This window comes from Solanum lycopersicum, chromosome 1, assembly GCF_036512215.1.
Source record: "Solanum lycopersicum chromosome 1, SLM_r2.1".
NCBI classification, from domain to species: Eukaryota; Viridiplantae; Streptophyta; class Magnoliopsida; order Solanales; family Solanaceae; genus Solanum; species Solanum lycopersicum.
In genome coordinates this window covers 53,406,987-53,551,165 of record NC_090800.1, presented here as the reverse complement: position 1 = coordinate 53,551,165, position 144,179 = coordinate 53,406,987, and the positions used below count along the sequence as shown (strand labels likewise).

General features: G+C 37.5%; 2 protein-coding genes across 4 annotated transcripts; both read left to right on the top strand.

Moving 5' to 3' along the window:
* Positions 1 to 67,104: 67,104 nt before the first annotated feature.
* Positions 67,105 to 92,629, top strand: LOC101258590 (syntaxin-132-like). 3 transcript variants are annotated; one of them, XM_069297786.1, is made up of 14 exons: positions 67,166 to 67,314; positions 67,969 to 68,334; positions 69,241 to 69,360; positions 69,525 to 69,581; positions 82,473 to 82,521; positions 85,414 to 85,502; positions 85,584 to 85,657; positions 86,425 to 86,467; positions 86,550 to 86,610; positions 86,699 to 86,724; positions 86,813 to 86,890; positions 88,362 to 88,442; positions 89,201 to 89,266; positions 92,194 to 92,629. In XM_069297786.1, exons 3-14 carry the CDS (start codon positions 69,301 to 69,303, stop codon positions 92,365 to 92,367), a joined length of 858 nt encoding a protein of 285 aa, XP_069153887.1. In that variant the 5' UTR covers positions 67,166 to 67,314; positions 67,969 to 68,334; positions 69,241 to 69,300; the 3' UTR covers positions 92,368 to 92,629. The 3 variants fall into 3 exon arrangements, with proteins under 3 accessions (XP_004229052.1, XP_069153887.1, XP_069153883.1); XM_069297782.1 differs by having other exon boundaries at positions 67,180 to 67,314; positions 67,969 to 68,007; XM_004229004.5 differs by lacking the exon at positions 67,969 to 68,334 and having other exon boundaries at positions 67,105 to 67,314.
* A 7,261-nt stretch (positions 92,630 to 99,890) lies between these two features.
* LOC138342277 (uncharacterized) lies at positions 99,891 to 101,023 on the top strand. The gene is made up of 3 exons (XM_069294628.1): positions 99,891 to 100,333; positions 100,402 to 100,604; positions 100,701 to 101,023. Exons 1-3 carry the CDS (start codon positions 99,891 to 99,893, stop codon positions 101,021 to 101,023), a joined length of 969 nt encoding a protein of 322 aa, XP_069150729.1.
* The last annotated feature ends 43,156 nt before the right edge of the window (positions 101,024 to 144,179 follow it).

Genomic DNA, 144,179 nt, shown 5'->3' with positions numbered 1-144,179 from the left:
GCAAACACTACGACCGCCAATTCAAGATCATGAGTTGGATAATTCTTCTTATGCACCTTGAGTTCTCTAGAGGCAATAGCTATTACCTTACCTTGTTGCATAAGAACACACCTCAAACCTACTCGGGATCCATCACAATATACCACATAATTGTTGGTACCCTCTGGTTGAATCAATACAGGTAAGACTATCTTTCAAAATTTAGAAGCTTCTATCACATACCTCCGACCACACAAATTTCACAGTTTTTTAGGTCAAGGTAGTCACAGGAGATGTAATGAAGATAAATCCATCCAAGAACCTCCTATAGTACCTAACTAGGACCAAGAAACATCTAATTTTGGTTGGAGTCAATTGTCTAGGTCAATTCTTAACCGCTTCGGTTTTATTTAGATCAACCTCAAAACCCTCACTTGATATAATGTGACCCAGAAATGCCACGGCTCTCAACCGAAACTCACACTTTCTATATTTGGCAAATATTTGGTGTTCCTTAAGTACTTGTAATACCACTCTCCAATGACGCATATTATCATCCTCATTTTTTTAATACACCAAGAAATCGTCAATGAAAAAAATCAAAAAGGAATCTAGGTATTTTTGGAACACGCTATTCATTAGGTCCATAAAAGCCAATAGGACATTCGTCAGACCAAACGGCATCACTATGAATTCATAATGCCCATATCTAGTTCGAACTGTAATTTTAGGTACATCCTTACCTCTCACCCCAAGTTGGTGATACCCGATCTCATGTAAATCTTAAAAAAGTAGCTTGCCCCTTGGAGTTGATCAAACAAATCATCAATCCGAGAAAGAGGATACTTTTTCTTGATGGTGGCATTATTGAGTTGGCAATAACCAATACACATACTAAGGGACCCATCCTTATTTTAAAAAACACCAGCGGAGCTCCCCATAGTGAAATACTAGGTTGTATAAACCCCTTATCTAACAAGTCTTTGAGTTGAAGCTTTAACTCTTTCAATTCCGTCAGAGCCATCTGGTAAGGAGGGATTGAAATGGGATTTGTATATGGTAATATGTCAATACCAAAATCAATTTCCCGTTCGTGAGGAATTTAGGGTAAGTCATCCATAAAGACTTCTATAAATTCCCTCACTACGGGCACCGACTCAGTAGGAGGGATGTCGGACTCAAGATCTTTGACTCTTACAATATGGTAAAGACACCCTTTAGAGATCATTTTACAACATTTTACACAAGAAATTATACGACCTCTAGGAATTGAGTTACCCCTCTTCCACTCTAAGGCGGGTTCATTAGGAAAGTTAAACTTAACCATTCTAGTTTGACAATCAATGGAAGCAAAACAAGAATGCAACAAATCCATTCCCAAAATAACATCAAAATCAACCATACCAAGTTCTACCAAATCCAGCCAAGTAACTCTATTGGGAAAAGATATATGATAACTCCTAAAGACTCTTCTAGCCACAACAGAAGTCATCTACCAGGGTTATAACCAAAAATGGTTCAATTAAAATATGGGGTAAAACATCAAATATTTTAGCTACGAGAGGAGTTAAAAATGAAAATGTAGCACCGGATTAATTAAACAATAAAATATATAGAGAAGACTTGTAACATGTCGTTGACCATATCGGGATATTCTTCTTATTCACCCCTAGAGTAGAGAGCGTAAAAGTGGTTCCTGTTTGGAGCTTCAAAACTAGAATTGATTGAGCTTGACCTCTCCTCTTATATTGACTCCTAACATTAGGTCAATCCCAAACCTTATGTCCCTCCTTTCCATAACCAAATAAATTTCCCATACCAACTAGACACTCACCCCAATGCTTGTTACCACACTTGGAACAAGTTGGTTTATCACTTGGTGATTTTCCACTTGTAGACTTTTGGGACTTAGGGTTAGACACCTTATTCTTGTTTGCCTTAGGAAACTTGGAAGGAAATTTTTTGGAAACCCTCTTTTTAAACCTAGGCTTGTCTTGAATATGCAGCCTACCCTTAGAAGTACCCTCTTCATAAGACTTGACCCTCTTATACTCTCTATTCATCCTCTTAAGTCGAGTCTCCTAAACTTTTAAAACATTAACCATCAACATAAAAATATCCATATTGTCATAAAGGATCACCGAAAGACACTCTTTAACAGAACCCTTGGATATTATCGTCACAAAGCGACTCATCTTATCTCTTTGGTTAGACACCAAGGAAGAAGCATACTTGGACAATTTGGTGAACTTCAAGGGGTACTCTTTTCATATTCATACCTTCTTGACGAAGGTTGATAAATTCCTCCACTTTGGTCTTGATTTTCTCCCTATGAAAGAAATGATCAAGAAAAGCCCTTCTAAACATCTCCCAAGTTATAGTACCCTCTTTCAAGGCCCTATTGTCTCTCGATTGGGTGTACAATGTTTGACTACATCCTTGAGTTGGTAGGAATCTAGATCGGCCTTTTCATTTGAAGTCAACCCCATAGCATAGAGAATCTTGTCGAACTCATCAATGAATTATTTGGGATCTTCATGTACATTCGACCCAAAGAACATAGGAGGGTTCATCCTAGTGAAGTCCCTCAAGCGGGAAACCATGGTACTAGAATTTTGTTGAACACAAGGTTCAACCTCCATGTTTGCATGAGCCGCCATGGCATGAACTTGAGTGGATACCGCTTGTTCTTTGGTAGGAATAGGTTGATCCAATGTCAAAAATGTCGACCATGTCTCTCCATCCGTCATAGGTGGAGGAAGGACAAGAGTTTGAACTTGAGGGGGCACTTGGTTGTCTTGTGGAGGGACTTGGTTGTATTTAGGAGGGACTCCTACATTAGCCAAATCTTCCTCCACTCTCCTTGCGGCTGCATTTCTTGTTGTCATATACTATATCCACAAGAAATGTATTAGAAGAAAGAGGACATATAGAGTTTCAACTCTCAAGGCAGGACATTCAAGATTAACAATAAGTGAGAATTCCTACACGTCACATAGTCTCTCATTCATAAGTGTGGCGCGCTTCACACCCATGAACAAGACTCTATGTAAATGTGGTTAAATGAGACATCAATCTTAAGATTCCATTAACCTCATACTCTGATATCAAGTTTATCATGACCAGGGAGCACCCCCTAGACGTAACCGGCGTCATCATCATTAGAGGACTAAGACTAGCATCTTAGCATTCCTCATTACATTTCATAAGTTCAAAAGTGCAGGATATTAAAAATTTTCATACATATCTATGTAGTGAGGTTTACATAGACATCTCACATACTACACGTGAAGTTTTCTTAGACTCCTCACATATAAAGCATACATAGGTTTCTCATTTAGACAATATAATCTAAACATAGGAATTAGTCTGATACTTCCTCTCATATCGAACCTATGTAAATTGGTACAGATCTTGGGCATAGCCAATACAAATTCAACATGCCAATATAGTATTACATCAATACCCAAATGATAAAGGAATGAACAATGCTTTTATGACAATAAAACTTCAGATGTATAATTTGGAAATGGGTAGCATCCCCGAACATGAGAAACTAATAACACTTGGAGAAAAGAGTCCTAATTTTCTTCAAGGGACTTCTAAGAACTGAATGATCGGAATCTACATATTTGTAGAAAACATGGATATATGGGTTAGTACACCACTTGTACTAAGTACAAAAACGTATGCACATAAAATGTCGAAGTCGTGTTTAAAGGGACATTTGTTCAAAACATGCTAATTTACTATGAAAAATTCTTTATGCATAATCAAGAACACATATGAACGAATCAACACATATTAATCAAGACAAGACCATATACAATAAAATAACAATATCATCAAATAAAGTAAATTCAACATGTGTAGTAACATATTAAAGCACATAACCGAAAACAAGTCCAACATAACATTATACCATAACAAAGCATGTATAAGAGTTTGTAATGTTACAACATGTGCAAGACAGTTACCCATAACCCATTACCAAGATTACAAGTGCAAATATAAAGCGAAGACCCATAACCCAACGCAATCAAATAAACCCAACAAAGAAGCACAAGACATGTCAAACCTCATATGACATATCATCATGAGTATTCATAATCATATTTAACAATATAGACAAATAACATTTTCATAAGTGAGATTGACATCATATAGGTCATTAACATGTAAAGTCAACATATTCATATCCTTTACTATATAAGAACACAAGAAAAGCCTCCTAGGACTTCCCTCAAGGCCAACTAGTGCAATGTATAGGTAGAGTCCCATAACACTACCTAGACTTTGTATAACCCCTTAAGTCACCTTATTTAGTGTTCACTTCATTACTTCATTTTACTTTTGGGAACACTTGCCTTAACTAACATAGATCACATGAGCTAAATGTGGAATCCGGTGTCATGAAACCTTACAATGAAAGAAGGCGGTCTACTTTCAAAGGTTGTTCGACAACATGAACATAGCATTATAGGTGGATCCACTAGGTAGTATACTTATGGGGTCAACATAGTTCAAGAACTAGGAGACATACTTGAGACCCTCTTTATGCACAATTGTATTGTAATTTCTATATCATGAGAATCATTGTGAACCTACCTTCCAATATTGGGAAGGGACACCTCTCATAACTAGTTAACTCGGTGCTAAGGTAAAGTTCCTTTTTTAAATGTCTTTAATCCTTTATTGATCATCATAACTTATCATAGTTCATAGGAGACTAACCCCTTATATATTCATAACATTAGTTCATTAGGAAATGCATGAGAACTTCCTTTCATTACAACCCTCATATGCAAGATTAAGATATTATCATCATTACGTCATATTAAGGCACATAATTGATCATCAACAGACCTTACATAATTATATCTTAATCATGTGACCATCGACTCCCCGTTTACCATGTGACACCCCGTCATTTGGCTCATCAATAACCACTGTCATTTGACAGCTTTTGGTCGTTTTGGAAGGGTCCTCCTCAAGGACCCTTAAGGTTGTACTTGGGTAGTCGTACCTGGATCTTTTATCCCTAAACATATTCTACTACAAGTTTTAAACGTTCCTATAAAATTTCATTGAATTCCGACTCTTATAACCCCATGAAAAATGCCAAGGCACACTAACCTCTATTTCAAGTTCACTAAATGTTATGGACATTCCTTAATATTTTGAATCTAAAACTTACATGTGAGGCTCTAGATTAGGTAATAGACTTCCGGAGTCCTACATACGGCTTTTAACTAAAGGATATCATAACTTTCTTTCCATATTGAAGGTTCCAAGTCGTTGACCTTCTTTACATGTTCAGTGTCATATTTCAATCATTCACTATCACATCCACAAAGCACCACCTAGACGTAACCACCATCTTCATCCTCTTCGAGGATGAACACTAGTCTCTTAGATTACATCATTACATTCATAGGTGAAAACGCTGGAAAATTTAAACCTTCTATAGACCTCTACATACATATACACACAGACACACACAGATATATATATATATATATATCGAGTATTTATTGACCCTTCATATAGGAAGATTGCTTAGTCTTCTACTTTTATTGCACATTTTATATATAGAACAAACATAGCCTCAAAATATTCATCTCATCTCATAACCATCTAATAAGAGTATATAAAATTGAGCCTAGCCTATATATCAATGAAACAAGACCATATATAGGTCATACAACGTTTAATATCCAAATGAAAAGGAAAGAAACAGAAGAGTGTTGAATACTAAAACAATATCATAGGCTTGATAGTGGCATTGACCTCAGAAAGTGAGCACCTACCCTACTTGGATGATTTAGAAATTCAAGTCTTCTTAAAGTCATATCCATTAGCCATTCAATGACCGGAACTTAAAATGTTTGGTAAAAGAAAGAAATGAGATTAGTACACTACTTGTACTGAGTATGAGACCATATGCACACATATCATGAAAACGTGCTAAAAGGGACATTTCATTTAGTATGCAATTTACTTTGAAAACCTTTATGCACATTCAATAAGACTATACCAAATCACTTAGGCATACTCATTAAGTCATAGACATGTACATGAGAAGACCAACAACATAAAAACTAGTGAAATCAACATGCATATCATGTAATTGAATACACAGTCAAGTACTCTATCATCAAGTCATAAACAGCCACAAGCATGATTAAGATCTCTATAAAACATAATCAAAGCAAGACAATTACGCATGAACGCCTATCAATTCAACAAGTGCAATGACTAAGCAAAGCCCCATAACCTTACACAATCAAGTAACCCAACAAGAATCGTGACCAACCTCCTACATCACATAGCATAACATTTCAGAGTACACATTATCATACTTTAACAACACAGACAAACATATATTCATAAGTGACACCAATCAACATATAGTATCAACAATGTTCAAGTTCATCATATAAAGATCATGTACCATTATAAGCATATTCATACATAAGAACATCCTCCTAAGACTTCCTTCAAGGCAAACTAGTGCAATGTTCAGGTAGAGTCCTATACCCCTACCTAGACTAAGCTAAACCCCTTAGGTTATCTTAATTAGAGTTCATTCGTTTAATCATTTTATCTTTGGTAACATATTGTCCTAAGTGATATAGACCACATGAGATAATATGGAATCCGGTGTCATTGAACCCTACTACGAAAGAAGACGGACTACTTGCCAAGGTAGTATCAAATCATGATCATAGCAACTACGTGGATCCACTAGCTAGTATTTCTATAGGGACAACATAGTTCAGTACTAGGAGATATAGTTGGGACCCTCTATACTACATGCATTACAGTCTCCAATATCAAGAGTACATTAGTTATCCTACCTTCCCTATGTGGGAAGGGACACTCCTCATTCTAGTTCACTCGGTGCTAAGATAGAGTCCCTTTTGAAATGTCTTCAATGTCTTTATTATTCATCATAGCTTATTTTTCGTCATAGGGTCTAACCTTGTATAATCATCATCATCATCATATCTCAATAAGATTTGCATGAGTATAATCCTTTCATTAAAATACATATGACTGAGGTTGGCCCATTTACATATCACTTCATAATAAGGCACATTGGTAAATCATTCACCATCTTCATAACATTACATCTTATCCAAAACCTCACAAACTATAGTCAATACATTTCAATTCAACATCATACCACCCTATCAATCCTAATACAAGGCATACTCCAGTACAACATCATGACTTAATAAAAATTAACCACAATTTGAAGTAAAGTATAGGGATCACAAGACTTACCAAGTCTCCTTCATAATTGATCATCATTGACTTATCATTAACCCTTAATTCAACCCAATTAGGTTATAACATCATCATAATTTAGTATCCAACATGATAATAAGGCTAAAAGAATCACTACATCATAATTTAATCATAGTTTATAGCTTAAGACAAGAGAAATAAAGATCGAAGTCATAATCTAATTCAATTACTCAAGAACTAGGATAATAGAAATATAATTCACCATAATTCATTCATTATTGCTACAATAACATCATATTGTAGTGATTCAACCAATAACCAATTCAATTGAATCAACATTACACAATTCATATCAAGATCATCACATAGGGTTAAGGGGTAAGGGTCATCTTCTACAAACTAGATCAATCAATAAATATATATCATATTTAGTTTAAATAAATTTTAATATATTTATAATATACAAAATAAATCATAAAAATAAATTCATAACAAAATTTTTGATATTGGATGAAACCCACTTGAAAAAACAACTTTTGAAATCAATTTGATGGAACCCTTTGAGGAAAGAGGTCTCAAAGGTGAAAGAGACCTCATACCTTAATAATTGATGAAGATTGATGGATAAAATTGACTCTTCTAATCCCTTAAACTCTCCCCTAGCTTGGTCTTCAATGGAGCTCTTTACTAGAGAGAGAAAGGAGAGAGAAGGAAGAGTGTTTGGGTTTGTGAGTTATGAGATCTTAGATTAGTTTATTGGGGTTGTGGTCTTTATATGGGGTGTTACTTAACCTAATTATACTTCCCTTAACCCCTAAATAATGACCTAACCCCTTAATTAATTAATTGGAACCAACTAAAAACATGCAGCAAAGTCAGGCCCTCATAAACGAGACCTTGACCGACGGTCCGTCTATGAGTCGACGACTCGTGCCCCCTTCAGTGCTACACTTCGTCGATGAGTTCAGAGACTTGAAAAAATAGTCCCTTCAAGAATTTATCTAAGTTTTGGTCGACGGATGGCATAGACGCTCCATCGATCCGCACATGCTCCGTCGACTCCCCTCGTAGGAGCACACTGCCTAGGCCGTGCTTTTGACCCAAAAACGAAAGTGTCCTCCTCAAGGGCCCTTGAATGGTCCTCGGGGAGTTTTACCCAGAAGTTTCAACTATAAATTAACCTAAACATATTTTAGACACCTTTCCACCAAATTTCATCATTTTCGGACTTCTAAAAGCTAGTCAAATAGGCTAAGGCACACTAGTACCTCCTTGAACTAGTTTCCGAACGTCATGGACATTCTTGGATATTTTGGTTTCTAAACCTCCTAAATAACTTATATCCATTAAAATAGACCTCAAAACAGTGTCTACACCTTATGACACCCACGTTAGGATCTAGAACACTTCTTGTATTTTCGAAGCGTTACATCCAGACACATACATGACAAGGGTGCTTTAGCCTACCAAGTCAAGCGATCACATATTCACATATCTTTCATGCATCAAGAATAGGGACATAAGTCTACCAAATCAAGACACAACATTTATCACATAAGACACTTCTTAGCCTTTAATCAACATGTATCATGAATTAAGGAAGAATCATAACATTAGCACTCATACATGATCATATAAGCATAACAAGAGTACTACACTTCATACCTTCACATTAGACAAGATCAGACATATATCACATCATAACATCACCTTACATACTCATATAAGCCATAACATATGCTACATGATACCTTCATATCATCCCATAATCAACACATAAGCATCACCACCATAATCGGACCATACCAATCAATAGCACTTCTATACCAATTCTACAAAATATGAATATATAATATTAACTTACCATCTTTCCATCATCATCAAGAACATTCCTTAGCATACTCTATAAAATAACTTCACAAAGGCTCTTACCATTAGTCATATACACCTTTCTAAACAAAAAATTAAACCATAATAATCATCCAACAATATACAATATCAATATCATCAAATTAAGGATGCCTATGTACAATTCTATCATGATTTGTAAAAAATTCAATAGCCCAATACAATCTAAACATGAAATTACTAAGATCAAGTCGTAACCAATTAAGCCACTTTATATTCAAATTTAGAATTTGAGAAGATCAAGGCTTTATTGAGATTTTCATTGGAAAACATCAATTATACATCAATAACATCATATCTCATTGTTTGAAAATGTTCCATGCAAGAACCCATGACTTAGAGTAGAAACTAAAATTCTCTTAAACTTTGAAATATTTGAATTCACTTTGAAATTGGATATAAGGTAATATATATACTTAGATAATGTATTCTCATACCTTATTAGAAGAATTCTAAAGATAATTGAACAAGTGTTTATGGAGGTTTTTGGAGAAAACTTGGGAGGGAAAGGGCTTTGATTTAAGTGTTTGGGTCTAAATGAGAGGTAAATCACTTTAATACTATTAAAATACCGAAACACATCTAAAACAACCGTCCATAAAATTTAAAATACTTGGGATGAATTTCCAAAAAAACCCCAAGCTTGGCCGAAATTACAGGCAGTGTGCAGGTCCATACCACGCCCAACAATTGACGGTCCGTCGTTTGGACGATGACCCATTATTTGGAGTTCGTGGTTTTAGTATGAAACTCCAAAACTTATAGGCTTGAAGTCTCCATAGATTCCCCAAGTCGGGGAGCCGTTGTTTGGGTTATTGTTTGGAACTGCATGTAGGCTGTAAGGCAGCTTGTAGCCTTTGAGCTGGGATCCTCCTCTAGGGCCCCTCGTGGATTCTAGGTGGAGTTTTAACTGGAATTTAAACCCCTAAACATGCTCATACAGTTCCTACGGTCATCTCCCATCAATTTAAACATCAAAAAAGTCACGAAACATGCAAATGAACACTAGAACACATGTAAGCACATAAGGGACTAATCGTCGAACGTCTTGGTTGTTCCTGATCGTTTGACTTCAAACTCAACCAGACTAACTTCAAAACTCATATATACATTAATTAGGATAGTTAAAAGACCTTAAAACACTATTGAAGCTCTAGTCAAACCTAGTTCATTTTTTGAATCGTCACAAGTATAGAATACAATTAGGGAAAACCATCCAAAAGACTATTAATCACTATATCATCATCATTAACAAACTTCATTCATGTTTTCATGTGTGTGTATGTTTACATATATGAGGAAAACTTTCACATAAACACATTTTTACAACACATCTTCATACTTCATCATTCATATACATTGCATATATAGTAGTAGACAATGGTGAATATGAGAACTATCATTTCCTTTAGTCACCATGAGTCTATTCTACTCATAGATATGCATAAGGTGTTTGTGTGTACATTGTCCACATTATAACATAATGGGAACAAAATTGTATTGAGGAAGCCCCCTCTAAAGATAAAAACACATTTCTAACATCCCTCAAGTCTTAAACCACGCACATATAGAGTATTAAGGACTATAGACTACACACACTCACACTACATCATAGAAGACAAGAACATACTCAACCATTGAATATAAGACATCTAACATAGTATGATCACGCATTAATATAGGTATTACATAGGTAGGGGGTCATTCAACACAAGTGTATTCATCAATGAACCATGTAGACCATACATAACCCTAACAACATGATTCACATATACTTAACATTATCAATACACCCTAGTCATCATACTAGCATTGGAGACTACACAACTCCTTCATAATCATGATAATAATCACATTGAATCTCTTGACATATATTGCCCACGAGACCATGATCACAACATATAGAGAATGCAATGTAAACACCACTACCATAAATGGACCATACCACACAATGTTAATCCAAACACCTTAGACTAGAAATTAGGTCAACTTACCCATTCTCAAAGATTTGATCATCATAGACCAATTCTCAACAATTCATAATCATTGACATAGATGGACATAGAATAAGTAATTAATTACAATCTAATCATAATACAATCATCATCTAATCAAGATCAGAAGGCCCACATTGTAGGCTAAATTGAGAAATTAGGGAGATCATGGGTTCTTCATGGAATTGGATTGAAATTAATATTAAAAACATTAATTAATCATAAATACATTATTAGAATGCTTTTGAAATCAATTTGACAATGAACCCATGGCTAGATTGAAAGATAGGTAATTTGATCATAGAATCTCCTTAAAAACCCTTTGAAACAACTCCTTAGATGAAAGATTAACTAATTATCAAGTATAACCATACCTTAATACATGAGAATCCCACGAAAATTTTGAGTAGAAACCAATAGAATCCATCCCCTAGCTTGATCTTTAGCTTAGTCTTCAATGGAGTATCTAGAGAGAGTTTATTTTGAGAGGGAAAGGTTTGATTTGAAGAAATATTTTGGAATGAGGTTTTCATGTTTTTAACCAACTTAATATACCGAAATTTAGATAAAATAACCGCCCATACCTTATTTTGAACTTGGGGTGAATTTTCCAATTCAATCCTATCTTGGTCGTGTCATAACAGACAGTTGCAGGCTCAATCGACGGATGCAGCCGACGGGCCATCTTCTGGTTGACAAATCATCTCTCTTCCATCTTTTGTGATTGAGGCTTCATTTTTGGGGGATTATCTCCCACACCTAAGTGAGCTACAACGCCCTTAATCAATGGGACGTCAACCACCGTATGGAGCGTCGATTGTCAGGCATGGTCCTTGGGGAGTCATGCCCGGATGTTTTGACTGTTAATATAACCATATACTTTTTATTAACCCATTAATAATGTGTGAATATATATATAAACCTATTTCATTTTAGGGTTGTTACATTATTCCCCACTTGGGAACATTCATCATCAAATGACACTTCGAACACTTCTATCATTTTCAAGGACTTAATGACCCATACAGTAGATCACATCATTCAACATATCATAACAAAAGATTCATTGCACCAAGCTTACAAGGAACACCAAATGCATACAATCATGCACTCAAAGAAACACAAGCAAGTAGAAACTTCATTAACTCTCTCTTAATGCATCAAATAAATAGGTGTTTCTAATGTTCATAGGAGGAACATCATTATCCTTATCATGTCATGATTTTTAATTTTCATTTCATCGGAGATCTTAATATGCCATAACCATTAAATCACACATAGGCATGTTCAACATTATCACTCAAGAGGAAATTCAACAACTCATACTATATGCACATAGATCATGAGTAATATAGATCGACAAACTCCTTTACATTTGGACCTAATACCATCAAGAACATAACATCACCATGTTTAGTTGTGTTCAAGTAGGAATAACCTTCTTCTTGACATACTAACATGTCATCATAGAGTTCATAAAAGCAATGCACAACTCTTAATTCATTTTAAGGAGAGCTTCTCCATTTATAACCAAAGCATGCTCATAATCACTTGGTAATATAGGCTTTAGGCTTTATTAACATTACTTAGTTAGATAGGCTTTAGAAGACTAACGGCCCATATGCTATACATAGCTCATAGTTTAATGATGAGAATATACATTCATCAAAACCAACATAATGTTAGAATATCCTTTCACATAATCATAACATAGTCTAGTACAATGTACAATTAGGGAAAACCATCCAAAATACTCTTCATCACTGGATCATCATTAACAAACTTCATTCATTCTTTCATGTGTGTGTATGTGTACATATATGAGGAAACCTTTCACATAAACACATTTAGATAACACATGTTCATACTTCATCATTCAAATACCTTGCATGCATAGTAGTAGAAAATGGTACATATGAAAATTATCATTTCATTACTCACCATGAATCTATCCTACTCACAGATATGCATGAGGTGAGAGTGTACATTTTCCAACATAATCACATAATGGAAAAAATATGTTGTTGAGGAAGTCACCCTCTAATGATCACAACACATGTAGAACATCCCTCAAGTCCTAAGCCACACACATATAGAGTATTAAGGACTATAGACTACACACATTCACTTAACATCATATTAATCAAGAACATACTCAACCATTTAATACAACACTCCTAGCATACTATGATCACACATTCATATAGGGATTACATAGGTAGGGGGTCATTTACACAAAGGTATTCATCACAATGAACCATGTAGACCATATTTAACCCTAACAACCTTATTCACATATACGTAACATTATCAATACACCCTATCATGATACTAGCATTGGAAACTACACAACTCCTTCATAATCATGATAATCATCACATTGGATCGCTTAACATATATTTCCCTCAAGTCCATGATTACAACAATAGAGAATGAAAAGAATGTAAACACCACCACCATAAGTGGACCATACCACACAATGTCAATGAAAACACTTTAGACTAGAAATCAAGTCAACTTATTCATTGTCCAAGATTTGATCATCATAGACAAATTTTCATCAATTCAAAATACATTGACACATATGAACATAGAATTAAGAAATTCATTACCATTTAATTTTAATACAATCATCATCTAATCAAGATAACAAGACACACATTATAGCCTAAATTGAGAAATTAGGGAGATCATGGGTTCTTCATGGAATTAGATTAAAATTCAAATTTAAAACATTAATTAAGCATAAATCCATCATTATAATTCTTTTTAAATCAATTAGACAATGAACCCATGGCTAGATTGAAAGATAGGAAATTTGATCATAGAATCTCTTTGAATAATATTTGAAAGAACTCCTTATATAACAGATTAAATAAGTATATAGGATTATCATACCTTTATACATTATAATCCCAAAAAAATGGAGAATAAACCATTATAATCTATACCCTAGCTTGATCTTGAGGTTAGTCTTCAATGGAGGTTTAAGAGAGTTTATTTTAAGAGGGAAAGGTTTGATTTGAAAAACTAATTCTAAATGGGGTTTGAGAGTTACAAAACAACTTAATATGCCTAAAATATATAAAATAACCGTCCATACCTAATTTGTGATGTGAGGTAGCTTGGTCGTGTCTAAACAGACAATTGCAAACTCAATCGATGGATGTAGTCGATGGGCCGTCTTCTGGTTGGCGTGCCATTCTGCTCTTCCATCATTTGTGACTAATACTTAATTTTTGGGGCATATATCTCATGCCTATGTTTAGTGACGCCCTTAATCAACTGTACGTCGACCAGTGTATGGAGCATTGATTGCAAGGCGTGGTTTGACGCTGCCTTGGCTGATTTTTGCCAGCCTTTGGATCCTCCTCAAGGACCTTTAGGTTTTTCCTTGTAGAGTTGTATTCAGAAGTTTCAACCTTTAATATGACCATATACATGTTATTAACCATTTAAGCATGTGTAAGGCTCTAAATAAATAAACTTCATTTTTAGGGTCATTACATGAACCCTTGCGGGCCCTCTCCACTTTGGAGTCAAAACAATTAGGGGTATTCTTCCTAATGAAATCCCTAATACTTGAAGAAGTAGTGTTAGCATTGGTGACCTACACCCCAGTATCCCAAGAAACTCGAGTGGCTAACACTTGAGTCAATCTATGAATAGTCGTCATTCTCTCAACATTAGATGTAGTCTCTTTTTCAATAGGAACTTGAGGGGTTTGAGGAGCTTGAGGGGGAACCACCTTATTCACATTCTCCTCTTTGTCCCTCCTAGCATTAGTCCTTCTATTATTCATTGCCTATAATCCCAAGAAAAGAATTAGAAGAAAGGACTAGATAAAGTTAATACTCTTAGACACGACTAATGAATGTCAAAACAGTGAAAGTGTAACACCCCGTATTCTACGTGAACTAGTTCTACTTATATAACACTTATAAACTACTTTGTTGTATAGTTATGGATTCAGTTACTTGTTCACCTAGTGGCAATAGAATATCTTTAATGTGAACTATCCATAGATTTTTATGCGACCCGTTTAAGTTGACATCGGTGGAAGTATTTAAACTTGAGATCATAAGGTGGTATTTGAGTCTAAAGTTTAAAGTGACATACTTAAAGTTTTTATGTTATGCTAAAGTTATTAAGGTCTAGAAATAGAATAAATATTGTGGTGCTTGTTTAACTTCACTAAGCTAGTAGGTGACATGTAGGTGCATCACCTAGTTTGACTTAGTGACCAGCCCAAAGGACCAAGTCGGTGCATCACCTACTAAGACTCTTTTGACCATGTTATTGGGCCAAGTACACTATACCTACTTCCATTTATATGTCCCAACATGAATATAAGAATAAGGGGAAAATGTGCAGACAAGTCCTAATATTTCCAAGCACGCAACGAATAATTTTAACGAAAAACTAGGTGCATCACAAACTTAAATGTGTGGCTAAATTAGATAAACATGTTGGCTGCAAATGAAGTACAAGAAAGGTGGCAAAACGCCAAATATTCTTATGTCAAAAAGTCCCAAGTGAAAATTCCAAGTTGGTGGGTTACCTACTTGAAAAATATGGCCCAAAATGAGTGATAAAGTCGGCCAAAGCAGGTCCATTTAAAAGGGTTTGATATCGTAGTTTTTCAACCATTTCTACTTTGAGAAAACAAAAAACTGATTTCTTGAGCTTTCTCTTCTCTTCTCAGCTTCATACATGTAACGACCCGTTTAGTCGTTTTGAGCAACAGACTTCAATTCTGGAAAAACTGGCAAAAGCGACGGACCCCACGACGGAACGTCATTGGCACGACGGACCGTCGAGGGTGTCTCGTCCCAAAATACTTAGAAAATCTGAAATTGGGTACTGAAAATCAACTCTCTGAACTTTGTGACGGAATGGCAGGACGGACCGTCAAAGGTGTGACAGACCGTCGTGATCCAACGTTTCAAAACACTTAGAAAATCTGAAATTGGGTACTGAAAATCAATTCTCTGAACTTTGTGACGAAACGGCAGGACGGACTGTCACAGATGTGACGGACCGTCACAGACCTTTGGTGGAAATTTGGGTCTCTGAACTCTGCGACGACCTGCAGGACGGACCGTCGCAGGCACGACGGCCCGTCACAGGTTGTGCAAATCCCAGGCAGAGTTGGATTTCTGGTGAAGTTTTAAGGGACGTTTTTGGACTATTCTTTCCTTAATTATAGATTTCGTGGGTTTATATTAACAACTCAAATTCTTGGGGGTTAAAAGAGGTAACCCTAAGTTAATTAGTGGGGTATTATTGCCATCTTTTATTCTTAATTACATATTAATTAGGGTAAAAGAAAAAGGGTTTGAATAAGAAAAAGAAAAGAACAGAAAAAGAGGGAGAAACGAACGAGAAAGAGGAGAAACGAGAAGAAGAACAAAGCTTTGGGAACTTGCTTGCTTGATTTCTAATCTTCGGTGGAGGTAGGTTATGGTTTTCATGCTTTCATAGTAAACTCTTAATAGAGAATGATATGTATTGGTAGTATTGTAAACCCTACTATATGCTTAATTGTATGTTTGCATGAATATGATTATGTGATTGTGATAAGATAAGCATGATGAAAATATTGAATCCCAAATCTTGAAAAGAAACTTTAATATACATTATTAACGATGATGCCTTGGTATAGAAGAAGGCTTGATGAATTAAAGTAATGGGATTGATGATGCCTTGGTATAGAAGAAGGCTTGATGAATTAAAGTAATGGGATTGAGGATGCCTTGGTATAGAGAAGGCTTGATGATTTACAGAATGATATTAGTGGATCAGAGTGTCACGTACCGACACATGTAGGGGATCGGGTGTCACGAACCGACACATAGAATTAGGGGATCGGGTGTCACGAACCGACACGTAGAATTAGGGGATCGGGTGTCACGAACCGACACGTAGAATTAGGGGATCGGGTGTCACGAATCGACACGTAGAATTAGGGGATCGAGTGTCACGAACCGATACGTAGAATTAAGGGATCGGGTGTCACGAACCGACACGTAGATTTAGGGGATCGGGTGTCACGAATCGACACGTAGATTTAGGGGATCGGAGTGTCACGTACCGACACAAGAGGAATAATGAATATGATGGAGCGGAGTGTCACGTACCGACACAAGAGAAATAAAGATAATGAATCTTGAAAGATGTTAATATACTCAATCTAACGAACATGATTCCCAAATGAGTATGGTATTGGGGCTTGAGTCCTCATGTGTGAACTTGACGGTAATTGTTAATGATATAGTGCTTGTTGTTGCTACATGTTGAGTATCATAGTTGATTTTATGATATTACTTGATATATATACTGTTTTCTATTTTGAGTTGGCCAATGATATCTACTCAGTACCCGTGCTTTGTACTGACCCCTACTTTTATTGTTTTCTTCTTGTTTAATTGTGGAATGCAGCAAATGTGCCGTCATCTTCGACTCAACAGTAATTCAACCCAGTCTTCGTCACACCGGATCTTCAGGGTGAGCTAACGCTTCTAGCTTGGACTGGATCTCCTCCATCATGTCTTGATGCCTTGAACCTCCGGCACGGACTAGCTTCTTATGTATTTTTTGCTTCTTAGAAACTCTTAGAATTAGTAGTTTAAAGTAGATGTTCTTGTGATGATGACTTCCAGATTCTGGGGATAATGATAAGTTTTTGAGTTATAGAAGTTGATTATTGATTTTACTAATGAGCTTAAGTCTTCCTCATTACTTTCTGTTGTTATTACATTGAATTGTTAAGGTTAGATTGGTTGGTTCGCTCACATAGGAGGGTAAGTGTGGGTGCCAGTCGCGGCCCGGTTTTGGGTCGTGACAAACTTAGTATCAGAGCATTAGGTTCGTTGGTCTCATCACACAAGAACAGGTCTAGTAGGGTCTTAAAGAACGGTAGGGGGACGCCTTTACTTTTCCTTGAGAGGCTATAAGACTTTAAGAAAATTTCACTCTTTCATTCCTTCTTTCGTGCTACTACTTGAGTCCAATTGGTATCTAGGCGATACAAATTGGTATCTGACCATCTTCACTCTCTTTCGCAGATGGTTAGAACTAGAGCAACGACTACACCAACACCAACACCGGCCAGACAAGAAACAACTGAGCCAGCCACTGGGGCTGTGGCTCGAGGAAGAACAACGGCAAGAGGCCGTGGTAGAGGTCATGGGGGGACGTCCTCCAGGGGAAGAGGACGAGCACCTAGCCCATCTGATACTAGGGCAGTGACTCCTCCACCGACTGAGAAACTAATGACATAAAGGGAGGATGGGGAAACTGAACAAGTGCAAAATGAGGAATTGCCACCCCAACCTACCCCAGAGATGATCAATCAGGTTTTGGCTTATCTTAGCGGGTTATCTGATCAGGGCCAGACACCCCCAGTGTTCTCTTCACCAGCACCTCAGGCTCCGGAGGTACAACATGCGGCTACTATGGCTCCCCGCATGGATGTTCCATTGGAAATAGGCACGTTTCCACGTCTGACTACTGGGCCTATAATGACAAGTGATCAGCATGAACTTTTCAGTAAGTTCTTGAAGTTGAAACCTGCAGTCTTCAAGGGTACGGAATCTGAGGATGCTTACGATTTTCTGGTTGACTGTCATGAGCTACTACACAAGATGGGTATAGTCGAACGGTTTGGTGTTGAGTTCGTGAGTTATCAGTTTCAAGGGAACGCCAAAATGTGGTGGTGGTCACATATTGAGTGTCAACCAACAGAGGCACCACCTATGACTTGGGCCTCATTCTCTAGCTTGTTTATGGAGAAGTATATCCCCCGAACCTTGAGGGATAGGAAAAGGGATGAGTTCCTGAGCCTAGAGCAAGGTAGGATGTCCGTTAACGCTTATGAGGCTAAGTTCCGTGCACTATCCAGATATGCCACTCAACTCTGTTTCAGTCCTCAAGAGCGGATTCGCCGGTTTGTGAAGGGGTTGAGGTCAGAATTGCGGATTTCGGCCTTACAGGTAGCGGCAACGGCCAAATCCTTCCAAGAAGTGGTAGACTTTGTGATAGAAGTGGAAGGAGTGAAGCCAGACGACTTCACCACGACATCGACATCAAAGAGGTTTCGAAAGGGAGGTGAGTTTAAGGGTTCTTACTTTAGAGGACAAGGTTGCGGAGGTTACTCAGTTCGACCCATTCAGTCTTCACTACAGACTGTAGTTGGGGGTCCACCTCAGACCGGTCAACACTTCTCCGAGGGGCCTATGAGTGACTCCAGAGAATGTTATGGATGTGGGGAGATTGGACATATTAGGAGAAATTGTCCCAGACCAAGGTATAGACCCCCAATAGCTAGAGGTAGAGGTGGTCATGGTAGAGGCCATTATTCTGGAGGACGTGGTGGTCGAGGTAATGGTGGTCACCAAAACGGCAGAGGTAATGGGCAAACTGGGGCCACTACATCACAACATGGTAGGGGCAATGGACAGACAAACGATAGGGCCCATTGTTACGCTTTCCCTGGGCGGTCTGAAGCGGAGGCATCTGATGCTGTCATCACAGGTAATCTTCTGGTTTGTGATTGCATGGCTTCCGTATTGTTTGATCCTGGATCCACGTTTTCTTATGTATCTTCCTCATTTGCTAATGGTCTGAATTTACATTGTGAATTTCTTGATATGCCTATTCGTGTTTCTACTCCGGTGGGTGAGTCTGTGGTAGTTGAAAAGGTGTATAGGTCTTGTCTGGTGAACTTTGTGGGGAGCAACACCTATGTAGATTTGGTTATCTTAGAAATGGATGATTTTGATGTAATTCTGGGTATGACTTGGCTTTCTCCGCAATTTGCAATCTTGGATTGTAATGCTAAAACGGTGACGTTAGCCAAGCCTGGGACAGACCCGTTAGTGTGGGAGGGTGACTACACTTCCAATCCGGTCCGCATCGTCTCCTTTCTTCGTGCTAAGAAAATGATTAGTAAAGGGTGTTTAGCTTTCTTGGCACATCTCAAGGATGACACTACCCAAGTACCTTCGATTGAGTCGGTTTCAGTGGTTCGTGAGTTTTTGGATGTGTTCCCTGCAGATCTTCCTAGTATGCCACCGGATAGGGATATTGACTTCTGTATTGATCTTGAACCCGGTACTCGCCCCATTTCTATACCCCCTTATAGAATGGCTCCCGCGGAGTTAAGAGAGTTAAAAGCACAACTTCAAGAGTTATTGAACAAAGGCTTCATTAGACCAAGTGGATCTCCTTGGGGTGCTCCGGTTTTGTTTGTAAAGAAGAAGGATGGGAGTTTTCAGATGTGCATAGACTACAGACAACTGAATAAAGTAACTATTAAGAACAAGTACCCTCTTCCCCGCATTGATGACTTGTTCGACCAGTTACAAGGTGCTTGTGTCTTCTCTAAGATTGATTTGAGATCCGGTTACCATCAATTGAAAATACGGGCAACGAATGTGCCAAAGACTGCTTTTCGAACGAGGTATGGGCATTACGAATTTGTAGTGATGTCTTTTGGTCTAACGAACGCCCCTGCTGCGTTCATGAGCTTGATGAACGGGATTTTGAAGCCATATTTAGACCTCTTCGTGATCGTATTTATTGATGATATATTAGTATACTCAAAGAGCAAGAAGGAACATGAAGAACATTTGAGAATGGTATTGGAAATGTTGAGGGAGAAAAAGCTTTATGCCAAGTTCTCTAAGTGTGAGTTTTGGCTAGATGCGGTGTCCTTCTTGGGACACGTGGTTTCTAAGGATGGAGTGATGGTGGATCCTTCTAAGATTGAGACAGTGAAAAATTGGGTAAGACCTACTAATGTGTCAGAAATAAGGAGCTTTGTTGGATTAGCTAGCTACTACCGCCGATTTGTCAAGGGATTCTCTTCTATTGCTTCCCAATTGACGAACTTGACTAAGCAGAATGTTCCATTTGTATGGTCGGACGAATGTGAGGAAAGCTTTCAGAAGCTCAAGACTTTGTTGACTACCGCACCTATCCTTACCTTGCCAGTAGAGGGTAAGAACTTCATTGTTTATTGTGATTCATCCTATTCGGGTTTGGGTGCAGTACTAATGCAAGAGAAGAGTGTGATTGCTTATGCTTCAAGGCAATTAAAAGTGCATGAACGTAACTACCCAACTCATGATTTGGAATTGGCTGCGGTAGTGTTTGCATTAAAGCAATGGAGACACTATTTATATGGGGTTAAGTGTGAGGTCTACACGGATCATCGTAGCCTTCAGTATGTCTTTACTCAGAAAGATTTGAACTTGAGACAGAGAAGATGGATGGAACTACTGAAGGACTACGACATCACCATTTTGTATCATCCGGGGAAGGCGAATGTTGTAGCAGATGCTTTAAGTAGAAAGGCGGGAAGCATGGGAAGTCTAGCTCACTTGCAAGCCTCTAGACGCCCATTAGCTAGAGAGGTTCAGACTCTAGCTAACGACTTGATGAGATTAGAAGTAAATGAGAAGGGAGGATTGTTGGCTTCTGTGGAGTCAAGATCTTCTTTTCTTGACAAAATTAAGGGAAAACAGTTTGATGATGAGAAACTAAGAAGAATCCAAGATAAGGTATTGCGAGGAGAGGCTAAGGAAGCACAACTCGATGAGGATGGTGTTTTGAGAATCAGGGGAAGGGTATGTGTACCCCGCGTCGATGATTTGATCAACACTATTCTGAAAGAGGCTCATAAATCAAGGTATTCTATACATCCGGGTGCAACAAAGATGTATCGTGACCAAAAGCAACACTTTTGGTGGAGTAGAATGAAGCGTGATATTGTTGACTTTATTGCCAAGTGTCCAAACTGTCAACAAGTAAAGTATGAACACCAAAGGCCCGGAGGAACACTTCAGAGAATGCCCATTCTGGAATGGAAGTGGGAAAGAATTGCAATGGATTTTGTGGTTGGTCTTCCGAAGACAATGGGTAAGTATGACTCCATTTGGGTGATTGTTGATAGGTTAACTAAATCTGCTCATTTTATTCCGGTCAAGGTGACTTACAATGCAGAAAAGTTAGCCAAACTTTACATCTCGGAAGTGGTGCGATTGCATGGGGTTCCACTATCCATCATATCAGATAGAGGTACGCAGTTTACTTCTAAGATTTGGAAAACATTGCATGCGGAATAGGGTACTAGGTTGGACCTTAGTACTGCGTTCCATCATCAGACCGATGGTCAGTCTGAAAGGACGATTCAAGTGTTGGAGGATATGCTTCGTGCGTGTGTGATAGAGTTTGGTGGTCATTGGGATAGCTTCCTACCCTTAGCGGAGTTTTCATACAATAATAGCTATCACTCAAGTATCGATATGGCCCCATTTGAAGCATTGTATGGTAGGAGATGTAGGTCTCCCATTGGTTGGTTTGATGCATTTGAGATTAGGCCTTGGGGTACTGACCTTTTGAGGGATTCGATAGAGAAAGTGAAGTCTATTCAAGAAAAGCTTCTAGCGGCGCAAAGTAGACAAAAAGAATGTGCAGATCGAAAGGTTAGAGACTTAGAGTTCATGGAGGGTGAACAAGTCTTGTTGAAAGTTTCACCAATGAAAGGGGTGATGCGGTTTGGAAAAAGGGGTAAACTAAGCCCAAGGTACATTGGACCATTTGAAATACTCAAGCGAGTAGGGGAGGTGTCTTATGAGTTAGCCTTGCCCCCAGGGCTGTCCGGAGTACATCCGGTATTCCATGTGTCGATGTTGAAAAGATATCATGGGGATGGAAATTACATTATCCGTTGGGATTGAGTTTTGCTTGATGAGAACTTGTCTTATGAGGAGGAGTCTATTCCTATTTTAGTTAGAGAAGTTCGCAAGTTGAGGTCAAGAGAGATTGCATCCATCAAGGTGCAATGGAAGAATCGACCGGTTGAAGAAGCCACTTGGGAGAAGGAGGCGGATATGCGAGAAAAATACCCACATCTATTTACAGATTCAGGTACTCCTTTTCGCCCTTGTTTTCCTTCTTTTGATCGTTCGGGGACGAACGATGGGTAAATTGGTATCTAATGTAACGACCCGTTTAGTCGTTTTGAGCAACATACTTCAATTCTGGAAAAACTGGCAGAAGCGACGGACCCCACGACGGAACGTCATGGGCACGACGGACCGTCGAGGGTGTCTCGTCCCAAAATACTTAGAAAATCTGAAATTGGGTACTGAAAATGAACTCTCTGAACTTTGTGACGGAATGGCAGGATGGACCGTCACAGGTGTGATGGACCGTCGTGATCCAACGTTTCAAAGCACTTAGAAAATCTGAAATTGGGTACTGAAAATCAACTCTCTAAACTTTGTGACGAAACGGCAGGACGGACCGTCACAGACCCTTGGTGGAAATTTGGGTCTCTGAACTCTGCGACGACCTGCAGGACGGACCGTCGCAGGCACGACGGCCCGTCACAGGTTGCGCAAATCCCAGGCAGAGTCGGATTTCTGGTGAAGTTTTAAGGGACGTTTTTGGACTATTATTTCCTTAATTATACATTTCGTGGGTTTATATTAACAACTCAAATTCTTGGGGGTTAAAAGAGGTAACCCTAAGTTAATTAGTGGGGTATTATTGCCATCTTTTATTCTTAATTACATATTAATTAGGGTAAAAGAAAAAGGGTTTGAATAAGAAAAAGAAAAGAACAGAAAGAGAGGGAGAAACGAACGAGAAAGAGGAGAAACGAGAAGAAGAACAAAGCTTTGGGAACTTGCTTGCTTGATTTCTAATCTTCGGTGGAGGTAGGTTATGGTTTTCATGCTTTCATAGTAAACTCTTAATAGAGAATGATATGTATTGGTAGTATTGTAAACCCTACTATATGCTTAATTGTATGTTTGCATGAATATGATTATGTGATTGTGATAAGATAAGCATGATGAAAATATTGAATCCCAAATCTTGAAAAGAAACTTTAATATACATTATTAATGATGATGCCTTGGTATAGAAGAAGGCTTGATGAATTAAAGTAATGGGATTGATGATGCTTTGGTATAGAAGAAGGCTTGATGAATTAAAGTAATGGGATTGAGGATGCCTTGGTATAGAGAAGGCTTGATGATTTACAGAATGATATTAGTGGATCGGAGTGTCACGTACTGACACATGTAGGGGATCGGGTGTCATGAACCGACACGTAGAATTAGGGGATCGGGTGTCACGAACTGACATGTAGAATTAGGGGATCGGGTGTCACGAATCGACACGTAGAATTAGGGGATCGGGTGTCACGAACCGACACGTAGAATTAGGGGATCGGGTGTCACGAACCGACACGTAGATTTAGGGGATTGGGTGTCACGAACCGACACGTAGATTTAGGGGATCGGAGTGTCACGTACCGACACAAGAGGAATAATGAATATGATGGAGCGGAGTGTCACGTACCGACACAAGAGAAATAAAGATAATGAATCTCTAAAGATGTTAATATACTCAATCTAACGAACATGATTCCCAAATGAGTATGGTATTGGGGCTTGAGTCCTCATGTGTGAACTTGACGGTAATTGTTAATGATATAGTGCTTGTTGTTGCTACATGTTGAGTATCATAGTTGATTTTATGATATTACTTGATATATATACTGTTTTCTATTTTGAGTTGGCCGATGATATCTACTCAGTACCCGTGCTTTGTACTGACCCCTACTTTTATTGTTTTCTTCTTGTTTAATTGTGGAATGCAGCAAACGTGCCATCATCTTCGACTCAACAGTAATTCAAGCCAGTCTTCGTCACACCGGATCTTCAGGGTGAGCTAACGCTTCTAGCTTGGACTGGATCTCCTCAGTCATGTCTTGATGCCTTGAACCTCCGGCACGGACTAGCTTCTTATGTATTTTTAGCTTCTTAGAAACTCTTAGAATTAGTAGTTTAAAGTAGATGTTCTTGTGATGATGACTTCCAGATTCTGGGGATAATGATAAGTTTTTGAGTTATAGAAGTTGATTATTGATTTTACTTCTGAGCTTAAGTCTTCCGCATTACTTTCTGTTGTTATTACATTGAAATGTTAAGGTTAGATTGGTTGCTTCCCTCACATAGGAGGGTAAGTGTGGGTGCCAGTCGCGGCCCGGTTTTGGGTCGTGACAATACAGGAGCCATTAAATACCATCAGGGTTCTTGAGTATTAGTGATTTAAGTTATTAGAAGGCATAATTTAAGACAAGTTAAAGTGTATAACCTTTACCTTGAATAATCCAAGTCATGGTAATTCTGTCCAGCAAGGTAACCTACTAGAATTTTCTCCCTCTTGTGCTTGATTTAATTAGGACACTTGGTATGTGTTAGGGAGTTGGATAAGGGATAGTTTTGTGTATTCTATGATAAGGGATGTGTCTGGAGGTGTGGAGAACTTAAGGAGACTTTAAAGGACGTAAATATTTTATGGAGTTGTAGGGAGGACCTGATATGAAGGTTGTATAGTATATAGATACAATCTAAGGGAAAGGGAAGAGAAAAAAATATTTGCTAGATGAATTGCATGCTTACTGGTTGGTACTATTTTGGTGAGATCAAGTAGCTCAAACTGATTCATTAGCTACTAATACTAGTCTTATAACTTATTCTATTGTAGATTAGTAATCTAAAGAGAAGGATCTTAAGTCATACTTTTTGAAATGTATACAGAGATATGTAATGCTTTTCAGTTTCCTATTTCTTTGGCATGAGTCCAACACTTGAATTACAAAAAGTAAGCTTTCTAAGTACCCTTTGGCAGTGACTGATTCATAGTTGAAGTTCCTACTCCCAAAAGAATTAAAGTAATTACTCTAATATGAGATTGTTACTAAATGTATGTGCTTACTCTACCAAACATAGGTTTAATCTTTTTTAATCATCAAAGTACCCCTGGCACGGAAAACCCTTATATAAATCAAAATTATCCTAGATTACACATGGTACAATCTGCCTATATCATGCAACTTGCTTCAATTATTTATCGATATGTCATCTTGTCACATATTCATATATTACCTTTCTTGGTTATTACTCCCATTGAGTTATACTATAATGTTACCTCACAATATACCTACTCTCTCTATTGTAAATTTTATATGTACTTACTTGGAATATATATCTTCCCTTAAGTTGAATATGCCCATGTTCTCCCTTGGTTCAACTTTCATGTATACATTGTATTTGGTAATAGTTAGTGAGTAATGGATATCATATTTAGTTCAAATATCTTGGTTGAATGTTAAATGTCTTTACTTAATATGTGCTTCAATTTGAGATGTCAAAATGAATATTGAGTCATATAAGCTCCTAAGTATTAAATGTTAATGTCACATTTGCTTCCGAAGTCATTTTTAACATTTGTTTCCCATATCATTGTTATTATCATAATACCATATTCATATGTCCTCAACTGCTGCTCCATAGTTCCAAATCTAAACAAGGATTATGACCACCAAAACAGCAATCACAAATGAATGATGAACATCAAAAGAACAATCTCAAAAGAGTACATTAAACAACAATCTCAAATATAAAGAATCTAAGTGAAGATATTTGTATAATTATGGATGGAATCCTAGGGGAAAATGTCACGACCCAAATTACACCATAAAATATAGGGCATCCTTTCAAGTCAGAATACAGCGTACTTGATCTCTCAGAACTCTTGTACAAGCCCTTAGAGATCATTTATTGCATATATACAAAAAGTAGCCTAGAATTAAAACTTTTTCTTCAAAAACATAATGCGGAATAATTTCAAAACACTTCTAACATATGTCTCAAAAATCATTTATGACAACTTGATTACAATTGTCTTGGGTCACATCCCATAAAAGTCTAAATATAGAAAAGAACATAAAAGACAATGTAGGGGTGGTGTGCACGGATGCTATGAGGACTAACCAATCTTATTTCCTTGGAAGACTTAGAACTCTACCCTTCAAAGACACGCAATCTTCTCAGGACCCTACAATTTGTATTAGAATGTAGGAACAAATATATGTTAGTACCACATGTACTAAGTATGGAAACTAGCATACCAAACATAAGATATCTCAATGGATTAGTCAACAATATACATAATCGTAAAACATAAAGGCATAATAATAATATGAATATCATAGAAATAACAAAGTATCATAAAGCAAATAAAAGTTTGCTTGTACAAGTGTGATTTGAAGTGGCCTACGAGCATACTGTTCATATGTTATGATGAAACTAAGTCTTAATTATTAGAGTGGAATATGATCAAGAATGACCAAAGAGAGGTACTTAGCTTTGGTAGTATTATGGGATTCTACCTTAGCCTTGCACAATTATACTTGGAGATGGCTTGTTAAGTAGTTCACTTGAGTAAGAAGGACAAATGAGTTAAGTATGAAATTTTATATGCTTTATGATGCTTTATTATGTTTATGATATTCATGTTATGCTTATTCCTTTATCTCTTATGATTATGTCTATTGTTGACTAATCCTTTGAGATATCTTATGTTTGGTATGCTAGTTTGTATCCTTGGTGCATGTGGTACCAACACATATTTGTGCCTACATTCTAATACAATGTAGCGTCTTGAGAAGATTGAGTGTCTTTGAAGGGTAGAGTTCCAAGTCTTCCAAGGAAAGAAGATTGGTGAGTTCTCATAGCATCCGAGGACAGCACCCCTATATTGTCTTTTATGTTCTTTTATGTATTATACTTTTATGGTTTGTGACCCAAGACAATTATAATCATGTTGTCATAGAAGTTTTATGAAATGATTTCTCATTATGTTTTTGAAGAAAAAGTTTTAATTATGCGTTACTTTTTGTATATATGCAATGAATGATATCTAAGGGCTTGTACAAGACCTCCGAGAGGTCAAGTATGTTGTGTTCCATCTTGAAGGGATGCCCTATCTTCTAGGATGTACTTTGGGTCGCGACATTTTCTCCTGGGATTCCAACCATAATTATACTAATAGATTCACTTATATTCTTTGATATTTGATATTTTGTTTGATTTTCTTTTGAGATTGTCCTTTAGATATTCATCACTTATTTGTGATTGTTGTTTTGGTGGTCATAATCCTTGTTTAGATTTGGAACTATGGTGCAGCAGTTGAGGACATATGAATATGGTTTTACGATAATAACAATGATATGTGAATCAAAGTGTTAGCTTGGTCTAATGTAACCAAATAATTCCATAAAGTAATCGTCAAGACATGAAATGGATGTTGGAAAGTAAACAAGCCATAACATGGCTTGAACGCTGACCGACATTGATTGTGGGTCAAGTTTGCATACCAAAAACACATGGTCTAGTCAAGTGTAGGAAAATCAAGATTATATGGATTAAAGCATAGTCAAATGTGAATGAAACACAACAAGAAAACAAAAAAATGGCACAAGATAATTAAAAGTTAACATAGCCAAAGCAAGGCAGCGGCAGACAGCAACAAGGCGTTGGTGGTGCCCAGGCATAGAAAATGTGCGGGTGGATTCAGTTTGATGTTGATTAGATAATGAATACACAATGTTATTAAAATGTATTGGAGCCAAATTTATGGAGGGAAATGGTAGAAAAGGGACGAAATATAATCAGCAAAGTCTCATGCCAAGCACATGTGACACTTACCTTTTTGTAACCGCTTGTGTATAGATTCATTGTATCTTTTGTATGCTTTTTTAATTCAAAACATGAATGCTTCTTATCAGTTGTGGAAGTAAAATTAAACATAATTTTAGTGGGTTGGTTGCTTGACAAGTGTTAAACATGTGTCACAACACTATATATTGTAAGACACAAGGTTGTCACATGGTCTATAAATGGACAGCGTTGGTGTTAGACGTTTCGAGAGACAGCAATAAGGGAGTTAAAGAGGGAAGGTTTTGTCTTGAGTTTCAATAAGAAACTTATAGAAAACGTGAAAGGTCCTAAAAAGTGTCTAAGGCAACAATAGACTTGTGATTGTGCCTTAAGTTGAAGTTGGATAGAATTGTTGTTCCAACGAGCGAGACTTTTGTATTAGTTTTGGATTATTAATATGAAGGTTTGGTTTTACCATACTTTATGTATTAATTTCTTTTTCAAAGTCTGAAAAGTATAGTTAAAAATTGAAAAACGCCTTAGAACGTAGGGCATAATAGGCTGCGAAAAGGGCAGAATTAACTAAGACTTGACTGGCTTACATTGGGCAAACTTATTGCATGAAATTAAGGTGAAATAATTTGCCCCTGTGACAATTTGGTATCAGAGCATTGCTTAGATTATTCGATGGCTTGTGGAAATGTTGAACTACAAGAGAGGGTGACACGATTGGAAGAGATAATTGGTGGAACAGATGATTATGAGGATTTGGTTGATCTGGTAACTCAAATTCAAAGAGTGAATGCAGAATTAACCTTGACCAAAGAGAAACTGAACGAAAATTTTTGTTGTTGGAGGTGGAATATACTTCCAAACACGAATTTTCCCAGCAAAAATGCTACTTGTCCATTATGAGAAGGAAGAATTGCGTAGTAAAGTTCTTCTTCTACGTTGGGTATTGCAAGGGACAATTAAACCCGTAAGGATAAAGGTTCCAGAGCCTAAGGCTTACAATGGTGTGAGGAGTGCCAATGAATTGGAGAAATTTCTTTGGTATGTTGAAAACTACTTCAAGGCAACAAGAATTTCGATGGTGAAAAGGTATCAATCACAACAATGTATTTAAGTGATGATGCCAAGGATTAGTGGAGAACAAGCATTTCTGAAGTAGAAGGTTGGAATCTACCACAAAAAGAAACGTGGAAAATATTGAAGAAAGAGTTGAAAAGTCAATTTCTTCCAAGAAATTCGTCATGGTTGTCAAGGGACGGGCTGAGATGTTTGAAAGAAAACAACAGTGTGAGGTCTTATATCAAGAAGTTTTAATCATTGATACTGAATATAGGTAATATGGTTGAGGAAGATAAGTTACACTATTTAATAAATGGGTTGAAGGCATGGGCACAAAGAGAGTTAAGAAGGCAAAATGTCCAAACTCTAAATTCTGACATAGTGGCAGCAAAGTTGGTTGACTTCGATGAGGGTTACCACCCAAGAGATTCTTTGAACTTCAGAAAAAAATACAAAGGGAAGGAGTAGAAGAAAAATGGGAAGGGCCAAGCTGCCGAAAAGGAAGACGAAGGGGGAAAAATTAGACAAGGGGGGTCTTCTTTCCAAAATAGAATGGAAATTTTGGGGGGATGCTTTAATTGTGGTGGTCCAGATTTAAAAAAGGACTTTCCAGTGCAAGTGAAAGTCAAAGCCATGATTGCTGCCGAATTGGAAAGGGAAAAGAACAATGAGGCTGTAACGTCAAACGTTGAATCTTTGGCGTTAGTTGAAGATGAAGATGATGGGCAGGATATGATTCTTGTACAGAATCCAAATAGTATCAGATGATCAATGTCCTTGATGAGGACGTCAAGTTTAATTGGGTGGGGGAAGTTTGTAAGGGCCCTGACCAAGTAACTTGACATAAGCACGGTGGCGGCAAAGGGTTAACATAATTGGCTTTGCCAAGGGCCAAAGTGCAGGTGGATTTAATCATGTGTTGTGTGATAAAAGTCTTAGAATGGGAAATGGTACCAAATAATTCTATAAAGGAAGTGTCAAGACGTGAAATGCATGTTGGCAAGGCAACAGGGCATGACGTGGCTTGGACACTGGCCGACATTGATTGTGGGTGATGTTTAAATGCGAAAAACACATGGTATGGTCAAATGCGGGAAAATCAAGCTGAGGTAGATTGAAGCATAGTGAAATGTAAATGAAAAGCAACAAGAAAACAAGAAATGGCACTAGTGAAATAAAAATTTAACATGGCCAAATTAAGGAAACAGCAGACAGCGGCAAGGCGTCAGTGGTGCGTAGGCATAGAAAATTTTGTTAGTGGGTTCGGGTGGAATTTTATGAGATAATGAATATAAACTATTTCAAAATTATATCGAAGATAAATTTATTGAGGTAAATGATGGGAAAGGACCGAAATCCAATCTGCAAAGTCACATGCCAAACACATATGGTGGTTACCTTTTTGTAAGCGCTTGTGTCCAAAGTCATTGTATCTTATGTATTCTTTTTGAATTAAAAATTTGAATGCTTCTTATCAGTTGGGGATGTCAACTGAAACATAATTTTATGGGTTGATTGCTTGACAAGTGTTAGACATGCGTCACAACACTATGCATTGTAAGACAAAAGGTTGTCACATCATCTATAAATGGATAGCTTTGGTGTTAGACATTTTAAGAGACAAAAATAAGGGACTGGAAGAGGTAGTCTTGAATTTCACTAAGACACTTATAAAAAGTGTGAGGGTCTTAAAAAGTGTCTAAGGCAGCAATCAATTTGTGATTGTGCCTTAAGTTGAAGTGGAAATAGAAGTTAGACAGTATTATTGTTCCAACGATTGAGTCCTTTGTGTTAGTTTTGGATTGTTAATATAAAGGTTGGGTTTTCCTGTATGTTTATGTGTTGTTGAAATTCTGAAAAATAATCTAATGTAAAAAAAATGTTTTAGAACGTTAGGCAAAAAACGCTGTGAAAAAGGCTGAGTTTGATGGGACTTGACTACCTCACATTGGGCTAAGCTCTTGCACGAAATTTAGCTGCAGTAATCTGCCCATTTGACACCTTCTTAGAATCATGAATATCTTGGGTTACAACCCATACATCAACAAAACTAGATAATATCAAAGTCTAATACAATGTCTCTTGTCAATTAAAGCTAAACATAACTATGTACTCGAATCAATTGAGGACATACTAAGGTTTTCTTGAAATGATGTAATTTCGAAGCTTGATTCCAATAGACGCCTCACTTATCACCTAAAATTTTAGAGATAAAACAATATATGGAATTAGTAAATTGAATGCACTAAGTATGGTGACATAGATAAAAACTTTCATAGAAGGACATTTACTTTAAAGTATGATTTCATGATCTTTTGGAGAAAACCTAATAAAACAAGTAGAAGAAACCACTTACAAGACAACATACACATATAAGACATATTTCAAGCAATTCAGAACATACAACTTTCAACACTTAGAAACCATATGAGCACATACACCTCCTGCCAAACGTCATCCTAAGACCCGCTTAAGTAAGATATAAAGCGGCCGTCCATACAACCCCTTCACACACCCCTAAGTGATCCTCAAGATTTCCTAAAGTAAGATTATTCCATTTCTATCATTAGACCCCCAACCTAGAATTATTCTAAAACTCACCTAAGTAAGACATGAAGAGACTGCCCATACACCCTCTTCAATCCTACCTAAGAAATCATCAAGGCTAATCTAGTTCAGTACCTTTTCATTCACATGAATTGACCTTCTTAATATGCTCAAGGTCATATTTTAATCATTCATACACAGACATGACAAAGGTGCTTAAGCCTACTAAGTCAAGAGTTCATATTCACATTCTTTTATATATCAAGTAGAGGGACATAGGTCTACTAAAACAAGACACACTTCATCATCTTATCACATATAGAATTCAAATCATAGTCTACTATAATCACATTTAGTCCATCATAAGTCTTATATAGTCAATTAGAGAGAATCGTACTTCGACCCCATATATACACATACATCACATAATCCTTCACATTACTCACCTACACAAGCTATAACATGATAGCAATATAATTCACATATAAATGTCAACAAGGCCATGTTCATCATAATTATAACACAAAAACACCGTCACCATAAGTAGACCATACCAATAAACAGAATTCAATAGCAATTCTACACTATATAGAAGAGATTAGGTCATGTTACCACCCTTTAATCACCAACATCAACATTTCTTACGCGTTCAATCAATTCACTTCACCAAAGGCTCTTACTTATACGCTCAAACTTACTTCTCAAATAAGAAGTAAAGTGGTCGTGTCAAGTAAATAACCCAACTAGTGAGGTTGGGATCGTTCCCACGAGGAAAATAGTCTAGACTTAACTTCAACCTTTTATTACTATTGTTTGGTCAATGACTTCCTTGGAAAGTAAAAACAATAAAGGGGGGTTTCTATTTCTAAATGAGTAAAATTAATTAACAAACTTGACAAAGACACTTAACAACTTTGAATGTTGGGTTTTAATCAATTATTCAAAGTAACTAGGGTTTACGTGTTCCCCACAGGTTCATAACTTGATAACTCTAACTATAACAATTCTTTCCTAGTATCTTGCACGCAAAGTGATAAGTTATGTATTTCTAGATCCTTGGTCCGGCATCTAGAAAATCTCACTCCGTACCTTGGTCCGGCTACGTGTGTTGCTATCCTAACCCTTATCCTTACCTCATATTAAGCATCGTATTCTATATTTGACTAAGTTATTACCTCGTACCAATCAATACTAGCCTATTATATAGTATACACAAAATCTATGTTAATAATTTTTTTCCTATCATCTACCTCCTTTGTTCGGCAAGTAGCATTAAGGCGAGTTCCAACGTTGGTCATCCGTTAAAAAGACTTCTAAGCGAAAGAGTTATTAATACATGCAAGACACTATTCTAGAATTGTTATTTTAGTTAGGGTTTATCTCTCATTATTTGCCTATGGTTCCCACAACCCTAGTTATGGAGTTTAGTTAGTCATGGACATAAACACAATATTCAAATATATTAAATAAGAGTTCATGTACTTACTTCAATGAGAAAGAGTAAAATCCAAAAGTTTGCTTGATTAATCATCAATATTCACTTGCAAGAATCTCAAAGTAATCAATACACAAAAAGTCTAATGATTATCAAGAATCTCACAATACAATGTTTACCAATAAGGAATTTTACAATCTAAAAGTCTAACCTCAAAAACGAGGTTTTTCAAACTATTTATAAAAAATAAAAAACCTAATTAAATAAGGACTCTATTTGCTGGAAATCTGCAAAATTGCAGCTGGGTCAACGGACCACGCGACGGATCGTCGTGGTCATGACGAACCGTCATAGACTCCGTCATCCCATACTTATGAACTTCATGACGGTATGGGATCACTTCTCTGAGCTTCATGACGAACCTGCAGGATGGACCGTCATAGCCACGACGCACCGTCATAAGCTTCGTAACCCCACACTTGGTCAGACTTCCCCATCTTTATTCTGCATCTTTACTACGCTGCCACCTACGGACCGTCACAAGCACGACGGACCGTCATAAGCTCCGTAGGTGGTCTCTTCTGCATTTCTTCGCTCAAAATCTCCGCATTCAACTTTGGACAGATTTCCTTCAAAACAAAGAGAAACTTATGTATAACTAGCACAAAAAGATTTGGAGACACGAAACTTGAGGAAAAAGTATTAATTATACCATGAAACCACGGCATATCACTTACCAATTGGCATACACACAATTCAAAACCAATAATCAACCATACCAACGAGTCAACAGTATACAATATGAAAATAATCAAATAAAGGCAACCTATATACAATTCTAACATGATCTTTATATAAATCAATATCCCAATGTAATCTACACAAGAATTCAATACAATAAGTCCATGATCAAATCACCCACATAAGGGCTAATATTAGTATTTTATGAAAAGCATGGGTTCGTAGAAATTTTGATCTAAAAATTCATTCAATTAACATCAATTGTAATATAAGTCATTGATTCAAATCATTTTATGCAAGAACCCATGGCCAAAAGTCAAAATAGAAGATTATATGCTTTTTATCATCTTTGAAAACCATTTGAATTTGACTCCTTGAACGGAAGAGGATTCAAGGATGAAACACCATACCTTATGTGAAGAAAATCTCACAAAATTGATGTAGAAAAACTTGGAAAATTTGTATTCTGTCTTGGAGCTTCAAACTTTCATCAATGGAGGTTTTGGAGAGAAGAAATGAATAGGTTTTATTTTAAGTTGAGGGTTTTGCTTAATTGGTGACTTTTGGGGGTTTAAAAATATTCAATAACCATCAATACATGATCCTAAAATCACCCAAAGTACCCATGCACTTAAATGGACATTTTAATCAATTCAAATTTGACTTAAAACGATGCGACCAAATCTGGGAAATCACTGCGCGTCGTGAGGTCACCTCCAACTGTTGGTTCTAGAATTTAATTTGGGACATAATGGTTTACGTTGGCCTCGCTTCAAATGGAAACAATTGACTTTTAAGTGAAGGCTGCGCGACATGCAAGAACTCCCAAATCTTGGCTGCTCGACAACTTTCTTAGCCATGTTTGGGACCTCCTCAAGGATCCTTTGGATGCTCTTTGGGGCATCTTTATCGGACGTTTAGAACCTTTACATGTCAATATATTTGTAGGAACATTCGGTAGAAAATTTCACCCTCATAACATACCCCAAAACTACACTACGTAACACTACGACACACTAGTTCAACTTAGACTAGTTTCATGACATCTTGGACATTCTTTGACGTTTCACTTCCAAAATCTTCCAAACTCCTCAAATTGACTTCTAACATTTATTTCATCATTTAAAATCCTAATTTAAATCATGAAATAGATGTTAGACTCTAGTTTAACCTATTTAGTTTTTTTATTTGGGTGTTACATTTATACATAGAAGTCATACTTAGTATGTGCGATTGACTAACCTATATTTTCTCCCCTTTTTCCCAAAAATAATGTAGGTTCAGGCTATTGAGGAATCAAGGTCACTTTTCAAGGATACTTGAACTTTATTCTCCAACTTAGTGAGTCCTCAAGTCCAAGGACAAGACCCTTATGTCCTAGCTTTTAGTTCTTTGTTTATGTTGGAAGACATTATTGTATTTCCTATTTCTAGACTCCTCATTGATGTAAGGGCTAAGTCCCAAATGTTTATATTCCTATGTTTAGTTGGTATGAGGTGAAAAATTTAGATTATAATATATGAAGGAAAGTTGAACTTTCAAAGTAAAAGTTTTAAATTTTCCACATTTTTATTCTATGATACATGCCATGACAAATTATAAGGGCTTGCGTAAGTTCTCTTCGAGGAAGAAGACGCCGATTAAGACTGTTGGTGCTCCCCAGTCATTAAAAACTTGGTACTATAGCATTAGGTTGAGAATAATGTAGGATTGATTTCACAAAATATCACGTCAAGTAGAGTCTTCTTCATGGGTGTGAAGTGCACCCCACTTATGAATTAGAGTGTATGAGATGCTTATGAACTCTTTGTCACACACCAATCCTAAGTGAGGCGGACAAGTACCTTATGAATACATGTTTTATAAGTAAACGTTAATGAGAAATCAAACTACTATGAAGATTACTGATTATAAGCTTCATATACAAATATTTTGACTAACTGAACCGCTAAATGTGAGAAGTGAAACTGTGAATACATATGATAGCTTTATAATGTTTAAAAAGCCTCTATTGGAATCCATAAATCTACCACTATGAAAATACCCATAGTAAAGACTTGGCAAAGCCACGAATTGACCAGGAGCTCACCAACAGCCGCTGAGTATCATGAAATGCAGTGTCCCAAATAAGGGACGTCAGAACGATAGAATGTACTTAATATGTAAGGCATAATACAACCATATGTAAAATGAGAGCTCAAGTGAAACCAAATACCAGTAAATAAGGATTAGAGACCACCTTTGCTTATAATTGTGGAATCATGCATGATAGAGTCTTCTTTACTTTTTGTACTTTATAATCATTATAAGACATATGATACAAATGGCCAAATGATTAGCGATAGAAGAGGATGACCCATGCTAGGAATTTTAACCCATGGGATATTATCATCACAATTCCACAAATTGCGATCGACCCATGATAGGATTTCACCCTTGATATTACTATCTTACATACTAATAGGGACTGACCCATACTAGGGTTTCACCCCTAAGCTTCCTCCCTAAGCTTCCTCCCTTCTATACCAATTGGGATCGACCCAAGCTATGCATTTGTTGTAAGGATCCCAAAATGAATTAGGTCAAGATAGATGCCCCCAAAATGAATTAGGTCAAGATAGATGCTAACATGTGCGTCATGAGCTTATAAAGTCTTAAAATTGTTAATCATAGTGTCCAAGACGTTCGAAAGTTAGTCTTGAGACGTTCTTGCATGGCTTAGTGTGTTTCATGAGGTTTTAAGTAGTGTTTGGAGCTCAAATTGAATAGAAAGGTTCCTAAAATCTAGAAGGATTCATTTAGGGTGGAAACATCCTGGGACGACTCCCCAAGGACCATCCAAGGGATCCTTGAGGAGGACCCAAAAGTAGACAGTCCATTGCCTTACAGTGTCATTTAACGACTGCCAAACGACACTGCGTCACTTAGTCAACGCCTCATTGATTGGGTTATCCCCAAAACTTAGGTGTGGGAGCTAATCCCCCAATAATGTGTCTTTCTGTCACAAACGATGTACCTGCAGGACGTCCCCATCGTTGCATTAATGGTAGGTCGACTGCAGGGCATCATTTGGACATGCAATTCCCTACTACACGCTGCGATTTTAAGGGGTGAATGAAAAATTTACCCCACATCCAAATAAATGCATGATTGCTTATTTTAGGTGGTTTTAGGTATTTATGAGTATTTAAACAATTTAAAAACCCGCTTAGAAATTAGTCTCCAAATTAAAACCTCTCCATCTCCAAAATACTCTCATGTACACCATAGAAGAAGTAGAGAAATTGGGGGCTACTCTTAGCACGAAATTCACCAAGGATTCAAGCTGGGAGTAAGGTTCTAGCCTAAGGTAAGTGAATATTATCAATTCAAGTATTCTTCCATCCATTAAGTTCCCTAGTTATTCCTCAATTGTGAATCCAAAATACCCCAATTTGGGAATGGTTGTGATTGCATTGTGGGTAAGGCTTGAATATTATCCCAATCCAGTTGGTAGCATTAAATTATTTTCGTATGATGATTATATGATGTTTTCATGAGGTTTTCATGGTGAGTTGTAGTATTTTATGTTGAAGGTGATCATGGTGATTTTAGGCCATTAGAGGCAAGATGAAGGTTCTAAGTTGATCTTCTTAATTCAATCATATTGCATGCTATTTGATCATGATTGAATCACCTGGATATTACTTTAACTAGGCCTAATTGATATATGATAGTCTTGACTTGTAAAGTTGAAATTGAACCTCTGTGATCATGTATGCCTAAACTTACCTTCTAATGATCAATTTAAATGAAGTAACTTAAAATTGGACATGGATCATGATAAATTAAAGGTGATAATCGATTATAGGGATTGTATGCCATTGATGCTAGGGATTTTGTGGTAAATTCTTTATGAAGAGATTGTGATGATATTTTCTTTCTCTTTTACACTATCACATGAACAAGATAGTAGACACAAGTTCTCTCACATAGACGGACTCTAGGATGACTTAAGAACTTAAAACAAATCAAAGTATAATAGACTAAACTAGCTTGAAGATGGATTGTATGCTAACTTTTTGTGTAATAGACTTAATGAGATATGACCAAGGGGTGATAGCTTGAGATGATGAATCTTATGATAGCTTTATATGATGATTGTCATGATAGCTTGAGATGGTGGATCTAAATGGTAGCTTAAGATAGTGAAATCTCAAGGATGTTTGACTTGAAATACTCATGGTATCTTGGGATGTTGAATCTCATAAAAGATTAATTCTGCATTCACTCTTTGGATTTGAGTTACCAGATCAACCAAGTCCTCACCATCATTTGTTCCACCAATTAGCTCTTCCAATCGTGTCACCCTCTCCCGTAGTTCAGCATTTTCACAAGCCATCGAATAATCTAAGCAATGCTCTGATACCAAATTGTCACACGGGCAAATTACTTCACCTTAATTTCATGCAAGAAGTTAGACCAATGTGAGGCAATCAAGTCCCGCTTAATTCAACCGTTTTCGCAGCCTATTATGCCTTACGTTCTACGACGTTTTTCTATTTTTTCCTATATTTTTCAGACTTTCAAAAAGGAAATTAACACATAAAAATACAGGAAAACCAAAAATTTATATTAACAATCCAAAACTAATACAAAAGATTCACTCGTTGGAACTACAATTCTATCCAACTTCAACTTAAGGCACAATCACAAGTCGATTGTTGCCTTAGACACTTTTTAAGACCTTTCACGTTTTCTCTAAGTTTCTTATTGAAACTCAAGACAAAATCTTCCCTCTTTAACTCCCTTATTGCTTTCTCCCAAAACTTCTAACACCAACGTTGTCCATTTATAGACTATGTGACGGCCTTGTGTCTTACAATACATAGAGTTGTGACACATGTTTAACACTTGTCAATTAATCAACCCCTAAAATTATGTTTAATTTGACATCCACAACTTATAATAAGAATTCATGTTTTGAATTTAAAAGGCATACAAAAGATATAATAAATAAGGACACAAGCGGTTACAAAAAGGTAAGTGTCGCATGTGCTTGGCATGTGACTTTGCTGATTGGATTTCGGTCCTTTTCTTCCATTTCACTCCATAAATTTGGTTCCAATACAATTTATAAACATTTTATAGTAAGTATCTAATCAAAATCCAATTGAATCCACCCACACATTTTCTATGCCTGTGCACCACAGACGCCTTGTCGCTGTCTGCCACTGCCTTGATTTGGCCATGTCAACTTTTAATTATCTTGTGCCATTTTTTGTTTTCTTGTCGTGTTTCATTCACATTTGACTATGCTTTAATTCATATAAGCTTTATTTTCTTGCACTTGACTAGACCATGTGTTTTTGGTATGCAAACTTGACCCACAATGAATGTCGGCCAGCGTCCAAGCCATTTTATGGCTTGTTGACTTTCCAACAGCCATTTCATGTCTTGACACTTAGATTATAGCATTATTTGGTAACATTAGACCATGCTAACACTTTTCTCACACAACTCATGATTGATTCCACCCACACTTTGGCCCTTAGAAAAGTCATTCATGTCAATCCTTTGCTGTCATCGCGTTTATATCGAGTTACTTGGTCAGGACCCTTACAGATGGCTACAAAAAGACTAAGCATTTTCTATGTCTTCCATGAAAGAAATTTTGAACTAATGTTGTGAAACGTTTTAATTCCGCACTAGTTTTATTACATTATGCAATGAATGATGTCTAAGGGCTTTTGCAAGACCTTCGAGAGGTCGAGTCTGCCGTGTGGCGACTTAAAAAATTTCATTTCTTCTAGGGTGTATACCTTCGGGTCGTGAAAATAAAAATCATCAATGCATGTACAAAAGGACATTTAAGTCAAACATTCTTTTTACCAAATAAATCCAATATTCACATAGAGTGAGCATCATAAGCCAACCCAACATTATATTATACCAACATGCAGACAACCCAAGCAATACGTATGCAATGCAAAGAATAGAACCCCATAACCCTATCCAAAGATAAGTATCACATTAAGCAACCTATTTCATACATGCATTCATAATCTTATATTTCATCATAACTTGCTTTATTCATAAAGATCATTCACGACTTAACATACATGAGTCATAATACACATATTCACAAAAAAACACTACTAGGACCATGCCTTAGGATCTCAAAAGTGCAATGTGTACAATAAGTCTCATACCTTCCCACACACTATGTAGAAAACTTGTCACAACCCGAAAGTACCCCCTAGAAGTTAGGGAGAACCCTCGATTCGTGGCAAGGCGTACTTGACCCTTTGGGGTCTTATACAAGCCCTTTAAATATCGTTCATTACATAAGACATGAGAAGTAGTATGGAATTAAAACTTTTCATGAATAAATTAATAAAAAGGAAATCATTCATAAATACTTAAGAATCTCATCGTCACAAGTCAACTTAAAGACACGACATAATATCTTAGGGACACGGCATTTTTTACATTAAAAGAAATACATAGTACATCTTTAAATAAGAAACTAAGAAAAGGAATATGCCCTCGAATATAAGAGGAAATACTTTTTCTTGAGAGGTACTTTCCCAAGCTTCACCTTCAAACCTTCAAAAACCTCCAACCTATACTTATAAAGTATAGAAAAGTATGGGGTTAGTACAAAACAATGTACTAAGTATGGCATATGCAAAAACATGCAAAAAGGAACATTTGAGTAAAATAACATTTTATGCAATTTAAATAAAACATTCAAGAATATAAAAGCAAAGCATCATAAGAATCATCATTTATCACTTAGAGAAGAATTTCCATATTTTCAGCCATAGAATACACTTTATAGTAAAATCACTAAATATTACAGTGAATTCAATTTGAACATTTACAGTGAATTTCCTTTAACATTACAGTGACTAAAATGAATGTGAAGTTGTGAACTTCCAAAGTATTGCCAATGAGAATGTAAGAATCATTTCCATAGGAGTTTCCCCATTTAAGGTCTTCCTAAGACTCACTAAGATGAGACATGAAAGAAGTACACATATGCCTCCTTATATACCCACCCAAGAAACCCTCAAGACTACCTCTTTTTTTGGCATACTCACCTTGGGAGAATAAGCACCCAATCAAAGCAATACAATAGAAGAGCACCCAACAACACACCAAGAATTCCCTTTCAGAATGCCTACTTAGTGCAATGAGTAGATGGCGTCCCATACCACCACCTACCCTAAGTAGTACACTCTTTTAAAAGACTTGGCACGAAAACTCCACTTTCGGAAGGTCCTACCAAGTGCAATGGATAGATAGCGTCCCATACCACCACCTACCCTAAGTAGCACGTTCTTTTAGGAGACTCAGTTCATTCAATTCAAATAAGACTCACCAAGACTCCCCTTTCGGATTGTCTGCCTAGTGCAATGGATAAATAGCGTCCCATTCCACTACCTACCCTAAGTAGAACACTCCTTTAGAAAACTTAGCACATTCATTTATTTTGTGGGAGTTATCTTAACAGACATAGACCATGAGAGCTAGACAAGGAATCTCGACATTAACCCCTATCTAATGAGGGATCCTCACTTGTGTAGAGTGAGGTCATTCTTTTTAGCTTTTACTTGGCTTTATCAATAGCTACACCTATGTGGGCGCATAGTTAATGGATAAGGAGATTGCTACTAAGTAACTCATTCTCTACTAACAAGGAGTACTCATCTCAAGAGGTACATTGAAATAAAACATCTCAACTAATGAACTGTAACCACCTCTTCTTCATATCCTCTCGGTGCTAGACATAACCCCCACGGATTCTAAACATTTTAGACTATAGGTTAAAGGATAACTCGTTAACACCACACCTTAACTCATGAAGGACATTCATCCTCCGACCTATATTAGAAAGATCTTAGGATGTAGTGAGGTTGCTACTAAACACTTCATCTCAACTCATGAAGAGTGTTAACCTCAAAACTCTTCTATTTACTCAACTTAGCTTCATACATTCATTTAAGTGTGTGTGTTTGTGTGTACTTATGATCACATATTGCATATAAGCATAATTTCATTCACATTAGCTTCTATACATGCTTTAGACCTACTTTCATCAATTCACACACTTTACCTGCTTCACAAAATCATATACTTCACTTAGGAATAATCTAAGCTAGACATGCAATTTAACTTCACAAAACAGAAGACAAGACTAATCTTCAATAGCACTTCATTTCACATATTAGGCCTTAAAATCCACACTCACAAAATATTCTAAGTAATATCAAGTTCATCAAATAAACACCGCCACCAAGAAGGTGGACCATACCACTCAAGAGAAATTTATGATAAAACTACACAATATAAGCAACTCACTATATAACCATTCCATCATCACCTATAACTAATTTATCAATATTTCAACATACTAAGGCCCTTATGGCAGTAGCTAAACCAAAATAACAACACAAGAAAACCAAAGTTCATACTCTACACAAACATGCTCTTTTAACCCCTTTCTTAAGACAAAAGTTTTAAATATGCATATACATGAGTTCATTATGTTTATAACATTAAAATGATCAATTCATACTAGAATAAACACATTTAAATCATTAGAACACTTTTACAAGAAGACCCATGCTTAAAATCAAATATAGAAGAAAAAAGAGTACGGAAACCCTTTTTTAAATCTTTTGGAAATGGATCCTTGAATGGAGAGGGTTCAAGGATGGATAACTGCCTCAAATGCAAAGCAACCCTCTGATTTTTCATGAAGAACACGTCCCAACCATACCTCCAATCTCTTCTTGACTTCTATCTTCCAAAGAGATTTGAGAGGGAATTCTAAGGGAGCGAAGTTTAGGATTTTAGGAAATGAAGTCTAAGATTAGGTATTAGGGTTTGAAATACTTTAAAATATCTAAATAACCCAAAAATAAATGTCCAATGTCCTTAAAAGACTTGGGGTAAATTTACCAAACACCCCAAGACAAGGCATCCACTTAACAACTTTTGCATGCAGCCTCCACGACCCACAAACGATGGGTCGTTTGTCAACCAACGCCCCATCGAAGGGGTGTCGTTGGCTGCGACTGCAACTCCAAAATTTTCAGGTTTCATTCCCCAAATGACGGACCAGGTATAAGAGCCATCGCCTGGACGACTGGCTGTCGATTGGCTCGTCAATGGGCACTACTTTGGGCAATTTTGTCTAAGTATTGGGGTCCTCTTTTTAGGGGCCCCCGTGGGTCCTAGATGGAGTCGTACCCGGACATTAAACTCCTAAACTAAGTCTTCTAGGTATTAGGAACATCCCACTTCAATTTCTATTAGAACGAACATGTCAAACTCACTTAAACACCTCAAGACACACAAGTACTTTCTAAGGCATATCTTCCGAACGTCATGGACTTTATTGGACATTTGACCTCCAAAATTAACCAAACTATACACACTGCCTAAGAACACTAAAGTAACTCATTTTAAAAACAAAATTAACTCAAGAAACACTCATGAGGCTCTAGATTACCTTAGTTCGTTCTGGGGCGTTACAGAACCCCTCAAGAAAAGTCTTAGTGAGAGTCCATACATTTCCCGTATTCATTTACTTTTACTTTAGGGAAGGAGGTCGCAATTACTGACATTAGACAATGTTAGCTACATGGAATCTGATGTTCTACTACTACACCAAAAATAGAGGGTCAACACTTGCCTAAGGTGTAATGTTTCGTACATAGATATCTAGGTGGATCCACTATGGTAGAGTCCTATGTGGACACATTGTTAAGGGTCAAGGAGATTGTTACTAGAAACCCTAACTTTCTAAACATAGGGGTTTCCATCTCGTGAGACAACACATATCTTTGGGAATCTTAACTTGTTAAATGTGAGGAAACCCATGTGGGGGGCTAGACTTACTTAATGTGAGACCCTATCTAACTTACATGCCCTTTCGGTGCTAAGCATTTATTTCTTTAGTAAACATATTTAGTAATCACGTAAGTTCACATTAGCCAATACTAGACCCCTATGTAAACATCTAATCATAATAGCTCATAGGTGATCATAATAAGTAGTACAATCCTTTCACTTTAGAACCACTTAGAAAGTGTGTAAACATTTCACTTTAACAATTCATTATAATCATGAGAACTACTTTCAATCATATAACAACCATATCATGACATACATACAAACTTCATAGCTAATTTAAGTGTATAGGGTTAAGGATGAGGGGACCTTGTCATCAACACCAAAAAAACACATTATCTATAACATCATTACTGTCTAAGTAATTCATCTTTCATAATAGAGTTCAAGGAAGAACTGACATTCATACCTTTCATTCCCTTTGTTGGACTTCATACTTCAATTACCCAAGAATGTGTAACCAATATATAAAACAAGGTAATTCTTAAAGCAATAACATAATTATCATCAATATAGACTATTGACATATTCATCATCTTCAACAATTCACCATATCAATTCATGGTTTTTATGAAATTGGGGGAGAACATGGATCTAAGGGAATTTCAAGCGAATAACAACAATTAAACATCATTATATACTTCAAAAACATTAAATAATCACAATTGATTCATGATTTCATTTTTCAAAGGAGACCCATGTGTAGGGAAAAACCCTAGCTTTGGGGAAGTTTGACATCTTAGATGGGACCTCTTGGGGAAAGGAACCCAAAGAGTGAAGTAAAACATAGCTTAATGAATCTTTAGACACCAATTTGGGTAGAAAACTTGTAAAATTGGTCTTCTTCTTGAAGCTCCAATGTCATTCAATGGAGGTTTGGTATAGAGAGAATTTAAAGAAACGTGAGAGCAATTTGGCTTTCAATTTGGACACTTTATTTGGGTGGTAAAAGTGATGTAAAATTGACTTAAAATCAATATATACCCATCCCCTAAAATACACAAAACACCCCTCACTTAGTTGGACCTTTTTTGTGAAGTCAAACTTAACTTAAATTTTTAGAATTTTTGTCGCAGAGCTGTTCCCTCAAGTTTGTGGAAGATATTTTTAGACAGAAGATCTTGTGACAACGTTCTGACACGAACCAATCATTTGACCGTTGGGGGATCTAGTCCGCGAGCGAACATGCTCCTTCTATGTACAAATGAATGCTGCCTTGGGCAGTTTGTTGGACAATGTTTAGGACCTCCTCAAGTACCCCTAGGGTTGTCCTTGGGGGATCTATACTAGACATTTTCATCCTCAATACATTATTTTACCTATTTAAAGTATTCGTACAAGTTTTACCCTCCATACAACAATCCCAAACCTTTACAAAATCTAAGGACATCTACTACTTTTATTTCACTAGTTTTTGGACGTCATTGTTGTTCCTTGTCGTCTAGGTTCTAATATTTCCAAATTAAGTTAATTACATTAGTTTAGGTATAGAATCATCATTAGTCACTATGTAAAGCTCTAGTCTAGGTCATAGAATTTCCGGGGTGTTACAAAAATGATAGTGCAGAACACTTATGTATATTGACATAGGTTAGCAATCTCTAAATGAAAAGGTTGTGCGCCGAATTAGAAAGGTGACCTTACCAATCAACTACGAAAAATGATAGTGCAAAGGGAAAAATTGAAGTATGAAAAAGTGAACTAAGTTGGTACTTAGTGATGGACTGAACATTAAAGAAAGAACTAAAGGAGTTCACTGACTGAGTTTCAAACACCTCAATCATAGATCATGAGAAAGCAAGTTGAAGCACAAGTGGCAATTCACCGAATAATCTTGGTGAGCCCGAATCGAATCTACACACATCGTGTTATTGGGTTAAATATTGGGTAACTATAGCCCATATGAGAAATTAAAAGGTGTGCTAAAAAAATTAATTTGATACTAAGATTGAGAGTTTAAACATAGAGTGAGAAATTTTACCTTGTCAAGAATGATACGCTTAAACTTACTTCTCAAATAAGAAGTAAAGCGGTCGTTCAAGTAAATAACCCAACTAGTGAGGTTGGGATCGTTCCCACGAGGAAAATAGTTTAGACTTAACTTTAACCTCGGTCAATTACTTCCTTGGAAAGCAAAAACAATAAAAGGGGGGTTTCGATTTCAAAATGAATGAAAATAACTAACGAAATTGAAAGAGACACTTAACAGCTTTGAATGTTGGAGTTTAATCAATTAATCAAAGTAACTAGGGTTTACGTGTTCCCCACAGGTTCATAACTTGATAATTCTAACTATAACAATTCTTTCCTAGTATCTTGCATGCAAAGTGATAAGTTATGTATTTCTAAATCCTTGGTCCGGCATCTAGAAAATCTCACTCCGCACCTTGGTCCGGCTACGTGTGTTGCTATACTAACCCTTATCTTTACCTCATATTAAGCATCGTATTCGATATTTGACTAAGTTATTACCTCGTACCAATCAATACTAGCCTATTAGATAGTATACACTAAATCTATGTTGATAATTCTTTTCCTATTATCTACCTCCTTGGTCCGGCAAGTGGCATTAGGGCAAATTCTAACGTTGGTCATCCGTTAAAAGACTTCTAAGCGAAAGAATTATTAATACATGCAAGACACTATTCTAGAATTGTTATTTTAGTTAGGTTTACCGCATTATTTGCCTATGATTCCCACAACCCTAGTTATGGAGTTTATTTACCCATAGTCATAATCACAATATTAAATATATTATATAAGAATTCATGTACTTATTTCAATGAGAAAGAGTAAAATCTGAAAGTTTGCTTGATTAATGGCCAAAAATCACTTGCAAGAATCTCAAAGTAATCAAAAATCTCACAAAAAGTGTAACGATAATCCAAAGTCTCACAATACAGTGTCTACTAATAAGGTGTCTAATAATACGAAGTCTAACCTCAAAAACGAGGTTTTTCGAACTATTTATAGAAAATAAAAACCTAATTAAACAAGGACTCTATTAGCTGGAAATCTATCAAAATGCGGTTGGGTCGACGGTCCTCGCGACGGATCGTCATGGACTCCATCGTCCCATGCTTGTGCAATTTCTTCTGCTGCTCTCTTCATTACCCTCGACGGCAAGTATGACGGACTGTCATAGGCACAACAGTATGTCGAGGGTCTTCATTCCAAAACACTAAAACTCTTGGAATATGGGTACTGGGATTACTTCTCTGAACTTCATGACGAGCCTGCAGGACGGATCGTCATAGACATGACGGACCGTCATGGACTCCGTAACCCCACACTTGGTCAAACTTCCCCATCTTCCTTCAGCAGCTACACTACGCTGCCACCTACAGACCGTCACAAGCATGAAGGACCGTCACAAGCACGATGGACCGTCACAAGCTCTGTAGGTGGTCTCTTCTGCATTTCTACGCTCAAAATCTCCGCATTCATCTTTGGACAGATTTCCTGCAAATAAAGACAAACTTATATAAAAATTAACACAAAAAGGCTTTTGGACACACTAAACTTTAAGGAAAAAGTATTAAAAATACCGTGAAAACACGGTATATCAACACCCTCAACTTAAATTCGTTGTTTGTCCTCAAGCGACGCACTATGACTCAATACAAAATCATTGTACAATAGTATCCATATTTTATCCTTTGCAATCATTTGGCTATCAATCCCGATTAATCTCATCAAATCTATGCATGCTATCATGTGGGATCAGAACATGACACAGACTCACCCATGCACTAACACCTATCATCTTCAATTTCTCACCGAGATGCTAATATTTCCGGTATTGCAACTAGTGTCCTCACTTTGAAACAAAATCCTCATTTTTCACACAATGATTTCAGTTTTAGTATAAGGATTACTTTTCAACACTCGCTCTTAGAACAAAGTTACACTCGCTCTCAGAACAAAGTCACACTCATTCATACCTATTGCCATAAGCTTGCCCTTATTTTCACTACCTTAAGTTCACTATACAACCCTTAGGATCACGATAGGACTTTCTTAGCTTGTAACATAGGCTCAGGGTCAGGTAGGGTGTATTTAGGTATACATTAGTGACTTTTTGCCCTCCTTGACATATCGGCTAAACCTACCACTTTCTATCATTTTATCTCGCCCAGTTTCTCATATTCTTTCACCTTGCTATTTTCTCTTCTTTCTTCATTTGTGTAAGTGACTCTTCTTTTCTTGCTTGTATTTCTTGTATTTTTTCTTTTTCTTTACTTTTCTTTCAACTAATTCTTGAGTCACTTTACTTCTGTTCTTTCGTTCTCTTTGTTCTTTCAACCCCACTTTCCAGAGCATTCCTCATAATAGCCACCCTCAACTCATGGCTTTGCCATGAGTCAAGGTACACAATACCCAAAGTTGGGTCAGGGCTATAACAAAGGTTCTATACTGCATTAGCCACCCTCAACTTATGCTTTTGGCATAAGCTGAGGTGCACATGTCCAAGGAGGGACCAGGGCCAACACATTGTTCCTAGAAAAGATCAGTTGGGGTGAAAAAGAAAGGTCTAATTTAAGCTCAATTGGATCAAAGAAGGATAAATTTCGTTTGGTTTTCTTTTATTTAGGCTAAAAATGGGCTATATTGAATAAGGGCCTATGATCCTTTCCTAATTGTCCATTGCAACTTACTTATAGCAGGACTAACCAGGCAAGTTCTAGCTTTGTACAAATAGTGGACTATTCAAATCTTCCTCACACTTACTTGACATCTCATCAATTTACCAGATTATCAGACACCTACTTCGAATTTTAGACTTAGGGTAATGCAATGGTGTACCTCTATGTCTTTCTTAGGGCCACACATTTATCAGTTACTATGCCTAGTCGTGCATCATTTTCCAGTTTATCAGGATATCATTTTAGCCATCATGCTCCAGAATTAAACTATGTACACAAGATATAGACATGCCGGTTCAGCAGAAAAAGTAATCAGTCTTTTGGGGAAAAAGAACACAGGCAAGAAAACCCCAAAAGAGGATAGTGAATTGGGATACTCAGACTTCACCCTAGCACTCACTTTCCAATTAACCCACCACCAAAAAAAACATGCAATTGTCCCTAATGCATACAAAATTTAAATACTAGAGTGGTAGGTGAAGCAAACCTGTGGCGCAAAGCACCGTCGATCAGCAAGCTGGTGGGTCCGGTTCCCCGGAACCCACGTCCTCTGCAATCTGGACACCATCAGTGGTGTCCTCAGCAACAACCGCACTATCAACAGTGCCTCCCGCTATCTCCACAGTTCGGGAGCAAGACGCCCCAACCGCTAACTCTCCTGCTCTCATCTGGTGCGCCGCCTCCTCAGCAAGTGAGGCTCTCCTCACAGCCTCCATCTCACGGCGCTCCTTCTTCCGTGCTCGCGACTCGTCCTCTACTCGACCCGTATGCCTCTTGGCATGCTCTCGAGGGGGAGGTGATGGAATCTCTGAGGTGGTGAATAGGGCCGCCAACACTGTGTCTTCAGCAGGCTTGATAGAAGAGGCCTCAGACTCAGGCACCCTAGCCTCTAAGATTGTGTCGATATCTGCACGAAGATTATCGACCGCAGCCTGAAGAGTCGAAACATCCACTGGAGGCGCTGGTCGGGCTAGCACCCTCAACTCAAAGGCATTCAGGCGCTGGTGAACCTCAGCGATCTTCCGCTCTGTATACTGGACCATTTTCCGCTCCAGGCGGTCTTCTACCTCAGTAATAGACCTCTGCATCCACTACTAGATATGATGCAGAAGTGTAGCCTTTTGCGCCTCTAATTTTTGGACCCTAGCAAGCGGGACCAATGCGGGTAGAGAGGCTGGCGAGAGGAGCTCGAGGCAGTGCTACTACCCAGGATAGACTCGACCGGGGTAGTGTCAATGGACGCCGACTGCGTAGCCGTGCGGGCCTGGGCTACCGTATCAGCAAGATCGTCAGTAAATGGGGGAAGCTCTGGACGGGGCCCTCTGCGTGGAGCCACCTCATTGGCCTCATCTCTGATGAGGCCGACATTAACAGTGCCCATGGGGGTCTTGAGATGATCTACGTGCCATATAGGCACACCTGCGGACCTGCAGAGAGAAAAGATCATGCATGGGAAATGGTAAGAAGTTATGACCTTGAAAGCCCTCTCGTGCATGACTGCCTGTAGAAGCCACGCGAAATCCACCTCAAACCCGGCTATCTTCGCCGCCATCAATACTGAGTGATCCCATGTAACGATATTATCAGCGGCTATGGGGGGAAAGGCAGTGGCAGACAATCAGTCACAAGAACTTTGTCGTGAAAGTTAAGTTGGCCTTCTTGATGGCCCCCTTTGGCTCGGTCATCCAGTCGGCACCCTCTCCATCAACTGACAGGTGCAGGGCCATCCACCTCTTGGTGGTGTCTCTCAGCGATGGCTCGCGTAGGAACTGGCCATTTTTAACAAGCAGGAATCGGTAGTAAAAATCGGCAGTGAAAGGGGTCCGAGTAGCATCAACACCCTCGCCGTATAGAAACCGATGGATGGCAGGCAGGGAAATATCGACCTTCACGCCCCTTACTCGGACCTACTCTAGTGGGGCCTATTTGGCGAGGGCAGCACGCCTATCAATCTGTGATCGGAGAGTCGCTACGTAGGATGCATAGAACTCTGAGACCATTTCTTCACTGTAACGTCCCAACGGACGTGGTATCCACTCCAGGCAATGCCTGGTGAAGAGATTGTAGATCTCAGGCATTTTCGGGAGACTCCCTATAAGGACCCGCCACTCCAATCTGAGTGTTCGAGTCATAACTCCTTTGTCTTTCAGGAGCTTGGCGTCGTAGTAGACTTGAAATTGCCTGTTGACACACCACTGGTTGGGCTGGTCAGTATCCGGGGTGAGGGCATGAGCTGGTGATCCTGGTGTGGATTCCGAACTGTCAGCCTCATCAGACGAGGCCTACGCTGCAGCGGTGGCAGGTGCGGGAACCTCAGTAGAGTCGGAGGCTTCCTCTGACCACGAAACTCCTAACGAGACAGACGCTCCTTCTTCGTTGGTGGCTGACCCAGAAGGAGTGCCGGTCAGTGTGTGCTCGTCATCAGACTCGGAGGCAGTGACTACGCCGGATGCCACCTTTGTGGGGGTGGATCTGGTGGCACGTGTAGCACGGGAAGGGGTGGAAGTGCCTGGGGGCACGTACTCGGGGTCACGCTCATCATCAGAGCCAATGACCATGTGGGCAGACGGGACGACAGACTTCGATCGCACGCGTGCATAGATTCGATCTTGCTTGGGTGCCATAGTAGATAGTACCTGTAAAGGATCAATATTAGTACGAGTAGTGGAAAACAAGACAAGAAAAACCACACAAAAAAATTAAAATAATATGACATTTCTATAGTAATAGTGACACATGACGGGGCCTGGTGACGGCTTGTCGTGACTATGACAGACAGTCATAGGGTCCGTCGTGTCTTCCTTAGACTATGTATAGATGGAGAACCCTGAAGGAGAGTCTCTGACAAGTATGACGGTATGTGAAGGACGGACCGTCACAGGTACGACGGTCCGTCGTAGGTGTCCGTCAGAGTACACTTGAAAAAAAAGGAGACCCTTGGGAGAGGGGTCTCTGACCATCATAACGGTAATGCAGGACAGACCGTCGTGGGTATGACGGTCCGTTGTACTCGTCCGTTTGAGGATACTTAAAAAAAATGAAGAGCGACCCTAAGAAACAGGGTCTCTAACAACCAGAATGGTTGTGCAGGACGGAGCGTCGTGGAGACGACGGTCCGTCACATGTGTCCGTTGGAGGACACTTAGAAAAAACTGAGAGACCCTCAGGAACAGGGTCTCTGACAACCAGAATGGTTGTGCGGGATGGACCGTCGTGAAGATGACGGTCCGTCACATGTGTCCGTTGGAGGACACCTAGAAAAAAATGAGAGACCCTCAGGAACAATGTCTCTGACAACCAGAACGGGGTTGCAGGACGGACAGCTGTGAAGACGACGGTCCGTCACATGTGTCCGTTGGAAGACACTAAAAAAACTGGCAGTGGGGTGTTAGGGATTTTGGAACGGACCCTACGATGGTCCGTCGTGGGTACGACGGTCCGTCATCAGGGTCTCGTTCTGTAGATCAGTGACAGAAATGGGGGTACCTCATTCATCCCCGATGACCCAAATCGAATTTGTAGTGTTTTGGACCTACATTTGTCTAACCCAAATACCTAGAAAACAAGTAATTGCAAAAGCACCTATGTCTAGGGTGGTAAACACGGCAATTTCGGAGATTTTTAACCTAGGTTAGACAGAATTTTATATAAAAGAAATGAACTATCAATAAAAACTAAGCTAAAACTAATTGATAAGAAAAAATGCAAGATAAATGAGTAGAAATTAGAGACACATACCTGAGAATTGGAGAAAAACAAGATGGAAAAGTATTTGGTGACCGAGAAGACACCCACAACAGGAACTCTTACTAGTAGATGATAACTTTTAGGGCTTTGGAGTATTTTGGGAGAACAATGATCGGTTCTTAGAGGGAGAGATTTTGGAAGTTTAAAAGGGAGGGAAATAGGCGGAACAGTGAAGGAATGGGGGTGAAATGAGGGGTTGGGGGAGTTTAAACGGTATGATTTTGAAAAAGACTCCAGCCGGGTCGGGTTGGGTATGCCTCATTAATGACGCGACGACTCCCCGACGACGGTCCGTCTTAGTTGTGACAATCCGTCGTTGGATCCGTCGTGTGTTCCCTAGTTTGTGAATAACAGAAAGACGTACCTGGCACGACGGATTTATGCAACGGTCCATTGTAGGCGCAACGGTCCGTCGTTGTATCCGTCAGTGACTACTGCAGAGTAATTTTCTGTAGAATTTCCTAGTGATGTGCCTGAAAATTTAAAAACCCATTAGTAGAAAAATGCTACCATTACTAAAAAGACTATAAGTATTGGGTTGCCTCCCAACAAGCGACTGATTTAATGTCGCGGCATGACTGGGGACACTTGATTACTCAGACTTCATCAAGATGGTATGCCTCTATCACTTTATTCCCCGATGCTTTATGCCCAAAATAGAGTTTTATTCATTCTCTATTCATCTTAAACCGCACTCCCTCCTTGGCTTTTAACTCAACTGCTCCATGAGGGGATTCTTGGGTAATCAAGTAAGGGCCACTCCATTTGGACTTGAGCTTGCCCGGAAGACAAGGCGACCTAGAACTGTCGAAAAGCACTAAATCCCCAACCATAAACTCTTGTTTTGCAATTTTTTGTTCATTTTTCTTCTTCATCTTTTCTTTGTGGGATATGGCAGATACAAATTGGAGCTCGCCACTCTGCCTCATGGTCCTACAAATGTTGAAGGTCGCTTCTTCATTGTTCAACCGAAATTTCATTTGTCCCTTTTCCATATCAACTAAGGCTCTACCTGTAGCAAGGAATGGCCTCCCAAGAATAATAGGCACTTCAAAATCGACTTCACAATCAAGAATAACACAATCAGTCGGAAAGATGAATGACTCCACTTTTACAAGCCATCATGGAGTATCCCAATAGGCCTTTTCACTGTCCGATCAGCCATCAGTAGCCGCATCGCAGTGGGTTTTGGACCCCCCAAACCCAACTTCTTGTAGATCGAGAGGGGCGTGAGATTTATGCTTGCCCCCAAATCACATAATACTTTCACAAAATGTAATGACCCAACTGTACAAGGAATAGTGAACACACTCGGATCTTCTTTCTTTTTTACGAGGGATCTTGTAGCAATAGCACTACAATGCTGCAGTCTACCATCATCCTCAAAAGTGACCGATCTTTTCTTGGTGACCAGATCTTTCATAAACTTGGCATAACCGGGCATTTGTTCTAGAGCATCTACCAAAGGGACATTGATAGAGAGCTGCTTTAGCATTGTTATAAAACGCTGATATTTACCATCCTCAGTCTTTTTCACTAATCTCTGAGGGAAGGGTTGTGGTGGTCTAGTCGTGGGAATTACCTTCATAGGGGCTTCTGCATCTTTTCCATTGCTCTTTTCTTCCTCAACACTACCCTTTACCACCTTATCATCATTCTTTCTCACAATTTCCTCATTAGACGGCATAGGTAGGTCAATGGTTTGGTTCCCACCCCGAGTAGTGAATGCCATACAGTGCACATCATTTTTTGGATTTTGGATAGTGTTGCTAGGAAGAGTGCCCGGTTGCCGTGTGTTCACTGTCGCAGATAATTGGGCCATTTGCAATTCAATCTGTTTAATCGATATTGCATGTGTATCAACTTTTTGCCCAATACTAGCTAAATCACCCCTTAACTCTTTAATGTGCTCATCACTAGCATCGAACCTCCTCATCATTTTGTGCAACATATCCTCAACTCGCGCCATACTATCTCCACCATCCCTAGGAGTAACTTCATGATTTTGAGGAGGTACATAGGTCCCATTCCTATCATTTTTGTTACCGTAGCTACCCATGTTGAAGTTGTTGTCGCGGTTGTAGTTTCCATCTCGGACATAATGACCCTCATGGTTATAGTTACCATAGTTCCGACCTTGGTTCCCTTGACCTTGGCGCCAATTATTTTGATTTGAGCCATGGGCGCTCGGTCGGAAACCCCCCGTCTACTCATTTACCGCATAGGAGTCCTCCGCATAATAGCATTCATCATTAGATGGTGGTTTCGACAAGTAGTTGACTGCATTTATCTTTTCTGCACCCCTAGTGACATGTTTTAGTACCAACCCAATCTCAGTTCTCATCTGAGCCATTTCTTTGCAAATCTCATCTATGGCTGGGTTGTGAGTGGACTGTATTGCGAAGGTGTTTCTCCCTGTATCAGACTTCCTAGTACTCCAAGCTTTATTATTCCGGGATATTTTCTCTAATTTTTTGGCAATCTCAGCTTAAGGACATTCCCCATAAGATCCACCTGCTATAGTGTCCAACACCGCTTTATTATTATCATCCTGTCCCCGATAGAAGTATTCCTTCAGTGACTCATCATCTATACGGTGATTTGGGATACTCATCAAGAACGAGGTGAATCTATCCCAAGAACTACTAACTGACTCTCCTGGTAGTGCCACAAAGTTATTCACTCTGTCTTTATGGTTTAATTTCTTGGTGATCGGATAGTAGCGTACTAAGAAAACATCCCTTAGTTGGTTCCAAGTGAAGATTGAGTTATATGGGAGCTCAGTGAACCATATAGCAGCCCCTTCCGTCAGTGAGAGAGGAAACACTCTGAGCCCTATTACATCTAAATCCAAATCAGGCCTCCCTACACAACTTTTACACACTGCCCTTACCTTAGCTATATGGGCATGTGCATCCTCAGAAGGTAGCCCTGAAGACAAACCTCTGGCAGTGAGCATTTGCATCAGGCTACTAGTTACCACAAAGGTGTGGCCTGTGGGTATAGGAGGTAAGACAAGTGGCCCATCGGAGTCTGCTATGTTATCATAGCCTCTGTAGTATGCTTGGGGCCGTGGAATGGGATTTCGTCCCCTCTATTTGTGTTCACCTGGAGCATCGGGTAACAACTGACCATGAACATCGACCGGAGCTGGGATGTTCTGGTTTGGGTCATCATCATTTTATTCCTAAGTTTCGATTCATATTGTGTAGTGTACACTCTAATTCGTGATCGTAGGGAAACAAGGGTTCTCTTCCTCTCCGTGTATTTGGCATACAAAGAGGTTGGTTCTGCACAAATCAAAAACAATAAAACAAAGTAAAATCAAGAAAATATCAACTAAACTATAGTAATAGGTTTAAGTTAATCTAAAAGCTACTTTCCCCGACAGCGACGCCAAAATTTGATATGTTCAAACTTACTTCTCAAATAAGAAGTAAAGCGGTCGAGTCAAGTAAATAACCCAACTAGTGAGGTTGGGATCGTTCCCACGAGGAAAATAGTTTAGACTTAACTTTAACCTATTATTACTAATGTTCGGTCAATTACTTGCTTGGAAAGCAAAAACCATAAAAGGGGGGTTTCTATTTCAAAATGAATGAAAATAACTAATGAAATTGAAAGAGACACTTAACAGCTGTGAATGTTGGAGTTTAATCAATTAATCAAAGTAACTAGGGTTTACGTGTTCCCCACAGCTTCATAACTTGATAATTCTAACTATAACAATTCTTTCCTAGTATCTTGCATGCAAAGTGATAAGTTGTGTATTTCTAAATCCTTGGTCCAGCATCCAGAAAATCTCACTCCGCACTTTGGTCCGGCTACGTGTGTTGCTATACTAATCCTTATCTTTACCTCATATTATGCATCGTATTCGATATTTGAATAAGTTATTACCTCGTACCAATCAATACTAGCCTATTATATAGTATATACTAAATCTATGTTGATAATTCTTTTCCTATTATCTACCTCCTTGGTTCGGCAAGTAGCATTAAGGCGAGTTCTAACGTTGGCCATCCGTTAAAAAGACTTCTAAGCGAAAGAATTATTAATATGTGCAAGACACTATTCTAGAATTGTTATTTTAGTCAGGTTTACCTCATTATTTGCCTATGGTTCCCACAACCCTAGTTATGGAGTTTAGTTACCCATAGTCATAATCACAATATTCAAATATATTATATAAGAATTCATGTACTTACTTCAATGAGAAAGAGTAAAATCCGAAAGTTTGCTTGATTAATCACCAAAAATCACTTGCAAGAATCTCAAAGTAATAAAAAATCTCACAAAAATTCTAACGATAATCCAAAGTCTCACAATACAGTGTCTACTAATAAGGTGTCGAATAATACGGAGTCTAACCTCAAAAACGAGCATATTCACTCGGTGCTTTCCCTTTGTTCTCATAGAGCAAATCATTCACGTACTAGTATTTGAAAAGGTACCATCACTAAGTCGTACCAACTCATAATACTCTTTTTTCAAAGGATGGGTCCACTAAGGCTTCCAACCAAGGTCTATTAGGATAACTCTTATGACTTCCTTAGAGATGGTTTCATGTCATTTGAGTCAAACTATCCCTAAGTCCATCCTTCCACTCAAGAATGACACTATTACAGTCTTTCACTTCAAGGCTTACATTAAACTTCTTTTGTTATTCAAGGTTTGACATTCACTTAGGGTTATAGACTAATCAATAAGGGGCACAATGCTTAGGTCTACCGGTTCAAGATATAGAAAGTTAGGTCTACCGATCCTAGACTTTTATTCATCATTCATTCATACACATATATGAGAAAGGTGCTTAAGCCTACTAAGTCAAGAGTTCACATTCACATAACTTTCATGTATCATGCATAGGGACTTAAGTCTACCAATCAAGAGACCCTATCAACACATATAAAGACTCATCATAATCTATCATATTCATATATAATCATTTAGAGGAAATCATATTTTAACCTCATACATACATATACACGTTATCATCCTTCACCTTGATCACCTATACAAGCTATAACATGATAATAACACAACTCACATAATAATGCTGACAAGTCCATTTTCAAAAAAATTATAACACATAAACATCGCCATCATAAGTGGACAGTACCAATCAATACAATGGAATATAAATTCTATACTTAATAGGGGAACTAGGTCAATTCACCACCTTCCCATCATCATCATCATCACCATTCCTTAGGTTTTCTGAATTCACTTTGCAAAGGCTCTTAGCAATAGCCATGTACACAATATTAAGCAAATAACAAATCCATATAATGATCCAACAACATACAATACGAATATCATCATTACAAGGCAGGTCATAGACAATTCTATCATGATCTATACATAATTCAATAGCCTAATACAATCTCTACATGAATTCACTAAGATCAAACCATGATCAATTCACCCACATTATAGCCAAAAACAAGAATTCAAGGAATTCATGAGTTCATGGAGTTTTTGATCTTAAAACATTCAATTAACATCAATTACTTCATAAAACATTGATTTAAATCCTTTCATCCAAGAACTCATGCTTAGAATTCAAAATAGAACTTTATGGTTTGACAAAGTCTTAAAAAAGCCTTTGGAATTTGGCTCCTTGAATGGAAGAAGAATAAAGGATGAAACATCATACCTTTATTGAAGAAAAGCCACGAAATTGATGGAGAAATCAATGGATAACTTAAATTGTAGCTTCAACCTTGCTTCAAGCTTTAATGGAGTCTAGAGAGAACTTAGTTTTGATCTTGGGTTTTGATTTTCAATAATAAATTCTTAATTAGGTTTTAGGATTATAAAGTAACTTAAACTAACTAAAACCACCTAAAATAACCTCCCATGACTTAATTAGAAGGCTAGGTGAATTTCCCAAATTGTCCTAACCTTGGCTGAGACACCTGCAGAAAATTGCAGGTGTCAATTGACGTTTGCACCTATGGACCGTTGACCAACCAGCAGACCGTCCTGCTGGTCAACGGGTTTGGCCATAGGCATTCAAAATGGGATTTAATATCCCACAACTAAGTGAAGGACTACACCTTAATCAACTGGGCATGCATTGATAAAAGGGGTGTCCATTAACCTCGTGGATTGGACTGGTTTTGATAGCTTCTTGCCAAGGTTTGGGTCCTCTTCAAGGACCCTTAGAGTGGTCCTTGGGGATTCGTTTCTGGACGTTTAAATACTAAACATGTTAATATAGATGTTAGGTTCCTCTCCTATGAATTTAGACACCATAAAACACGTAAAACATGCAAAGGCACACTAGAACACACAACGACTAGCTTCCAAACGTCTTGGACGTTCTTTGATGTTTCACTTCCAAACTCTTCGAAACTCCTCAAACTGACTTCTATTTCTATAATTCACAATTTTTACACCTTATTCACTCTATACACACATTTTAGGATCTATTTTAACCTAGGTCATTTTGAGGGATGTTACAGATCTATTGACCCTATTTCTACATTGAAAGAGATAATAGAGTAAGGTGTTGGATTTTTTTAAAATTGGCATATTGATGAAACTGTATGAGACTAAAAGAAGATTAGCACGATTAAATATGACTTAGTATATTCATAAATGTTCATCACTATAGAGCAATACAATTACCCATATGTGACATCGATTTCCAATCCTCGCATCCCTGGATTGCTTGTTACTTCTTAAATTGCTCGTACTTCTAGTTTTAATTGTGAAAATTATAACCAAATCTTTTTAATAAATTTGTGGAATCATCCACTGACTTCTTCTTACTATTACAAATAACTTATTTTACAATCTAAGTTTCTTGATTCGAATTCTCTATGATATACCATTCCCTATGGGATTGACCACTACCATTTTTGTGTTTTTATTGACTATGACTACAATCCCTTCTATTTATTTTTTTACATTTAAGCATTATCACGAGCTCAAACAATCCCATTGCATAGGTAACATTCATCCCAATGCCTATTTTAAAATTGTTGACACTAATATGCAACAATACCAAATATTAAATTAGTTTTACAATCTATCCACATGTTGTACTACCCATGGATACTCGGATTTCACCCAAATTACACAACGTACTATCCAAATTGACGATTTTCCCTTAATAAAGTCATCACTCTATCTATCATTGGGAAAATTGAAGTCTTAATGGCAACATTACACTAATCATACTTCACTCATACCCAATTCAAGCAAGACCCAGTACATTGGAGGATTCAATTTCAAATTTACACACTCAAAATAAATTTTCACAATTTCAGTTTCAAAATCAACTATTATAGCTCATGGGCACAGTTAAATACGATGAATTTAGCACTACCTACACAATTTTAACAGTGAGATATGATTTAACACTCAACCACACCTCATCTGATACCAGGTATAGGCAATCATAATCTACTATAAAACTCAACAAGTGAGTTAAGGTTGAACCCACAAGGAGCGGTACAATTTTGAATTCAAAAATGAAGTTATAAATCCAAATTAATCGTTTGTAGCAATGAAAATAATCGAAATCACTTAAATAAATTGATGGGTGACATGAATATTAGATTGGACATTACGCTACCAACTAAAAACTAAGGAAATCACAAAAAATAAAGGGGAAATAAGTAATTAAGAGATACTCATGGGTATGATAGACTAACTATCAATTTCGCTAAATGGGTGCTCGATAATTAGACTGGACCTGAGATGAAATACCTTTATCTCGAATAGCTATTACGATTCGAGTGAGTTCTCTTGAAACTCAACAAGCTTCTCAAGATAAAGAACCCAAAATCTCACTTCACCTACTCTATCGAGCTAGATAGGTAACATTGAGATTAGAATTCACTCTCTTGAGTTGAACCCACAACATCTGAATGACTACAAATGCTAATTTATAACCTTAGTTTTACGCTCTCTCTCAAGCAAGCATAAAACAATAACAATATTGAAATGCACATTCCAAAATATCAATTTAACAAAAGCTATAAATCAAACTTACTTCAAAATAGCATTACAACTAGTAATTCACTAACACTCGTCATCTAAATCAGACAATTAGTCACAACCCCAAGAATGGGGTTTTAGTCATTCATCATAAAAAGTAAGAATTCAATACCTATTACATTTTCCATGGTTGGGTATTAATCTCCAAGCTCTTAAAATGATTGAATGGATCTATAATTACAAAATTCCAATTTGAAATTTACTTGAAAGCCCTCAAAACTCAACAAGAACATTGTTTGTTTTTAGTTTTGTGTAAGAGTTTCCCAATGTTTGGATACCTTATATCTCTTCAAAATATCAATTTATACTGATCCAAAATTTGACCTTTTAGGGAAAATCGGTGAGCAAAGTCAGGCTTTACCGACTGGTCGGCGACTAAACAATAGCCCTTGTCCATCGTCTTCTTGTTTCAGGTTTTTATTTAATATGCATTGTAACTTTAGACAGTCTATGTTGGAGCCACCGATGGACCTTACGATGCTCTCTACTCCTTTGGATCGTCAATTTGCTTGCATCTTCTCTACACATTTTGTAATTTTTGGCGGTTTCACATTGCTTCGTCGATAGATTTTATGTGTCGCCCAATTTCTCTCATCCCCAGGCTGGCATGCTAAAACTTTAGGCGGAGTGGTGAGCCACTCGGTGGTCTGAGTGGTCTTTGGAATCAACACAATCCATTTTCTTCTCTTCTTCAGCTTGTTAGCTCCTTTTAGTCCACTAGGGTCCTTACATTGCTCCTTAGCTTTCATAACTTCAAATCAACACTTCAACATTAGTTTAGAGAATAGATTATGAATTTGAGGACACTTAAGTTATCAAAACAGAGACCTAAATGAGTCAAAATCTCAGACTCGTCAATATCTCCAACTTAAACTTTTGCTTGTCCTCAAGTAAATTAAAGATTAATCAGTTCAATAAGGATGCCTACAAGTAGTGTTGCTTAAGACGCAACATGAATGCACACAAAAGGTTTGAATTGCACATACAATGCTCAATTGTGCACTCAAAGTTTCAAATTATGACTCACAATTTTCAAGTATACTCAAACTTACAATACTTGCTTCAAGTGCAAGTTCAAGCTCAACAAAGGTACTCAAATGCCCTCACAACAAAGATGATTCCATATTCACACAAAATTGCTCAAAAATTTAAGGTATCGGAACCACATAAAACTCTTACATGCATGATTCCACCTATAAGCTTGCCTTTATTTTCTAATCAACATTTTATTCAACTCACTAAAGATAACAAAGGTCTTTTAGAGGCTTATAGTAGGGTTGAGTGTAAATGTATGGTCATTTAGGCTTAGTGGCTTCTACCTTCATGAAGTATGGCCTGTAAACAACTTTTTGTTCTTCTCCTTCACATTCAAACATGTTCATAAATTCCCCTTATTATTTTGAATTACCGAATACCCCATTTCGTTCACTATTTTCACATACTTCTATTTTACAACTTTTTTCTATTTTTTTAGTCTTTTTCTTTTCTTTCTTCTCTTTATCTTATTTACGAGCGTTCAACCCATCATTACCCTTAACAATACCAACTTCTATCTTCCCACTTTGAGTCACAACCGCCTGATTTGGAATCGAAGATGAGGATATTCTTTTAATTAAATAACAAGATGCAAGAACTACATCACCGAAAAAACATAACTGAACATGGAATCAATGGGGATAGTGCATCAGTGTGAATAAGCTGCCTATTCTTCATTTCTACTACACTATTTTGTTAAGGGGTATACAAACAAGATGTTCGGTGAATAATTCCTTCGTGAGTCGTAAGTTCTTAAATCTAAGAGGATAAGTATTCTAAGACATTATCACTATGAAACTGATTTTGTACGAACAAAATCATCAAACTCATTTTGTATTTCAACAGAAGAACTTTTGAATATAAAAAATAGAAAAAATACCAAAAGCCCTCCCAATCTATAGTCAGATTTCCAACTACATGCTCATACTTCACCGGGGTCCTATTGCCCTATTGGACTATTTTAAAGTGAAATTATTTGCTCCCTAAATGTTGATGTGGCAAACAAGGTGTAGTTCACTCTCTTTAACTTATTTCATATTAATATTCTATTTTTTTATATAAAAAGAAAAGAAAAGAAAAGAAATTATGTCTACTTTTATTCTTCTTATCTTCATTATCTTTTCCCTTTAATCTTCATAATATCATAGATATTGGTGTCTCATCACTTCCCTCCTCAACTTTTCATCACGAAGTCTCATCTTCAAATCACATGTTTTTCATTATTCTCCACTTTTCAAAACTTTGAAAATTTATTGGTTGCTCAAAATCAAAATCAAAATTAAAAGTTAGAAGAATCGAACTTTAGACTAGTCATTAATGGAGGAGTTCACTAAGTATTAGATTCAATTCAATGGAGAAGAATTCATTAAAGGAATCTTTTGGTAACAAACCCTTTGATGAAGAACACCCACTTATTGAAATTGTTGTAAACATCAATTGAATTTTTCATATTAATTTTTGAGAAATGTTATAATAGCGAAAGAAGAAGCAATATCAGTGATAGAGTTTTTGAACGAGATTTCCTAGTGTTAAGAATTTTGATGAAGGTTGAAGATGCGGCAATGTCAAATCTCGAGAATCTTCAAAGAAAAAGAAATGGAGGAATTGAAAAGAAAGAGAAAAGGAGAAGATGAAAATATAAGGCAAAAAATGAAAAATATAAAAGAATAATTATTCTTTTTATATAAAAAAAAGAGTAAATATTACGTGGCAGTGCATGTAGACCACTGCCTAATACATATATGGGCTTGAATTTATAGGGGACTAGATATTTCACTTTTAAAAGGTTCAAGGGGTGATAGGACCCCCTTGAAGAATAATTGTGTAGTTGAGAATTCGGTAATAGCTTGGGGCTTTTTCCCATTTTCTCTAAAAAAATAACATAGAATGATCTTTATCATAAAATCCAAGCACATATTAAATAATCATAAATGAAATTAACCAAATAACAGAAACCTAAGGTTGAACTGACTTTACTAGGACACCAAATATCATAATGGACTAATAAAATAGCAGGTTTTGGACGATCCTCAGTACTACGTGAAAATATAGCACAGATGTGTTTCCCAAGTTGACACGACTCAAAATCTAATGTGGATAAACTAGACAAATTAGGCACCATCTTCTGTAGTTTTGATAGACTCGGATGTCCCAAACATTTGTGAATTAGGGAGAGAGGATCTTTAACGGAGCATGTTGTGAATGAATTTGAAGAGGTAAGATAGTAAATGTATTGTGATTCATGTCTTGTGCCAATCATCTGTCTGTACAACGGTCTTGCATGAGAAAATAATCATAAAAAAAGGTACTCCACAATGTAAGGCACACATCAAATGACTAACAAATGCTAGATTAAAAAGAGAACCAGAGACATAAAGAACATAGTCTAGAATGACAAAAGAGAGCAGTTTGGCTTTTCCAACTCCTTTTGGTTTTGTTTGGATCGCATTGACTAAAGTAATAATAGGAAAAGATTGTGAATAAATAATATCATAAGTTATTTGTTACCTGAAATATGATTAGAAGAGCCTAAGTTCATAACCCATGATCTAAGAGTACTAGATTGTGAAACACAAGCAAAAAGAATTACTCACAACATGAACATTGGGCTGAGTAATCGAGGCTACTTGTGGAGATGTTTCCCTACTTGATCGATACCGAAGGAACTCATCATACTCTGCCAAAGCAATATGAGCGTTATTGGGTGGTTGATCAGGCTGAGCAACAGATGCTACTTGTAAAGATGTTGGCGTACTTGCACAATTCTGAAGGTACTCATTATATTCCTTTATAACAGTGGGATCATAACTGAGTGGTGGATCATAAAAAATATGTCATATGACACGAGTGTACACAACTTATGACAATAACTACACTTGGATGAAGCACATCCAAAATGACCACCTCCTGCAGATTCTCCATAGGCTAATATGTTCGTTTGTTTATGGTTTGAAATGCTAGAATAGATGAGTCAGTGGTGGATGATGAAGCTACTTTTTGATTCGAAGGTGTGGCTAGACTAAGTAGATGAGAGAATATATATTCAATTGTAGGTACTGCATGACCAGCTAAAATCTCATCACACACTGAATCATGGTCAGGAGGAAGTCCAACAAGTGTAAGAACTAGGAACAATTTCTGTCGCTGCTCTTGTTGTTTTTTCACATTGATAGTGACTGCATCAAATTCCTCCATGATCATTCAAATTCCTCCATGATCGCTTGTACCTATCCCAAGTAAGTAGACTATTGAATTCTTGTTTCTTTAAGTTGGTTATTCTAGATATCACATCATAGAATTAAGATATATTATTAATATATAAAGTACGTGTATTTTTCCAAACTAAGTAACATGTCTGGGGTTGATGAAACAAGGGCATTAACTTGGAATCGATAGATCGCCATATGATGCAACATGATTAAGCATCAACCTTCTCCCATTGTCATTTGGCTTTATCATCTGCCTCACTAGCATTTACCTTTTAATCTACTACACAAGCATTGTTGGTTAAGTGATCTTGGATGCCTTGACTCTTGCACTACAACTCAATCGAAGAAGCCCAAACTAGATAGTTTGAGATTCCCATTAGTTGTTTGAAGTGATCATAACATTTGAACTTCCAATATTTTTGGAGCAAAAAATATCAACCCCGAACGCAATATTGTGAAATTAGAATATTCTCACAAAAAAATGATAATTAGATACGACTTCTGAAAATAAAATAAAATTTTGGGGGCAGAATCTGATTGCGGTAAATAAAATAAAAACTTAGGACTAAAATTTGACTACTTAAAATAGATCTGATTGCTGGAAAAAGAAAGAGAAATTTGGCCGCCAAAAACTGATCGAAATCAAAATTTTTTTTATATGGTCAACCTCGGAATCAAGAGGCAATCCCGCTGAGAAAAACCGTGGAAACAATGATCGGAATAATTGCTGATTGTTTATGGGACAACAATTTAAGTCACAAGAAAATTGTTTAGTGACAACTGATTTAATTTTCTCACCATTACTCTGATACCATGTGAGAAATGCATTATAAAATTATATATCTACATTATTATAGTGAGACCCTATTTATAACCCTACATTGGAATCCTTTTCTAACTAGGATCCATATTCTTATTCTTAAACCTATTCCAATTTTAATTAGGATTGTATATAGTTATTTCTATTCTAACAAGTACATTGATATTTACCTCATCTTACCTATGAACTTTGCAAAATAAACTTCTTATACCCTCCATTATTTTTTGGGATAAGAATGCCCCCATCATTATTCCAAGAGACCATAAATATCTCAAATAGTTAACTACCAAAAATTCTAGTGACGCGACAAGCAACATGAGACTAAACCCTCCACCTAAGCGCTATCAATTAGGATTTACTTAAAAAGATATTTAGCAGCAATAAAAGTCCACACAAAATTTCAAAATATTGTCACTAAAGGTTTTGATTGATTTTCAGCAATAATCATTCGCTAGTAAAACCTATTTTTTCAACAAGAAAATACGATATTAAATTTTGATTGCAACCTAATTTTCTAAAATAAATAACATGTACAATTAATATTAAAAACATCCAATATTATTACAAAAATCATAAAAATTACTTCTCGGCTCAAATTTCCTACTACATAATGCATTATTGTACATTTTATGCATTTACATATGACATAAAAAAATATGTAGCGTCTTCAAACTTCTCCTTGATCATTATCATTTGAAATTTTTTAAAAACAAGAAGAAAACAAAATGCAAAATCATAATTTAATATTGTAAATCAAAGAAAATCTTATGTAGCGATATTTTGGGATTTTGTGGCGACTTTTGTGGCCGCTAAATATTTAGTTTTTCAAATAAATCCTAATTAGCAACACTTAGGTGTAGGAATTAGTCTCACGTGGCTCGCATGTCACTAAAATTTTGAATTTTTAATTGTTGAGGATCTTTGTGGTTGCTTAAGATAACAGTAGAGATATTTATCTCAAAATGTAACAAATGGTATAAAAGTGTTATTCGTATAGTTCAGGGGCAATTTTGATCCATTTTTATTTCTTTATAAATTAATAAATATTTGCATTTGTGAAATTCTAAATAAATATTTATTTATTTAACTAAACGTATGAGAGTAATAAACCACGTAAAAATTAACTATTCTTTTATAAAAAATTCGGTCACAGGAACACTTTCTTCCTACCAAATATGAATTCTTTTTTATATATATAATTTATATTTTGATCTTTTATACAAATTTGAAAACATAATTGAAATAATAAATATACTTTTATTTTAAATTTGATAGTTATGTTAATTCAAATTAGCCCAAATGATGAATATAAGAAAACTTCCTTCACCGCTGTCTCTCCACCTTCTTCACTTGCTGTTCGAACAGCAACGCAAAACACATCCTCTCTCTTTATTTCTTTCTCTCTCTATAAAATCGTGAAGGGTGGAAGGAAAACCTGAAAAAGAAATCCTTAACTATTCTGTATCACCATGAATGACCTTTTAAATGTAACTTTTTTCTCTCCATGTACATCAATATTCTTAATTTCTTTTGCTGCTGATAATTAGATAGATACGTTAAAATTCTTTTTAGATTTTTTTCATCTTTCACAGCTTTTGTAGCTCAATTTTTCAATAATTGCTGTTATTTGTTTTTTCTACTTATTTTGATTTGAAAAATAGGTTTGGTAGTGAGCTCATTGTTGTTAATGAAGGACCTTTATGTGTAGTATTACATATGATTTATAGCAGATGGGTAAGCTGAAAGTGGGAATTACATTTGGATTGTGACAATTGTTAAAAACTGCAAATATTGGACTTTCTTAGCTACTGTCATGCAGTTAGTTTCTAAACATAACAATTTTCTTGATTTCCTATTTTTTCTGGAGAAAAAACATCTATAATGTACTTGATCATGGATAATGTATTTTATAAACGTGCTAAGCATTCTATGACATTTTGCATTGCCATAATTGTTGAAGGCTTTGACGCTGCATTGACGTCCTCTTTTAGCTACTAAGGTTCAGCTCATTTTTAATGTAACTTTTAAGGGTGAGAGAAGAGGTGAAGGAAGAAAATTCCTTGTTTGCCCCTTCCCTTTCTACTATAGTATTACTTATCTTTTAGTGTGGCTCCTAACAAAATGCTGTTTCAACATAACAGAGAAAGTAAAGAAGATACATTATTTGGCTTCATTGGGCGGTAAATCATCTGAAGTTACATTGAAACATGTTTATTGAGTTCATACTTTAGCTTGCTCTTCCTTTTGTGGAATAATGAGTCTTAATCATTGGTTTCTCTAAAAAGAGTCTTAATACATGGTATCCTCTTTAAGTTTTATGAAACATGAATGCATGTTTTTTTGGTATCGACCAACACCCAAGGGTGTGTCCTAACTGTCAATGAGGTTGGGAAGGACCATGGAGACCAAGTGTTTAACAGAAGCATACAGTGTCAAATGATTTGTTGTTGGATTTGTCATATACCTTTGGTGGTAGGAGGTAGCGAATAGCCAGAGGATTGAAAGAGGTGCGCAAGCTAATCCGGACCCTATTGTTGTTAAAAAGAAAAGAGTTTGTATTGACCATAATGTTGCTAATGTGTATAAATTATTATTATGACAATCTTACTGGAAAAAGTTTGTTGGAAATCGTGTTAGCATGAACAGTTGTAGGTTTCAGAACCACTGATCAGATCCATTTTGCTTAATGCATAATCTGAATCTCAGACTTGATCCTGAAAATAATTGGTTATTGTGATCTATGGTTAAAATTTCCAGTTGTATATACTCTCCTAGTTTGTGTGAGACACTTGAAAATTCATTTCCTTCTCACAGTGGGCATCAAAAACTCTCTTTTGTTAGAATTTTGCAAATGATTTTCTTTTCTGCCCGATTAATAAGACATGTGATAGTAACAATACCTTTGTCTTCTCATGTTTAAGTACTTATTAAATACTTATCCCAAAATTTTCCTCTCTTTGTTGAATAATTATTTCAGGCCCATATTTGATTTTCCTTGTGCTTTACTTCTTTGAGATCATAGAATACTTCTGTCGCTTTTAAGAAAACCAGTATTATTACCTATCAAGTGCACTTTAACCCAAAATTAGCTGAAATGACTATATGAATCATTTATATGTATTCCAGTGTATTTAGGTTCACAGCCGGAGGATTCATCAGAGTTAATTTATACTTAAGTTGGTTTTCAACCTATGGTGACTGTTGTACTCTTTTCTGGTTTGGAACTGGTTTTTCTTATCACAAGGCTCTACAAGTAGTATTTCTCCTTAATATATCTTCTGGTATTGATCGAGTCTCACAAGCATGTCACTTTATGCATTCCTTATAAAATCCTACATTCTTCTGATTTGCACTTGTCAATTAAAAATAAGAATGTTGTTTTTTATTAACCATCTGTTTGATTTGTGTTGTAGGATGGTCTTGATGCCTTTGAGGCTCCCAGGCATCAAAATGATAGAAGTGAAGATATTGAAATGGGAATACAAAGACCAATTGACTCTGGAGAACTAGGTCTTGATGATTTCTTTAAGCAGGTTTTGCTGCAGAATCTTACACATGTTTTATCTTGGAAAATTAACTCTGATAATTTCGTTTTCCCTCCTTCCCTCAATTACTTTTTGTTCCATATGTTGAAGTTGATCTCCTAAAATTTTCTGCTTGCTCATTTCCTTGTCTCTTTTTCTTGCATTGTGGCTAGGTTCAACAAATTGAGAAGCAGCATGAAAAGTTGGAAAAGCTCCTGATGAAGCTTCAGGTATAAATGTCCTTCTATTATACTTATGAAGTCATCCTTACCTAATTTCAGTTTGACTAGCATGTAGTGAGTGAGATAGAACTTCCTTTGAAAATTCCATTTAAGTTTGTTAGGTTTTCTTAGTTTTGTCTGGTTCATGCCAAGTAATGGGTATACACGGGATAGAACATCTCTGTTTAAATTATTTATTTTTATTTGTGAACATATTTTCACCAGTTACTCAGAGTAGAGGTCTATGTGGGAAATATCGATTGTTATGTTGCCATGATTTTGAAGCTCTTTACGCAAAACATGTGAAGTTGTGCATCTTTTCGACCTGGTTTCTCGAGCTCATGCAAAACATGAGGTCATGTTTCTTGAGTACGTCATCTTCCTTTCCAACCTGGTTTAGTGAGGTTGGGTTTTTCTTGTTTGTATCATGAGTGTTTCTCCTTTGCAAAGCTATCAATGCTTTATTCAAGACTCTTAGGAGTCTATCATTCATTCTCCCTCTCATTAGCTTTCCAAAGCTCGACATGAAAGAACAAAGAAAATAGGATATGTATTTCAAATGGTTTGTCCTTCGCTGTTAGGGTTTTTGATATTTGTTATTTGAAGATCTATTTTAATCCTGTGACGGTTTTGTCAATGTAAGATGCAACTATTTTTGTTTTGACCACCTGGTGCACAAGCCACTTCTTCCATATAGTGTCTCTTTTTGTCACTAGTCCTACAAAGTTCTGCATTATGGAAGATGGTTCTTTTTTATTGCACGCTGTGTGTTTACATAGAGAATAAACTAGAGAGGAAGTAAATTGTTTGAGAATACATAAGAGCTCTGGTTCTTAACCATTGTGTATTTAGACATAACCGTATTTACTATTATTCCGTTGATTGTTGGAATCCTATCCTGTTGATAATGGGATCCTATCCTAATGTTGAATGTGGCTTCCTTTATCTATAATATTAGAGTAATTGCATAATTATCTATTCAAAATCAATGCTTCCTCTCTCAATGAAGCATATGCATCATATGCTATAAGCTTGTGACATGTAATATATATTCCTGTTCCTTTAAGTGATTGGATAAAAGATCCTCAAGTTGATCATTTGCCAAATAGAAGTTTTAATGATATTGTTAGATGCTATTTTTCCTTTCAAAGTGATAATCAATCTTAATATATCTGGTTCTTTTGTGAAGATAGAATAAATGCAAATGCAAGGCACCCTAATCGTCACATATCAACTACATGGGTGATAATTTTCAGCACTTCTTATCAACCAACTGTCTTAGCAAAACTAACTCTCACAAAGTCCCAAAGGCCATTGACCATTATCTTGCATCTAAATGGACAGTGACAAACTATTTCTTGCCTTTCCTAGTAAAAATTGCCTCCAACTAAAATAGTACCTAGTGCTGGTGGTCAAACGTTTATATGAAGAACAACCAGCCCATCGCATATCTGAATCTATATCGCTCTATCTTCATATAATAGTGTTTTTCTTGGAACCTTTTGCTGACCCCAAAATACAAACCATAGTTCTCCAATGACTATCTCATGATTAGTCCAAGAACTCATTGCCAACACTTCCCTTTAAATAAGATGTCTGGATGAGTAGTTGTCAAAGTTTCGACTTTCTAACCAGTCTTCTACACCTTCCAGGATTAGGTAGTTGGTTCCCGTTATCTTGCTAGGCCTATAAGCTTTATATTGGGATCAATTGATTCTGTTGATTGTCTCATCTGAAATTTTAACTTTTAAAAAGCAAATGTTTCTATTTTTGTTTCCAGTCTACAATAACTCTATTACATGCATATCTTTTAATATTTTTTATTGGGAAATATTTTGTTAATTCATGACACTTGACTTCCTCTTTACCGTTTGGACCATGGGAAGTACTTTGTCTAAAGTTTAAACTGTTGGAGAGTGGAGACAATTATTTCCGTTTGCAAATTAATCTGTCATTTGTAAGCTAGCTTTAAATTAAGCATTCCTGCCTCGAAAATATCTAGAGCTTTTTTCCTCTATGAAAGGCGTGTGCCGTGACTAGATTTTCTCCTCTCAATTCCAAGGAAAATGCTTCAATCTGTCAGAATCATTGGTTTAGAAATGATGATTCCAGGGGTGTGACAAGTGGATCATGCCATCTGCATCACCTCTGATCACAATATTCTGTCTGAGAAGAGATGAGTATATTAGTTAGATTCATGTTGTATAATAATGAATAGCCAACATAACTCCACATTAAACCAAATTGATGGACAACCACAGAATTTTGATTTTTGATGACCTAAGCTTGTGGAATTGCTTCAGGCGATAGAGGGTTTCCTGAAAACGACAAACCATACTGTTCCACAGGCCGATAAAACTAGGTGTAATTAACAACTTTGAGAAGGTGGATGACTACATCAACTATATCGGAGTGATAGATTAGAGAATTAGAAACAGAAAGATGGGCCACAATAGTATGGGAAGGTCATTTTCATAAAAATAATATGGGAAGTAGATGGCGAAGTCCGTGAGATTCACTCCGGTGGAAGGTACCAAGTGTCGACTTGCACGTCTTGCTTCTGAGTGCGGATATTCTTATTCCTTTTTCATGTGGCTAGGAGCTCTTTCACGTTTATAATCCACAGATTTCAGTCTTTTTGGGTACTAAAACCCCCTTAAGGGTTTCAAAAAGGTAACTCCAAAAAGCATATGTTGACTTTAGGTTAGTTGATGTGAGATATGGGGCCAAATGTACTGACCAAATGAAAATTACAAAGAAATTAGGACCAAATGAGCTCTTGTTTTGAGAATGTAACAACTAATCTATATATCCACAGTTATACTACATCAAAACTAAGTTGTGTGGACTCTTCACTTTCGATGCCGCACCCGTGTCTGATTCTCCAAAAATGCACTACTTTTTGCAAATCCGACACGCACCCCTTGACATTTTTGAAGAGTCCGAGCAACATAGTATCAAGATATATAGTCCTCCTTCAAAAGTATTATTACATACATCTTGAGCATTTCTATGTTGTTCCTAAAATAGTCTAAAACATCAAAAATATCTTTTTCTTTTTAAGACAACAACTGTATTCAGTAAAAACTAGCCATCCCAGAAAAAGGCTCTAAGTTGAAAACTTTACAAGCATCGAAAGGGTGCTTAAACCTCTGCCCATATCGCTATACAATTATACATAGCCAATTCAATATATTAACTCTACTACACTCTCCCCTTCCCCCCCCCCCCCCCCCCCCCAAACACACACACACACACAGATTCTGTTTACACCAAAAAACCAAAAAGCTAAGACAATGCTCGGATAGAACTCTCATTCCAGAAACTGATCTTTAGGCCATTCCCCACTCCGAACGTCACCTGCGCATTGAAGTAAGTCCACATTCCACATTCTCCTGATAATTTTCCATATTGAGCACCCACAAGTGCCATTCACCTATTAAGCTATCCAGTTGCTCTGTAGGCCACATTTCTCAGCTATTAACCTTCTCCATAATGCTGTATCTTTGCAACAGAATCTCCATGACCATTTTTACAACAAACTAGCGTTCTGAATACTCAAGTTCTTAATACCTAGACTTCCTTGTGCTTTTCCCATTATCACCTCTTCCCATATAACCAAGTTGTATCCTTGCTTCTCTTTGTTCCCTTGCCAAAGAAACACTCTTCTCAACTTGTTGAGTTTCTTTCCAATACTTTTTGGTAGTGGAAAGAGTCTTAGCATATAAGTTGGGAGGGTCACTCTACCTCCCTGAGATAAGTATTGACTCTTCTACCTTGTCAGCTTTCTTTCACTTCTCTCTAAGACTTCACTCCATACTTCCAATTCTTTGTTCTTGGCTCCCAAGGGCATCCCCAGGCATTTGGTGGGAAGAAGAGCCACTTGGCAGCCCAAGGGTTGTCTGCTAGGCCTTGCATATTATTGACTTATTAACCGAGAACACACAACTCTTCTTGTGAGACTTCTACACCACAGAACATAAGGGAATCATCTGCATACAGTAGGTGTGTGACCTCCATGTTCTTAGCCCTGTTAGTATATGAACCAAAACCTCTTATCCACTCCAATTCATTAGCCTTTCTAACCATGTAGTTGAGTCCCTCCATTGCTAGGAGGAATAAGAAAGGAGACATGGGATCTCCTTGTCTCAGTCCCCTTTGTGATTGAAAAAACCTTCTGTCCTCCCATTTATAATGATTGAGAACTTCACTGTTGACACACAAAACTTGATCCAATTCACCCATTTCCTCCCAAACCCCATGTCACTCAGAACTTTAAAGAGATGGTTCCAGTTGACATGGTCGTATGCCTTCTCTATATCCAATTTGCAGAGATACCTGTTATCTTGTGCTTTACCCTGGAGTCCACCAACTCATTAGCCAATAAAGAAGCATCCATTATCTGTCTATCCTTCAAAAAAGCCATTTGATGCTCATTAATCAGTCTCCCCATAACAGTTTTCATTCTTTCAGTGATCAACTTAGTGATGATTTTGTAAATCAAACTTATTGGCCTAAAATCCTTTAGTTCCTATGCTCCATACTTCTTAGGGATTAATGCCACGAAAGTGGCATTCAAGGATCTTTTAAACACTTCATTCTGATTCTGATGGAAGTTATGAGTTGTTTGCATTACATCATCCTTTATGATCTCCCAACACTCCTTAAAAAACTCATAGTGAAACTATCCAGGCCAGGGGCTTCATCCCCATCACACAATTTGAGAATGTGTAGCACTTCCTCTTCTGAGAATGGTCTCTTCATCTGTTCTTGCTCCTCTTAACTTATTCTGGGGCAATTCATCATCACAAAAGGTGGCCTCTAGCTTTCTGGTTCAGTATATAGCTTCGTATAAATATCTGTTATGTACTCTTTGATTTCTTTTGGATCTTTACTCTCCTCCCCTCTAATAATCGATCTCTCGATGGTGTTGTATGTCATATCTCCTATGTGTTGTTGCGACTCTTTGAAAGAACTTGGTGTTATTTTTTCCTTGCTTTAGCCATAATACTCTGGACTTCTGTCTCCACCTAGATTCTTCATTCTTTGCTAACTCTTCTAGATCTACTAGGATTGTTGCTCTAATAATCATTTCATCCTCTGTCAGCATTCTGTCATTCTGGATCAAATCTATCTCAGCTAGCTCACTCAGTAACCTATTTTTCTTGTTGGTGTGTTCCCCAAAAGTTACATAGCTCAACTCTTTGGTTTAACATGTTTGATTTCATGCTAAGCTTGAAGTCTAGGCATCCTTCCCCAACAAAACCATTTCACTAGTCCTGGAATAAATCTTTGAAACCCTCTACATTAGTCCACCAGTTTTCAAATTTGAAGTAAGACTTCCTTTGTTCCCAATCACCACATTGTAGCATAATGGGGTCATGGTCAAATATAACTCCAGTATGTTGTCGAATATTTCTAAATTGTTCTTCCCACTCAATTGAGTAGAGAAACCTATCCAACCTAGCAACACTGTAATAGGCCCTCTGAACCAGGTGAATTCCCACCATTTATACAGGGGTCATGTAACTCCATATCCTTTATCCACCTCGAGAAATCAGTCATTACATTGGTTATTGTCCCGCATCCTCTCTTTTCTACCATTGTTCTAACATTGTTGAAATCCCCACAGGTGACCCAAGGAACTCTGCATAGCTCCCCGGCAACTGCAATTTCTTCCCAGCATTCTAAATTCTCGGATCTGTTGTGGGAAATACACATCAATGAGAAACCAGAAAAAACCATCTTGGACAACTTCAAATTTGTATGTGATTGATCCTCTACATTGCTGCCAACCCAAACTCTTAAATCCCACATAGTTACAACTCCCCACTGCTGCCATCAACTTCGATATACCCACACCTCATCCATCTACTAGCCCACAATTGTTTGGCAATCCTGTCTGGACTTTTGTCTCCTTAAAGCAGTAAACATCAAATCTCCATTTAAGTAGAGAGCTCTTAACCAGATTCCTTGTTGGAATCTTGTTAATCCCCCTAACATTCCATGATAATATATTTACTTTCATTTGAGAGTTAGTGCTGGACTCTCCCCCTGGTTCTTACACCTTGAACTTCCTCATCAAATCTGACTACAAATTCTTCCGCTCATTCTTGCCAATTCCTCTGTGTCGACATGTTAATGCTTCACTATTTTCTCCTTTCTTCTTCATCATTCTCTTTCTTTCAGCGAGCTTCATCATTAATGCATGTGTTTCTCTCCTAAAACCTTCAAACGCCACTCCATATGTTCTGCTAAGTTCCAAAATATGTGAACTTACCCAATTAGATTCTTTGACCTCTCCGTCTGTCTGGTATCTAGGATTTTTTATGGATACCGGCTCAGCATCATGAATCTGTTGAATTTGATAGCCTCCTTCTGACGATTTTTGTACTCCTGAATTCTCCCCAACATCCTTAGGTTGGTTAATCTCCTTTGCTTTACTGCTATTTGGTTCGACAACATCTTCATCTTGTTAATCGACTCTCCATAATTTTGATTTACAGAGCTGTTAATGTTTTCCACCATATTTGCTTCTTCCCATTTGTTGTACGCATGTAGGAATTGAGACGCTAGGTCCTTGATGTCATTTAACCCTTCAAGAAAATTCCCCTGCTTGTCACATGATATGTCAAGCTTTTTGTTTAAAACGGTGGGTGAGTGAGTATCTTATGCAAGTTGGATCGAGAGAAGGCCTTCGATCAGTTGAATTGGTCATATCTTCTTTCCATCCTTAGGCAAATGGGGTTCGGTGAAAGAGATCAAATGGATCAATTCAACATTTCTACTGGTAAATACTCAATTTTCATCAGCCCAACTCCACAAAGAAGGTTTGAGTCAGGGAGATCCATTTTCTCCTTTTCTCTTCATGCTTGCAGTGGAGGGTTTAAGCAGAATGTTAGACAAAGCCAAGCAATTACAATGGCTGCATGGTTTTGATGTGGGGAATATGATCACTACAAACATCACTCATTTGCTTTATGCAGATGACACTGAGGCAAACACGAGTCAAGTTCTTTATTTGAATCTGGCCCTTTTGATTTTTGAAGCCCTCGCAGGTTTGCACATCAATATGCTAAAACGTATGATCTATCCTGTTAATGAGGTGCTAAACTTGGAAGAATTAGCAGGTATCTTGGGATGTAGTGTGGGTGAATCCCTGACAAGCTATTTGGGGTTGCCACTGGGTGCAAAGTATAAGTCGTCAACTATATGGAGACGAGTTATTGAGAAGTTTGAGAAAAAACTTGCCTCCTGGAAGATGCAATACCTATCAATGGGGGGCAGACTTACAATAATCATCAGTGTAGTTGTAGTATTTCCACTTGATATATGCAACGTTTTCCTATTCCTGGAAAAGTGTTGGAACAACTTGACAAGATCAGGAGAGATTTTCTATGGGAAGGGAATACTGAGAAGCACAAGGATCATCTTGTGCAATAACCAGAAGTCTTTTCTTCCTCAACTACAGGGAGGTTAGGGATCTAGAATTTGATGCTGCATAATAAGTGTCTACTTATGAAATGGTTGGGGATATACACACAGGAGGAACATGCTTTATGGAAAGATGTGGTCAGTGCAAAGCATGGGATACAGAGTCATTGGTGCACGAGTCTTTCGAAAGCACCTTATGGGGTCGGAGTCTGGAAACGCATATGGAATCTATAAGAGGAATTTTCTCAGCTTAAGCACTTCATAGTAGGGAATGGACTCCATATCAGATTTTGGAAAGACAAATGGCTCTGCAACACAGTTCTGATGGACGATTGTCCGGGTCTTTTCTACCTAGCCAGGGATCCAAACTCAACAATTTCTCAAAATAGAGATGGAACAACCTAGAGCATTATGTTTAGAAGGAATATGCAGGATTGGGAGTTTAGTGACCTGAACAAACTACTACAGACTCTAAAGAGTTTCTCTCTCAACAATCAGGCAGCAAATCAGTTCAAATAGGGCAGTACAGCAGAAGGGGATTACACCGTGACTGCAGCCTACGATCAGTCAAGATCACTTAATAAATTGAATGACCACTGGCCATATAAGCTAATTTGGAAAACCAAGCTACCACCCAAGATCATCTGTTTTTGCTGGACTGCACTTTATGAAGCATGCAATACTCAAGACAACCTCTATAAAATGAAACACATCATTGTGAATGGATGCTACTTATGTCAGAAAGAAGCAGATAGCACTAGACACCTTTTTTGCATTGTACTGCAACAACAAATCTGTGTAATATGTTTCTCTTTTTTTGGACTCAGTTGGGTCATGCCACATAGTATCAAATAAGCTTATCAGAGTTGGTGTTGCTGGAAAGTTGATAGCACCATCAAACAGACTTGGAAGATGATATCTGCAGCAATTTTTTGGAGTATTCGTAGGGAAAGGAATAGAAGATGTTTTGAAGGTCTATCATCTCCTTTACATTCTCTCAAAGTGGAATGCCTTATGTGTCTGAACAGTTGGGTCAATTTGTCCACTTTAGATTCCATGGATAACTTTTTGGCTCCTTAGTTTTAGCATAATTGTACTAGAGCCAGCAGACCAACTGTTTTTACTTCTACTTTTGTAACTAATTTGCATCTTCTTGATGCCTTCAATGGAATATTTACTTTATCAAAAAAATAATAATTTGATATTGGAAAAAAGATTATATGGACATTTAGGTGCAAAAAAGTATGGAATACAGAGGGTAAGCTATACCTGTCCCTTTTTCTATAATCTAGTTATCTGGACAGCAAAAGGCGACAAGGGTTTGCCTCGCGTCGCATTAAAGCGCCAATTAATACTAAAAGTTTAAAATATTTAATTGCATATATAAATATCCAAAACCTCAATAGTAATAATAACATACATTAGCAAATATTTCAATTCAAAATATACAGTAGATATCACAAGTCTAAAACTTGTATGACTCAATCATTCATAAGATAATTGAGAAGCAACTAGAACTCTAAAAGCGATACTCTAATGTCCTTTTTGTTACCATCAAACACCATTGAATTCACTTTATATGGACAAATAAATATTATATTAATTAGTATAAAACTGTATTGAGTAGGGAAGAAATAAAAATATGGAAGAATGAATTCTTTTCTTAAAAAATATAGGCAGAAACAAAATGGCATGGCAGTTAGTTCAGTAGCTACAAATTGAAAAAGAAAAGCAGAGCCTTGCACCATTGCTTGAAAAATAAGAATAGAAGAAGTGAGGAAGAACATAAAAAGAAGAGAGCTGAAGAAGAATAAAAAAGAAAAAAGAATGAACCTGAGAGAGTCGCGATTTGCGACACAAAGGTCTGAGCAGCAGCGAAGATCCCGTCCTCTCGAAGGCTAGAGAGTCGCGATGGAAGTGGAGAAGAGATCGTTTAGGTCGCAATAGAGAGAAGAGGGGCCAGGTAAGCAAAAACACCCCCAAAAACCCTAATTTTGCTTTTTAAATATTAAATCACACTTTTTTTTAAAAAAAAGGTGACGCATGTCGCCTCTCGCCTTTCAGTCGCAATTGCTCGCCTTCCTGAAATCTCATCGCCACACCTATAATAGGCGACGAGGCCACGCCTCGCCTCTTGCCTTTGGCGACATGGTGAGCGCCTTTATAACCCTGCTATAATCTTTGATCAATTAGTCTTTGTAACCGTAGAAAGAATAGAAGGGGAAGCAAGAGTAGGGAGAGTATTTTTGTTACTAGAAATATGGTTAGAAGCACCAAAATCAAGATTATTTGGTTCCTGAGATGAAGACTGTGCGACATAAGCAAAAAAATCACTTGGTTGCATTGTGCAAGCAACTTATGAAGTTGATGACTGTTGTCTTGATGCTTGGTACTGAAGATGGTCATTATAGTTTGCTCCAATTGAAGTGATAGATTGAGATGATTTATCCCTAACATCAAGTGTGGGAAAAATACCAGCTCCATTATGAACCACATTTGTTATATGTCGAGGGCGATCCTTATTGTTTGGAGGCTTACCCAGAAGAAGCCTACATTGTTCTTCTTACATTCCCTCCCTTATTACATAGAGGGTAATGTAAGAGAAGTTGATATTCCTCTCTTACATATCGCTTACTTACTACAATGAGTGCAATATTTGTTGTTCCTTCATTTTCTTTTTTATATCCACTTTAAAAATTATCAGTTTGAGCAACCAAGATAGATGCATCATAGGAATTTACGTCTAGTGGTGGAAATTTGATGCACAATAGTCTAGAAAATACTTCTTCCAAGGTAAAACCAGATGGACTAGAAAGGATCTAGTCACAAACTGAGGTGAGATCTTCTCACAACCCTATTAAAATAGGAATAAGAATTACAATTCTATTTATAATTGGAATAGGAATAGGAATAGGAATTACAATAGGAAATAGGAGTCCTATTTAGAAAAGGATTTTAATATAGTCTCTATAAATAAGGTCTCAATGTAATAATGTATGGTAGAACATGAATAGGTTTATATAATCCTATTAGAATAGGAATAGGTTTATACAATCTTATTAGAATAGGAATTGATTTATACAATCTTATTAGAATAGGAATAGGTTTATACAATTCTGTTTAGAATAGATACAAGAATAGAAATAAAATAGGAATAGTAAATAGTATCTACTTGTAAAGGATTGTATTGTAGTGTCTATAAATGTGGTCTCAATGTAATAATGTAGACACAAGAACAATTCAATAATATTGTTTTCTTATATTTCTCACATGACATCAAAGCCTCTATCATCTTGGTAAACAATCAAAGAGCTTCCGCTGCCGGCGGGCAGCTATCACCCATATATGTCGCCCGTCTTGGCAACGATTATGTTCGCAAAACTTGTAGCATTCGGTGACTACTTTTTCATGTTTAAATTGTGTAGCATCGTGCCATCTTTCCTGTGACTACTTTTTCGTAATTATTTTGTGTAGAACCATGACATCATTCTGGCGACTACTTTTTCATATTTAATTTGTGTAGCACCGTGCCATTATTTCAGTGACTACTTTCTCATATCTGATTTGTGTAACATCGTGCCATCATTTCGATGACTACTTTTTCATATCGTATACGTGTAAGCATTTTGCGATCTTTTTGGTGACTACTTTTTCATATTTTATTTGTGTAGGACCATGCCATCCTTTCAGTGACTACCTTTTTTTGCATATTTGGTTTGCGTGGAATCATGTGTCTCTCTAGACTGCTTTTCATATTTTATTTGCGTAGTACCGTGGATTTTTTTGACCTACTTTCTTATATTTGAGTTGCATAGCACCCTGTGACTTTTCAGTGACTCCTTAAATTTGTTTGCATAGTTCCATTCGTCTTTCCGATGACTCCTCAAATCTAATTTGCATAGGTTGTGCCATCATTCTGACCCGATCCATATAATTTCTCTTTTTTCAGTAGGGTTGCGCCATCATTCTGACCCTACCCATATTATGTCTCTGTTTTAATAGCAGTGCCCCGTTAATTCGACCTTTACAATATAATTTCTCTTTTCTAGTTGGGTCGTGCCATCATTCCAATTCTATCCATATAATTTTATTTCTTAGATTATGACCACTTTCAGCCATCAAATCTAATACTCGGGCGTATGAGCATATTTTGACCAATTTTTCAGTGAGTTTCTTGTTTAATATCGACTCATCTATTGATTTCAACATGATCCATATACTTTGTACTAGATTTTGAGCACTTTATTGCTCAGGGGGAGTTTAGTAGCGTTGTATTGTCGATTATGTAAGTTACTCTATGGTTTGAAACAGTCTTTGCAAGTTTGGTTTGGGAAGTTCAACATTGTAATTTCACCTCTGTGTTTTATGGACATTATGCATCAAATTCAATATTTCATGAGAAGATTTAACACATTGAGATTGACTGACATTATTCATCAAATCCAGTATTTAATGAGAAGACAAGCACATTGAAATTGATTGTCAATTTTTTGAAGTCGTCTGATCAACTTTCAATAATCTCACCAAGTCCCTCATCGGTCCTCATATTAATTACATTTGTAACAAGTTAGGTACATGAATTGTATGCACTAGTTTGAGGGGGAGTGTTAGAACATGAATAGGTTTATACAATCCTATTAGAATAGGAATAGGTTTATACATTTCTATTAAGAATATTAATTGTAAATAGTATCCTTCTTGGTAAAGAATTATATTTTAGGGTTTATAAATATGGTCTCAATGTAATAATGTTGACGAAACAACAATTCAATAGTATTCTTTTCCTATATTATTCACGATTTCAATAATATTTTCTGCTTTATTTCTCACAAACCCAATCATAGCCAAAACCATAAAGAACCTTTTAGCTTTGTGTGTCCAGAATCCTGATAATCCGATTTGCCAGTAAAAGGCATAAGAGAATCAAATTTATCCTTCAGGGATTCTACCTGACCCAAATAACTTGCCATGTCTTGTTGATTCTGTTGTAGATGAACAATATCTGACACAACTTTGTATAAGTTGTATCACATTTGTGTACAAAGTTTTGACTTTGTCCCACACTTTGCAACAAGTCCTAAAAGACCGGAACAAATTTTACAACTTAAGATCAATTGAATTTCTCAGAAGACTACACTATTATGCATCCTTTTTAATCCAAGTCAGCCTTTTAGTTGATGCCACGTCACTAGAATTTTTGATGAAGTGATCATCATATTCTTGACCTATAAATCATAACTCTCCAAATTAGCTTATAAAAAATAATTGCCACTACGATCTAGTTTTGTTGTACTAATTGTAGGTGATAGTTTGGAAGAGAATGTTGGCCCTCTCATTGATCGCTTGAACTGCTTTATGAGATGGGACCGGGACCAAATGAGCTCTTTTTATCTATATATGATCTTACTTGGTTCCCTTAAATATTTAAGTGTTGAGAACCTCATGATTTTCTAATACACTTCACAGGATGCTCATGAAGAATCAAAGGCTGTCACTAAAGCTACTGCTATGAAAGGTAATCCATTTTCTTGTGGTTATGCTGCTGTGGCATGTGCTGGAAAAAATTAATTTGCATGACTGATATGTTATTTTCTTGTATATAGTAGATTTCCTATATGCTAGTTCAGCAAAGGGTGGAGTAAGAAGCCCTTAATATGATCACTGAGTTATACTACAAATATTTTTCCACTTGATAGTTGAAAAGTTATAGATGGTTTAGTTTATAAAGGAGGAAAGGGTGAAGAAAACGATCCTCCAAACCTCTGTCAGGCCACTAGGAGAGATGTCAGGCCACTAGGAGACACGTCAGAAGCTTTAGCTTGCTGGAATATAGAAGGAAATATGTCAGGCGACAAAGAGAGATGGTAGATTGTCCTTTGCTTGTATTTGATGGATAATTCGGAAGGAAAGGAACCAAAGATGCTTTGAAAACAAGAGCATCCTTTTCCAAAGCATGAAAGGGAACTGCCTGGTAACCTTTTATTTTTGGTGTAACTGCGTCCTCCCCAAAAGGTGGAGGATACTGTAACTGTTTTGACAGTTCAGGAGGGTTGTAGATGATAGAATCTTTTGGTTTTGCTCCCTCTGTATCACTAATGTAATTAGTACTGAAATACACGCTTGGGTATTTCTTTGTTTATAAAATGTTAACTTCCTATTAAAAAAGATGAATGTTTCTTCTTTTCTCTTTTTGCTATAACCATCTGGTGTTCGGAACTCATTGATCCGACTAACCTAGATTGTGTAAAAGTATCCCAGGGCTCGAACCTGTGATTAATGTGGAAGAACCCTTTGAAAATGCAACAAAAAACTTTTCTCCCAAGCTCACTAATCTAGACAATGGCCTAAGACACTTCTGAATTCTGTTCCTTCTCCTATGATTCTTCTAATCACTGTGATGAACCCTTCTTCCTTTCTTCTTCTCTCTTCTCCCTTCCCCTTCTTTTTCTCTCACCTCTTTCTATAGACATCGTAACACAGTACTCAAGGTCACAAGTGAACCCAAGCTAACCCATGGTCTGGCATGACACTTAGATGTATATAAATAATAACCGAAGGTAACTGATCGGAAGCTAGAACTGAGATATATGAGAAGTTTCAAAATATAAAACTTAATACTAAAAAGGTGAGTTCATCTGACACAAAATAAACCTGATACTATGATCTGACTGTCGGTCTGAAAGCCTCTACTAAGATGAGTTGCTGGAAGCTTTGGACAAGCCCCCAACTAAGCCTAACCATTTGAAAACTAAAAGAACTAAATTTCTGAAATAAATATGAGTGTTGTCCTTGAAAGATGAGTACTCACCGAACACTGCAGGTGAGATGATACAAAATCATACGAACCACGAGCTGGATACTGGGAGTCAGAACCTATATTATAAGACAATGTAGCACAAAGAGTATGTGAGACATTCGTCACAATGCTGAAAACTGTACATGATAAATCTGAGATGTCGAACTGAATCAACATGCAACTAATAGGTAGTGTGCCGAAATAATTAGTTATAAAGCCATTGCATTAAACTAAAAACTGGTTGTACTGTGGGAGATATTAATAACCGACAACCTTTCTTTGAGCTAAATAAAGTCCAGTCATTACCCCGGCTGGGAGGGCGCTCTATACCTTGCTAGGTAAGAGACACTGTCACATGTGGATCCACTAAGCTGATGTCCAAAAAGTACTAAGCAGTCAGTCCTGATCTGATGAATGACCCTTAAATATGTTGGTGTTGACACCTATGTAGTCAAAGGTGCACTTTAAGTGCGCTTAAGCCCTGAAGCGAGGCTTAAAATGTGTTCAGCGCTTCGCCTCGCTTTATGTGCGCTTCAGTGTCATCTTCAAGGTTCTAAGCAAACTGTTCCTTACCACTGAGCCTCTTCCAAAGAAATGACACTAAACAATTGATATTTCACTTTATCATAATTTTTGTTTTCAATTTCTTTGATCATATATTTGTCATTCATGTTTATAATTATTCGTCTTGAACTAAACAAGCCCATGCTTTATTTGTGCTTTGTGCTTAAAGCCCCAACGGACCTTAGATTTTTTTTTAGCTTTTCGCCTTTGATAACACACTTGACATTTTCAATGACTAGGTGGTGCCCAAGATGCTATGAGCTAGATAATAAACCATCTTTTTCGAAAATTACAGGAGAATAAGTCATCTTCCATGAAAAGTATAGGATTTTCCACATATTGAGAATTGAGATGCCAGTAAATAACAAGACTATGTGATGGCACACTTATCTCCCGTTGTTGTGTGGCTTCTGGTATTGAGCTTGTAAGAAGGACCAATTTTTTGTGGTAGTGTTAGTTTATGCTTCATATTCATAGAGGGAGACACCTGGGATAGCTTTTATGGCTGTCAACAAATTATACAGTGATGATATTTTCTGTTAGAGGTCACTCGTAAATGCATAACGATTAGTTTCTCTGCTGGTCTTATACCATGTAAGGAAGAAGATAGTCTGGACAAAAAATTGAGAGAATTCGTCAAAGCAGATGTATGCATTTGCGTCATTTATGTTCACGGGTCACTCTCTGCAATGCACTTCTATTACATTTTTTAACTAGGAACACTTGCATAAACTTCTATATATTACATGTTAGTCCAATCTATTTACACAATCTGTGACTAGTGCTTGATTCTCATTACATGAACCTTGATATTAACAATTTCAATGAGTGATGAAAGATATAGCTCCAGTTTCATGTTGAGTACATAGATTTTATAAAATATACCGGATAAGAATCAGCAACTGAAGGAGAAATAAGGTTTACTGAGTAAGCTTTTTCTGATTGTTTGATCTTTCTTTGCTTTTTGTATCATGTTCATAATGGGTTTATAACTATTTTAAGCTCATTTTAAGTAGATGTTTCTAAGCGATGAGATTGTAAATGCAGCAATTAAGCAGCGAATGGAAAAAGATGTTGACGAAGTTAGCAAAGTAGCCCGATTCATCAAATCAAAGATTGAGGGACTTGATAAAGAGGTGAGTAACATTAACTTTCATCTCTTAAGTCTGGTACTTGTGTGTTTCTTTTGGTTACAATATATTTTTCTTATATTGCAGAATCTGTCCAATAGAAGCAAACCAGGGTGTGGTAAAGGATCAGCTGTTGACAGATCAAGAACCGCAACAACAGTGTAATTTGGAGTGCTTACATCTCTTTTGTCTACTCCATATTTGTTTCTTTTTTGATATGGTCACACCTAGGTATTATTTTGACATTCGTGGGTGGGTATCTCTGAATAACTTCTTTAATGGATGCACAAATTGGCTGCTGGCACAAAACGATATATTAGGACATACAGTGCATATGTTTGAAGATAGGTCTAGTGTGTCTCCGTGCATTTGCTAGTATGACTGTATACTATTTTCTCTTGTCGTACGGTTATGGCATACTACTTAGACTCAAATTGCTCTATTACTACCTTTTACACAAATTGATGTTATTTCTATAGTTCTTCTAAGCAGCATATATTGTTGGTTTCTGCCTTGTTAAGATCGCATATCTGAATTATATGAACATCCTCTTCTGACTCGTAATACAAAAGTAATTACCAATTTATATGTTCATAAAGCACAAATATTAGTTTTTATATGCACATTTTCTAGAGGTTCCAAACATAGCCTTCCAATATGAGAGAGAGTCAAGCAAGCCTGAATCCATCCAATGAATGAATTGACGCTTACCTTAAAACATATGAAATTAGTATCTTCCAGTTTGTCATACTTACAAACTTACGAGTTTCAAAAAAATAAAAAATCTTAATGTGTCCAGAAAAATAAAGCAGAATAGATATGCCTTTTCTCAGGCTTCTCTTCTCTTACAACAATTCAGAATCTCTATTACTTGTCTTATAACACATGTGGTCAATGAGTGAACTCAGCCTGTAATCTTTGATTGCAGTTCCTTGAAAAAGAAACTCAAAGATAAAATGTCCGAATTTCAGGTATGCCAACTACCTTAATAATGGCTCTTCCTCTTCTGTTTTTTTCTTGCTTTTTAGGTTTAGGCGATAAGTGTTTTTACAGACACTACGAGAGAACATCCACAATGAATATCGTGAGGTTGTTGAAAGGCGTGTATATACAGGTATTAAGAACAACTGAATTTGAGATACTGCATCGATTACATAGAATTTTTATCCAATTGTAACTATTTGCTTTTGGTGTGTATTCAGTGACAGGCAATCGAGCTGATGAAGAGGTGATTATGTAGTGCTGTTGAATTCTTGAAAATGTCAGTTTTCTGTGTTCATGTTCCAACGTTTCACTTTGTTTTCTGCTTCATGCAGACAATTGATCGGTTGATAGAAACTGGGGACAGTGAGCAGATATTCCAGAAAGCTATCCGGGAACAAGGGCGAGGGCAGGTATGTTCCTGCTTGGCTGTTTGTGCTATCTTTTTGTGTCAGTAGCTTCACAGTGTCGTAGTAATAGTTCATGCTGTCTTGCTCAGTTGTTCATCCTATCCTTTTCGTTCAGTAGCTTCACAGTGGTGTCCTAGTAAGCTTCACATATGACAAAGGGTCATTATATCATGCTTTAACTTGCATTTTCCCAAATGCATTGGGTCATGGTGGTTTTACTTGTAAAGCTGACCAATTAGGTTTCTATTTAAACTTCCTGGTTTATTTATAGACTTATGGTCAACAGGACTATCTAATGCTGTTTGAATTCTGTTCTTTTACTATAATTAGATATTTAAGTAGGGTTTTCATGAATACTACCTTGAGGGACCTGATATTCTCTCTGTCCCCACCAATTATTACCATGTCAGCAGTTTATTGATACAGGAATAGACCATCTTTGCACAGGTTTAGCGAGAAGGAAAAAGGTTGAGCTGATCGGTAGATATGACTAAGGAATAAAATTGTTTGGTTGTAACAGAATCAATAGCTTCTCGACTGAAGCCTCTTGCCGCTAAGTTAAGCAGCCGTAATATTTTCGTACCAATCATGTATTCATATAAATCATATTTACCATCATATTCTGACATATAATTCTCACACTGCTGGTGCCTTATGTTCTCTATTCCATTTATATTTTGGCCTCTCGAATTCAATTCCGCCATCTCTCTCTGTGAAAACAAAAGAGAAGAAATTGGTTCATTCTCATTTGACGTAACTATCATAAAGTAATAGACACTCATCCAAAAAGGTTAAAAGATAGAATGCATGATTTGACTCGGTAGAACAAGAAACCGAGGAATGGATTTCCAAATTGTTGTAGCATCTTTTACTCTCAATCCTTTCACGAAATTTCTGAGCCGGATGATTTGCCTAGCGGATTAAGGTCTCTTTAAAACTCAGGCCCAGCGCCATGCGCTTGAAGTAGTATAACAGCAGTTTACTGATTAATAACAGTCAGCAGATTACCGATTAAAAACAGTTACAGCAGATTACTGATTAAAAACAGTAATGTAACATGTCATACTCGAATAATGTTTTCTCCTACATATGTATATGTTATACTGTTGCTGGGCAAAATATGTAGGGTTAGAGAGTTAGGCAATTAATTTGAACTACAGGGGCGGATATCAGTGAGAGGGAGTTATTTGGTTGGTCATTGATGATATTTCAAAATATAGCGTTATTTTGGTAATAAATCACATTTTGGCCACCAGTCTTTCACACAGTCAATAGTAACTGTAAGCAGTTTCTCGACCTTTCTGGAGGTTTTCTTTCGTTTTCCCTCCTCATTTTTCTTCTGAATAAAGTTATGCAAACTTTGGCCTTCTCCCTCTGGCTCTGTTATATTAGTTTCACTAACCACGGCACTAATTTGGCAATTGAATTATAGTAATTAGTTCCGTTACCACTTATCTATGTTACTTTTTTGCAGATAATGGATACGCTTGCGGAAATTCAAGAGCGCCATGATGCAGTCAGAGAGCTAGAAAGGAAACTTCTTGAGTTGCAGCAGGTATAACACGTATCCCTATGATGAGGGACAAAATAACAGCAAAAATTGCTCACAGATTCCTAATTGTCAACTAAGTGGGGGAGGAGGGAAACAAGCAATGCAGAAAAATAGAAGAAGAATTGGATTATATTCTTGTTCTGTTCTGTTAAATATATAATTAAATAAATAAAAATATTCCATCTAAAAATGACGTAAATTATTGAATGAGATGTCACAATTCAACTTGGTTTCAGAATAGATGGAGGTCCTAGCTTAAGTCTCACCGCAACTCATTGTTGTTAGGAAATTCCTCAAATTCAACCTGTAGGTGAAGGGTGCATGCTGAAGATATAATTAAGTAAATAAAAGTTTGTGTGTGTGTATATATATATAGATATATATAACACAAGCATACCAAAGATATAAGTAAGCAAATAAAAGAGTGTCTCTCTTTATAATTCTATATGTTTAATTTATATCTTCTTATATGGACTAAACATGAGCACAGAGTGCTGAATGCTGATGATATGGTCTCTCTCATTCTAAGCTTATGTTTCCGAGATCATCTATGTTCTAGATAATGTCAGGTTGTTACAAACATACACTCGATAAAATAATAACTGAAATGACGGAGTTTATAAAAATTTCTCCTTTTTCTAATGGAAGGTGACAGACATTGTGAGAAGTCATGCTGCCATTATGGAATTAGTTCCTGACAAAAAAAGAAGAAAAACAGGCTATGATATCTGGTTTTAAATTGATTACAATCTTTGATGCAGATATTCTTGGACATGGCAGTGTTAGTTGATGCTCAAGGGGACATGCTTGATAATATAGAATCACAGGTAATTTCATTATCTGTGTGACCCCTATGCTGATATGGGTACTTTCTATTTTCTTTTGTCTTGCATTTTTTTTTGTGTCTATCATTATGTTTCATTTCCTCATTGTTTGACATGCCAATTGAAATTAATCACCTACCTCTAGCCTGGTACCTTTTCTTCCTCTTTCCTCTTTCCTCTTATGCATAATTAAATATTCGCCATCTTTATATTTTATTTCCCCATTGCTTGATAATCCAATTGAAATTCATTATATTTGTATGAATCCGACCCTCATACCTATTACCTACACCTTTTTTAAATTTTTTTTTTGTTGGGAAATATTCCGTGTTTATATTTTGTTGTTAAAAGGTTCAAATATGCGATCTTATTGAGAAAAAAATTATTTGTGCCACCCCACTAAATGTTGGGCTCAATCATGCGATTACTGTTACAAAAAGGGTCCTTTCGTGCTATTATTTTTTAGCGGTTAGATTTGATAGTTCTGTAAAACTATTTTTTCCACGTCGGCTCTTATTAGAGGTCCACATCACCAGAATTAAAATGGTCAAAAAAAGTTCAAATATGCAATTGAACTTTGAGAAAAAAGATTAATCTACACCATTCGTTAATAACATTGGTTTCAACCATGCCACCATCATTACAGAATGAGCCCATTCGTTCTACTTTTTGACAGTCAGGTTTGATGGTTTTACAAAATTGTTTTTTATTTGATCTGGCCCATTTCCCTTTTATTTCTCCTAAGATCCTTAGATTGACAATTGACAAGAAACTGCCAGAGGAATTCATCATTATACATTGGTACAAAAAAAAAGTGGGATCAATGGAACTCCATACAGGAAGAAAATAAACAAGAAAAAAAAACTTACGTTCGCTAATGAAGAAGTGATGTAATCAAGAAAAATGGGGTTCTATTTTTGAATAGTGAGAGAAGAGTGATGGAGCTTTGTGTTAAGAAATTGTAAGATTAGGGCTTTTAAGCATTAATTTTTGAAGCTTCTGTAAGGGAGTCAAACATTAAAAAAGGAGAAGTTTTCGATCTAATGGGTTTGGGGGAGAAATAAAAGGAAAATGGGTAAGGGTGGGTGGGTGATCACCCCCAAAACTTGTCCTATAAAGGATAAGCGGTTGTTGCAAATATAATCTAGCTTTCTTTGTGACGGGAGTCGACCCCCCAAAGACTTATCAAAGCTTTCTTTTGTATCGCTAAGAATAATTTAGAAATCAATTTCTCAAGGTTTAATATTTTGATTCTTTTCATTATGAATTCAAATAAGAACTAAGACAAATATATATAATTAAACACGTAAGAAATGTATGCTTTTCTTTTAGAGGAAACAACCTAAGATGATGCTTTCACCGACTATCGGAATAACTTAGAATATGCACGTTATAATCTTGTCGAGTTTTTCTCTATCGACCATGAACTTTTAGTCACTATAATTGTTTCTCAGCATATAATAGGGATTTTCTAGAGCTATTCTCTCGAATGAACTCTAGCTAACCAATTGCTCTATTCAGATAGATCGCACCAAAGTTCTGTTATCTCTAACTTCCACTTTTAAATCTCAGTCATTAATCTCTTAATAACTCGAAGTGTTGTTGTTCAACTTGAAACCTAACCTCAGTCTCTCTATAGAATATAAAATACCACAACATTATTAATCAAGGGCCCTTCAATTGGCTACAATAAAATATAGTTAAACAAATAGAGATAAAGTAAAACGTCTTGATTATAGTAAAACAAAATCACTAGTTCATCGTATGATGGGTTCCATCAATCATCCTGGAAAATAATCTAGCTACTCATAGTAGAGTTTAAGAACATAGCATAGATTGACATAACGAAAAAGTCAAAGAGTAGAAGAGAATGAAACAATATGTTGAATTCCAAGTTATCAGCTATTCTCCTTGTCCTTGCCTCTCAAAAGTTGCGTAACACCTTGAATATCAAGTTAAATACACTATTTATACTGCATATATTTAATCTGTGGACGGGAATAACCTTCGGCCAAAATAATTAGATCCTGTCACATTTTTTGTTGTACGCTCCGTGGGCCAAATAGCATCGCCGCTCCGCACGTGGCCAATGTTCAGGAGCTACATTTGTTTGCTCTTCAAAGTCCGTTTCTACTAGCAGAGCGGGCATGGTAGCCTGGTCAATCAGTGCATGCCAAAGTTCAGGAGTTGCATTTGTTTGCTATTGAATATTCCTTTTCAACTAGCGCGGAGTGGGCTTGGTAGCGTGGCATCTCCGCGCATGGTCAATTGTTGTGTCTTCAACTTTTTCTTCATTTTTTAAAGCCCTTTATCTCAATGACTCTCGGATGCGATCTTAATCATTCCAGTGGACTTCCATTTAGACTTTGAAGGCCCATAACAAATCTATATTTGTTCCAAATATGCCTATTAGCTCGGACAAATCTCCTATCCAAAGAAACACATGTAAGAAGCACATAACAATAATAATTATGATCAAGTGAAGGCATAAGAAAGCATATTAGACCTTTACAATGATTAAATGTACGTATTATATGCCGAATATTAGTCGAGAATGGTGTTAATGAATTGGATTTTAATTCCGAATTTAACTGCAGTGGCATGGTTGAATCTAACTATTAACGAATGACATTAATGAACCTTTTTTTTCAAAGTTGGATGTCATATTTGAATTTTTTCATACCAGTTTAATTTAGTGACACTTTGACGTGGACCTCTAATAAGAGGCCATGGGGAAAAACTGGTTTTGCAAAACTACAAAACCTGAGTTGAAAAATAATGGCAGGAATAAACCCTTTTTATGATGGCAGTGTCATGATTGACTCCAATTATTAATTGAGGACATAAATAGGGCTTTCTCAAAGTTTGATGATATATTTGAGTTCTTTTTCCTATTTTCTTTCATCATTGATTGAAGATCCAATTTTCAGGTTTCAGCTGCAGTTGACCATGTGCAATCAGGGAATACTGCTCTACAAAAGGCAAAGAGTTTACAAAGGAATTCAAGAAAATGGATGTGCATTGCCATCATCATTCTTCTGATAATCGTTGCAGTCATAGTTGTTGGCGTGCTCAAGCCATGGAATAGCAACAAGGGTGCTTGAATTTTTCACCCTGATAAAGCGATGTACAAAATACTACTGCAAGTTACTGAGTTCTATCTCTGCAAACACTTGGTCAATTACAGCCTTAGTTATTTTCTTGTGGAACCTAAAATTGTCTACCTCAAACTTTAAGTTTGAACTGTCACTGAGATGTATTATTTTAATTATTTACAAACCCGTTTCTTTTTCTTTTTTGGGGTTAGTGTAACGTCAGTGCATAACTCATTTCACTGTAGCTAAGATATGTTGCATGTTGGTTGAACTGTTCTACCAGTGGCATGGCAAGTGATTGTGTTTTCTTTTGGTTGTGATGATCACAGAGCAAACACCAACAAAATACGATATTCGTGGTATGGTCTTTTATGTCAAATTAGTTCGGTCTATTGTTTACAATATTTGTTCTATTCCAGATAGTCAATGGGTCTAATTTTTGGCTCCTATTTTGCAGTGGTCTTTAATTTTTATCCTCAAATATATTTCTTCATTTTTCTACTACTGCCCATTTAATATAATTTGTGGAGCAAAGTACCTCGTCTATGTACTAATTTTGCTCAGTATATGTTTAGAAAAGTTTTGCTTTGTCCGACTAAGTATTGTAGGAATTGATTTATTTGACCCAAGTTGTGTAGCATCTAAATCATTCGGCTTATCCCTCTTACAACATAACTTATGGGTTTTGAAATTGAACTTTTTATCTCATTCGACATAAGTTTTGTAGGAACTAAGGTATGTATCTTATGGCATAATTTTAACCTGTGGTTTTCAAAACTGGATTTTGCCTCTCTCTACAAATATTCTGTAGAATTAAGTTATGTATTCTACAACATCACTTTTGGGTTTTGAACTAAGCTTTTGCCTTGATCTGTAGGAATCAAGTTATGCCTCTTCCAATGTAACTTTTGGATTCTAAAGTTGAACTTTTGCCTCGCTCGACTTAAATTTTGTAGGAATTAAGTTATATCTTTTTCATGACATAGCTTGTGGTCGAAGCCTTGTCAATCATTAAGGGGTCGTTGAATGTTATTTTGGAACAATTTGTCTTAAACACAAAATCACGCAAAAGATCATACAATACAACTGAAAGGAAAAACTATGTAACATGGTAAATATATGTTATTAGTAGGATTCTTTACTTGAATAATATATTTTGTCTGACTTACGCTTTTAAGTGTTAATTTATTTTTATTACCATATATGACATAGATTTTGGCTTTAATAATCATTTGATATGAATCTGTATTGAAGTTGTATACATATAAACGATAGTTAATTCGTATTTCTTAGTGTATATTACCATAACTTCGATAGTTATTATTCCAGAACAAATATAATACATTTCTAGCTATGTAAACTAATTTAAATACTATCGAAATGTTTAAAATTCACATATAATACATACAATATATTTGTATTAAAAATGTTTTAGTTATATATTCACCACATGCATTAAAACATGTGTATACCCTTCTCTAATTGAGGGTATAGTAGTACTTCGAAGAGGGTTACACGAGGTATACCCTTCTCAAATTGAGGTTTTGTGTCAGATCCAGGGGTACACCCTAAATGTAACATGACGTATAAGACCTCCATGGACCCCATACAAGCCACATAGTATTCATAACATAAGAAATAGAACATAAGAGATTAAAACACATTTCAAGTCCTATAGTTTTATAATAGAAAGATGGAAGTCTAAAACACTTGTCTCAAAAGCCATCTAATGCAATAGAATGAAATTGGGCCTAGCCCATGCATCATGTCCAAAATTAATACACAAGATAGAAACTAAGGAATGGAAATTCGTCTTCAAACCATGAGGACTCACCAAACTCAGGAATCAACCAAACTAAGCTCTAGCCACGAAATTAGAACCCTGAATATTAGACCCTGCATTTGAGATGTGTGTTAGTACAAAACAATGTATCAAGTATGATAGTCATGCATAAAACGTTTAAATCATGCGAAAAAGAGGACATTTCATGACATGCAATTGACCAAGCTAAAACATGATATAAAAGGGTTATAAAACATAATTCATAAAACATGCTCAATGCAAGCTAACATCTTTAAAATACTTGAACTCATGTGAGATAATTCTCGAAAGTAACCTTAGTTCATTATTAGTGTGAAAATTAGCCTTAACTGACATAGAGACCATCTAAGCTATAATATGATCCCCCAGTTTCTCCCACACCAAAAAAAGTTTATCCTACTTTCCATGGTAATGATCATGAACTTGTAGCTTAAGTGGATCCACTAGCTACTGTCTATTTAGATAATCATCTCATGGAGGCACATAGATAAGGGATAAAAATATTGATACTAGAAACCCGACCTCTACTAACGGGAGAACCTCCATCTCAATATCTTCGGTTCTAAGCATAAATCACACGGAACAATCATTTCTTACTTGTTCTAATTATCCATGGAAGGGCACATAATTTTGCCAATCCAAGCTAAATCATCATCCATGGAAAGGTACAACTAAGTATTTAATCCAAGCTAGGTTTCATTAGGATAACTCTTTATCATTGATTCAATTAGGTGAGAAGACCTTTCAATCTTAAAATCATTACTGTGTGTGAGAAAACATTTCACATGCTTTCATGTGTTTATGATAAAATCCTTTCATAACACAACATTTACATCATCATTGAAACGTCACTCTCAAAGCATCGTTAAAACATTTTCATAACTTTCATAAGAACATGCATAGTTCCATAATTTACCTTTCAAAGTTCAAAATGCACTTTCAACCATCAACATTTAGAAAACATGGGTTAGCTATTGATTTCATGATAGATTCATGTAATTCTCTCAATAAATGCTTATTTTCATAAAACTCTTCCTTATTAATCAAAAGCCCACAACATATTATCATAACTTCAAAACGTGGGGATTACATGAGTCCTAGGGTAAAACATCATGAACCCATAGTATTTCATCAATTCATGCATAAGACACTATAATTTAATCATTTAAGGCAATAATCAAAAGAACTCATGGCAAATAAATATAACCCCAACTCAATTGGGGAAATCTAGGTTTGAAATAGAAGGATTTGGGAACTCCATGAATAGAAGAAATCCATGGATGAAAAATATCATACCTCAAACCCAAATGCTTATCTTCAGTGAAGGAATTGAGACTTTGGCTTGAAACCCTAGTTGAATCGTTCTCCTTCTTCTTCAAGTTTCTTTTTGGTGAGTTTAGAAAGAATGATTTCTAATGGAATTTTTTTGGGTAAAATGCTTATGTATGGGTCTTATACATGGCAAAATGACAAAGTATAGAAGTAAATTAATTAGGAAAAAACCCAATTACCTCTGAACTTAAATACCAGCTCTTGACCACCAATCGATAGACCGTAGACTGTCCGATTGTTCGTTGATGGTGGTCAGGATGTGAATTTGGGGGTCTTGGACCATGACCTAAACCACAAACCCTAGTCCTACAAATGGCTGTTTTTTTGGGTTGTAGTTCAAACTATTTGAACCCCTTTTTGGGTGCCCTTTCACGGACCACACCTACAGTCCCTGGTCCCATCCATGGCCGTGGGTGGGCCTTATGGCTTACATCTGCAATTTCCCAAAATTTGGTTTATTTTTTTTCAAATACGGGATGTTACATTTTGTTATTGTAATTTCAATCAAAATGTCAATGATTCACAATAAATCCAAACCGATGAATCTACCTAATCAAGAGTAAGGAATCATATCTATCAAGAGAAAAGTGTCACGCCATGAGGATACCTCCTAGACATGAACACGGGATCTAGGATCACAATTTTCCCCAAGCTAACCCTGAGTTGACATATCATAAGAAAATTGAACATATCTATGGAAAACTGAACTAATGCAGAAGCTAAAACATGAGAAAATCTAAATGTGGGGAATACCCAATACTGATCTGATTATAAATAATATGATAAATCTTAGTGATACTAAACAATCACTCAAAACTGAAGTTGAATCTAAACTATGTCTAAGAAAGCCTCTAACTGACTAGAGTTACTAGGACATGCCTGATGTACCGTGGTATTACAGTACTTTCAATGTCTTCTCCTTAAGTTTAGTGTGTGTCTAAAGCCTTTTTGTATTGATTTTTTGATGTAGGTTTCTCTTTATTGACAGGAAATCTGTCCAAAGGAGAATGCGGAGGATTTGAGTAGAAATTGCAAAAGTGACCACCTACGGAGCCCACGACAGTCCGTTGTGACAGTTACGGTTCGTAGGTGGCATCGTAGTGAGAAGAAAATGGATGCTGAAGGAAGTTGGGAAAGTTTGACCAAGTGTGGGACTACGGAACCTCATGACGGACCGTCATAGCCATGACGATCTGTCCTGCATATTCATCGTGGTTGTCAGAGAGTAGTTCTAATACCCAATTTCAAGAAGTTTCTAAGTGTTATGGAATGGAACCCCTCGATGGACCGTCGTGCTTGCAAGAATCCGTCATATCTGCCTGTCAAGGGTAACAGAAAGTTAATGAAGAAAGCATCAGAAAATTATGCCAAGTATGGAATGACGGAGTCCATGACGGTCCGTCGCAGGGATTGTAGATTCAGACGCGTTTTGGACAAATTTGCCTTAAATAGAGTCCTTCTGTATCAGGTTTTATTTTATTATAAATAGTTCGAAAAACCTCGTTTTTGGGGTTAGACTTTTGGATATTTTTTAGTTCTGCTGTTTAAGTATTGAACTCTTGATTTTGGTATTTGATCATCCTTTTTCGGAATCAATTGTTGGTGTTTTTGTGAATTATTCAAGTGAATTTCTGGATTTTCTTCATTCTCATAAAAGTAAGTGCATGAATTCTTAGTTATCAATATGAATTGTGTGACTATTAGCATGGGTAACTAAACTCCATATCTAGGGTTGTGGGAACCATGGGTAAACAAGAAGGTAAAATCTAGCTAAAACAATTCTAGAATAGTGTCTTGCATGTATTACTAATTCTTTCTCTTAGAAGTCTTTTTAACGGATGACCAACGTTAGAACTCACCTTATTTCTACTTGCCAGAGAAAGGAGGTAGATAATAGGAAAAGAATTATCAACGTAGATTTAGTGTATACTATCTAATAGGCTAGTGTTAATTGGTACGAAGTTACAACTTAGTAAAATATCAAATATGATGCTTAATATGAGGTAAAGATGAAGCAACACACGTAGTCGGACCAAGGTGCCGAGTGAAATTCTCTAGATGCCGGACCAAAGATTTTGAGATACTTAGCTTATCACTTTCCATGCAAGATACTAGGTAAGGATTTTTATAGCTAGAATTACTGAGTTAAGAGCTTGTGGGGAACACTTACGCCCTAGTTACTCTCCTTATTTTATTAAACTCCAATACTTGAACCTGTCACTTGTTTACTTTAATTTAGCTAATTGCTTTTACTAATCAAAACCCCTTTTTAGTTATTTGTTTTCGGGAAATAATTGACTAAATAGAAGTAATAATAGAATGAAGTTAAGTCTGAACCATTTTCCTCGTGGGAACGATCCCAACCTTATTAGTTGGGTTCTTTATTTTATGCGACCATTTTTACTTTTTTTCGAGATGTAAATTTGAGCGTATCAAATTTTGGCCCTGATGTTGGGGGAAAGTGGCTTTTAAATTAACTTTAAGCTTATTATCGAAGTTTAGTCAACATTTTCCTAATTTTACTTTTTCTGTTTGTTTTTGTCTCCTACAGGTGTAACTTCCTTTCATGCTAAACACACGGAGTATAGGAATACCCATAATTGGACTTGACCCCGAACTAGAGCGTACTTTAAGAATAATGAATCAGAATTTAGGCATCCAAGGTGATGAGGTCGACCCGCAAATGCCACCATTGGTCGACGCTCGTGACCCTGGATTACCTGATATTCATGGGGAAGGTGAAATATGGAGACAACCTCCCACTCCACGCCCTCAAGATTACTTTAGGGGCTATGAAAATATCGCAGACTTTTATGGGACACTCGTCTTGCTCCCTCTACCACACGTCCACACTTTTGTGGTAACTAGTAGTCTGATGCAAATGCTCACACCCAGAGGTTTGTTTTTAGGGCTACCTTCTGAGGATCCACATGACCACATCGCTAAGGTAAGGGAAGTGTTCAAAAGTTGTGTAGGGAGGCTCGATTTGAATATGGATGTAATCGAGCTAAGAGTTTTTCCTCTCTCACTAACGGGAGAGGCTGCTATCTGGTTTACTGAGCTCCCCTATAACTCAATCTTCACTTGGTATTAACTGAGGGATGCTTTCTTGGCACGCTACTACCCGGTGTCTAAGAAACTAAACCACAAAGATAGAGTGAACAACTTTGTGGAACTATCGGGAGAGTCAGTTAGCAGTTCTTGGGATAGGTTCACTTCATTCTTGCAAAGTGTTCCAAATCATCACATAGATGATGAGTCTCTGAAAGAGTATATCTATCGGGGGCAAGATGATAATAACAAAGCGGTGTTAGATACAATAACAGGTGGTTCTTATGGGGAGTGTCCTTATGCCGAAATTGCTCAAAAGTTAAAGATAATCTCCCGATATAATAAAGCTTGGAGTACTATGAAGTCAGATACTGGGAGAAACACCTTCGCTATCCAATCCGCACACAACTCAGTTGCAGATGATCTTCGTGAGGAGATGGCTCAAATGGGAAATGAGCTAGGGTTGGTGTTGAAACATGTTGCTGGGGGTGCAGAAAAGGTAAATGCGGTGAACTACTTGTCTAAATCACCACCACCAAATGATAAATAATACTATGAGGAGGACTCCTATGTAGTGAGTGATCAGAAGGGGGGTTTTTGACCGAACGCCCAAGGCTCCAATAAGGAGAATTGGCACCAAGGTCGAAACTGTGGTAATTATAAATGCGAGGGTCATTATATCCGAGATGAGAATTAAAACCGCGACAACAACTTCAACCGGGGTAACTATGGTAACAGAAATGATAGGAGTGGGCTCTATGTTCCATCTCAAAAACGTGAAGTTGTTCTTAGGGATGGTAGAGGTAGTATGAGTTGAGGATATGATGCAAAAAATGATGAGGAGGTTTGATGCTAGTGATGAGCACACTAAAGAGTTAACGAATGACTTAGCAGGTATAAGGCATAAAGTTGATACACATGCAATCTCGATTAAGCATCTTGAGTTGCAAATGGACCAATTGTCTGCAACTATGAACACACGGCAACCGGGCACTCTTCTTAGCAACACTGTCCAAAATCTGAAAAATGATGGGCATTGTATGATAATCACTACTCGGGGTGGTAAGTGAATCATTGACTTACTATGCTGTCTGGTGTATAAAAGGTGATAAGATATGGTAATACAATGGTGGAGGTTAGTGGTGAGTTAGAACATAAAATGGAAAAAGATGTTGAGGTGCCCCAAAAAGTGACCTCCATGCCTACACCACCACCTCCTTTCCCACAAAGGTTAGTAAAAAGGACTGAAGATGGTAAATACTTATGTTTTATAACGATGCTGAAATAGCTTTCTATCAATGTCCTTTTGGTAAAATCTCTTGAATAAATGCCTGGTTATGTCAAGTTCATGAAAGATTTGGTTACAAAGAAAAGATCAGTCACTTTTGAGGATGATGATAGAATGCAGCACTGTAGTGCCATTGCTACAAGATCTCTAGTGCAAAAGAACGAAGATCCGGGTGTTTTCACTATTCCTTGTACAATCGTGTTATTACATTTTGCAAAAGCATTATGTGATCTTGGGGAAAGTATAAATCTCATGCCCCTGTCAATTTATAAGAAGTTGGGTTTGGGTAACTCAAAGCCCACTGCAATGCGGCTACTGATGGCCGATCAAATGGTAAAAAGGCCCATTGGTATACTCCACTATGTGCTAGTAAAAGTGAAATCGTTCATATTTTCGGCCAATTTTGTAGTTCTTGATTGTGAGGTCGATTTTGAGGTGCCAATTATTCTTGGGAGGCCATTCCTTGCTACGGTAGGGCCCTGGTTGATATGGAAAAGGGGCAGATGAAATTCAGGTTGAACAATGAAGAAGTGACCTTCAACATTTGTAGGTCCATGAGTCAGAGTGGTGAGCTCCAATTGGTATCTACTATATCTTACCGAGTTGAAGAGTCATCTGAGGTAGAAATTGAAGAGTCGTCTGAGGTACAAATTGAAGAACGTCTGAGTGCAGAAGCATTGGCAGCAGTGATCTTGAATTTTGATAGTGATGGAATTGATGAGTATGAGTCATTGGTCGCGACACTTGATCGAGGTAATATTCATTTCAAACTAAAGAAATTTGAGTTAGATATGCAACATCGCGAATCTCTGCCATTGTAACCGTCTATTGAGGAGGCTCCAAAATTAGAACTTAAGCCTATACCACCTCATCTGAGTTATGCATTCTTGGGAAAAGATGATACCTTGCCGATTATTACTGCATTGTATTTGAATGTGCATCAAGTTGAGAGTTTGGTGAAATTGTTAAAAAGGTTCAAAAGAGCTATTGGGTGGACTATTGCGGATATTATTGGGATCCCTCCCGGTATTTGTTCTCATAAAATCCAATCCATGCCCGATTATACGCCAAGCATTGAGCATCGGAGACGTCTTAATCCACCTATGCAAGAGGTAGTGAAAAAGGAAATTATTAAGTGGTTAGATGCTGGAGTGATATCCAATAGTATTTGAGTATGCCCTGTTCAGTGTGTACCTAAGAAATGGGGAATGACTGTGCTCCCCTATGAAAAAAATGAGCTTGTTCCAATGAGACCGGTGACTAGTTGGAGGGTGTGTATGGATTACCGGAAATTAAATGCATGGACCAAAAAGATCATGTTCCTATGCCCTTCATGGATCAGATGTTGTATAGACTTGCCGGAAAGGGGTGCTACTGTTTTCTTGATGGTTATTTGGGGTATAATTTTATTTCTATTGCACCGGATCAAGAGAAAACAACCTTTATTTGTCCATATAGGACCTTTGCGTTCAAGAGAATGCTGTTTGGGTTGTGCAATGCACCCGCCACATTCAAGAGATGTATGGTGTCGATATTCTTTGATATGGTTGAGGTATTGAGGTGTTTATGGATGATTTTTCTTTGGTTGGTGACTCCTTTGAGTGGTGTTTGAGTCATTTGTCTGAGGTTCTTAATAGGTGTGAAGACTACAATCTAGTACTGAATTGGGAAAAATTTCACTTCATGGTTAAAAAGGGTATTGTATTGAGTCATCGCATTTCACAGAAGGGTATATAGGTTGATCGATCTAAAGTCGAGGTAATAGAGAGACTTCCCCCACGTTTCTCTATCAAAGGTGTGAGATGCTTTCTTGGGCATGCAGGTTTTTACCGGAGGTTCATCAAGGATTTTTAAAAAATTACGCATTCTTTGTGCAAGTTGCTTGAGAAAGAGTGTAAATTTTATTTTGATGAATCATGTCTTAAGAAATTTGGTGAGTTGAAAGAAAAGTTGGTGTCTACACCTATCATTATTTTGCAGGATTAGAGCAAGCCATTTGAGGTAATGTGTGATGCTAGTGGGGTTGCTCTTGGTGTGGTATTGGGGCAAAGAAGGGACAAAGTCCTTCACCCCATTTACTATGCTAGTAAAGCCTTAAATGAAGCCCAAAAAAACTACATCCTGACTGAGCAAGAGCTCCTTGCAGTAGTCTTTGCTTTTGTGAAATTTCACTCCTATTTGCTTGGCACTAGGGTTATAGTGCATACTGATCATTCTGCTTTGAGATATTTGATGGAAAAGAAGGATGCGAAATCGAGGTTTATTTGTTTGGTATGACTATTGCAAGAATTTGACTTTGAGGTAATTGATAGAAAAGGGACCGAAAATCAAGTTGCTGATCACTTGTACCATTTAGAAGATGAAGCAATGAGAGAATTGGGGGATAAAACTGAAATTGATAATGCTTCCCCCGATGAGCATGTATTGGCCGCCTCTCAAGACTTCATTCAATGGTTCACAGATTTTGTGAATTATCTGGCTAGCGATATCACACCACCGGAATTTTCCTTTCATCAAAGGAAAAAGTTCATGTATGATGTGAAAAAGTTCTTTTGGGATGATCCATCCTTGTATAAGAGTTGTGCCGATGGACTTATTTGGCGTTGTGTGCCAGAAGTTGAGATATTAAGTGTTTTGGAGGCATACCATTCGTCACCGGTAGGTGGATATCATAGTGGTATCCGGACCGCTGACAAGATCTTACAATGTGGCTACTATTGGCCAACTATTCATCAAGATGCTCATGATTTCGCCAAGGCTTGTGATAGATGCCAAAGACATGACAGAATTTTAAGAAAGCAAGAGCTCCCTTTAAATCCCATTCTTGTGATTGAGTTATTTGATGTATGGGGTATTGACTTCATGGGCCTTTTTGTGAGTTCTGAAAGGATGAAGTACACTCTAGTAGCGGTTGATTATGTGTCTAAATGGGTAGAAGATATCACACTCACAAATAATGAAAGGAAGAGTGTCACCACGTTCTTGAAAAAAAATATATATTCCCGATTTGGCACCCCAAGGGCTATTATTAGTGATAGGGGATCCCACTTTTGCAACAAATTGTTTAAGGGATTAGTGGAAAAGATGGGGTTCGCCATAATGTGACCACTCCTTACCATACCTAAACTAGTGGGTAAGTTGAGGTGTTAAATAGGGAGATTAAGCGGATTTTGTCGAAAACAGTGAACGCTAGTAGAATGGATGGGTCAAGGAGACTTGATGATGCTCTTTGGGCTTACCGGACAACATATACGACTCCCATAGGTATGTCCCTATGCCAACTTGTATATGGGAAGGCTTGTCACTTACTGGTCGAATTAGAGCATAAAGCCATGTGGGCAATGAAGAAGTTGAAAATGGATTGGAACGAGGCTGCAAAACAGAGGTTAAATGGGTTGAATGAGCTCGATGAATTTCACCTAAAATCTTATGAATGTTCAGCTCTCTACAAAGAAAAGATGAAGAAGTTCATGACCAAAAGATTGAGAAACTCAATTGTATGATTGGGGATTTGGTGCTTTTATTCAATTCTAGGTTGCGCTTGTTTCCTGGAAAACTCAAGTCCAAATGGACTGGACTTTACTTGATCACCCAATTATTCCCTCGCGGAGTGGTTGAGTTGGAAAATAAGAAGGGAGTGCGGTTTGAGGTGAACGGCCAACGAGTCAAAATCTATCTGGGGCATGCTGAAACGATGAATGAAGTGATCGAGGCATACCATCTTGATGAAGTTTGAGTAATAAAGTGTCATCCGTTGTGCCGCGACGTTAAATCAAGCGTAATTTTTGGAGGCAACCTGATATGTATCCTCCAAGCCAACTATTGTTGTTATGACATTCTGTAATAGTTGCATTTTCATTGCTTTTGTCTTTGTTATAATTGTTTGCTAGAGAATAGTTTAGGGTCCATGTCGAAAAAGTGTCTGGAAAATACAAAAAGAATAGCTTCATGGATGTTAAATTTGTAGGTAGAACATCACCTAAAAATTGGTCTGCATAACTCATTAACGGACCCAACGACGGACCATCATGCCTGCAACGGGCTGTCGCAAGCATCCGTCGTGTCCAGGTAAGTTTTTATATTTTTTATAAATTAGGGCACCCATGACGGACCCCATGAAGGGCCGTCACACCTGTGACGGACCGTCAACGGGGATTCGTCGCATCAATACCCGTAAACCCGACCCGACCCGACAGAATATTAAAAGTTTTTAAAACTTTTAACTTCCCACCTATTCATTCTAGCCATTTCTTTCCCTCACTACCCTCATTTACTCCTTCTTCAACTCCCTAACACTCTCTTCCTCTCCCAAAAACATCAGATTCCCCATCCCTTCCGGAATTCCCCTTATCTTCCCTCTTCCAATCTCCCTGCTTCTTCAAGTAATCTGCAAGTTGGAATCAACTGTTCTTGTGCTAATCACCAGAGTTGTTTTCCCATTCTCCATGCTTGATTCTGAATGTTGGATCTTCGAAATTTGACCCCTACTGAATGCTACGCACTCACCCCGTTAATCCTACATGCCTTAAGACCCTTCACATAGTAAACATACTGGGGGTGTTCTGTTAACTAAATCAAATGGGGGTTTATGTTTCTAATAATTATTTTTGACCTAGGTTGTTAGTCCTCCAAAATGGCATGCAATAACTCGAGAAACTATTGCCTTAGGATTGCTAGTATTCTAGGTAATTGGCTTAGAAATTATGGGTCGATAAGTATTATTTGGATTAGCATTTTAGGGGATGAGGGAGGAAATCACAGTTCTGTTACTGAAGGACAGAATGAGACCCCGTGGACGGACCGTTGTGGGGTTCGTCCCACAAATTCTAGTTTATTTTCTCAAAGTGCTCGTCGATGAACTCTACGAAGGATCGTTGTGACCTCGATGGTCCGTCCTGCATAACCGTCATGGTTGTCAGAGACCCTATTCCAAAGGGTCTCAAAATCTTTTCTAAATGTCGAACGATGAGCCTCTACAACAGACCGTCGTGCTCTCGATGATCCTTCCTACACAACCGTCATGATTGTCAGACACTTTCTTGCTAAGAGTCCAATAAATTTTCTCAAGTATTTCATGATGGACCGTCATCACAGTCCGTCATGCTCACGACATACCGTCAACTGGTCCATAGTCTAACACAAAAACTACAACAATATTATTTTAGTTTTGGTTTTATGTTTTTGCTTTCTTTTTTTGCATGTCTTGTTTGTTTCTACTGTTACTAATTGTTGTTCTTTTTAGGTACTAACACTTATGGCACAAAAGCAAGATTGCGTGTACGCACGAGGGTGCTCAAGGTCCGTTGCATCATCTGCCCGACTGTTCATTGGCTTTGACGACGAGCGTGACCCCGAATACGTGCCCTCAGGCACTATCACTCCTGCACGGGATGCACGTACCACCAGAGCCACTCCTACAAAGGTGGCGTCCGGCGTAGTCACTGCCTCCCAGTCTGAAGAAGAGCACATAATGACTAGCACGCCTTCTGGGTCTGCTACACACTCTAACGATGCTTCCGGTTCTGATGAAGTATCGGGTTCATAAGTAGTCTCCATGTCTGAGGAGGCTTTTGCTCCAGCCACTGCATCCCAGTACGCCTCATCTGATGAGGACGATATTGCTCATTTTACTCCAGCACCACAGACTGGAGTCCCCGCCTTGGTTGCTGACTAGCCCAACTGGTGTGCTGCTGAGGGGAAGTTTCAGGTGTACTCCGACACCAAGTTGCTGAATGATACGGGAGTCATGACTCGGACCTTTACTCTGGAGAGGCGGGTCCTTACGGGGAGTCTCCCCACCATGCCGGATATCCATGCACTCTTCACCAGACACCGACTAGATTAGATGACTTGTGGCTTGGGCCGATACAGTGAGGAGTTGGTCAAAGAGTTCTACGCCTCGTATGTGGCGACTCTCCGATCTCAGATAGATAGGTTGGCTGCCCCCACCAAATAGGCTCCACTAGATCACATCCGAGTCTATGACAAGCGGGTAGACATCTCATTGCCATCCATCCGCCGGTATCTATACTGCGAGAATGTTGATGCCACCAGGTTTCCTCTCACTGGAAAAGAAAGCCATCAAGAAGGCTAACCTGAACTTCACGGCCAAGTTTTCATGGTTGATAGTCCGCCACTGTCTTTCCCCCACTGCTGCAGATAACATAGTCACATGGGATCACACAGTTCTGATGGCGGCGATGATAGTAGGGTTTGAGGTGGACTTCATTTTTCTTCTTCAGGCGGTCATGCACGAGAGGTCTTTCATGTTCACTACTACTTACCTATTTCTGTGCATGGTGTTTGCGTTGTGTAGGTCCGCAGGTGTGCCCATTTGGCACATAGATCAGATCTAGACCCCACCGGGCACTATGGATATAGGCCTTATCCGGGATGAGGCCAATGAGTTGACCCTAAGCATAGGGCCCTGCCAGAAGGTACCTCTGCTTGGTGAGAACGTGGCTGATACAGTAGAGCAAGCCCAAGCGGCTACCCTGTTTACATCTGACCTTACTGACACCACCCCGGTCGAGTCTATCTCGGGTGGTAGAACCGCTTCGAGCTCTTCTCGTTTGACTCCCTTTGCCACTCTGGTCTCACTTTCTAGGGTACAGAAACTCGAGGCCAAAATGGACACTCTTCTGCATCACATCCAGTCTTGGATGGAGAGGTCTATTGCTGAGGCAGAGGAGCACATGGAGCGAAGGATGGCATAGCACACGGAGAGGAAGATTATGGAGGTTAATTAGCACCTGGACGCTTTTGAGTTGCGTGTGCTATACCAACCATCCCCTTCTGGTGGACGTGTTGACCCTTCATGCTTCTGTAGAGAGTCTGAGAGTGGACTTGGACATGATTCTAGAGGCTAGGGTGCCAAAGTCTGAGGCCCCTTCTGCAGAGCCCGCCGAGGATACTGTTTTGGTGCCTTATTCTCCACTGCCGTAGTGCCACCACCTCCACCACGAGAGCATGCCAAGAGGAGTAGAGGTCGACATGAGGATGAGGTTAGAGAAAATAAGAGGGAGAGACGAGAGTTAGAGATTGCGAGGAGAGCCTCGATTGCTGATAAGGAGGCCCGTCAGTTGAAGGTTATTGCGTTGGCTGCTGGGGTGTCTAGCTCCAGAGTTGTTGAGGCAGAGAAGAACACTATTGATGGTGCTCTGATCATTTAGAGAGGCACTACTGAGGGTGTCAAGACTACAGAGGGAGTGGGTTCCGGAACACCAGTCCCACCAGCTTGTTGATCGATGGAGCTTTGCGCCTCAGGTTTGCTTCACCTACCACTTTATTATTTTGGATTCTTTTATGTAGTAGGGACAACTACATATCTTTTTGTTGGGGGTGGGGTAAATGGAGAGTGAGTGCTAGGGTAAGGTCTGAGTAACCCAACTCACGATTCTCTTTTGGGGTTTTCTTGGCTGTTTTCTTTTTCCACAAGAGAATGCTTCTTTTTATTGTTGAACCGGCATGTCTATATCTTGTGTACATAGTATAAATCTGAAGCATGATGCCTAAAATAGAAATGATATCCTGATGTAACGAAAATGATGCATGACTAGGCATAGTAATTGATAAATGTGTGGCTCTAAGCATGACAAAGAGATACACCACTGCATGACCCTAAGACTAAGACTCAAACTAGGTGTCTCATAATCTGATAGAGTAATGAGATGTCAAGTGAGTGTGAGGAAAATTTGAATAATCCACTATTTATACTAAACTAGAACTTGCCTGGTAAGTCCTGCTAAAAGTAAGCTGTAATAGACAATTAGAAAAGGATCATAGGTCCTTGTTCAATATAGACAATATTTGATCCAAATGATTTGAGCTTAAAATAGACCTTTCTTTTTCACCCCAACAGATCTTTTCCGGGAATAATGTGTTGGCCCTGATCCCTCCTTGGACATGTGCACCTTAGCTTATGCCAAAAGCATAAGTTGAGGGTGGATAATGCATAAAACAACATTGTCGTGGCCCTGACCCAACTTTGGGTATTGTGTACTTTGACTCGTGGAAAAGCCATGAGTTGAGCATGGGTATTATGAGGAATGCTCCTGAAAGTGGGGTTGAAAGAATAAAGAGAGTGAAAGAACAAAAGAAAAGTGACTCAAGAACCAGTTGAATGAAAAATGAAATAAAAAAATATATAATAAATACAAGCAAGAAAAGAAAAGAGTCACTTACACTAAAGAAGAAAGAAGGAAAAATAGCAAGGTGAAAGAATATAAGAAAAAAGGCGGAACAAAATGATGAAAAGGTAGGACGCTTAATAGATATGTCAAAAAAGGAAACAAGTCACTAAAATATACCTAAATATACTGTACCTGATCCTGAGCCTATGTTACAAGCTAAGAAAGTCCTATAGTGATCCTAAGAGTTGTTATGGCGAACTTAAAAGTAGTGAAAATAAGGGCAAGCCTATGGCAATATGTATAAATAAGTTGTGAAGTTGTTATGAGAGCGATTGTTGAATAGTAATACTTATACTCAAACTGAAATCATTATGTGAAAAAATGAGGATATTATTTTGAAGTGAGAACACTAGTTGCAATACCGAAAAAATTAGTACCTAGGTGAGAGATCGAAGAGCATAGATGTCAAGTTGTAGTGAGTCCGTGTCATGGTCTGATCCACATAATTCAAGCCTAATAGTGATAGCATGCATGAACATAATGAGTATAATCATGATTGATTGCCAAATGATTACGAAAGTTAAAATACAGATACTTTTGTACAAATATTTTGTAGTGAGTCATAGTGCGTCGCGTGATGACAAACAACGAATTTAAGTTGAGGGTGTTGATGTACCATGGTTTCACGGTACTTTGAATGTCTTTTCCTTAAGTTTAGTGTGTGTCTAAAACCTTTTTGTATAGATTTTTGATGTAGGTTTCTCTTTATTTGCAAGAAATCTGTCCAAGAGAGAATGCGAAGGATTTGAGCAGAAGTTGGAGAAGTGACCACCTACGGAGCCCACGACAGTCCATTGTGAATGTTACGATCTGTAGGTGGCATCGTAGTGAGAAGAAAATGGCTGCTGAAGGAAGTTTAAGAAGTTTGACCAAGTGTGGGACTATAGAAGCTCATGACGAACCATTTTAGCCATGACGATCCATCCCGCATATTCGTCGTGGTTATTAGAGAGTAGTTCCAGTACCCAATTTCAAGAAGTTTCTTAGTGTTTTGGAATAGAACCCCTCTACGGATCATCGTGCTTGTAATGGTCCGTCATATCTGTCTGTCGAGGGTAACAGAAAGTTGATGAAGAAAGCAGCAGAAAATTATGCCAAGTATTGAATGACGGAGCCCACGACAGTTTGTTGTGTCCATGACGGTACATCGCAGGGATTGTAGATTCAGACGCGTTTTGGACGGATTTGCCTTAAATAGAGTCCTTCTGTTATTAGGTTTTATTGTATAATAAATAATTCGAAAAACCTCATTTTTGGGGTTAGACTCTTGGATATTTTTTAGTTCTCTTGTTTAAGTATTGAACTCTTGATTTTTGTATTTGATCATACTTTTTCGGAATCAATTGTTGGTGTTTTTTTTGAATTATTCCAGTGAATTTCTGGATTTTCTTCATTCTCATAAAAGTAAGTGCATGAATTCTTATATTATCAATATGAATTGTGTGATTCTTAGAATGGGTAACTAAACTCCATAACTAGGGTTGTGGGAACCATGAGTAAATAACAAGGTAAAATCTAGCTAAAATAACAATTCTAGAATAGTGTCTTGAATGTATTGCTAATTCTTTCACTTAGAAGTCTTTTTAACGGATGACCAACGTTAGAACTCTCCTTATTGCTACTTTTCGGACCAAGGAGGTAGATAATAGGAAACGAATTATCAACATAGATTTAGTGTATAGTATCTAATAGGCTAGTGTAAGTTGGTACAAAGTTACAACTTAGTCAAATATCGAATATGATGCTTAATATGAGGTAAATATTTAGTAAAGCAACACACGTAGCCATACCAAGGTGCGGAGTGAAATTCTCTAGATGCCAGACCAAGGATTTAGAGATACTTAACTTATCATTTTGCATGCAAGATACTACAGAAGGATTGTTATAGCTAGAATTAGTGAGTTAGGAGCTTGTGGGGAAAACTTACGCCCTAGTTACTCTCATTACTTGATTAAACTCCAATGCTTGAACATGTCACCTTTTTACTTTAATTTAGATAATTGCGTTTATTAATCAAAAACCCTTTAGTTATTTGTTTTTGGGAAATAATTGACTAAATAGAAGTAATAATAGAATAAAGTTAAGTCCGAACCATTTTCCTCGTTGGAACGATCCCAACCTCACTAGTTGGGTTCTTTACTTTATGCGACCGCTTTTACTTGTTTTCGAGAAATAAATTTGAGGGTATCAATGCCCCTGCCAACTCTAGAAAAATAGAAACTTAAATAAAAGACTAAAGGGAAAATAGGTCAATTGTCCTCGAAGAATGAGGACTCACTAGTAATGTTGCTAGAATGAATCGGGAACCATATAAACGTGGTCTCTATGCTAAGTTCTTGAGCCTACGGCATTAAATGATGTAGTGCAAGTATGACTCAGTTCTAGGAATGTACAGATCATGTAGAATGCAGAAATATACTGAAAAGAACTAAACTGAGTGCAATGACCAAGTGTAATGACCCTCATAATGAACTAGATTGAACTTGAGATTCGCTAGATTTTCATGATCTAATAATTTGTTAAAACAGGTAATTTTCATGTTTGATGTCATTTTAGTTAGTTTGGAGGTAAAACATCAAGGGATGACGTAGACGTTTGACGACTATACATCTATGTGCTTATGTGAGTTATTGAGTACCTTGGAACAGTTGGTGTTGTTTGGAGTCCAAATTAATGTGGGAGGAACATAAGACCTAGATGACACTGTACAGTGGTTTAACTTCCGGATAAGACTCCACCTAGGACCCATTAGGGGCCCTAGAGAAGGACCCAAGAATTGGCAACAAAGCTGCCAAAATTGCTTTAATCATTACCCCTCACTAAGAGACCTTACAATGGCCGACGCCCCATCGTATTGGGCGTAGCGCCACTATTAATGGTGGGTATCTTTTCACCATGGAATAAGCCTCTGAACCAAATGATGACCTAGCAGGATGGGCCGTCAATCAAACGATGCCCTGTTGCTAGGGTCCATCGATTGGTCACTATAAAAGTTGTCTAGAAATTGGCTGAGCTTAGGGTATTTTTGTAAATTAAATCCAAGTGTTTTATGAACATTGGACGAATATTTTAGGGTATTTAGGGTATTTTAAGGTAGTTAATACTCCTATACCTAGGGTCTTGAGTTTCTTCTTTAAGACTTACTATGTATTTTTTTCAATGTAAAGGGCCTTCACCCTAAGATATTTAAGTTGTGTATTTAAGTTGGCTTGTGACGATGAGACTTACTCCTTAGTATTTTATAAAAAGCTTCTTATTATTATTCTTGTGAAATTTTTTAATTTCTCATTACTTTTCATATCTTATGTAATGAATGATTGCTTAGAGGCTTGCATAAGACCTCCAAAGAGTCAAGTACGCTGTATGACGACTCAAGAGTGATCCTTTATTCTAGGGTGTAACTGCGGGTTGTTACAAACTTGGTATTAGAGCATAGGTGTAACTTGGGGGTTGTCTTGGAGAATGGTTTTTTTGTGAAGTCCTTAAATGCAAGTATGTTCCTCTAGTGTTTTTGATATTGAATGTTGGATTGTTAAAAGTTATGAATTATGCTTGTCTTTGGTAGTCTTAGGGATCTCTTAGGTGTGTATTGAAGAGATTGTATGGGCGGTTTCTTCAAGTCTCACCTTAATGAGTCTTAATATAACTTTGGATAGGGAAACTTCAAGGGTAATGAGTTCATTGTAAGATGTAATGAAATGAGTTCACTATAAGATTCATATTAGTTCACCGTAAAGTGTAGTCTTGTGTTAAAATTGTGGGAGTTTTACCTTATGTGCTAAATGATGATTTATATGTTATTTTATTACTATATTATGGAGGTTTTACTTAAATAGAATGAACGATTTATTTAAACAAAATTGTCCTTTTTCGATGTGTTTTTGCATAATTCCTTACTTAGTACAATGTTTGTACTAACCCCATACTTTTCTATGCTCTATAAGTATAGGTTGAAGGCAAGTGAAAGTTCCTAAAAGCTTGGAAAGTTGACTCTCTCAAGACTCGGTATGTCCTCATATATTCGAGGACATAGTTTATGTTTCTTTTGTTTCTTCTTTAAGACTTATTATATATTTCTTTAAATGTAAAGGGCCTTGACACTAAGATATTTAAGTTGTGTATTTCAGTTGGCTTGTGACGACTAGACTTACTACTTAGTATTTTATAAAAAACTTCTTATAATTATTCTTGTGAAAAGTTTTAAGTCTACACTACTTTTCATATCTTATGTAATGACTGATAGCTAATAGGCTTGTATAAGACCTCCGAAGGGTCAAGTACGATGTGTGACAACTCAAGAGTGCTACTTTGTTCTAGGGTGTAATTGCGGGTTGTTACAAACTTGATATCAGAGCATAACATTTTGGAAAATAGTTTAGGGTCCAAATTTTCACAAGCCACGTCTAGTAGAGTCTTGTTCATTGGTGTGAGTCATGACACGTCCATGAGTGGGAGGATATAATATGATAGAAGTTTCACTTTCTTCATTATTCTAGTGTTGTGCCATAGAGTTGAGTTCTATAAGATGTATTTTCTAAACCTCTTATCTTGTGTTTATAGGACATTAATACGATAATTACACCCGCTATAAAAGAGGATGGATGAGTAGCTAATGAGAGAATTCCGTGGTGAGCAAGTCCCTATAGTTTACCAAGAGTATTTAAATGAGTGGTTCCCCCTCAAGAACCTCAAGTGCCAAAAATGACTACAATTCCCCAAGGTCCTCAAGTTCCCTATGATGAAGAGGATATTACTAATGCAGATATAAGGGCTGCTCTTAGGGTTTTGACGCAACTCATAACGACTCAAGCTCAAGTCATCACTGATCATGTGGTTTCCCAAGATAACCAAGGTGTTGGAACTCAACCAAATGCAAGTACTCCCCCTTCTAGAATACGATATTTAATCAGGATGAACCGTCCTACTTTCCATGTCACTAAGGTGGATGAAGATCCACAAGGCTTCATAGATGAGGTATTCAAGGTGGTGGATGCTATGGGTGAGATTTCTAGAGAGAAAGCAGAGGTTGCCGCTTATCAACTCAAGGATGTGCCTTAAGTGTGATTTGAGCAATGGAGGGATGAAAGCTTTTAAGGGAAGGTCCGATCGATTGGGAAGTGTTTTAAGTGGCTTTTCTTGATAGGTTTTCCCCCATAGAGTTAAAGGAGAGAAAGTTGGTGGAATTCATGAACCTTCATCAAGGGGGTATGAGTGTGAAGGAGTATTCTCTCAAATTCACCTAAGTTTCTAAGTATGACAAACAATAGTATCCAACTCTAGGGCTAAAATAAATAAATTTTTGATGGGGATGTCTAACTTGGTGGAAAAGGAATGTTGTACGGTAATTGTCCATAATGATATATGGATATCTCTAGGCTTATGGTGTCTGCTCGACATATTGAAGAGTCCAATATTAGGGAGATAAGTAGATAGAGATAGAGGCCTAGGTCGGATGAACCAAGTCAACCCAAGTATATGAAGGAGGTTCCATAATCAATACTCTTCCATGGGGAACAAGGATAGGGTTTCCAACAAAAATTCCCAAGGAGGTGGCCATGCTTTTGAGAGGTCTAGGTGTGCTACTTATAGGAAACGACACTTGGGTAAGTGTCTTTCCGGTACAAATGATTTCTTTGGGTGTTAATCCCTAACCTAAAGGCAAAAGGGAAGGTGGTCAACCAAGCTCCTCATAGTGGTCCGGATCCTAATGCTCCAAAGAGGAATACTTTCTATGTACTCGGAGCTAAAGAAGAAACTAATCCGGAGTGAAAGCCTCGGTAAATCATAATTCCTTATGGTTGTTTGTTTTGTCTTAGATGGGTTTATCCTAAGTGGGGAATTATGAGCTTAGTAGAAAGGTAGTTGATACCCTTATCCATTCCTTCTATTATTACTCAAGCTTGAGACGAAAATCCTTAGTAGTTTGGTTGTGTCTTGAAGTCGTGCATTTGAGTATGAATTGCATGTCTTGTTATGTTATGAGCTTCATTGATGATATGATGTTTTGCATGCTCTTTATTTTACCATGGTTATATGTGTATATTGGTGGTTAGTCTAAAATTTCCATGCAAATGTATAACTAGCAATGTTTGATTAATTGCTTCAAGTTGTCGGCTTTTGTGCCACTGTGTGATTTGAAGTTATTACATGTTAAGATTTAAAATGCTATGATGATCATGTATAATGTTGGAGAAGGTAGTTCCTCCATAAATGAAGATAAAATAAAGAAATAAGTATGTGCTTTCAATTATGGATTTCGTCCGGAATTGTTGCATATGTTGCTAAAAATGCTTAATAGTATGCAGTTGGTGTTCCTTGTAAGCTTGGTGCATTGACAATGAATGTTGAAATTGATGTTATGTATATATGTTGCTAGTTGACTTCGTGATGTCCCTAAAAGTTTTTAGTGTCATTCGAGGGCGAATGTTTTTGTAAGTGAGGTAGAATGTAATGACCCTCATAACAAACTAGATTGAACTAGAGCTTTGCTAGTATTTCATGCGTTAATAATGTGTTAATGATAATTTAGTGTTTGAATTTAGTTAGTAATTTTGGAGGTCAAACGTCAATGGACGACCAAGACGTTCGACGACTAGACGTCTATGTGTTTATGTGAGTTCTTGTGTGCCTTTGCTCATTTGGTGAGTTGTTTGGAGTCCAAATTGATGCGGGAGGAACCTAAGATCTAGATCACTATGTATAGGGGTTTATTGTCCAGGTAAGACTCCACCTAGGACCCACGAGGGGCCCTAGAGAAGGACATAAGACTTGGCAACAAAGCTGCCAAAATTGCTTCAATCAATGACCCCTCACTAACGGGCCGTACACTGGTTGACGCCCAGTCGTCTTGGCATAGATACACACTTAGTGGTGGGTAGGGGTGGCAATTACAGACCATATTAATAAAATGAGTCCATTTTGATCATATTTAATGGCTTGGTTCACTCATATTTTAATTGGTCAAATATGGGCTTCAAACTATTTTAAGAGTGTCTACAAATATGGTCAAAATGAGCTCAATACGGGTATCCACTTGATCTATATTAGATCACTTATTTTCACTCTTACTCAAAATTCTTAGTTGTGCTAAAAAATAAAAAAAATCAATATTAATTTTTTCGAAATTCAATTGATATTCAAACTTAATTGGAATTTTTTTTTAATAATAAAAAAAATTTAAGGGATGGTGGAAGGTGGAGGGGGCAGGGGGGCGGGTGTGCCGGGGAAAGGAGGGTAAATATATATATTTTTTTTTGCAAAAACAGTTTTTTTTTGTTTTTGAAAAATAAAAATTTTAGGGGTAGGTTAGTGGAAGGTGGGGATGGGGGGTAGGGGTAAATTTGTTTTGCAAAAATAATTTTTTTCTTTTTGAAAATAAAAAAAATTTAGGGATAGGTTGGTAGAAAGGGGGGGGGGGGGGGTTCCCCGGGGGAGGGGTTATTTTTTTTTAATATTTTTTTTTATAAAAAAACAACATATTTTTTTTGTTTTTGGAAAAGAAAAAATTTGGGGGTAGGGGGTGCGCGGAGGGTGGGGGTAATTTTTGTTTTTTGAAAAAACATATTTTTTTGTTTTTGGAAAACAATTTTTTTTAGGGGTAGGTATGTGAAAGGTGGTGGTGGTGGGGGGAAAGATATTTTAGGGTGTAGGTTGGTGAAAGGTGGGGGAGGGGGGCGCCCCGGGGGGTCGGGGTATGTGGGGAGGGGTACATATATGTTTTTTAAAACAAATTTGTTTAAATGGGTTAGAACCATTTTGCCCAAACCATATTTCACCAAATCCATATTTGCCCATATTATATTTTGATGGATTGTAATCCAAACAGTTTTTTCTCAAACCATATTCAACCCATGCAAATTCGATCCAATCAAACCGTTTTCCACCCCTAATGGTGGGGAGATATTCCCCATGGAAGCAGAGTCTAAACCAAACGAGGACCTAGCAGGACGGGCTGTCGATCAAATGACGCCATTGCTAGGGTCCGTCGATTGGTCACTGTAAAAGTTGTTTGGAAATCGACTGATCTTGGGGTATTTTTGTAAATTCACCCCAAGTATTTTATGAACCTTGTATGATTATTTGGGGTATTTTAATTTAGTTTATATTCCTATACCTAGTTTATACTTAATTTTTAAAAATATGAAAACCCCTCGCTCAAGAGAGAACTCTCTCAAACTCCATAGAAACTAGAACTCAAGGAAGGGCTAGAAGGGGAGGTCTTGGACGTTTTCTTCACCAAATTTCGTGGCTTTCGTCATAGTGAAGTATGGTAGTTCATACTTGAACCTTCTTTCATTCAATGAGCCATTCCAAAGAGTTTTCAAAAAGGGTTTTCAAACTCTAACTTCTTCTATGATTAACTCTAAGAATGGGTCTTTGCATGAAAATGTTTCAATGATTGAAATATGTTGTTTTTAGTGTTAGTTTATGATTTTAATGTCAAAAACCCAATGAAACCATGTTTATGTATATTCCAACTTTTAGCTTATGAAGTGGGTTTAGTGTATATATCTGATAATGCTAATAACTGTTAGAGTTGTGTTTCTTTATGTTATATTATGATTAGCTAGTGCATTATATGCTATTTTATGTTGGGTTATTGGAGAAATTGAGGAAAGGTGGTGTAAGCTTTGTTGAATGGAAATTTGGTTATATTCTATAGCTCATATTGTGAAATGCTCTTGAGTGGTATGGTCTACCTTTAGGAGAGGTGTTTACTTGAAGTACATGATTATATTTTATAAATGTGTGTATTGTGATTATGGCTTTAAGACCCCTTAAATGAGTTAGGGTGTCTAGATCCTAACATGTTAGTCTTAAGTTTATAAGGTCCTAAAATGAATAATAATATGGTTTAGAGGCAGTGTGTAAAGTTTGAGGTGATTTGGAAGTCAAACGTCTAGGGACGACCAAGACGTTCGACAACTAGTCACCTATGTGACTCATGTGTCTATGCATGATTTTATTTGTATGTCATGATCTTATGAAGTATTAAATGAGTTATAATTATGTAAATGGTAGTATGGAGTTTCATGAATTTTGGAGGTCAAACGTTCAAGAATGCCCAAGACGTTTGAAAGTTAGTCCTTGAGACGTTCAAGTGTGTCTTGATGGGGCCTAGCATGTTTGGACATGTTATGTGTATTTGTTTAGGGTAAAACTCATGTAGGAGGTTTAACACATGTTAAGGTTTTTATTTACATTGGAATATCTGGGGATGACTTCTAAAGGGCAGCGCAAAAGGGCCCACAAGGACACAAGGCTGGTTGAGACACTGCCTTTGCAGTGTCAATCGACTGAACCAAACGACGGAGAGTTGGTTGGACAACGGCCTATTGATGAGGTTTTGTCGATATACACTTATCCTGGGCATATATAAACCTAAAAACAGGCCATGGTCCAATTGACGGAAGCCAAAGGACGGCCAGTCGATTGACCAATGACCAGTCGATGGTGGTCCGTCGATGGTGGCCTGCAGTTATTGCCTGCGTACCTTTTTTTTAAGGAGTGAATGGGAAATTCACCCTATGTATTAAACTGACTCTAATTGACTTATTTACCTTTTTTTTGGTGTATATAAGTAATATAAAATGTGACTAACCCATTCCCAACCCCCTTCACTCAAATTGAACCTTCCCTCCAAACCAATTCTCTCTAGAAATCTCCATTGTTGTTGAAGCTCAATAAAATCTTGTAGAATGGATTCTCATGGTTTTTAAACCATGTTTTAGAGGTTTTCATGTAGATAAAGATATGGTGATCCTTCATCTCTAGTTATCCTTCCATGTAGGGAGTTAATCTCAAAGTTTTCAAAGAGGAAATATGATCAAATCTCTTTTTCTTCAATCTATACATGGGTTCTTTCTCAAAATGTATTTATTGGTTAAATCAATTATTAATTGATTTTAATGCATTGGTTTTAACGTGATTTTAATCCAATTGCATGATTAACCCATGTCCCTTCCCAAAATCAATTTAGTCCTTGTGTGGGCTTTGTGATCATGTCTTGTTAATGGTTGAATTATGATTCTCTTATGTTGAATCATCTATACATAATGTTATTTACATGAATTTATGTTGAAGGATCCATGTGGATCAATGTATGAAGAATTGAGCATGCTTAGTCTAGTCAATAATGAGATCACTATAACCTTGCCTTTATAAAGCATGAATGTGGAATTCGATTGAGTAGGTGTGGTTGTATCTGATGTATTACTTGGATATTATTTATGAATTATAATTAAGTGATTCATGTGGATCAATGTAGATTAGCCTATGATTCTTCTATTTTCCATTGATGTCTAATAGCATGTTCACTGTGATCTATAGGTTATGGAAAATTGTAGAAGTATTTTGTGTAGATTATATTGTACTTAACTACTGCCTTATGTTGATAATATCAATAAGTTGTGGGTATGAATTCTTTATAATCAAATAAAGAAGTCTTTGCATGAATTGATCTAGGTTCTTCTAGCCTACAATTTGAATGTTGTAATGAGCATTATATGATCTTAATTCTAGGATAGATGAAACATGATTTAGTCTTGATCATTATGTGTTTATCTATCTCCCTAGGTTGGTTGATTGGTATATTATGAATGCTTATCATGGTAATCACTATAAAGAATGTTAGCAAGTTATTTATAACTCTCTACCTTCTAGTATACGTGTGATGCCTTGTATTATGTCATAGTATGATCTTGTAGTGTCTTGTACATGGTTTCTTCTATGCTTAAAGTACATTTAGCTACAGCCCTATAAATGAATTGTTGATAAAGAAGGTGTATTGATCAAAGATGATTTAAGAGTGAGAAATTGGTAAGAATGCTTATCTCCTCTACTTTTTTTATATTAATGTAGTTGATGAAGCCTTGTATGGAATTATGTGATACGGTTCACTTATAGTGGAGGTGTTTACTTTATTATCATTATATATGTGTTGACCATTTCCTTGAAGGAAAATTGATGATTATATAAAGGAATGGTTATGATGATCACCTTATGTGTAACTTGTGCCTAGTCTTCTTCTCTAGTTGTAAAACTAGGTGATGTTACTGTTGTTATTAGCATGTAAATGGTTATGTTAAGGTTACATGTACTTGCTGCCTATGATGAGGTCTTATAATGCTATATGTGATGTAAAGCTGAGATAAGTACATAAAGACTAAAGCTTACTGTAAGAATGTTGTAAGTCTTAGATAAATGAGTCTTATGCTATGCTAACCATTCTATGATGTTGTGTGATGTACCATTCACTTGGATGACTTGATAGATGTACTAACATAGGCAAGGGTATGGGACTTTGACTATGTATTGCACATGTAAATCTTGATGGGATAGTTCTTAGGTTGGTCTTCTAAGGACATGCATAGGATTGTATGAACATGTTATGAATATGACTTATGTGATATGATGTTAAGTATATGATATGATGACGCATGAATGTTCATAGTGTCATGGAGTGTTGATATGAAAGGATTGCTCATATAGATACACTTATAGACTTATGTATTGATATATGAACATCTGTGACATTATGTGTTATGTGAAAGATTTGCTCACATATATGTATATACACACATGTATAATGATCTAGTCAATAGAGGAGACTTGAAAGGTGTGCTCAAGTGTATCCAAACTATATAGTGCTAATACTTATGCTATGTCCATGTGAAAGGATTTCTCACATGATTTAGGCTGATGAACTTTCGTCTATGACCTATGAGCTAAGCATATGAGGGGATGAATCTCCCAAGCCTATATTTTATAAAGTAACGTTAATGAAGGCTTTTAATAAAGGGAACTTAGCTTAGAATCAAGTGAACTTGAATATGAGTGTGTTTCCCTTCTCAATGTGGGAAGGAAGGTCTACTATAAATCTCATGAGGTGGATAACCACAATGCCTCAATAGGTATAAATAGGGTTTCCATTAGTGAACAACCATAATGCCCCATCTTGGCATAAAGAGGGTTTTCACATGTACCTACAAGTTCCATAACTATTCTTTTCACATAGGATCTAGCAATATGAATTCACTTAGTATGCTAGCATGTGGTAATGTTCTACCTTTGCTAGGTAAGAACACCTTCAATTGGTGTAAGGCTCTACAACACCAAATTCCATTTTTAGCACCTATGGTCTTAGTGTAGGTTATGGCTATACTTTCCCTAATGTAAAATAGACAATGGAAGTAAATTAATAGGATCCTAACTATGACGACTTAACGGAATTTACTTAGGATAGGTGGAAGTAATGAACCTGTCTAGACATTGCACAAGTAGCTCCTTAGGAAGTCCTATGAAAGTGACCTAATGTGTATGATAATGTTTATGTCCATATGCATGACTTTGTAGTATTTTTCTACTTGTTATGAAGATGTGCATGGTATGAATCTATAAGATATGATCTTATCCATATATGCACTATGTTAATCTAAATGACAGTATGCTTAAGGTCTTGTATTGACATGATTGAAGTTATCTTTACTTGTTATGTTGGTGTATTAGATGTTAAGGTTTGTGGTCTCATCAAGGGTTTACTAAGAATGTATGGGGTTATGGGGCTTCATATGTTGATTGCAATAGTAGAATAAGATTGGGGTCATGAACAAAGTCTAATAATGACGTATGTAAAATGAAGTCATTATATGTGTAAGTTGAATGTAGCTTATTGTAATTGTCCTATGGTATTGGCTTTAATATGTCTATGTTGTACTAAACTCCTATGATGGTATGTTTTTCCTTTTTTAAGTTGTGTGTATGCTTTATTGTGACCTTAAGGGGATACATTTTACCAAGTATCACTAGAGGGTTACTTGGGAAGTTAACGTGAAAGAGCTTACTGGAATATGACTTGAAAATGTCATACATTCAATATGTGATCTTATGTAATGTTTGGCCTTTGAATATGTTTATATGAAGTATGTGAATTGTATAAATGCTATTGGATAAAGGTTTTATAAAGATTTACTAAAAAATGCATGAAGTATAATTTCAAAAAAATGTCCCTTTTAAATGCATGTTTTTGCATGGTTTTCATAATTAGTGCATTGTTCTACTAATCCCATTCTTCTCTACTTTTTATTGAAATTGTAGGTTATGGATGATTAAAGGATGTCTATGATTGAGGATCTTGATAGGTGATCCCCAAGCTCAAGGAAAGGGGTCCTTAAGTTCCAAGGATTCCCTACCTATGTCTTAATGTAAAGTTCATAAAATGTTGTATAGTTATGTCTTATGTTTTAAGGGTCGTGTCCCTGATGTATTCTAATGTTGTTGATTCTAGGATGGCAAAGAGACTTAGGGTCTAAATATGTATTATGACATATATTTTATATATTGTATGAAGTGATTTTTTTGTAGCATATGATGTGCTATGAAAAGTTTTAAATTTTCCGCTAAATTTACAGTGACAATGCGATGAATGATAACTATGGGCTTGTATAAGACCTCCGAGAGGTCAAGTACGCCATGTTACTTCTAGAGGGTGCTCCCCGGATGTGAAAGCGTCCTTGAGGGCATTGAATGTGAACGGAAGTGGTGATTATGATGTGTATGCAAAATATGTTTTAGGAAGTTGAAATGTGTATCTTCATGATATTATGCCTAAGTGAAGTATGTGTATATGTTAAACATGCTAGTGCATGAAATATGATAAATCAAGGTATGAGTATGTTTAAGGTAAACACTCTTTGAAAGCATATATGAAGTTCTGAATTGAATGGGGGATTTTGTAAGGTAAACACTCTTCGTGAGTAGAGATGAACCATCCCTATTTTTCCTTTAATATGAAAAGGGGGATTTGGGGTAAACACTCTTCATGAGTTGAGATAGCATTTAGTAGCAACCTCACTATTCCTAAAATAGTTATCCCTTAACCTATAGTAATGAATGTTTAAGACTTTGTGAGGGAGTTATGCTTAGCACTTAGAGGATATGAATAAAGGGTGGTTACAATTTGTGAGTTAAGTTGTTGTGTCCAATGTACCTCTTGAGATGAGTACTCCTCGTTAGTAGAGAATGAGTTAGTTAGAAGAAATATCCTCATCCCTTAATTATGCGTCCACATAGGAGTAGCTAATGATTCTTATGTGATGTATTTAAATGCAAGTATGTTCCTCTAGTGTTTTTATATTGAATGTTGGCTTGTTAAGAGTGATGAAGTATGCCTATATTTTGTAGTCTTAGGGATTACTTAGGTGTGTATTAAAAAGATTGTATCGGTGGTTTCTTCATGTATTACCTTAGTGAGTCTTAGGATAACTTTGGATAAGGAAACTTCAAGGGTAATGCGTTCACTGTAGATGTAATGAAATTAGTTCATGTAAGGTTTATATGATTTTACTGTACAGTGTAGTCTTGTGTTAAAATTAAGGGAGTTTTAACTTATCTAAACGATGAGTTATATGTTGTTTTATTACTATATTCATGGAGGTTTTACTTAAATATCATGAAAGCTTTTTTTGCAACAAAAATGTCCCTTTTTCATGTATTTTTGCATAATGCCTTACTTAGTACAATGTTTGTACTAACCCATACTTTTCTATACTCTATAAATATAGGTTAAAGGCAAGTGAAGGTTCCGAGAAGGCAAAACTTGGAAATTTGACTCTCTCAAGACTCGGTATATCCTCAAATATTCGAGGACATAGTTTATGTTTCTTTAGTTTCTTCTTTAAGACTTATTATGTATTCTTTCAATGTAAAGGGTCGTGACCTTGAGATATTTAAGTTGTGCCTTTAAGTTGTCTTCTGACAATGAGACTTAATCCTTTGTATTTTATTAAAAGCTTCTTATTATTATCCTTGTGTAACGTTTTAATTCCGCACTACTTTTCATATCTTATGTAATGAATGATAGCTAAGAGGCTTTTATAAGACCTCTGAAGCGTTATGTACGCTTTCTGATGACTCAAGAGTGATCCTCTTTTAGGATGTACTTTCGGGTTGTTACACCAAGTATATAACAAGCTGAGAATGAATATTGAATTATAACTAAAAACCTTGTCAAGTGCACTACAGTATGAATGTTGGAGCTACTATTATCTAACATAAAACCACGTGAGCTAAACTTGGAGTCTGATGTATACGCCCCATTGGGAGGACCCAATATACCTTGGTAGGGGTAAAAGTCATGATTGATGTGATCATTAAATAAGGCCCACAGAGGGGACTTAAAAATTTATGATGCCACGTAGTTCTGAGACTATGAGAGTACGCTAAAACCCATTCGAACTTGGTGTTAAGACTACTTCCAACTAAAAATGTGTAGAATACAACGTAATTGAAATATAATGGATAACTCAATATTCTTACATGGTAACTGAGAATGCAACATTTTAAGTAGCAATGATGCAACATTTCAAATCTTAGGCATGTGTAGTTGTTTATCTGACCTAGCTAGTGTAATTCAGGAACTAATAAATCTAGATAAATAGAGTTATGAGTTTCATGCAAGGAACTAAGCCACAATGTAATGAAAACATGATAATCTTAGTAAGAACACTATAACAACTAAATCACAACAATTCTCTAAAGATCAAGAAATCGTAGGTCTAAATAATATGTATGGAATAAAAAGTCTAACTGAATTCTAGAGACCAAGTGGACAAAAGGAACCCACATGTGAAATCCCACATACTTTGTGATGAATTTCACCGAGAAATCTTCCGTTTAGGGGTTGAAACTAAAGAAAACCTATTGCATTCTTAGAGAGTGCTTCGTTGACTATTTTCTCTTTATTTAATCTAAATTTTGATTGATTTGTCAAGACCAAGGCTAAACCCTAGACGTAAACACGAGACCTAGTATCATAAGTGATCGTAAGTTAAACTTGAGTTGGCATATCATAAGCAAACTAAATATCTCTATGAAAAAATAAACTACTACGGAAGCTAAAACATGAGAAAAGCTAAATGTCGGGGATACCCTATACTGATCTGTTTAAGTTACTAGGATTAAAATGATCAAAGCTACATAGTTTAGGGGTTAAACAGCGTAGTTTAGGTGTCAAACACATAGGGGAGATGACCAAAACAACCCTAACATAAAAGTTGGCAGGGACAAGGACGGATTGTGGATGGACCTATATCTGTTCTGTCATCATCATTTGGCATCTAGGAGCTGAAGGCTGGGGGTATGAACCACGACGCTGGACCAGAGACTGTGGTCCCACCTATAGTAAGTAGGTCCTGGCGTTGTTCATGACTTGAGCCTCGAGTTTTAGGTGGCCAACCACGGACCTAACTACAACCCGTGACACTGTCCATGGGCCATAATTTGGGTTCCTTCGGTTGAACCTCCAACTCAAAAAGTATGCTATCTGTTCTTTTTAAAGTATGGGTGTTACCATATCTCCCAATTCGTAACATTTTTCCTCCAATGAATACTAAACTAGTTTAGTACGGAGGGAAGGAGCTGCAATACCTACCACTAAGTACTTAGAAACTTATTTCTGGCTGAACTGAGTTCCAAGAACATGCAAATATGTTGAAAATGCAATAACAATTGAATGAATAAGATACAGAGACTGATTTTACACAAGCGTAAACTAAGAGACTAGCGAGTAATTGTTACCTCTAGCTGGAAGTATCAGAAGTCTAGATATGAGGATACTTGGACTTCACGGATGCTTCTACTTCCCAAGTAGCTCCCTCTACGGACCAACTCGTCCATAAAACCTTAAATGAAACATCTTTTTTATTTCTCAACCTTTAAACACCATGATCAAGAATTTTAACTGGAAATTCCTCATTAGTGAGACTATCCTTAACAATACACTCTCTAATGGTATTATTGATGATGGATCACCGACATTTTTTTTAACAAGGAAAGGTTAAAGACTAGTTGCACCGCTGCTAGTTCTGCACACAACTCTAACTCATAATAAACTTTGCCAACCCTTTTTAGGATTTTATTAGGACCTACATATGTAGGTCTAAGCTTTGATTTTTTGCTAAATCTCATCACCCCTTCATAGGTGACAATTTAAGGAAAATCTAATCATCAATCTCAACTCTATGTCCTTTCTCCTCACATATACATAAGATTTCTAATGATCAAATTTGCTTGTTATATTACCTAGTATGTATTATTATTGTTGAAGTATGTATAAACTTGATATCTCTTGTTTTTGGCCAATTAACAATTAAAACATTCATTATTTTCTTGTATATAGTCTTGACATTAATACTGTAGTAACTATTCTTTCTTTTAAGTTTTTAGAGAATTGTTGTTTGCTTAATTATTTTATGTTGCATATGTTATATCTATTACAATTTATATTTATCATCTATGGAACAACCTATGAATATCCAAGAGTATCTTAAAAGAGTTTAGAGATAGATAAGATTTTTTTTAGAAAATTGTATTCAAGAAATATCCTGAATGGAAGACTTGGAAGTAGTTTGTAGATAGAGTCATGAAATAGGGTTAGAATAGATCTAAAAACCTATTATAGCTTTATTGTTACCAAAAGACAGATTAAGAATAGTTTGGATTATTTAAAAGAAATATATCAATCTTGGGTGCCAATAACTAAAAAGACGGGCAATATTTATGATCCAACATCCAATACTATATGATGTCTAATAGTGAGTGGGATGAATACATAAAGGTTAGTATTATTTAATATTCATCTTAAAAGTAAGATCTCTTATATTTTAATATAGGCTCATCTAAAAGCAAAGACATTGAAGACTTCACCATTACCATTCCCAAATTTGTGTACAAAGATTTTTGAAGGTTCTACTACAACAAGAAATCATGGTTGGAGTCCAAGGTTGTACGTATTCCCATCATGATGTCTCTTCTGTATATACTTCTATAAATATAGATACATCAGATGAAGTTGAAGAACTAGCTAGTGACAAAAATAATGAAGCTCTTAATAATTCCCTATCCCAATATTTCTTATAGCTGAAACTGAAGATTGGGATACAAGTGACAAAAATAATGTATTGCTAATTAGTTTTGTTAAAACAGTTTAGAGATAAACAATGAAGATCATATATTATGGTTGACAAACTTGTATTTGTGTAGAAAACGCCTTAGACTCAAGAATATTTAATGAAATAAAGACTTAACATCATCTTTATCTGGTCAAAATTACACACTTGAATTATTGTCTGGTTGTAAATCGACAATGTTTGGAGTTGATGTTTATGTCTCATAATGCCTATGTGCGTCCGAGCAAATATTTTAGAAATAATGGATGACTGACACATAATAAACATGTATCTGTTGAAGAAAAAATAGCAATATTTTTTGTATTATAGGGCAAAATGAGCATTTTGTGGTTATCAAAAAAAGATTTCAACATTCTTTGCAAACCATTCACAAATATTTGCATGAGGTTCTTGATGCAATGATTATATTTTCAATAGAGATGATATAATCTACACCTTCCCATTCAAATATTTTTGTTGCTTGATGCTTATAGTGACCAACGACATTAACCTGCGATGTAAGTGTCTATGATCATCGATAGTTTAGTAACCCAACCAAGGGTTGGGATCGTGTTCAAAGGGAGCGGTATTGAGACGATGTAGTTAATTATAATGTCATTATAAGTAGTCATAGCTAAAAATGTTTATGAATAAAAGCATTTTAAATTTTACGGGGTAACACAAAAGTGTCAAATATCGATTGATGGGTTTGTCAGAAGTAAAGTAATAGCAGTAAAAATTAGGGAGAAATCAAGTATTGGGAGAAGTTCTTGGTGCATGACCACAATAAAAGTTGAGATAAATAGTTGAATAAATAACTTTCGATAGGAAATTTGTAAGGTAATGGTGACAAGGCTAATATTTAGATGGAAATAATTTCCCTCTCGGGCAACTTTTCCCATTTCAAATGCGTTCCTCTCGAACACCCATTTTCCACATAAAGGACAACCTACGCCTTACCCCGCTCACTCTGTCAAGATGGGTGTTAGGATATGGGACTAGGGCTCACCCTTTTGGGATGAACCTCATGTCGACCCACTCCTTAGGCCATCAGTCTAGTGATCTTGGTTTCGCGACCTCCCTCCTGGGCACGTCGAAAACACATGGGTGAGTTTGTATTTGCAACTAAAAATCCATTAAGTTAAACCAAAAGCACTAGGTCACATCACCATTAAAACACATCTAACCTATAAACACACAAGACCCAAAAATAATATCAACTCATATTTTCCAAATCAAACACCACAAGAATGGTAGGTTTTAGCCATACGTCAAGCAATAAAAAATACACCTAAAATGATAATGAAATAAAATGGGTATAAGAAACTAAACCTTGATATAAGTTAAAGAAGAAAAATGGGGAACACCCACTTCCAATTTGGGAAAGATGAAACCTTCTTTCTTCAAATCTCCCAAAACCTATCAAAACTTGATAGAAAATAAAAAGAATATAATATTGTGAGATAAAAACTCAGGAAATGTACAGATCCTTAAGACTAACACGTACAAATAGTATTTGTAGCTTTCAAATTAAGTGCTGCAGCGGACCATTCGGCGAGGTTAGTCATGATAGCCGAATGACTTGACGAATTGCCCTTTTTTTTGTCACATCGTCGTTTTGTTCTTGCCTTCAGTATTTTCATGTTTCGGACCATTGGGATGTATAGCATTGCTTCAGAAAGCTGTTAAGTGAAGCGCCAACGAATCCTTTCATCTCTTTTTTGGTATACTTTCGTTAGGGTTTTGCGTACTTGAACAAAGGGCGGAGTACTTACCCTCGGTGACTCGTCAAATGCACTTGGTGAAGCTCAAGCTTCAAGTTTTATGTTATTTTCAGTCTTTTTCCCCTTTTGCACGTAAGTGTATATACTTGCACTAAAACTTTAAATACCAAAAACATAAGAGATTTCATAAGATATTGAGACTAAATAGTAATTTAAGGACACTATTTCTATCTAAATAAATCCCTAAACGAGTCCAATTTGTGAAATCATCATCACCAACTTAAACTTTTGCTCCCCTCAAGTAAATCTCAAGTTTAGAAGTTCAAATATGATGCTTAAAATAGTGCTACACAAGACTCAATCATGAACATACACGAAAAGACTCAATCTACTCATGCAAAGATCAATTTTATACTAAAAAATTTAAGTTGTGACACACCATTACCAAAGATTCTCACGCTCACAATATTTGTAATGCAAGTTCAAGTTCAACAACACTATCAGAATGCCCTCACACAAGAATGATTCCATATTCACTCACATTAGTTAATCATTTGAGATCACGCATAAGATGCAATACTCACACTCAAAAAGAGGAACACAGTGCATGCTTTAATCCATAGGTTTGCCCTTATTTTCCAATCAACTTTGTTTTGGCTTACTTAAGGTAAAAAAGGTCTTTGTAAGGCTTGTAATGGGGCTGAGTGGAAACCTATGTTCATTTAGGCTTAGTAACTAATAATCTTCATGAAATGTGGATCTTTCAACACTTCCTTTTCTTCGTCTGATTTTATCAACTTTTCTCTTTAGTGCATCTGTGTCATCCTATTATTTAATCCTTGGATTGCTTGTTAAACCAAATTTCTTTTGGACTTTTATTCTATATTCTTTCATTTTCATCCTTTTTTCTTTTTCTTTCTTTTTTTACATGGAGGGTTTCCATTTCTTGTCAATACCATGGTTCAAGGAGACTTTTCTTTCACTTCTTGACTTCTCCTTTTCCTTTTCAGCATAACCCAACCTTAAGCTTTTAGCTTAAGTTGGCTATTCATTCAATCAAAAATCATAAGTATTATAGGTGGTTGTTTAATAAAGGTTTAGGGTTCACAAGTTTCCGTCCAAAGAAGGGTAAGCCTAAAGGGATGTTAAAAAGATTTTCACACGCTCATAGGTAGGTCACAAAATAGGCTTACACTCTTTAAAGTTTCCTAAGATCACCTCAAGAGCAAACCTAACTAAATCAATCAGACTAACAGGGAAAATTCTATGTTTGTTCCTGCATAGTTCAAAGTAAGTTCATCACACAAGGCATCGATACTAAAGCCAAACGATACTACACACTTTCTCTAGTGTGCGAAGATTATAATAAAACAGATTAGTTCGATACATGGCTGATCACAACGAGATTCAATGAGTTCACATATTGTCTATGTAACTTCATTTAGTCTTGTCGTATTCGTACATTCATGATTGTTCAATTGAGAGAACTATTTAAGTCATCAGTATTGATCGGAACAAAGAATTAAATTTATGCGAGAACAACCATTTTCAACATAAGAGGTGGCAAACATTTTGAAAAATGATTTTTTTGAAGGGTCAAAATAGTTTTGAAATTTTGAAAACCATCAAGGAGCCATAAGCTTAGATAATCACAAAACCATATAAAATGCATATTTCTGAAACTAGACGAACCAATTGTACACAAAAATACAAATATCAATACAAAATGTGGCTAACTCCACCACAAATAAAGTCGTATTTTTCCTCAAATTAAAACTAAAGTATCCAAAGGTAGATATTAGAGAAAAATAGAGAAGAACGTACAAAGCGATACTGTCTACTCAGTATCTTAATGTGCCTGGGCTTTATCGCCCGATGTGTCGTCCCGGCATAGGACGATAGATCCTGGAGCCACTTCAAGAGAGTCTAAGCCAGCTGCCTTGCTGGAATTATCCCTGCCATGAGCTGCCTAGAAGTAGTATATTGCTCTAAAGAAGCCACATCTCCATGAGAAAATAGTAAGATCTTGTGGATTTGTCCTCTTGTTGGAACTCGGCTTCAGCCCTCGTTATCTATTTTGGGAGGATTTTTTTCTTTTTGACTCATCGTGATGTTGTTTCCTCCAATTTGTTGAGATGACATAGTTCTTCCAGCTACTTTAGATCTAGCCATATCTTCAATAACCATTAAAAAGAGTTTAGAACAAAAATATAAAGTTTAGTATAGAAGTGCTTTGGCAAAACTATTAGCGAATCTCGCAACGACTAAGGCAATGCGGCAAATGCAGTGCAAGGAGGGTACAAAGGTGTAGACAAAGGGGGATGAAGAGTAGTTTTAGCGAAGAGCTGAATGCACTAGGCGACTTTAGACCTCAAGCCGAAAGTTATAGAATGTACAATTTATTTATCATGTAACTAAGGGAGAGACTAGGACATAAGGCAAAATACCGAGTGGTTCGACGAGATCAACCCAACTCAAACCAGCTCATCAAACATCCCAACGTGCCCATTTCTAACTCAACTTCCTGAATTGTACCCCACAACATTTAAAAATGAAATCAAATCACGCAACACTCAAATTAAGCCTAGAACTTGAACAAATTATGCAAATACATTCTTATTATTTATTTTAAGACACATTTTTAAGTAATCAAACATAATACATAACACAGTCAAAATAATCAAACCCAAAATAGGTAAACAACTATTCTAATCCTACCAATGAGATCCAACACACAATAACAAGATAATGCTATTACACTTGAGGACAAAATTAAATAAAAGGGACTTAAGGTGCAAAAACCAGCCTTTTGTGTTAATTAGGATTTATTCGAAATGCTATGTTACAATACAATCCAAATCCGACACAAGTCAATCAACCAAAATACTAGATGGGTGTAGAGAGAAAAAAGATAGAGGTGTAGGTGTGTGCTTGAAAAATGAAAAGTGAGGGAAGGAACCTTGATAAGTTTAAGAAGTACAAACCATCGAGTGAAAACATGTTATAGTTTTGACTTATTTGGTGACGTGAGTTGTTGTCTCTCAACCATTTGGTGAAACACCAAATCATCGCTTACCTCATTGAGTTTTACAGAATTCCTTGTAAATGTTGTAAACACAAAGGGTGGTGTAGTTTAGGATTGCTGAACCTTAGGCAACTCGCCAATAATACTTGGGCTTGCCGAGTTTTACATATTCTATCTTAGCATTTTCTTGTGTCTAATGGCAAACTCGATCAGGGTCATCAACATATTCGATGAGTCCACAATTTTGTTTTTGCTTATAAAACTCCATATTGTCTAGAACTTTCCACACTTCATCTTGCACAAGCAATACACTATTATTTTAATAAAATATGCATAAAAGACAATAATCGGTCTTGAGTTGCCTCCAAAATAATGCCTTAGTTAAAGTTGTGGCATGATGCTAGTCCAATTTCAAAACTCATTCTTGGGGTTAGCATGGTAATATTACACAACCCCACTTGCGATCTTGGATTTAGGTGAGACGATATATGAGCCATCAGGGTTTCCAACTATTTGATCGAAACTAAATAGGAGGTGACAGTCTGTCTTAGAGTGGACACATCCTCCTTCATAACTTTCAACATATTGTCTTACCCTTCAACTTTGTTGAGGATACACAAGAGCATAGCCTCAGACCTTCCACCATCCGATTCTTTAGGCTTCTGATGCTTATGGGGAGGCACATATTGATCTTTCTCCCTATCTTTCCAGTTAGGAATAAATCCTCTCCATTCACGATTTCTATCTTTCCATCCTTCATCTCTATCCCAACCTTGATTTCCACCCTGTCTAGGGTAGTTTGAACGATAGCCATGATACGCTCAAACTTACTTCTCAAATAAGTAAAGCGGTCATTTCAAGTAAATAACCCAACTAGTGAGGTAGGGATCGTTCCCATGAGGAAAATAGTCTAGACTTGACATCAACTTTTTATTACTATTGCTTGGTCAATGACTTCCTTGGAAAGTAAAAAAACATAAAAAGGGGGGTTTCTATTTCTAAATGAGTGGAAATAAATAACAAACTTGAAAATGAGTGGAAATAAATAACAAACTTGAAAGAGACACTTAACAGCTTTGAAAGTTGGATTTTAATCAATTAATCAAGGTAACTAGGGTTTACGTGTTCCCCACAGGTTCATAACTTGATAATTCTAACTATAACAATTCTTTCCTAGTATCTTACATGCAAAGTCATAAGTTATGTATTTCTAAATCTTTGGTCCGACATCTAGAAAATCTCACTCCGCACCTTGGTCTGGCTACGTGTGTTGCTATTCTAACCCTTATCCTTACCTCATATTGAGCATCGTATTCGATATTTGACTAAGTTATTACCTCGTACCAATCAATACTAGCCTATTAGATAGTATACACTAAATCTATGTTAATAATTCTTTTCCTATTATCTACCTCCTTGGTCCGGCAAGTAGCATTAAGGCGAGTTCTAACGTTGGCCTTCCGTTAAAAAAACTTTTAAGCAAAAGAATTATTAATACATGCAAGACACTAATCTAGAATTGTTATTTTAGTTAGGGTTTATCTCATTATTTGCCTATGGTTCCCACAACCCTAGTTATAGAGTTTACTTACTCATAGCCATAAACACAATATTCAAATATATTAAATACGAATGCATGTACTTACTTCAATGAGAAAGAATAAAATCCAAAGTTTGCTTGATTAATCTCCAAAAATCACTTGCAAGAATCTCAAAATCTAACAATAATACACAAAGTCTAATAATACGGAGTCTAACTATCTGGTGTCTAACTATCTGGTGTCTAACCTCAAAAACGAGGTTTTTCGAAATATTTATAAAAAAACAAAAAACTAATTAAACAAGGATTCTAATTGCTAGAAATCTTCCAAAACGTGGCTGGGTCGACGGATCTCGCGATGGACCGTCGTGGACTCCATCGTCCCATACTGTGCAATTTCTTCTGGTGCTCTCTTCATTCCCCTTGACGGAAAGTATGATGGACTCTCATAGGCACAACGGTCCGTCGAGGGTCTTCGTTCTAAAACACTTTAACTCTTGGAATCTAGGTACTGGGATCACTTCTCTAAACTTCACGACGAACCTGCTGGATGGACCGTCATAGACACGGCGGACCGTCACAAGCTTCGTAATCCCACACCTGGTCAGAATTCCCCATCTTCCTTTAGCAGCTACACTACGCTGCCACCTACGGACCGTCAGAAGCATGATGGACCGTCACAAGCTCCGTTGGTGGTCTCTTCTGCATTTCTTCGCTCAAAATCTCTGCATTCAGCTTTGGACAGATTTCTTGCAAAACAAAGAGAAACTTATATAAAAATTAGCACAAAAAGGCTTTTGGACACAATAAACTTAAGGAAAAAGTATTAATAATACCGTGAAACCACGGTATATCAACACCCTCAACTTAAATTCGTTGTTTGTCCTCAAGCGACGAACTATGACTCACTACACAATCTTTGTTAAATAGTATCCATGTTTTATCCTTTGCAATCATTTGGCTATCAATCCCGATTAATCTCATCAAATTTAAGCATGCTATCACTATTAGGCTTGAATTTTGTGGGATCACAACATGATACAGACTCACCACGCACTAACACCTATCCTCTTCAATTTCTCACCGAGGTGCTAACAAATCTGGTATTACAACTAGTGTCCTCACTTTAAAACAAAATCGTCCTTTTCACACAATGATTTCAGTTTGAGTGTAAGGATTACTTTTCAACACTCACTCTCAGAACAAAGTCACACTCATTCATACGTTTTGCCATAACCTTGCCTTTATTTTCACTACCTTAAATTTGTTATACGACCCTTAGGATCACGATAGGACTTTTTTAGCTAGTAACATAGGCTTGGGGTCAGGTAAGGTATATTTTGGTATACTTTAGTGACTTTTTTCCCTCCTTGACATATCGGCTAAACCTTCCACTGTCTCTCATTTTATCTCGCCCAGTTTCTCATATTCTTTTACCTTGCTATTTTCTCTTCTTTCTTCATTTGTGTAAGTTACTCTCTTTTTTTCTTGCTTGTATTTCTTGTGGATGTTTCTTTTTCTTTACTTTTCTTTTCATCTAATTCTTGAGTCACTTTACTTTTGTTCTTTCTCTCTCTTTGTTCTTTCAACCCCACTTTCCAGAGCATTCCTCATAGTAGCAACCCTTAACTCATGGCTTTTCCATGAGTCAAGGTACACAATACCAAAAGTTGGGTCGGGGCCATAACAAAGGTTGTTTATGCATTACCCACCCTCAACATATTCTTTTGGCATAAGCTGAGGTGCACATGTCCAAGGAGGGACCAGGGCCAACACATTGTTCACAGAAAAGATCAGTTGGGGTGAAAAAGAAAGGTCTAATTTTAAGCTCAGATTATTTGGATCAAAGAAGTATAAATTTCATTTGGTTTCTTTTATTTAGGCTAGAAGTGGGCTATATTGAATAAGGGCCTATGATCATTTCCTAATAGTCTGTTAAAACTTACTTTTAGCAGGACTAACCAAGCAAGTTCTAGCTCAGTACCAATAGTGGACTATTCAAATTTCCTCACACTCACTTGACATCTCATCACTATACCAGATTATCAGACACCTAGTTCGAATTTAAGACTTAGGGTAATGCAATGGTGTAACTCTATTTCATGCTTAGAGCCACACAATTATCAGTTACTATGCCTAGTCATGCATTATTTTCCAGTTTATCAGGATATCATTTTATCCATCATGCTTCAGACTTAAACTATGTACAAAAGATATAAATATGTTGGTTCAACAGAAAAAGTAATCAGTCTTTTGGGGAGAAAGAACACAGGCAAGAAAACCCCAAAAGAGGATAGTGAATTGGGCTACTCAGACTTCGCCCTAACACTCACTATCCATCTACCCCAGCCCCAACAAAAAGGCATGCAATTGTCCCCAATGCATAAAAATCTAAATACAAGAGTGGTAGGTGAAGAAAACCTGTGGCGCAAAGCACCGTCGATCAGTAAGATGGTGGGTCCGGTTCCCCGGAACCCACGTCCTCTGCAATCTGGACACCCTCAGTTGTGTCCTCAGCAACATCCGCGCCATCAGTAGTGCCTCCTGCTATCTCCACAGTGCGGGAGCTAGACTCCCCAGCCGTTAACTAAGATGCTCTTAGTCGGTGCGCCTCCTCCTCAGCAAGGGAGGCTCTCCTCGCAGCCTCTATATCACGACGCTCCTTCTTCCATGCTCGCGCCTCGTCCTCTGCTTGACCCCTACGCCTCTTGGAACTCTCTCGAGGTGGAGGTGGTGGAATGTCAGAGGTAGCAAAAAGGGCCGCCAACACGGCGTCCTTAGTAGGCTCGACAGAAGGGGCCTTAGACTCCGTCACCCTAGCCTCTAAGATCGTGTCGATGTCTGCATGAAGACTATCGACTGCAGCTTGAAGAGTCGACACATCCACCGGAGGGGCTGGTCGGGCTAGCATTCTCAACTCAAAGGCGTCCAGGCGCTGGTTAACCTCCGCGATCTTCCGCTCTTTAAACTACATCTTCTTCTTCTCTAGAGGCTCTGCAGACTCAGTAATCGACTTCTGCATCCACCGCTGGGTATGATGCAGAAGAGTGGCCATTTGTGCCTCTAGTTTTTGGACCCTTGCAAGCGTGAACAGTGCTGGTAGAGGGGTTGTGCGGGAGGAGCTCGGGGCTGGGCTACTACCCGAGATAGACTCGACCGGGGTAGTGTTAGTGGACGCCTGTGTAGCTGTGCGGACCTGGGCTACCGTGTAAGCAAGATCATCAGCAAGTGGGGGCAGCTCAGGATGGGGCCCTTTGCGTGGAGCCAACTCGTTGGCCTCGTCTCTGATGATGCCGACGTCTACAGTGCCCTGCGAGGTCTTAAGCTGATCTACGTGCCATATGGGCACACATGCGGACCTGCAAAGGGCAAAGTTCATGCACGGGAAGGGGTAGGTATTAGTGACCTTGAATGCCCTCTCGTGCATGACTGCATGGAGAAGCCATGCGAAGTCCACCTCGAATCCGTCTATCATTACCGCCATCAACATTGCTCCATCCCAGGTAACGATGTTATCAGCAGCTGTGGGGGAAATACAGTGACGGATGAGCAGCCACAAGAACTTTGTTGTGAACGTGAGGTTGGCCTTCTTGATGGCCCCCTTCGGCTCAGTGACCCAATCGGCACCCTCTCCATCTACTGACAGGTGCACGGCCATCCACCTCTTGGTGGTCTCTCTTAGTGTTGGCTCGCACAAGAACTGGCCAACCTTGACTATCTGCCAGCGGTAGTCAAACTCAGCAATGAGGCGGGGCTGAGTAGCATCAATACTCTTGCCGTATTGAAACCGGCGGATGGATGGCAGGGAAATGTCAACCTGCACACCCCGGACTCGAACCTGCTCCAATGGGGCCTGTTTAGCGGGGGCAGCCCGCCTATCGATCTGTGATCGGAGAGTCGCTACGTAGGATGTGTAGAACTCTCGGACCATTTCCTCGCTGTATTGTCCCAACGGACGTGCTGTCCACTCCCAATGATTCCTAGTGAAGAGGTTGTGGATCTCCGGCATCGTTGGGAGACTCCTTGTATGTACCTGCCGCTCCAAAGTGAGTGTTCGCGTCATCACTCCTTTATCAGTCAGGAACTTGGCGTCGAAGTAGACTTGAAACTGCCTGTCGACACACCATCGATTGGGCTGGTCAGTGGCTGGAGTGGGGGCCTGAGTTGGTGAGCTGGATGTAGAGTATGAACTGTCAGCCTCATCAGACGAGGCCGACGCTGCAGCAGTGCCTCAATAGTGCCAGAGGCTTCCTCGGACCATGATATTCCTAATGATCCAGACGCTCCTTCTTCATTTGTGGCTAACCCAGAGGGTGTGCCAGTCAGTGTGCGCTCCTCATCAGACTGGGAGGCAGTGACTACACCGGACGCCACCATTTTGGGTGCGGCTCTTGGAGCACGTGCAGCACGGGAAGGTGTGGAAGTGCCTGGGGGCACAAATTCCGGGTCCCGCTCATCATCAGACCCGATGATCATGTGTGCAGACGGGGCGACAGACTTTGATCGCCCGCGTGCGTAGGTTTGGTCTTGCTTGGGTGCCATAGTAGATAGTACCTGCAAAGGATCAATATTAGTACAAGTAGTGGCTAACAAGACAAGCGAAACCATACGAAATAAAACATTAAAAATAGTATGTCATTGCTATAGAAGTAGTGACATACGACGGGCCTGGTGATAGCTCATCGTGACTATGACGGACCATCGTGAGGTCCGTCGTGTTTTACTTGGACTATGTATATATAGAGAACCCTGAAGAAGAGTCTTTGACTAGAATGACGGTATGTGCAGGAAGGACAGTCACAGGTACGACGGTCCGTCGTAGATGTCCATAGTATGATACTTGAGAAAAAAAAAGAGAGACCCTTAGAAACAGGGTCTCTAACTACCAGAACAGTTGTGCAGGATGGACCGTCGTGGGTACGACGGTCCGTCACATGTGTCCGTTGAAGGACACTTGGGAAAAAAATGAGAGACCCTTAGTAACAGGGTCTCTGTCTAGCATGACGGTTGTGTAGGACAGACCGTTGTGAATACGACGATCCGTCACATGTGTCCATTGGGACAGGGGTACTAGGGGTTTTGCGACGGACCCTATGACGGTCCGTCGTGGGTACGACGGTCTGGCATCGGGGTCTCATTCTGAATAACAGTGACAGAACTAAGGGTACCCTAAGCATCCCCGATGAACCCACATCAACCTTGTAGTGTTTTGGACCTACATGTGTCTAACCCAACTACCTAGGAAACTAGCAATGCAAAAGCACCTATGTCTAGGGTGGTAAACATGGCAATTTCGAACATTTGTAACCTAGGTTAGAGAGAATCATCTAAAGTAAACAACATACGAAGAGGAACTAAGCATAATACTAACTAGTAAACAAAGAGGTAAGATAAATGAGTATAAATTTAGAGACACATACCTGAGAAATGGAGGAAAACAAATGCACAAGTACTTGATGTCAAGGTAGATACTCACAGCAGCAGTTTCCACTAGTAGATAACACTTTAGAGCTTTGGGGAGTTGTGATAGGGCAACGATGGTGGTTGAGAGAGTGTGGAAGTTGAAAAGAGAGGGGAGACGAGAGGAATAATGAAGTAATGGGGGAGAAATGAGGGGTTGGGTGGTTTAAACGTTCTGATTTTGAAAAAGGGTTCCGCCGGGTCGGGTCGGGGATACCTTATTAATCACGCGACGGTTCCACGATGACGGACCGTCGCAGTTGTGACGGCCCGTCGTTTGTTCCATCGAGTGTGCCCTAGTTTCAAAATAGCAGAAAAACGTACCTACTATGACGGATGCATACGACGGTCCATCGTAGGCGCAATGGTCCGTCGATGTATCCGTCAGTGACTGCTGCAGAGTAATTTTCTACAGAATTTCCAGGTGATTTGCCTGCAAATTTAAAACTCATTAGTAGAAAAATGCTACCATTACTAAAAAGATGATAAGTATTGGGTTACCTCCCAACAAGCGCCTGATTTAATGTCGCGGCACGACCGGGGACCCTTGATTACTCAGACTTCATCAAGATGGTATGCCTCTATCACTTCATTCCCCGATGCTTTATGCTTAAAATAGAGTTTTATTCTATCTCTATTCCTCTTAAACCTCACTCCCTCCTTGGCTTTTAACTCAACTGCTCCATGAGGGAATACTTGGGTAATCAGGTAAGGGCCAATCCATTTGGACTTGAGCTTGCCCAGAAGACAAGGCACCCAGAACTGTCTACAAGCACCAATTCCCCAACCATAAACTCTTGTTTTGCATTTTTATGTTCAGTCTCCTACTTCATCTTTTATTTGTGGGATATGGCAGATACCAATTGGAGCTCACCACTCTGCCTCATGGTCCTACAATTGTTGAAGGTCTCTTCTTCATTATTCAACCAAAATGTCATCCGTCCCTTCTCCATATAAACTAATGCTCTACCTGTAGCAAGGAATGTCCTCCCAAGAATAATAGGCACTTCAAAATCGACCTCACAATCAAGAATAACAAAATCAGTCAGAAAGATGAATGACTCCACTTTTACTAGTACATCATGGAGTATCCCTATGGGCCGTTTCACTATCCGATCAGCCATCCGTAGCCGCATCGCAGTGGGTTTTGGATCCCCCAAACCCAATTTCTTGTAAATCGAGAGGGGCATGAGATTTATGCTTGCCCCCAGATCACATAATGCTTTCGCAAAATGTAATGACCCAACTGTACAATGAATAGTGAACGCACCAGGATCTTCATTATTTTGTACGAGGGATCTTGTAGCAATAGCACTACAATGCTGCAATCTATCATCATCCTTAAAAGTGACCGATCTTTTCTTGGTGACCAGATCTTTCATAAATTTGGCATAACCGGGCATTTGTTCTAGAGATTCTACCAAAGGGACATTGTTAGAGAGCTGATTCAACATTGTTATGAAGCGCCGATATTTACCATCCTCGATCTTTTTCACTAAACTCTGAGGGAAGGGTGGTGATGGCCCACGCATGGGAATTACCTTGATAGGTACTTCTGCATCTTTTCCATTACTTCCCTCTGCTTCACCACTACCCTTTACCACATTATCATTATCCTTTCTCACATTTTCCTCAGTAGATGGCATAGGTAGGTCAATGGTTTGCCTACCACCCCGAGTAGTGATTGCCATACAGTGCGCATCATTCTTTAGATTTTTGATAGTGTTGTTGGGAAAAGTGCCCGCTTTCCGTATGTTCACTGTCGCAGATAATTGGGCCACTTGCAATTCGATCTGTTTAATCAAAATTGCATGTGTATCAACTTTTTTCCCAATACTAGCTTAATCACACCTCAACTCTTTAATGTGTTCATCACTAGTGTAGAACCTCCTCATCATTTTGTGCAACATATCCTCAGCTCGCGCCATATATCTCCACCATCGCTAGGAGTAACGTCACGATTCTGAGGAGGAACATAGGGTCCATTCCTGTCGTTTCTATTACCATAGTTACCCTTGTTGAAGTTGTTGTCGCAATTGTAGTTTCCATCTCGGACATAATGACCCTCACGGTTGTAGTTACCATAGTTCCGACCTTGGTTCTCTTGACCTTGGCGCCAATTATCCTGATTTGAGCCTTGGGAGCTTGGTCGGAAACCTCCCGTCTGCTCTTTTATTGCATAAGTGTCCTCCTCATAATAACACTCATCATTAAGAGGTTGTGGTTTAGCCAAGTAGTTGACTGCATTTATCTTTTCTGCACCCCATGTGACATGTTTTAGTACCAACCCAAGATCAGTTCTCATCTGAGCCATTTCTTCACGAATCTCATCTGTGGCTTGGTTGTGAGTGGACTGCACTGCGAAGGTGTTTCTTCCTGTATCGGACTTCCTAGTACTCCAAGCTTTATTATTTTGGGAGATTTTCTCTAATTTTTCAGCAATCTCAGCATAAGGGCATTCTGCATAAGATCCACCTGCTATAGTGTCCAACACCGCTTTGTTGTTGTCATCCTGTCCCCGATAGAAGTATTCCTTCAGTGACTCATCATCTATACGGTGATTTGGGAAACTTCTCAAGAATGAGGTGAATCTATCCCAAGAACTACTAACTGACTCTCCTGGTAGTGTCACAAAGTTATTCACTCTGTCTTTGTGGTTTAGTTTCTTGGAGACTAGATAGTAGCGTGCCAAGAAAACATCCCTTAATTGGTTCCAAGTGAAGATTGAGTTGTATGGGAGCTCAGTGAACCATATAGCAGCCTCTCCCATCAGTGAGAGAGGAAACACTCTGAGCCCTATTACATCTAGATCCAAATTCGGCCTCCCCACACAACTTTTACACACTGCCCTTACCATATCTATATGGGCATGTGGATCCTCAGAAGGTAGCCCTGAAAACAAACCTCTGGCAGTGAGCATTTGCATCAGGCTACTAGTTACCATAAAAGTGTGGCTTGTGGGTAGAGGGGGCAAGACAAGTGGCCCATTCGAGTCTGCTATGTTATCATACCCTCTGTAGTATGCTTGGGGCCATGGAACGGGATTTTGTCCCCTCTGTTGATGTTCACCCGGAGCATCGGTAACATCTGACCATGAACATAACCAGAGCTGGAATTTTCTGGTTCGGATCCTCATCATTTATTCCCAAGTTTCGATTCATATTGCGCAGTGTAAGCTCTAGCTCTTGATCGTAGGGAAACAAGGGTTCTCTTCCTCTCTGTGGATTTGGCATACAATGAGAATAGTTCTTAAAAGAAATCAAAAACAATAAAATAAAGTAAAATCAAGAAAATATCAACTAAACTATAGTAATAAGTTCAAGTTAAGCTAAAAGCTATAATTCCCCGGCAGCGGTGCCAAAATTTGATACGCTCAAACTTACTTCTTAAATAAGAAGTAAAGAGGTTGTGTCAAGTAAATAACCCAACTAGTGAGGTTGGGATCGTTCCCACGAGGAAAATAGTCTACACTTGACTTCAACTTGTTATTACTATTGCTTGGTCATTGACTGCCTTGGAAAGTAAAAAAACATAAAAAGGGGGGTTTCTATTTCTAAATGAGTGGAAATAAATAACAAACTTGAAAGAGACACTTAACAGCTTGGACAGATTTTAATCAATTAATCAAGGTAACTAGGGTTTACGTATTCCCCACAGGTTCATAACTTGATAATTCTAACTATAACAATTCTTTTCTAGTATCTTGCATGCAAAGTGATAAGTTATGTATTTCTAAATCCGTTGTCCGGCATCTAGAAAATCTCACTCCGCACCTTGGTCCGGCTACGTGTGTTGCTATTCTAACCATCATCCTTACCTCATATTAAGCATCATATTCGATATTTGACTAAGTTGTTACCTCGTACCAATCAGTTCTAGCCTATTAGATAGTATACACTAAATCTATGTTAATAATTCTTTTCCTATTATCTACCTCCTTGGTCCGGCAAGTAGCATTATGGCGAGTTCTAACATTGGCCTTCCGTTAAAAAGACTTTTAAGCGAAAGAATTATTAATACATGCAAGACAGTAATGTAGAATTGTTATTTTAGTGAGGGTTTATCTCATTATTTGCCTATGGTTCCCACAACCCTAGTTATGGAGTTTAGTTACTCATAGCCATAAACACAATATTCAAATATATTAAATACGAATTCATGTACTTACTTCAAATGAGAAAGAATAAAATCCAAAGTTTGCTTGATTAATCCCCAAAAGTCAGTTGCAAGAATCTCAAAATCTAACAATAATACACAAAGTTTAATAATACGGAGTCTAACTATCTGGTGTCTAACCTCAAAAATGAGATTTTTTGAATAATTTATAAAAAAAACAAAAACTTAATTAAACAAGGATTCTAATTGCTGGAAATCTGCCAAAACGCGGCTGGGTCGACAGATCTCACGACGGACTTTCGTAGTCACGACGGACCGTCGCGGACTCCGTCGTCCCATACTTGTGGAATTTCTTCTTCTGCTCTCGTCATTCCCCTCGACGGCAAGTATGACGGACCGTCATAGGCACAACGGTCCGTCGAGGGTCTTCGTTCTAAAACACTTCAGCTCTTGGAATCTGGGTACTGGGATCACTTCTCTGAACTTCACGATGAACCTGCCGAACGGACCGTCATAAACACGACAGACTGTCACAAGCTTCGTAATCCCACACTTGGTCAGAATTCCCCATCATCCTTCAGCAGCTGCACTACGCTGCCACCTATGGACCATCACAAGCACGACAGACCGTCACAAGCTCTGTAGGTGGTCTCTTTAGCATTTCTTCGCTCGAAATCTCCACATTCAGCTTTGGACAGATTTCCTGCAAAACAAAGAGAAACTTATATAAAACTTTAGCACTTCGGGTACCAGCTCCTATGACATTCTTTGATAAAATATAATGTCGTATCATATTCTTGGCCATGTTTTGGTCTCTCTCGTTGACATTTACAATTTTCTCCTTTGATAGTTAAAAGGTAACATGATAGACCTAGTCCTCACGATCATACCATGCACTTTTGATGGTTGTCATGCCTTCAAGAGGTTGAGCTGCTACTAAGTATGGTTGCTGCATCAAGCCTCTGGGTTAGATTTTGTCCGCAAAACCGTTATTTATCGAATCTAAACTCTTGTAAAAGTACTGTTGGAGATCATTATTAGACAAACCATGGGTTGGGCATTTGTAACACCAACTTTTTGAACCGTAGCCATGTTTCATGTAGAGGATCTCCATTCAGGCGCTTAAAGCTTTGAATGCTATCCCAAATAGTCATCATCTTTGAGGGAGGAAAAATGCACATTTAATGCAGCGAGCAACTCCTCTTATGAAGTGATCGAATTTTGTGCCAATTCAGCTAAAAACTTACAAGCCTCTCCCATAAGAGAAAAAAAGAATACTCACAGCCTGAATGACTCTAGAGAGATGTTTTTAATGACTCTTGAGATGTTTTGAAAGAGAAGAGTCTACAAACGTCTACAAAATTTGGAAGATATTAATGAGGATCCTCACGAGCCAATCCTCTAAATAGTCCTTTAGTTGCAACATAGTTCTCATTATATGAAACAATGCATTCCCCTCAGTTAGGGGTAGGCGGATAACTCTAACAGCTCCACTAAGATGGGGGGTCATTGGCTTTTTCTTCTTGCACATCGTTGAGATTTTTGATGTCATCTTGGTGGCTCACCTATTGTCGTTATTGCCATTTACTTATTGTTCCTGCTTGTAACACAACCACTTGAAAAAAAGCTAAAAATTACATAAGTAAATTAGAACTAATAAGAATAATAATTCAATTAAACTATAACTTGTCAAGCTACACAACTCCCCGGCAGCGATGCCATCGATAGTTTAGTAACCCAACCAAGTGTTGGGGTTGTGTCCCAAGGGAGCAGTTTGGAGAAGGTGTAGTTAATTAGAATTTCCTTCTAATATGTAATAGCTAAAAATATTAATGACTAAAACGATTGCAAATGTTTGGGGGTTATGCAAAAGTGTAAAATATTAATTTGGGGGTTTATCACAAGAAAAGTAAAAGTAGTAGAAACTAGGGAAAAATCAAGTATGGGGAGAAGTTCTTGGGGTGTGACTATAATACAAGTTGAGATAATTAGTTGGGTACATGATTCAGACATGAAATTTCCAAGATAATGGTGACAAGTCTAAGCTTTAGATGGAAAAAATTTCCCTCTCGGGCAAGTTATACAGTTTCAAAGGCATTCCACTCGGATACCCATTTCTCGCATGAAGTCCATCGTACACCTTACCCGGCTTACTCTCTTGAGTTGAGTGTTAGGATGTGTGTCTAGGGCTCACCCTCTCAGGCTGAACCTCATGTCGACCCACTCCTTAGTGCATTAGTCTAGTAGTCTTGGTTTCATGGCCTCCCTGTCAAGCAAGTCGAATAGACATGGATAAGTTTGTATTTGCAACTACAAACACATTAAG

Coding starts and splice junctions, on each gene's coding strand:
- LOC101258590 (XM_004229004.5), top strand. Junction 69,582..82,472: donor AGCTCCTGATGAAGCTTCAG/GTATAAATGTCC, acceptor TACACTTCACAG/GATGCTCATGAAGAATCAAA. Junction 86,611..86,698: donor TGAAAGGCGTGTATATACAG/GTATTAAGAACA, acceptor GTGTGTATTCAG/TGACAGGCAATCGAGCTGAT.
- LOC138342277 (XM_069294628.1), top strand. CDS start 99,891: ATGCCTGGTTATGTCAAGTTCATGAAAGATTTGGTTACAAAGAAAAGA. Junction 100,334..100,401: donor CTTGCTACGGTAGGGCCCTG/GTTGATATGGAA, acceptor CAACATTTGTAG/GTCCATGAGTCAGAGTGGTG. Junction 100,605..100,700: donor GGTCGCGACACTTGATCGAG/GTAATATTCATT, acceptor CTCCAAAATTAG/AACTTAAGCCTATACCACCT.